General features: G+C 29.7%; 2 protein-coding genes across 3 annotated transcripts in view; both read left to right on the top strand.

The window, feature by feature from the left end:
• The window catches only part of Bx42 (Puff-specific protein Bx42), a 12,965-nt gene extending 316 nt beyond the window's left edge, over nt 1-12,649 (top strand). The window contains exons 1-3 of the mRNA XM_016064748.4: nt 1-1,697; nt 4,146-4,185; nt 7,718-12,649. The exon at nt 1-1,697 is cut by the window's left edge and continues 316 nt beyond it. Of these exons, the coding sequence (XP_015920234.1) occupies nt 86-1,696 (1,611 nt within the window). The 5' untranslated portion in view covers nt 1-85 and the 3' untranslated portion in view covers nt 1,697; nt 4,146-4,185; nt 7,718-12,649. The remainder of the gene's footprint in view (nt 1,698-4,145; nt 4,186-7,717) is intronic.
• Nucleotides 12,650-61,051: 48,402 nt separating this feature from the next.
• LOC107449253 (LIM/homeobox protein Lhx9) lies at nt 61,052-129,771 on the top strand. Of its 2 annotated transcripts, XR_015429861.1 has the most exons (6): nt 61,071-61,301; nt 103,655-104,104; nt 110,998-111,473; nt 122,527-122,786; nt 126,537-126,971; nt 127,426-129,771. XR_015429861.1 is itself a non-coding variant. In XM_016064738.4 (5 exons), exons 2-5 carry the CDS (start codon nt 103,824-103,826, stop codon nt 126,753-126,755), a joined length of 1,236 nt encoding a protein of 411 aa, XP_015920224.1. In that variant the 5' UTR covers nt 61,052-61,301; nt 103,655-103,823; the 3' UTR covers nt 126,756-129,771. The 2 variants fall into 2 exon arrangements, 1 of the variants encoding a protein (XP_015920224.1); XM_016064738.4 differs by having other exon boundaries at nt 61,052-61,301; nt 126,537-129,771.
• Nucleotides 129,772-144,179: the final 14,408 nt, after the last annotated feature.

Raw genomic sequence — 144,179 nt, 5'->3', positions numbered from 1 at the left:
TAATAATAAATAAAATCAGTTTCGCATAACTTTAGTTAATGTTCTATTAAAGCACTTATTAGCCTCTTTTAGATTTGAAGTTATCATGGCTTCTTTGAAATCTCTGTTACCAGCTCCGGTTGTTCAAACTTTTGGTGATCGAGATGATATTGAACGGATCAAAAAACGCAATTCTGCTTCAAAACAGCTCGTCGTTGCTTCTCGATCTGCACCACCCTATGGTGCCAGGAAAGGTTGGGTACCTCGAGCTGTTGAAGATTTCGGTGATGGTGGAGCTTTTCCCGAAATTCACGTTGCACAATTCCCTCTTGGTTTAGGGAAGAAAAAAGAAAAAACTAATGCTAATAATTTGCCTGTGCAGCTAGATGCACAAGGAAAAATTAAATATGATGTTATTGCCCGCCAGGGCCATAGTAAAGATCGTGTTGTTTATCATAAATTTCAAGATCTTCTGCCATCAGAGATCACAAATGAGGATGATCCTACTTTACAAAAACCAAATGAGGAAGAAGTCGAGGATAATACCGAGGCAACAAGGCTCGCTCTTGAAAAACTGACTCACACTAAGATATCAGCTGCAATGCCAGTCAGGGCTGCTGAAAAGACTGGACCAGTACAGTATATACGGTACACCCCTTCACAGCAAGGATTCGCCTTCAATTCAGGTGCAAAGCAAAGAATTATTCGAATGGTTGAAGTTCAAAAAGATCCTATGGAACCACCTCATTTTAAGATTAATAAGAAGATCCCCCGTGGTCCACCTTCCCCGCCCGCACCTGTCATGCACTCCCCCACACGAAAAGTTACAGTTAAAGAACAACAGGAGTGGAGGATACCGCCATGCATTTCAAACTGGAAAAATGCAAAAGGATATACAATCCCACTCGATAAGAGGCTCGCGGCAGATGGTCGCGGTTTGCAACAAACACACGTCAACGAAAACTTTGCGAAGTTAGCCGAGGCGTTGTATGTTGCTGACAGGAAGGCTAGAGAAGCGGTGGAAACGAGATCCCAAATGGAAAAGAAATTAGCTCAAAAAGAGAAAGAAAAGAAAGAAGAACATCTTAGAAAGTTGGCTCAGCAAGCTCGAGAACAGCGTGCCGGAATACGGAGTCAACCGTCTGCTGACAAAGATGATGAGCTTAGAGAACGTGAGAATTTGAGATACGAGCGACATAAAGAGCGTGCTAGAGATAGAAATATTGCAAGAGCTGCTCCTGATAAGCGTAGTAAGCTAGAGAAGCAGAGAGAAAGGGACATAAGTGAACAAATTGCACTCGGTATGCCAAATGCAAGGCAGTCTAACGAATTGCAGTTCGATCAGCGCTTATTCAACTCCTCTAAAGGTATGGACAGTGGCTTTGGTGGAGAGGATGATTATAATGTATATGACAAGCCTTGGCGATCTCAGCAGGCTGTTAGTAATAATATTTACAGGCCCAAAGCTAATACAGATAAGGATATTTATGGTGAAGATTTCGATAAATTAGTGAAAACCTCAAGATTTGTTCCTGATAGGGAATTTGCCGGTACTGATCGCTCTGCTCGACGGGATGGACCTGTTCAGTTTGAAAAACAGGAGGAGGAAGATCCTTTTGGTTTGGATAAATTTTTGACTGAAGCTAAGAAGGCTAGTAAGCGTCCTACTGATGACCGTGACTATGATAGAGATAGAGGCAAGCGACGGAAGGATTAAGGTTAGTTAAGAAAAGGCAGGAGAGATAGCTTGTTTATATTATTTCTATTGTTTCACAATTTACATTTAATTACGATTGTATGTATTATGTTCTCTACCAGTGTTCTCCCTAAGTGTTTTTAGAAGGGTGGCTCGTCCCGGCTGCCCTTTGATTCCTATCAATGCGTCCTCCTTGCCCTTTTTGTAAAAATAGCCGCGTATCCTTCAAAAACTGCCTTTTTATTTTTTCAGGAAAAGTTTTTTTTTTTTTTTAACCACCTGTTTTAATGAAATCCACTTCTGATTCATTTAGTTATTGATAATTATGATCTTTAATTTTTAATTTCATTTCTTCATTGTAGTAAGATTTTTCTTATGCCGTCTAGTTCTATCAGGGTTTGAAAAAACCCGGGTATTTTAGTAAAAATCCAACCCTCCTGGGTTTTATTGAAAACGCCCAGGAAAAATTGGGTTTTATTTGAAAATTGGGTTTTTTCATTTAGTGCTCATAAACTTTTAAGTTTTACTGTGTAACTATTTTTATTTAATAAAAAGTGTTGTATAAGCTTAAAAATAGAAATAAATCCAAAAAGTTATTTTAATTTTGTTATGTGTATTTTATATTAAGTTTAAATAACACATTATCACTAATACATATTTAAATCTTATTTATTTAGTATTTAACGTTTCACAATTTTTAACTCGAGCATTATAAAATATAAATGCAGTAATATAAGAGGAACAAGTTTATTAATCTTTTTGTTTTCACGCACATTTATTTACAATATTTATTGAACATATATATATTACCTACCTATTATAAAATTAGAATCTGTAAATATTTATTATCAGTAAAAACAAAAATTTCATCTGACTTTTGACTTTAATAAAAAACTGAAATAAATATTTAATGATCTTCCATATTTTTATTATTATGAAGTGAAATTAAAATTACGTATAATTATAAAGAGTATCAGTTACTTGTCCCATTTTTTTCAAATAATTAGCCCTAGAAAAATTATTTCATTTTTAGATAAATAATTTTAAAAAGTTCTCTTATAAAAAGTTTTACCTTATGTTTTTAAAGCCAGAAAATAAAACTGTTTAAATTTGTTACTGTATCACTTAATAAAAAACATTGTTTCTTTTCAATTTTTTTAAACATATGAATTAATAATAATAACCTGTTTATTAATATATAAAGCATGCAACTATATTTGAAAAATTGATCTTTTCAGACTATATTATTTGAATTTCTATTTGATTTAATAGCATTAAAATATTATTTTTTGAAAACACCCACTTAAAGTTTTCAATAGTACTATAAAATTATAGAATTCGAGTTTCTTTTATTTTCCAAATATTAAAAACTTAATCATATAAATCATGCAACTCTATTTGACAAATTTATGCTTCACAATAAATTATATAAAAGTAAATGTGCAGTGCCCCCCCCCCCCAAGCTATTCGTTTTATTTAATGTAAAAATGCCCCCCCCCAAGCTTTAAGTGGGTGCATCATGCGCCCACCTTCCCCCCTGATGGGGGCCCCTGTAAATGTGCATTGCTAAGTTTTAATGAATTTTTTTTGTTGAAAAACCCCATTTATCGTTCCATGTGGGTTTTTTCAAAGTGGGCCCACTCAATAAAACCCGTGTGAGTTTTTTCAGAGTGGGCCCACATGGCGAACCCTGAGTTATGTAGTTAAAATTTGCTTGATATTTAGCCCCTGAACACTTTATTTAGAAATAAAATCCTTTAATAAATGCATTTTATTTAAAAATGTACCTCTAAATTATCAGTTTAAAATATAATAAAAAAAAACATTAAAGTTGTTAATCAAATAATCCTTTTTTTAGTTGACTTTTTATTTTATTTTGAAGAACGTTTATACACAAAAGATTGTCTTTTAGCTTATACCCTTAACTATTTTTCTATTATTTTGATAATAAATGCAAATTACTTTGTGAAATATACACATAAAATAGTTAGGGTAATTTAAAAATTAAAGATTGACAGTTATTACTTAATATTATACATTTTGATAAATTTTAATGGTATTAAGTGGCATCCTTTCAAAATTCAAAGTATCCTTTTATAGGAGGAGGCACCCTGCTCTTTTTTATTCCCATGGAAAACTCAGGCTCTACTATTTTCTGAAAGTGGAAAAATGGAAATACCCTCTTAAGTGCCTTTCACTTGAGGCAAAGTAATAACTTTAAACTATCTTGGCATGAATAATTAAAGGTTTACGTGAAATTTAAAGCTCAAAATTCTGATTTTTTTTTTTGCTTTGAGCTTTGAAAAACAGACTTGCTATAAATAGGATTGTTACGTTGTATCTGAGGTGTAATTTTAATTTTTTTACTAAATATTTAGATAAAAGGTTAAAATTGCATGTTTAAAATCATTTTGATTTTAATTATTATTATTCTTTTTTTGTTTAATGAAGTTAACCTTTTTTTTTTTAGTTTTATGTGTTCTAGAAAATTTGAAGCCATTTTTATGAAGGTAAGTCCATCACATTAATTTTATTGTATTGTTCCATTTCTTATATAGCTGTTTGTTTTAGTCTTTATCATACATTTACATAATCACCTTTTGACTCATATTGTTTGTATAGCTTTCATTGTAAATTCAAGTTACTTTTCAACCATTTTTTAGGCAGTTATTGCTCTACATTCTCACAGGGTTTTAAAAATTAAGATTTTTATTACAATGTGCAAATTTAAATAATTACTCTTTGACGCGCTTTATTTGTGCTGATTTCATTATAAGTTTAAGTGTGTTTTTTGCAATTATTGCAATGATTTTCCTCGGGATTTAGATGATCCTGTTTTTTATTTTTTTTAACTACTATGCCACACGAGTTTCTAGCCGCACATTTAAAAAATAATCACTTTTTGATACAATTTTGTGTCCATTTTATTGTAAATCCAATTTATTTTTCTACCTTTTATACATCTAAATAAGGGCCATGTATTTCCACGAGGTATTTAGAATCCCGATATTTTTAAATAATGTTATTGCAACATGAGAAATGTAAAAAATGGAGGGAGTCATTTAAGCTGCCCTCTGTTTGTAATTTAGTTTTTTTTTTTTTAGCTTAATTTTTTTTTGGAAAGAATTGAGAAGAAAATGTTTCCTATTTAAAATACATAAAACTTCTAATAATTGAAGAAATAGAAATAATATCTGAAGTATAATATCAAATAAATTTTGAATGTTATTTTTTACTATAAGGTTTTGTTTTAATTTTCATTTAAACTGTATAAATTATCTTTAAAATAATAATTTACACAATTTATCTTACTCATTAAAATACTTATATACAGGGAATCCGCGTACCTGGAAAGTCATGATTTTCAGTATTGAACAAAATTTGTCATGAAATGTCATGATTTTTACTATTTTTTAAAAAAATTTGTGGAAAGTCATGAATTTAGGTCTCTGAAAAATCCAATTTATGAAATGGAATCCCCCCCCCCCAATTTCATACTGTTCCAAGCATTTGAATTCCAAACAAAATCACCACTCAGGCATATTTTATTAGAATATAAAATTATTTTATCATGTTCTTTAAAAATTATGGTGTTCTGTCAAAAAATGAAAGAAAAAACATCATTTCTAGAGCGAATTATTTTTTAAACTCTTCACTGTGTGATTTAAGAATTTCTATTTTTTTTTTTATTTTATCAATTTAAAATTCTAGTTGAAGCAAACCAGTCATTGGCGAATTTTTTTTACTCCGAAATGAGAACAGAGTGTCAGGAGTATTTCTTTCCTTTTCGATGAACAAGAAAAGTATCTTTGGAATTTTTTATTTTTTAACGGCAGGCACTGAACTTTCGTTCTTCGCCTACGAAGATGCCGGAGTTGTTACTCATTTAACATTACCCAGTGGGCACCTGTGAACCTAAGTCACGGAGGTGAGCAACATTACCCACGCCACACTGCCACATACCCGTTTATAGGGTGGGCCACATTCACACATCACACAAAAGAGTACACACACAGAGCGAAACATCCATGCCCTGAGCGGAATTCGAACCCGCAACCATTGGCTTCACAGTCAGGTACGCTGACCGCTCGGCCACCTGGCCGGCATCTTTGGAATATAATTCTGCAGAAAAAAAATTATTTGCTTTTGTATTTTTTTCAGCTATTTTATTGTTTCAACTCTTTCTTTACTCTGTTTTTTAAATTTTAAATCTATAAAGATGAAGATTCAGAGTATAGCAGTTTGGTTATACCTATCATTTCAATTAATGTTATTATAACGCTTTTTTTAATTTATTGTTGCGTTTTTGACGGAGAAAATAGTAATTTAGTTAAGTCATGAAAAATTCTTGGAATTAGTCATGGAAAATCATGAAAAGTCATGAATTTGAAAATCTAAAATGTAGCAGATACCCTGTATATAATTTATGCTTTCATTCTGAAAATCTTGTAATTTCTTTTATTTTCTGTTTGAATTATTTTAAAATAAATTTTTGTGTTCCGTGATATGATGGGAAAAAAAACCCATTTCATTTCCCCAATATATGTTACAATCAATTACTTTTTTTTATAAATTTTTTTATTAAATATAATTATACACTTATATCTATATATATATATTCTCATAAAAAAAGCCTCATTACAACTCCCCGAATGGCAACGCTAGAAAATCGACCAATGATTGCCGCTAAAAATGTCACATGCCAAATCTAGCTGAAATGGCTCAACACATAGCGGTTTTAAAAACAGAAACTAAAATAACCAGAGAGAGCATGAGCATTCTCACCAAATGTGATCTCTTCCGAAATTCACCCTATCAGCTGTGGCAATCTCATACTATTAAGCTAAGCAGAAGTGAGTAGTCTTTGTCGATAGATCTCTATTTTAGTAATTTGTCAAAAGCGCTTTTTTTTTCCACGAATTTATATATTACTAATTTATTTGACGATTTTTGATTTATATCACGAATTTATTTGTTTTATTATTGTTATTAGTTATTCATTGAAAAATGAGTCTCAGTCCTGCTGTTGCACTTTAAGGTTTTATACTATAGCACATTTCTAATAGGTTTAACGAATTACATGTCATTTATTTGAATTCAAATTTATTTTAATGACTTAATATTTACTAAAAAGATGTAATTTTTTTTAAGAAAAAAAGTTTTTATGGATGGGTGATCGTGTAAAGCTAAAGGTGGTGGCGCTAGTGGTAAAATTGCTCTTTTAAGACTTCCGGGTTACTGCTTCCGATATATTTTTACGCCGCAGATTGAAAAAATTCGCCATCATATTATTGCATCATATCTTTTGCAGTATTTCACATGTACCGAGTTCTTTCTTTCAGCCTTTAAACTTCAGCATTATCATATTAATATTATAATCACTAGAATATTTTCTAATTAAGCTAACTTAAAAAGATATTCTTAGCGACATTTTATTCAAATGTAGCCAAATAAGGGATAAAACACAAAACATGGCAAACCTTAAGAATTATTCACAATGAGATATTAACTTTCCAAAATTTTTTTTGGCCTTACGACCTCTGAGAATCAATACATTTCTAAAAGCTATTATGAATGGTACAATTATGTTTAGATTTGAACCCAAATTACAATAACAGAGCTGCATAGAATATTAGGCTTGTTCACATATCGCCTCGTAGTTATAACATAAGCGGAGGGATACACCGGAAATTTTCTAAATTTCTTCCGGTTTAAGGACGTTTGTTATTGTTTACATTAGAGCACCCATCCATATGGATTTGAATGATTGTTTTGAATTCTTAGAATTTTGTGCATTTGCAATGTACCTAAGTTAGTAGCAAGCGAAGCGAGCTTGGTTTGCGAAGCAAACCATCTAAGATTGAGTAGCAATTTTCGGGGTTTGGCGAGTGCTAGCGAGCAGGGGGCGCAGCCCACTAGTATATTATAATTATACACTCTTAGTTATCTTATCAAATAAGACTTTGTGTAGATTAATTAATTTGCTTGTGATTTTCTTTACTAAATTTATCTGATATTCATTTTTTTCCCTTCCAATTTTAGCACCAGTTCAACAAAGCCAGCAGCTATCAGGTTGACTGAACATTTTGCTGAGGACCTTATGACTGTTTCTTTCTAGCCTTAAGTATTTAAAGTGTTTGAACTGAAATACTTTTTCATCCTTGTAAATTATAGTGCTTTATAGTAAACTCATACACTTAAAAGCACTGCATACTTTCCAGAAACTAATATTATATTAAGAAGAACATGGTTTCAAATATATTAAAATGTTTTCATGAGCTATTATTAAGTCAGAACACGCTTATGTAACTAAATGTCAATTGCATACATCTGTTATGTTTATTTCTGATTAATGAAAATTTTGCTTCAGTTTTCAATGATTTATCAGTTTTATAATTTCATTATACTTTCATGTTCAGGGGATTTCTAAATATTTTCTTCGTGTCAAATGGTAAATCATAATCAATGAATCCTATAGGTCATGTTTTATTAAAGTTCATGGGTGTCTGCTACTAGAAATTTTAATTTTAGCTATGCAATTACAAAAATCTTTTGTTCCCACATATTTTGATTTTTTTTTAAACAAAATGACATCTTAATTTTGTGTATCAGTTTTCTCATGCTTTTATAAATTGCTTTTTATTTTCATTAGGAAATATATTTTGTTGTTATTTTAAAAAAAATCTGCTTTTTGAAATATTTATTATTTCATTTTGCATTTTATTTAATATAAATACAAAAAGTTTTCTTTGTTATTATAAGAAAGATTTTCAGTAAAGCTTTGCTACACATTTAAAAATTTTGTCAGCTTGTTCTGTGGATTATATCCTAAATTAGTTTCTTTTCATATTATTAGTATATGTGTATGTGTAAGGCATTACTGAAAAATGTAAACTTCTATAGGATTTCATTCCGCAGAAAGTTTATAGTATCTTTTTCTTTTCCCTGGTTTTTCACTGTTAGGAAAATTTTTAATTCTCGCATTGTAGAGTTTTTTTTTTTCAGTTCAGCTGAAAAATTATTTCTTCACACAAAGCAGAATTAAACTATTTATTCAGCAATTAAATTTGAAACAATCACTTCAATATTCAGATTGTTATTTATTGTTATGATTTGGAACTAAAATTTAGAATTTAAAAAAATTGCTTTTTGTATTTTAGTTTTGTTACAGAAAATTATTTCTGATTAAAAAAAAGCATCTAGTTGGTATTCTTTATGAAAGTCTAAAACTGTCAGAAAGGCGGCATATCTTTAAAATATTAATAATAAGGTTATCGAAAAATAATGAAATACTGCTAACTTCACAATTAAAGGTTTTTACACCTGTTTTATAGGTTAAAAGAACATACAAACATATATAGCTGATAGTCTTTGATGGGATTATTCATAAAATTCACTTATCTGTGTTTATCTAGTGATTAAATTCTCTGTAAATTATGCTTATTTGTAAATTTTGTATTAGTAACTTTGTATTGTAAACTTTGATGATTAGATAAAAAGGCAAAAGTGGCAGCAAGTTAAAATATTAAAAGAGCTACAATGTGTGATGGTATTATAATCAAGGTAGACACTGGAAAAAAACAGAAGCAACAATAAAAGGCCAATACAAATGGTTAAAAGTATTAAAAAAAAGCTTAAGTTTAAGCCGATTAAATTCAATATATCAAATATTCTGGTGTACAACCCTTGTTTTTGATTTCAAGATAGCAAATTTCTGGTATGTCGGTTATGTAAATCGACCTCTGAAAAACCAAATAATTCTAAAATTTAAAGATAAGTATGTGATTTGTTAATTTAGTAGTATTAATTAAATTTGATTTTGTTATTTTATTAGTTCTTTTATGATTATAAAATTACTGTCATTTTAATTTCTTAACAAATTCATTAAATTTTTTTTCCAAGTGTTTTTCTTTTCAGTACTCGCTTATGCAAAAATGATATATTAAGTAACTTGAAAATAAATGCTATTATTTTAACTTGATTGCAACTATAAACTGTTTAAAATGCTGTTTTAATGCTTGATATTTCATTTTGAAAAAGATTTTCTCCCATTTCTTCCACTAAGTTGGAAGAAATATATTTCTTCTGATACAAGTTTTTTTTAGAGATTTTTCCATTGCTAAAGAAACCTGCCATTTTGGTTACAAAAGAAAAAGGCAAAAATTTTTAATTTAATATTGTGCTCTATTTCTTGATCTAAAACAATGTATTTTTAGATCCTTTTGCGTTAGTTTAAATGAACAAATTATTTAGATAGAATTTTTGTATTACCTTTCTCGCAATGTTATTAAATTTATAGTTTAATAAATGTGAATATTAGTTAACGAGCAAGTAGAAAATTATCTGTTAAAAATTTAGTGGTCCTTGCAAAATTGCAACTTGCGTATTATCCCATCTGATCATTTTCGCCAAATTTGAAAATGGTTCAAAATTAAATATGATATTATTTTTTGCAATAATTTGTATTTTGTCAATTTTTTATAATTAATTACTGTATAAAAATAAATTTGAAAGATACCAAAATTAATCTGACGTGATGTTGGTGAAAATGGTTGTCTGAATAATACGTAAGTACCTTAAAGCTTATAGCTTTTTATCCTGATAGCTGCTTTCACCTATGTATTCATTGTATTGTACATAAAGAGGTACAAATTTCTTGTGAAGTCTCATTATCATTCTTATAAACTAAACTACTTTTAAAAAAATATGTATGACATTATATTTGCATAAAATATCACAAAATTTTGTAAAATGACTTTATAGTCTTATAAAATAACATTTGCTTAAGTTTGTTTGTATAACTAGCTTTTTTTTGTATGTTTTTTTTTTCTTCCATATTTTTATTTTTATTGTAAAATATATTATCATAGCTGCCAACTTTTTGTATACCCAGATTCAGTATATGCATGGGAATTGGCTATTTAATTGTGTTTTCTTTTCAACAATGCTTGTTTTCCTCCTGAATTAAAATTGATTTTTAAACTAGGAAATTAGAAGCATTAACTTGTTGATCAGCTTAAAAAAAAAACAGCTTTAATTCTTATCAGTTTTTAATCAACTCGCTTTAATGTATTTGTATTATTTACTGTACATTACTAGGCTCACTACGTTGTCTTAAATTTATCATTCATGTTTTAGGCTTATTATTTGTGTTTCATTAAGAAAAAAGTTCAATTTTGAAACTGTATTGACCAATTTTTACATTTCACCTTTACATTGTACTGTTTAATAGTATAGTTTTCATAAGAAAAGCACATATTTTTAAAATTTTGTCTGAGAAAAACATCTAATTTTTCTTAAAGCTAACTCATATAAAATGAGGAATATTTGTTGTATGTCTTACACCATTGTTATAGGTGTTGAAATGTACATTAGAACAATCTGAATAATAGTTTAAATTTTTGCAAAAAAATTTAAAACCAAAATGTGAATTTCTACATACCTTATTTGATCTTGATTATTCTTAGTAGTAGATAAAGTAGAAGTTGGCAGCTATGGAATATACTGCAAAGCTTCTTTAAACTAACCACCCCCTAATCAGTAAAGAATCATGTACAACAGTTATTGATTAAATATAAAAACTTTACTAAGTTCAATTTTTTTTTTTTGTCGGTCTATTTGCTACTTTTTAACGTTATTTTCTTTAATTTTTTATGCTAGGGAGATAATAATTTAATTTCATTATTCTGTTAAAATCCGTGATTCTGCTTATTTGAGTCCATGATTGCTTATTGTGTTTTGTTTTTAAAAAAAATCTTAATTCTAGAAAATTGATGCTCGAAATTTGTTTTAATGCTATTTGGTTTATTAATAAACACTTATTTGAGTGGTATTCTAAATTATTCAATACTAGTGGTTTTAATTTATCAACTCTCAATAATTACTACACAACTATATTTTAATAAAACAAGATTCTTAAATTCATAGAATCCTATTAATTTGATTTATATTTATAAAAATGAAGCTTTACTTCAAGCTCTTGACAAACTTTATTAGCACTTTGAGAAACAACATAAGTGCCTCCTGATAGATTTTGAGAAAAGTGTCTTGACAACTGTTTTCTATCCTTTGCTTATATTGTCTATGCTAAAATAATTTTAAAAAAAATTTATTTATTTTAAAAACATGCACTATGTAGCTTATAAGTGTCAAATATATAAACCTCAATTTTGAATTTTTTGTCACATAATATTAATTTTTCTATTGCAGTATATTCATAATCATGCAGTATTCATTGCTGATACTTTATTTTTTATTAGTATATATTGTTTTCCTATTGAAGAATTTTAAAATAAATTAGTTGCTTTTGAGAATTTTGCAAGTTTGAAAACAATTCTTTGCTTACATGGGTGATTGGGATTTAAAAATCGATTGGTATTTGGTCTATAATTTTATCACTGTTTAAATAGAGAATTCTTTCTGCCACAGTGTCTAAGGCTGTCTGTTGCTATGGAAACAAGAAAATGTATATTTCATTGGGGAGCTTTCATACCTTTTGCATTAGTTCATCTATTTATCAAAAACCGAGTTAAAACCTGTCCTAAATGTTGTATAACTTACATCCGCCGTTAGCAAAAGTGCTCTTGACAATGAGATAGGAGAGATCTTTAGTAAAACAGTCAGTACTGTACACACTTTGTTTGCTAAATAGTGGAGGTGGTTGTTTACAGAAACTCTGCTGTGCATTTAAATGTCATGTTAAATTTTTATATTTTAAGCATTACTAATTGTTTGTTTGATTTGTAATTTCTGGACATTTGATTTATCACAAAAAGAGCATTTGATTATCTATTTGATAATATCTTTATGTCAGAGATCAGATGCAGTTGTTTGAACTTGTATTTTCTGTTTTTAAAGTTGTGAACACAATAGTTGACTTCTGATATATGGACATTGTATTTTTTTAAATGTGACTTACTTATGTTAGTTCATGAATTTTGTTGCCTAATTACAGATATAAAGAACTTTTCATCATTTGTAATGTTTTCTTTGTAGTAATTAATGGGCTCTGCCTTATGATCAATACTGCGTGTCAACTTCATGAACTTATACAAATCTGTTTAGAACGTTCATTTGAAATTATTTTTATCCTATACTCTGGATTTTATAGTTTAATTTTTAGATTAGTTCTAGCCTAAGCTTTCTTGTTGCTATCACTTGCTAGCCCCTGAACTAGCTTTGATATTGATAAAGAAGCTTAAAATCAAGATAGAGTGAATTACTATTTGTTTTGTGTAAAAACTTACCCTGAAATCCAAAATAGCGGGTTTTGAGATGAGGGTTCTAAAGGCTATTTTAAAAAGCTTTTTCTTCATATGAAAGAACCCTTTTTAACTAGTAAGCTATTTTAAATACCATTGTGTTGTGGGTTGAAATGAGCTTTTGTGAGTTCTGTCTCAGAAACTATTCGTTCAATTTCGTACAAATCTTGCACTTTGAATTTGCATACTATTTAAGATAATGTCGAAGAAATTTTTTACCATAGAATCTAAATTTTTTGAACAATTATTAAATAAAATAATTAATATTAATTTTTACGTGCAATGTTCTTTAAACAAAAAAAAATTTATAATTGTGTGAAAACAGGTTTTGATTAACTTAAAATTATACTGATTCGGTGAAATACCCAAAAAGTGAAATTAACATTAAGGAGACAAATTTTTCGATCACTCACTTGACTTAACTATTGAGATAAATTATCCTCAGATTTTCAGCAAAAATGAGTCTCAAAGCCCCTCAAATGTTAATTAAGAAAGTCTCCTTTGTTTTATGTTTACACTTTTAAAATAGCAATCTAAAATTTAGGACTAAATTCGAGTAAATGATGTAACTATGTATAAAACAAAATTTATGTTTCAATTAATTTTATAATATTTTGAGTATTTTTTAAAGAATTTATTGTGTTTCCCTTCTGTGCTTAAAATATTTCCGATATTTTCTTTCCTTAAACCTAATTTTTATATTAATATTAAAAATTTTCCAAGTTTAATTGTTACCCAAATTATTTTGTGGAAATTTTTTTTCCTTCAAATTTTAAAAATTTTTTTGAAAATAATGGGATTTTAATATCTAACCTAGTGAGCAGAAATAAGCAAATCGCAACTCTCCCTAGATGCTTACGTATTATTTGAACGTCACCTTTTTTGATAGTTGAGAATTGAAAACTGCAAAAAAATTATGTTTATTCAATAAACATACTTGTCTAGTTTCGTAACAAATTAATACAAATTTACATATTTGAGATCTAGTTTGTGATAAATAGATTTATTCGAACAAATGTTATTCAAACTAATGTATTTTTTTTAAATATTTAATTTGGATTACTTATTTATATAAAATAGTATACTCTCATATTTCTTTGAATACGTGTTGCACTTGTCCTCATTTTATTTTAAAATTTTCTCTCTTGAAAGAGTTTTGTATTGAAAAATACCTTTGCACAGATTACCATGAATGAGTAATTCGATCCTTTAGTAGTCCGAACCTTGTTTTTATTTTCCCCACTGCGCAGTTAAGTAGTCAGAAGGTTGCAGTAAATTTTTTAGTTTTCTCCACTGTGCAGATGTTCGTTTCCTTTGACTGCTAAAATGATTCCTGCGAGGGCATTATTTTGCATGTATCAAAAGATAAACTGATAAATCGAGTAAATGTCCATCATCAGTTTATTTATGAACAGTAAAGAGGATTAAAAGCATCTGAGAAATCTAGCTACGCACCAAGCCGTTAATGTACAATTAGCTATTAGATAAGATGTGGAAAACCCTTGATTCCGCACTTTATTGACGCAAAATTAGTTTATATGCAAATTAACTAAGTAACATACATATTGGTGGCTCTTGACTGAGGGCTAAATATTTATAGTCTATCTAAAATTACTGGTTATGAACATATATTACAAATTTAATTTTCAAATTTTGCAAGTTAATTTAATCTCTATAGAAATTCACGTTTTCCGAAAAAACTCGAACTTCTCGTAAAAACAATTGATTTAATTAACATCAAATGTAAGCAAAGAGAAAGCTATAGTTATTTATTAGAACTAGCTTATATTTTTTGTCTCAGATTTGGAGAATAAGTGAAATGGTGAAGAAAAAAACTGAAAGCCATTGCAGTTGAGGAGTTCATATTGCATTCATTCACTTAAGAATCCTAAAATATTGCAGAATGATAGTTGACTGGATTATCTATGTTGTATGAGGTTGAGGAATTTGATGCTTCGATTAATTTTAGTATAGCACACTGCTTATAGATGGCAGCACTACAAGTAAAGTTGTATAAAAGCTTTATTTCAGTGTGATAAATTGCTTGTAGATGACAGCACTACAAGTAATGTTGTGTAGAAGTTTTATTTCAGCGTGATATATTGCTTGTAGATGGCAGCACTACAAATAATGTTGAATTCAAAAGCAATGATAAGTATGAGAATTTCCTCTCGTGATTTCTATGTTCAAAAAATGGAATTATTTTTGATATTGTAAAAAAGTTTTAAACCCTTAACGTTTTTTTTTTTTTGTAGAGGATATTTTTAAAGACCTGTTCGATGGGGAAAAAATTAAAAAATTTTTTTTTCAGTGAGAGCTATTTTTCTGGTCAAACCTGATCTTCAATTCACAATTATATAAAATGACAAATAGGAGAAGCACATTTGTAAATAGCCATTTAGTTGGAATGTAACATGTACTTTTTATTTCCTTTTTGGGGAGTGGTAGGTATTTCTGTCAGTCATATTCATTTTACTTCTTCTTAAATCTAAAATTGATGTTGAAAATAAGAACGAAATGCATTTAAAGATGAAATTGATGCAATTTCTTGTATATATTGCGCATGTGTAAGTCGTCATACTTATAAATGTTTCACTATATAAAGTGTATACTTATAATGTTTATGTATGTATACTTATATATGTTGTATATATGCTATGTCAGTACTTATATATGTTTCCTTAAAATAAAAAACTAAAGAACTCTCTCTCAATATTTATGTATGTAAAAAATTAAAAAAAAAAAAACTTAGCGGTTGCACTGTTTTAGAAAAATTTCATCTCTCGTACTTTTAAAGAACATTTTGATGTGAAAATATAATTGATGCATGCATAAACTTTTGAATTTTTTTAAATTGAAGCTTAAGATTTTTTAAACAGCCTAATTCAGTTTAGCGAAAAGGATTAGCGACAAATTAAGTTTTTTTTTATAGCAACGTCTTTTTATGGCTGAAGTTGTGCAGCACGTGCACGTCTACTTAGTTTAAATTTTGAATTAGTGTTTGAGTTGTAAATTTTGTTTCCTCCCGTTTCTTAACAATGTTTTTTCAGCTTTTCTAATGGGAAGGAAAAATTAATCGCAGTAAAATTGCATTTTATTGCTGGCATTTTCTCTTCTATTTGAAGATAAAAAATCTTGGTAATTTAAAAAAAAAAAATGGAATTAATTTTGGTAGTATTTTCTTGCTAAGTTTGTTTCACGACACTTTTCAATGAAATTTGAACATTTTGAGAGGGCTAAGGGAAAAAAAATCGTAATTTTTTATTTATTTAAAAGGTAACATATTGTTAAAAAAAAATTGTTTTAAATTATTTTTATTAGTGGGCTCGATATTAATTGATTAAAAACTTCATTCGCTTCAAAAATATAAAAATTGGAAATGGCATTCGACCATTTTTAAGACTTACCAGTCGTGAATGAGAAGAAGCAAAAGTGATTTGAAATTAAAAAACTTAAAGTTGCCGTTGGAAAATGGAAAAATTAAGGTGAGAAGCAAAACTGGAAAAACTACAACAGCCGAGAAAGAACAAAGATTAAAAACAAAACAAGAAAAACCACGGTGGCGAGTGCAGCAAATCTATGTAAAATGCATTTCCAAGCGCTATGGAGAGGTGGTGAGAAACTAATGTCGCTAACAATAGAATCAGCATTCATATGAATAAAACAAGATTCCAGGGCATCAAGATGAGCCCATGTCACTGAGATGGAAATTATTTTTGGTGTGTTATAAAATTGCTAATATCCTCTCCCATTTTGATTTTAAAGTCATTTTTAGTCCTGTTAACAATAGATCCTGTTAGTTTTGATAATCGCTGGTGCATTTACCGCATTACTTGTTTGTGTGATCATTGCTACATTGGACATAAGGAACACGATAGATATTTCCGTTATCAAGAATGCATGCTTTCTGCACATTGTTAGAATCTTGGGCTTGAATTCAACTTCGACAATGGTAAAATTATTTCCACTCCGGTCAATTCAGCTGATCCTGATGTCCTGGAATCTTGCTTTGTTCATGTGAATGCATTATTAACGACATTAGTTTCTCATTCCCTCTCCATAGACGGTGGAAATGCATTTTACCCTGATTTGCCTCTTTCGGCCACTGTGGTTTCTCTTGTTCAGTTTTTCATTCATTTTATCTCGGCTACTGTGGACAGACTAGTTGGCGCACGAAAAAAGAGGCAGGCTGAGTCTGAGATGAATAGATGGCCCAGAAAAAGACCTTTTGGTCTGGAAAACACTAGCAGGAAAAAAGGTTAGCCTAGAAAAAACTCCTTGAGAAGGCCAAGACCCACCCTGGGCTGTCGAGCCATTGATGATGATGACTGTGGTTTTTCTAGTTTTGTTTCATTTACGACTGGAAAGTGTTGTAGATGAGCGCTTGAAACATGTTGACAATTATTAGATATATTTGAATATGTAAATAAGCATGTATTTTTAAATTTCTCCTTCGCTCATCTCATAATTATTTTCACATACTTTCTTTTATATTGTTTTTATATTCGTCATTATTTATAAAGTCGGGTTTCGCCGAAAAATTTCAATAATTTAGGGATCTATAGTTGAAAAAAATTGGGAACCGTTGTTGTAGAGAACGGAGATTGTTCTGCAACGTATGTGAAGCTTGTGTGCAGACGACAATGAGAAAACAGAAGCCTTCTATTGGCTGTAGTGCGAGCATAGATTTTTCTGAATTGAGATTTTAAGTACGTCGTTGAATGAATACTTTGTTAAGCCTTATATATTCTTTTTTGTCAAAAAATTATCTATGAATAACCACAGTACAAGATTCTGACAATTGGAACTTTGCATTAATTATGCTTTGATACTGTCTTGTTGTCACTGTCCCCTGATGGGGCAACTTCCTTAGAATTTGGAGATATGTCGTTTTTTCCCCCCTCTAGATCAGGGGTTCCCAACTTACATTAAGCCGGGGGCCGCAATTAAAAACACCAGTCAAATGGCGGGCCGCAACTTTATCAAAATTTTATAAAGGACTCTTTTATGTTTGAATGACCATTAAATATTACTGTCAGCATTTTTATCAAGTTGTACAAAACAAAAGTATCGAATTACAAATTAAAATAAGAAGTAGATTTTTACCTGTGAAAAATTTTTTTTTGCACCGTTGATGTGTTAAATCTTCACAAAAAAGGAAGCAATTAAGTTTTTTTTAACAAAGAAAAGTATTTTAAACCCATGTAGATTTTTTACGAAAATTGTCCTCTAAAAATGACAACTAATACATTTTAGTTCGCGGGCCACAAAGAAAGGCTTCTCGGGCCGAATGTGGTCCGAGGGCCGCCAGCTGGTAACCACTGCTCTAGATGATGCTGTAGGGCTTTTTAAGTTTTGCAAATTTAGCCGATCCCTAATGGTTTATACCGGTTTCATCTATATTATATATAAAATGACCTTAATAATTGTTAGATTCTAATCTTTAGTTTCAAGAGAGTGGCTCTTACTCGGAACTTTTCCGCTACTTTTTCATTTTAAGAAAACAGTTATTGTTATTTTAAATTATTATTTTTAATGAATGCCAAAAATTGGCAAACTCGGACTAGAATATAGGCTGATCACATCCACCTTAACTGTCAAACAAATAAATTCGATTTTGTAATTTTCTCAAAAAATAAGTTTTTAATTGATTGATTAAAGGATATGTTGCGATCAATCAATTTGTTTTACAGGTTAAAATGATATTAACTTCTTTTAATTATATTTTTGTTTTCAAATTAAATTTCAATTTTTTCTTTTCTTTTCAGGTTGACAAATTGTTAAGGGCACACAAGCTGTACCCAAAATAGGTATCTTGGTACCAATATTATATACCTTTATAAGTATATTTGGTATTTATTGAAACAGAACCTAGTACCACAGTACTAGTATTACTTATTACCAAAATTAATTAAGTACAGCTGGATTTAATAATGGTATGACGATTTCGTGATTTCTAACCATGCTCCATACTACTTTTTCTTCATAAAGTTTTGCTTTTTTGTAATACATTAATTTACAATTTAATTTCCGTTGATTTTAAATTATTTATTTTAAATGAAACTTGTTTTAAAAATGTAACTACTAACAAAATAAACATAAGGTTTCGGATTACTTTGAAAATACTAATTTGATGACGTCGTAATCACTTAAATCATTTTTTATTTATTTCATAAACGGCGCTGATCTGATTCTGAGTTTATGACCACCAATAACTAGCTTAACCCCGCTCCGCCCCAGCAAGAGGGAATCCGGGGACACTACGATAGTTCGAAGCGGGCGCAACAGTTCAATCACATAAGCAAACATATTCAAAATTTTCAAATTAGAGTTTTAACAAATAAGGAGAATATTAAACATGAAATTCAGAAAAGATATTTATGACTACTTGTTCCAGAAAAGATATTTATGACTACTTGTTCCAGAAAAGATATTCATGACTACTTGTTCCAGAAAAGATATTTATGACTACTTGTTCCAGAAAAGATATCCATGACTACTTGTTCCAGAAAAGATATTTATGACTTCCAATGTTCAACTCCCTAACCTTGTAATTTTAAACCCAACCCAGACTATAAAAGAACTTTTGGATGAAGCACTGGGGCAAACTAGGACTTTTTGATGGAACTAACCAGCATTTGCGTTACATGGAGAGAAAAACCACGAAACCTCCCATGGTGAAATCGACGACACTGGGAATTCTAACCTTTGATCCATCTACCATTGAGGATAATTTACGTCAGTACTCTGTTCGGTGCAAGCCTGGTGCAGAATTCGCATCGATCAGTCACCGTTGAGATTCGAACCCGGGTTACCTTATTGGGGATCGAGCTCTCTATCCCCTGAGCCACCACGGCTTTTCACTTTGATCATTCAATTTATCTAAAAAATAAATAAATGAAAAATAATTAAATATTAAAGAACGTGTATTAAACTTCTTTTTTGATTAAATAGACATAAGTCAGCAAATGTCACTGATGTTATATTTTAAATGCTTGAGGATACAGAATAGTATGCAGTTTAATTTGCAACAATAGCTTCTGCTATACCTATGCGAAAAATTAATTTTTCAAACGTTCTCCCAAACGATTTTTTTAAAACAATTTTTAAGATCGGGAGCTAAAATTGCCTCTTTTAGCCGTTGTCCAAATTTTAGAATCTAAATACAAACAGTTTTAGGACTTATAAGAGAGACTTTTTCAAAATCTGCATTTTATTATTATTGATATGTCTTTTTATTCATAATATTGATATTTGTGATATTGATATTTGCATAAAAAGAAAACGATAATTGATAAATTAATCTTTTAAATGTACGGTGAAATGTAACATTATGAAACTATAGATTAAAAGATCTAATATTTCTCTCATCTTATAGAAGAAGAAAAATGCGAAAATAAATATTTGTGTTATCGTTTCGGCATTTCAATGGACATGAAACGCTTTGTTACGTAAAAGGAGCATCTAAGTTAATCTTTGGCGTGTTCGAAACCTTTCTTACAACCTTCTCCGATTTCATTGTTTCTTCTTATAAGAAGCCGATCTGTTTGTCGGTATGATGAGTTTGTTTAATTTTTCTCACTGCTTTTCCGAAATTCATTGTTTATTTCAATGGGATATGTAAATAAAATTATTTATTTTAGCTTCAAGATTTTTATATTCTTTCTGTTTTTTTCATATCTCTTAAAGGACCCGCAAAATATCTTATGAGCTTGGGTTTCTATGGATCTTGGGAAAGTTTCAACAATATTTCCTTTTCTAGTATTCTAAAAAAAAATATTTCAATTGGATATATAAATAAATTATTTATTTTAGCTTCAAGATTTTTATATTCTTTCTGGATTTTTTTTCATATCTTTTGAGGGACCCGCAAAATATCTTATGAGCTTGGGTTTCTTATGGATTTTGGGAAAGTTCGGACAATATTTCCTTTTCTTGTATTCTAAAAAAAATATTTTAATTGTATATGTAAATGAAATTATTTATTTTAGCTGCAAGATTTTTATATTCTTTCTGGATTTTTTTTTATATCTCTTAAGGGACCCGCAAAATATCTATGAGCCTGGGTTTCTTATGGATTTTGGGAAAGTTTGAACAATATTTCACTTTCTAGTATTCTTAAAAAAATTATTTTAATTGTATATGTAAATGAAATTATTTATTTTAGCTGCAAGATTTTTATATTCTTTCTGGATTTTTTTTTCATATCTTTTAAGGGACCCGCAAAATATCTATGAGCCTGGGTTTCTTATGGATTTTGGGAAAGTTTGAACAATATTTCACTTTCTAGTATTCTTAAAAAAATTATTTTAATTGTATATGTAAATGAAATTATTTATTTTAGCTGCAAGATTTTTATATTCTTTCTGGATTTTTTTTTTTATATCTCATAAGGGACCCGCAAAATATCTATGAGCCTGGGTTTCTTATGGATTTTGGGAAAGTTTGAACAATATTTCACTTTCTAGTATTCTTAAAAAAATTATTTTAATTGTATATGTAAATGAAATTATTTATTTTAGCTTCAAGATTTTTATATTATTTCTGGATTTTTTTTTCATATCTTTTAAGGGACCCGCAAAATATCTATGAGCCTGGGTTTCTTATGGATTTTGGGAAAGTTCGAACAATATTTCACTTTCTAGTATTCTTAAAAAAATTATTTTAATTGTATATGTAAATTAAATTATTTATTTTAGCTTCAAGATTTTCATATTCTTTCTGGATTTTTTTTTCATATCTTTTAAGGACCCGCAAAATATCTTATGAGCTTGGGTTTCTTATGGATTTTGGGAAAGTTCGGACAATATTTCCTTTTCTTGTATTCTAAAAAAAATTATTTTAATTGTATATGTAAATGAAATTATTTATTTTAGCTTCAAGATTTTAATATTCTTCCTGTTTTTTCATATCTCCTAAAGAACCCGCAAAATATCTAATGAGTCTGGGTTTCTTATAGATTTTGGGAAAGTTAGGACAATATTTCTTTCTCTAGTATTCTAAAGAAAGTTTTAAAAATGTTTAATTTGGAAACCCGTATATTTTCATGCATTCTGCATGAGTGTTTATTTAAAAAGATTCATATTTGTTTTTCTTAAAATCCTAAACAAATATGTGACTTAAAAAAGCCATCAGCTTTTTATATTACACATTCGCTGCTTACTTATTGTTCATACTTAATGAATTATTAAATAATAGTAAACCATAAAAATTAAATCAGAGTTAAATTTTCTTATTTTAGCAACTATCTTAGTTTTCAAAATTTAAGATACGTTTATTTCAATAAGCAATAAGTTATGCTACTGCTTGATCTATTTTGTTGAGAATGACTGTTCAACTGTTGTTCTTCATTTGTTCCGGAGTGAATATTTTTTTTATTCATTTAAAATTAAACATTCAATAAATAATTTAAGAATGATTAACTATTAAACCTGTTGTAAAAAGAACCGCTCGTTAGCCCACAGAAATCCAATAAAGAGATGAAATTTTGAGTACAGAAAGAGCTCTTTTTGTTAGTGAATTTTGACTGTAAGTTTTTTCAAAATTGTCATTTGTTTGGAAAGTTATTGCAATTTTAGTTGTTTTCTTCTCAAAATTTTCTTAATTTTTACTTTGAAAATTTTTTTTCCTTTGTTGTAATAGAAGTTGAACAATTTATTTATCTCCCAAAATTGTTACTTTTTAAGCTCGTTGCTTTTGTTGCAGTTGAAAGTATTCGAAAAATGTCATTTTGTGGTAAAAATACTAAGGGTTGCTATAATGTGCTAAGATTTATCATAAACGTTGAAATGATTGTATTTTTGTTAGAAAAATCAATAATCAATAATACTCTTAAGTACCATGCAACATTGTTTTTTTTTTATCTAAGTAAGTATAAAAATTTCGAAATATCTAAATAAGTATATAAAAAAATTTAAATAAAAAATATTTAAAATTTTGTTTGGGTGCTTTAAATGTTTCAAAGGTAACTACCGAGTAAACCCACACAAGATTATTTTTGAGAAAATTAAAAATAAAAACAAAAATGTTTTTTTTAAATTTATTTATTTAAAAAAAAAAGCATATTTAGAATTCTTCTTCTCCGCCTACTCGTTTTGAAGGTTGAGCTCAACTGAGAGGAAAGAGACCTCTTAATATTTGAATTACCATCTTAAACATTTTAACATTATACGCCATCTTTCCGTGAAGGGCTTTAGAAATGGCAAATAAATTAAATATTTAAAAATTTATTCATTTAAAAACTTTTTAAAAAATCGCCAATTTGGCGACATTTTTGCATCGATATTAAAATTATTAAAATCAATATTTTGTTCTCAATTTTTGCAAATTACGAACCCAAATTCTACAGTATTGGAGTAAGATTTTAAATATTAAAAAATTAGACCTCAAGCTCTTTTCGTTTTCTCAAAACTGTGGCTTTTCCCTATATTGATATTTTGCCCATTTTCAGACTAAGCATAGAGGGCGCTGGGTATAAATAGGCCAGACTTGACCAAACGATAACTATTGCGAACTCTCAGCAGTTATAAAAATAGCATATTCGTCGCAAAAAGCATAATTTTATTAGACGACAGAGCCTTCAAAAAACAGCCTTAAACTACTATGTGCATATGACAATATTAACTGAAGTAATCGTATTCCAACATGAATATTCTATTCAAGTTTAATGCTCTTAGAATGAATTGTTGACACATGGGGGTAAAAAAGAACACTTGAATGAAGTTACTGCACGTGAGCTATCGACCGCTTGCTCCACTTCGAATGATATCAATCAGATTTGTTTATTGATTGCAATTCGGAACGATCGAATAAATCAGAGATGAAGTGCCTTTTACACCGACGAGATTCGGTGCTAGAACTAGAGATTGTGTTATCGCTTGCTCGTTCTTGAACTCCAGAATGTGCGGAAATTCCAATTTTGATACAAATATGATGCTGATTCATGAAAGCTATATGGATAAATCTGATCGTGTGATAGTTTATTAATTCTAAAAAAAATGCAAAAATATCTTTTTGAGTCTGGTGGCAACGCCGAAAGTGAAAACGATGTAATGAAGGTTTATTTTACTTGGAAAACGTTCGGCTGTTTAAAGAGATTCGATTACAAAAATAATAATAATAAAATAAATTATTTAAATAATCAAAGTAATTTTTTTACAAAATTTTTGAAATGTAGTAAAAATTATTATTCAATTTAAATTAATAATTAGAAATTATTAATTTAAAATTTAATAAATTATAAATAATAAGCGTAAGATATTTTAAAATAATGTCAATTCATTCTTTACGTAAAAAAAAACAATAATGTTCTTTACTGTCAGAAATTAAAATCAGCAATTTAAAAACAAATAATTTTTCCTAAGCGATTATTTAAAATAAAACTGCCGAAATAGCCCGTAGTGGGCCAATGGGGTCATGAAGATTAGGGCTCCACAATTTCGTGACCAATGGCATGATTGTGGCAATGTAGTCAGCATTGTGCACAGGCCACCTTTACTTCTCAGACAAGCTGGTTCCCATTGATCTGAAGCTGGATGGTCTTCAAGCCGCCACTGGGGATAGAACCCCAGTCCCTCCAAATGACAGTTTCAATGCCGTAACCATTGGTTATAATAATGATTATAATAGTTATGAATAATATAATCATACTTATTTTGAATTACGTGAAAGTAATTGCGCTACCTATATAATCAATAATTAGTAATTATTATATTTTCATCATTATGCAATCAAATACTTATTAAAAATGTTAAATAATAATTAATTGTAACATATCAAATATTTTAGGATATGATTTAACCCATTAACCTTTTGACGCAGATGGGACAACGATGCTCTTTTATATACTTTTTTTTCTAACGATCTAATTATAGGCAAAAATTTATTTTGGTATTTTTTAATTATAAAAAACCGTTTAATAGTTACAAAGAAAAATCTGTTAGAATATCGGAATTTGTATTAAAATGTAAAATCCAAAAAAGTTGTTTGAGAAAAAAGTTTTTTTTATTCGTATACAAAAAATTATCTGTCATTGATTTTTTAAGTTGAAGAAATTTCAATGATGAATAACTGTTTCTCCTAGATCTAAATAGCTGCAAATTTGAAGAATTATTGTTTGAAAATTAGTCTTGTTCACAAGATTTTACACTTAACGCAGGAAAAAAAAAACTGATGCTTCATGCTGTATTTCATAACCATAAAATATAATATATTATTTTGACCTATAATACAAATAATGAAAAAAGTACGAAAAATATGTTTAATAAAAATTTTGTTAATACCCGACCACAAAAAGAATATTTTTTTTTTAATGAAAAATTTCTGTGTGCATACGAAAAGAATACTTCGCGCGTGTTTGTGATTTTTTTGTTTTTTTTTTTTTGTTCTAGACGCCGCTTGAATTGCGTGTTTAAAGAATAGACGCAGATAAATAATAGACGCGTAGACACATAAAAATTAGACACAGCTAAAAATGCGTGTTTAAGAAGATGGACGCAGCTCAAAATGTGCGCGTAAGAAAATGGACACTGCTCAAAATGTGCGCGTAAGAAAATGGACACAGCTTAAAATGTGTGTTGAAGAAGATGGACACAGCTCAAAATGCTAGTTTAAGAAAACGGGCACAGCTCAAAATGCTTGTTTAAGAAGATGGAAGCAGCTCAAAGTGTGTGTTTAAATAAGTGGACACAGCCCAAATTGCGTGTTCAAGAAAATGGACAGAGTAAAAATTTTATTGTGCTATCTTAATGATTAAATTTATTTATTTATTTTTATGTTAAATTCAAATCTAACAGGTGAAAGAGGAATTTTGTACTTTACCTTCCCTTACATTTGTAAACACTAAGCATAATTATTGTGGGGCCAAGTCCCGAACTTCGGGGTTCGGGGGGGGGACTTCATACATTACAAATAAAACTTTTCAGAAATACCTTATTCGTATCACAATGCGAATTTATTTACATCAATTAGTTTCTTCTCTAAAAGAACAGTATTCATGACAGAAGTTTGAAAATGGAATCAAATGCTATGTTCATTTTTTTAAATAGCTATATCCGTTTTCTTTAACAATTCGTGTCCATTTTCCTAAACCCGAAATTCGAATTGTGTCCATTTTTTTAAGCACGAATTTCCATATAAATCCATTTTCTTAAACATTATGCACTGTTTTTCGATTTAAATATTTGTAATTGTATTATAAATATAATTACATATATTTGTAATTATATTTATAATGGTACACATGGGGGTAGGCTAAATTTTCTGGTTTTTGCAAGATAAAACATTTTAATGAAATACTTGGGTTACGACTTTTTTTTTTTTTTAGAAAAGGGAACTTACACTAGATACGCTTTAAAGACGGCAGGCACAAATAGGTTAAATGTTTCAAGGTATGATAAAATTACGAACATTCTAAATAACTATAACTAAAAAAATGTGTTGATACATAAAATCTTTTCAAACAAACTAAAGTTCACATTATTTATTTAACATGCCATAATATCAATATGATAATTTGAAAAAAAAACATTTTTTTTTAAGGTTTAAAATGTTAATTTTTAAAAATAAAGAGTAATTATGAGGAAAAAAAACAATTATTACTCACAAATTTTTAAAATGCAAAGTGTTATAAAAGAAGTTTACTGAAACTAACTTATAACTTTGAGGCATTTTTCCTCCATAACTTTAAAGAGGTTTCTTTTACAGGAAAATTCAAAAACTCGTTTTTATTTAATGCTCAAAATCCTCAAATTTTATAGCCAAAATGTCTCTAATTTCTCTTATAAGCAGTTTGAGTTTCCTTTGCTGGAATATTCCAATTTCTTAATTTTAAATCGTGCTTATTAATTTTTATTTATTTACTTATTTTTTGCTGTTTTTGGCAAAGATACATTCAAAGACTGCGTTCAAATAAATAACTTTGTTCTTATTTAGACAAAAAAATTTCTATAATTTTTCATCTGCCAAAAATAATCAAATTTAGTTTTTGTTAGTTTTTTGACTTTCCTTAAAAGCAGTTTGAATTTCCCTTGCAACAAAATTTCTAAATTTCAAGTCCGGTTTATTGATCATAAATTTTATGTAAATATAATTTTTTTTGCTATGTGAAGCCAAGTTGCAATCAAAGCTTGCGTGTAAATAAATAACTTTGTTTAAACAACATCTCTCTTTCTTTATTATCAGATACTTAACTTTTATTGGATACATATTCCATAAGCCCGTTCTGTAAACATACAAAATCAAGCGCCAACGAAATGCCATTGAATATTATAGATCTATATTTTTTCTTTTCGTTTTATGAGCAAAAGCTGTCGTCGCCTTTTTTGCGCGAGTTTATTTTAGATGCTGTTGTATACACACACACACGGTTCTGAGATAGGAATATCATCGACTTGCACGCAGTCTAGACGATTATCTTTTGATTATCTTAAATCATGGCACACGAATTTTTCAAAAATTCATTTCTTCGTCCTCAAAGCGCCAATTTTATGACATTTATTCTGGCATGATTGTTCTTATGCGTTGGCGTATTTTTAATTTTTTTCTTCTTCTTTTTAATACTCCATCATTTTTTAACAAATATTTAAAATAAATATAAATAAATAAATAAAATTTCAGTTAAATGAAAGTTGCATCAGTAATATACACTAGGTTAAAGACAAGCACCTGTTTTAAAATGTTTCAACATCCCACAAAATTTAACAATTTCATTTATTGATTTCTCTAAAAAAGCGCTAATTTTATGACATTTATTCTAGGATGATTGCTCTTATGCTTTGGCGTAGTTGCATTTTTTATTTTTATTTTTCAATGCATGAAAAAAAAATTTTTTTCATACATTTTTTCGAAAATTAGTTTTACTTTTTCGCAGTTGACTCTATGAATAAAATGAAAAAAATATGAGGGAACGATTTAATTTACTTAAAACGTAAATAACTGAAAATAAGTAGCTTTTTTTTTTAATTTGAAGAAAATTAATATAAGAAAAGCAATTTTGAATTTTTACTATAAAGAAAATAATGATAACAAAATAAATAAATCTATGATTAAGCCAAAAATCAAGAAAAAAAAAAAACGTAAGTACAAAAAAAAAGTGAATGGGCGCAATTTTTGTGAACTTGATATTTAATGGACATTTCTGCATGTTTTACTTTTCAAGGTCATTCAATACCTCTCATTTGCCGCTTGGTATTTTAATTTTAATTTTAAAGAGGCTTTAAGTCATTTGCAGGCAATCAATATTCGATCTACGACTTAATTTTAAATTGATCTTATAATGCTTCTCCTTTGAGAACATGTTAAAATGCTAATTATTCTTTTATTCATAAGTTCTTCGAATATATGGTTAGCTTCACAGATCTCAACTCCAAGAACCTAAGATCACTACAAATACTACACTTGTACTTCTTCAAGAAAGATAAGATAAGTGTCACCTTCTAGTTTAATATCCTACGCGTTAAATTTAATTTGGAACATCCTAATAGACCTTTACTTGACTCATAAGAACTTCTTGATGGTGCAGCTACAGTTTGCACCATCAAATATTTTTTTGAGGAAATTTTGGTGGAACTTGTACGGACTTGTAGTATAACCACTAAGATCACTTCTTCATCTTTTGAGGTACTTTGTTCGTGGGCAAATGTACAAATCTCTTCAACTTTCGTCTGTTGTTGAACACTTTCGCATCCAAGGCATAGCAAAGAGATATGTTCTTTAGGAATACTAGAAATATCTCTGTTTATACACAACTTGAAAGTTACCTGTTTTGACAATTATTTTATATTGTTTTACCATACAAAAAGATGTATAAAAATGTTTCCATATCTTTTCAAAATTTTTTAAATTTTTTTTCCAAGTTTTGGAATAACTGAAACTATTATGTTCCAGTATTAAAATCGTTTGGCTTAATTCTAAAGAGAAATCTAAGCCGGAGCCTGAACAATAACACTTCATAATTTTCATTCAATCAACTATCTTAATATTGTGATTGTTAATGGTAACCAGCAGTTCTCACTATTTTACTTTGAAATGAAACGTATCCTAATCGGCTGCTCCCAGGAACTACTTGATCACTGATTAATTTTCAGCATGCAAGTATGTAAAGTGTTGTCAGTTTAGACACCTCTGAAAGAAGGGAAAAATCGAATATGACCACCATGACGTATTCTGCTAATTCCCTCTTGACCACTCTTATGAAGGCTGTGTAGAGGGCTCTTGTTTAAGCTGGATAAAATTTATCTCAATAGCCATAAATAACAGCCTATTGTTTGTTAAAAGGCATTATTTTACGCAAAGCTAGATTCAGTGTAACAAATACTCAAACCATATCTTACTTGTCTAGATAGCAATGTCAGGTGAGTAAGTAGTACTTTTTATACTCATAAACTCTTTGCAAGTACTGAAGTATTAGTTCTTCCTATTAACTCCCATTTACTTCCATCGAATTCAGCATGCAGATGGATAAAGATATACAAGTCAAACATTGTATTATCTGTGTGTAAGGTTCGCATAAGTTTAATTTTATTACAGCAAAGAATAGTTTAACTTTTATAAAAAAAAAAAAAGGTGGCAGCATTCAGATATAAAAATAGAACACTTCGCAAAAACATGTATGTCGCTGTTTATTATTTTTTATTAAATACTTTTATAAAATATCTTTTCGCTTCTTTATTATATTGCATACTAACTAAATTCCTTGTCATTCAACTTTATCTTATCTGTGCATAAAAGCATTAGAACTTTTGAAATGTGCTTCTTATCGTCTGAAACTAGGTCTTATGTCTTCAGAGTGAAATTTTTTTTTTTACAGGAAACAATTATTCACTAACTTCTACTGTGAAGTTTTCAGGAATTGTTTTGTAAAGACAAAACACAGTTTTCTGTTTTTTTTTCTCTTCCCTAATGGGTATTAATTTTTTCCAAGAAAAAGACTAAAAAACGTTTTGAATCACTTGAATTGTGAAAAATAAAGACTCCAATATTTTTTCATCCAATTTCAAGAATTGCAATATGTAAGTCTAAAAACAAACTTACAATTATTTTGTGTGACAAACATTAAGCTCTGTTCTGATTTCAACCCATACGTAAGGCAGGACGTGCCGAAGGAATAAAAATCTAATTTTGATTTTGTTTTTTCCTTTTGCAATTTTTATAGTCCTTGTAGCAAATGGGTCTTCTGGGGAGGGGGATGGCGTAGCTCAGCAGGGTGTCGACCGACTGGGGTCACGTCGGCTACTGTTTCCCAGCGGTGTGTCACATACCTCAGTCGCCGAGGACTGATTGTGAGTACAGCGGTGACAAGCATAATCCAAGCTTTTGACACGATTGCATAGCTTCTTTTGTTCTTGTTCAATTGTCAATTTCTAGAGGGGCTGGTTTGGGGAATGATGGAACAAAAACTGGAAGAAATGTATGGAAATATAATAATCTCTTTCTAAAATTTGATGAGTATGATAAAATAATCGTCTGCAAATTTGGTAAACAGAACAATTACTGAAAACAGTTTATGTCAGTGTTAATTTTGCCTCTGCGCGGAAAGGCTCTGGCATAAATTATTGCCATTTTTATAAAACAATTTGATTATGCATTGAAAGGGCTTGGATGATTTTTTTTTCACTTTATATTCACTTATCTGACTTTAAAAACGTATGTTTTTAAATTTTTTAAATGATCATTTTCGACATTGCAATTTTGATTCACGATACAACTACCTACATTTGCTTAGTGTCATTAATTAATTTAAGGATACGTGTTTAATGTTGAGTATTAAATATCAGTTAATCTCATCAATTAATAAAGATATAAAAGTTTCAAAAATTGGAAATTTGAATTTTACTAAATGCACGATTTTGAATCGCTTGAAATTACTAAATGATTTTAAAGTATCAGCTAAATCTTCAATAGGTCATCAATATGTAAAATTTAAAAGTTGACGAGATGCACTTGATCCTTTATAAAGCACTATAAAATCACGGCTGAATAATTAATTTTAAATTTGAAGTATCAGTCAAAATCGGAAATAAAAAGTTATTGGTATTTAAAATTAAAAGTCCACAATGATTATGTATCTAGATTCTCTTAAAATCACTAAAAGTTTGTGATGAACTTTCAATGTTAAGTTTGAAGTATCGAATTAATATTTTCATATAATATCGGAGATAAAATGTAATTTGCGCTTAGAATTTGATGTCCTTAATCGGGCCTGCATTTGGATTCCTTAAAATCACAAAATCTGTGATGGACATTAAACGTTAAATTTGTATTAGCAGTTAATTTCTTCAATAATATCAGAGATGAAAAGCCAGTAAGACTTGAAATTGTACGTACACAACGTTTCCTTTCCTTAAAATCATTAATCAATAAATGATGAGCATCCAGAAGTAAGTTTGATATCTTAGCTGATTCTTTCAATAATTTTGGTGATAAAAGATAATAAATATGTAAAATAGACAAAATATATGTGTCTGTATCTTTTAAAAGCAACTAAGTAATTAATAATAAGTAGTTTGAAATACTGGCTGTCGTACTGAAATACTGGTAGTCTAGGCTGTCGTGCCACTGAGTTTAGTTTAGTTTGAAATAGTAGCTAATTCTTTAAATAGATATCGTAGGAAAAAAAGAAACAATACTTAAAATTCCAACTCGACAAGTTACAATTTTTTTTAAACATCAAGATGCAAACAAATTATGGCAAAATTATTCAGAATCACGCAATGAAGTAATCCTGCAATAATTTGTTCACATTTCGAATTTTTTTCTTCTTTTTTTTTTGCTATTTGAAGTGTTATAATTTATTATAGGATCGCCTATATTTTGTTTTATAATCGGCGATGAATAGCCGATAATTGTGTCAAATTTGTCCATTTGAAGTTTACGACTAACAATGTTCAACTCTGCAGCCTTGCAATTTTGAGCACACTTAAGAAGACAAAGGATCAAGTTCTGGGACAAACTAAACTTCGTGGAAGACTTTTGATGGCATTAACCCACATCTGCGTTACATGAAGAAGAAAATCACGAAAGCCTCCTACAGTTAGCTCAACGGCAAGGGGATTCTAACCCTTGAACCGTTTATCACTGATGATATTTTATGTTAGCACTGTGTATCCACTAGCACTGTGTATCCACTGTATCCACTAGCCAATGTTGTGATTCGAAACTGGGTCATCTCATTGGGAGGCGAATGCTCAATCCCCTGAGCCACTGCAGCTCTGATTTACCTATATTGTCAAATAATATAGAGCAAGAGAGTATTTTTAAATTTAATGTACTTACGGATAGGAAATAGTGAAGCAATTAATGATGGCTACTCATTGTTAACGTTTTGAAACATGTTTCTGAAAACGCATGCAGTTTTCTTAAAGAAACTCTTCTTGTTACAACAGTTTTCCTTAAAACTTCTCAACACTTGACTCAGCCTTACTCAGTCACTTTTTTTAGTCAACACTTTTGTTCTTTTAAGAAAGTATTTAAATTTATTCTATTCAGCTGAGAGTTCCCTTTGTTTTCGAACAAACAGGGGAGGCAAAGAAAATGTGTTTTTCGAAGGAAATTAAAACGAAGTTTTTCAGCGGCTTTTGCAATCTCAAAGAAAGGGGAAGGCAGCGCGATTTATGAGTTTGCAAAAACAAATTCCGCATCCTCTGCAATTACAGACCGAGAAAACAGGAGAGTACTTTTCCTGCGGAAATGGAATCTTTTTTATTCCATTAGAACAACTCTCTCTTTTTCAAAGAGCCAAGCTATGATACCAAGTGTCATGAAAGTTATGCATACACTTTGTTTATTAGTCGTCTTGTTAGAAGTAACAAAATATAGAAAGGATGGTTCAGAAATAGTTTGAAAAATTCTCGGAAAACGATTTTCATATGTGTTCCGTGTTCCCTATAGAATGTTTGTGTATGCTTATTTACGGGAAGTTTTATTTGCCGAAGCTTTATTTTTCTTCCTGTTCACTCTTTTTTATTATAAAAAAAAAATTAAAAAAATAGAGACTTGTTCTCCGAAGTGAGTTTTTAAAGTAACAAAAATTCAACTTTCCTGTAGTTAATGCAATTCTACACTTTTAAAAATATGCTTTTTTTTTTCTTTCACTGTTTCTGTTTTTGTGAGAATTCTTGATTCCTTTTATACTCGACTAGCAAAAATGAAATCGAATAAATTATGTTCCATTATTCTGTACGGGATTAGTTATAGAATCTCTAAAAATATATGTCTTGTAAAGAAAAGAAAGTTTTTATCCACTCATTTTTGCCCAAAATCTCTTTTTAGGGACAGCTCTTAACTAAATACTGACGTTTTAGAAATTGATATGTGATAAGCTATGAATGACCGAAATTGGTGGTCGTTGACTAGTTAAGTGCCACTGCCTGGTGTGCCCTACATCAATGCTTTTTAAGGTTCAGTGCCATTGCCCGGTATGCCCTACATTAATGCCTTTTTTAGGATCAAGTACCACTGCCCAGTATGCATTTAACCGGTACTCCGAACAGTGATGTTTCTACTTATCTATCCTCAGCAGACATTAAAATATCGAATAAATATAATAATATCAACGAGTAAATTAATATTGAATCAGATCTGACAAATATTCCCGACATTCACCAAAGCGACAGATGATTGTTGACACTCACCGGTGAAAGTCGCCATTTTCTTCATTACGGTTATATATATATATATATATATATATATATATATATATATATATATATATATATATATATATATATATATATATATATATATATATATATATATATATATATATATATATATATATATGAAACTGTTTCTATAAAGATACTTTACGAAATATCGGAATTTCTACAAATAACAGTACAATACACGCAAAAACATTCTATAGACAACGTGAAAATCACAGTGACTTTGAGCTGGTTTGAAACGTGGCTTATCATTTAATATTTTAATTTCAACGCTGTGTACCACTAATAAAAAATGAATGTATTTTTTTAAAAATATGTCTTTCTTTTCGTCTTTGGTACAAAGTTTCGTTAATAAGTTTATTTGCATCAGTGAGAAGGATGATATTATTTTTGCTATGATAAGAAAGAAAATTGCACAGAAGTTAAAAATCACAACTGGCTGTCGTCACCACTAATTATTGAATGTTAACTCTGCAAAAAATAACCAATAGAAAAATACGTAATCGTAAATTTTCACGGCTAGCTTTGTTTTTAAATAAAACTTTTTGAAATTGTCGTTTGTTGCAAGATATTTCGCATAAGAACGCGTACCCCCGTTAAACTGTTCCCGTACCCCTGGGGGTACGCGTACCACATTTTGGGAAACACTGATTTACAGCAACAAACCTCAGGCACTTTTTCACACCACCAAAAGTAACGCGGTCTGCTGCTCTTCCTTGTTGAAAGTTATTTTTTTGACCTGAACTGTTGCCGTCTTATCTGTAGATATGACTAAGCCAACTCATATACTGGATTTTAACTGTCTTAACTATGTTTGGATTTCTAAATTTATTGTATAATTCAAAGTTATATCTTATTCTACATACAGTGTACAGTTTTACAGTGTATTTAGATTCATTGTAAAAACTGTAGTGTAATATCTGTCTAAATATGAAATTGAGCAACCTAAAAAAATTTTGGAAAGGAACACTTTATTCTGGTTTGACACTAAATCGATCATCCATTTGCGATTTAAATGGTGTAGTTTAAATCTAAACATTTATAATTGAATAATCTTACACCAAACTTTCATAGTTTTACACCATGAGAGAAATATTTTCACTTCCGAAAACACCTAGGTTGACACTTGGCGATCTTAGAATATCTAGAAACGCACGCCAAGTAGAATATCGCGAGTAGTTAGTTACAATCTAAAATAAGCTGGCATGAATTAATTCTAATTTTTAACGCTGTTATTCATCAACGCTGACAAAAACTTACCGTTAAATACGTATTTATGTTTTAAGTTGTGTAATAAAGGTAATTATACTTAAATTTTTAAATCTTTGAGAACTGTATTAACTGATTTTATAATGTATATTTTCTATTCGATTCCGTTTTGTTAAGCCTAGTTCGAACTCTTCTTTTAAAACTATCTTTGTGCTACGCGGATGTTTCTTCAAACTACTTTCAAACTAATTATTATTATTTTTTCTTTCAAGAATTAATGTATATATGCATTCTAAATTAATGATTCTTACTTTAAATAGTATTGTAAAAACAAATTTACTGACTTTTATGTGCACCTTATCTTACTGCAATTTCAAATTTTAACGTTCTTGAAGAACACAAACGGTGGCGGCTACTATACACCAAGTAGTGTAAAAAAAACATTGGAGTAGTAAAATGCTTTACAGTACTTCATTCTCCCTAACTACACCAAAAGATCGTTGTCTCAAGGTTTTTTTCTTCGCAAATAAGTACTTAATTTTATTTAATTGGCAATCACTCGTTTCCATATAGAATTTATTAAGTTCTTATATGGAGCCAGGATAGCCTGGTTGGCAGAGCGCTGGACTCACATTCGTTTGAACGGGTGTTCGAATCCAGCCGGCTGTAGACTCCCCGTGTAGTAAATGGTGACTGGTACACGTTAAATCTGTCGAGTCACAAATTCCTCCATGTTCCCATAGCAAATTATACCTCTTTGGGGTACTGAATTGGAGATTGATCGTTCTCTGGTTCAGGTCAAAGTTACGATCTGTGGATGAATGAATGGATTGGTCTGCCTTATAAACGGGTGTGGTAAAAGTCGAATTCATGGCCATAGATGGCGCCACTGGAAAACACGAACAATCATACCCCTTGCCTTACTCGCCTACGACAACAGCAACAAGTTCTTATATATTGATAATTTTGTTTCTCTATTCAAATATTTTAATTTTACCTGCAACATCTGTTAGCCATATTTATACCATTGTTAATTTTTGCTTCAATGTCATTTTTATTGCTTACATGGGTCCTCAAATAATTAAACCGATCGATATTTTTAAAAACCTAATCTTTGTCATTTAACACTTCAAATAGAAAAAAAAATTGAATTTGTGCTTCCATAATCTTAAATCATGACGATCGCATTCGAGCTAAGATCCCATAAATCTGACGACTGATTTGAAATTCCTTAACTAACACCTTAAAAACGTTATCAAATTTTATGCTTTTAGAAAACAGTTATCCGCTGAAAATAACCGTAAATTTTATCTCACCTCAAACATTTTCTTATGTCATTCGAGCCAAGTGCTATAAGTAGTTCAGTTTATCGCCAGTTTTAGAACTTTAAGTACATTTTTACTACTCGTCGAGTTATCTACTTTTTGAATCTCAATCCGTATCCAAAATTCCACTGTCTCTGAATTCATGGGTGTCTTGAAAGTGACATTTAGGACTTCTGAGGTTGACATTTTAATTTCAGAAGTAACACTGAATTCACTTGGGGTAAAAAAAAAAATTAAAAAAAAAACATGAATCTTTATTTATATGGTGTTTTCGCTGGTTTTAGATCTTGGGTATTTTTTTACAACTATCATATATTCTTTTTTAATGGTTTATTTATTATCTTCACGTAATAAATGATCGAGATTGTGATTCATAAATTTGTTTCTGATTATATCAAAAAATACTTTTTCAAAAAAATATTATGTACGGTGAGAAAAGAAAAACTGACCTGATATCCAGAGTAACTTTTGTTCTAATGATTGGATCTTCAAGTTTTAGGGCTTAATCTTAATGTTTCGAGGAGATAACCTCATTTATGTTAATTAAATAGAGCAATATATTGTAAGTTACGAAATTAGACACTAAAATGTACTATCTCTGTAACATAAATTTTTTTCCGACGGATTTCTATTTCTGACTTCCAAAATATAGGGTGTAATCGCTATCCGGGAAATATGGCCCCAATAGTTTGGTCAGAAGAGCGGTCCAAATTTTGCACCCTTTACGTTAATTTTAGTTTTGGATGTTAATTATCTTTATGTTAATTTTAGTTTAGTACTTTTTAAGCGAAATGAAATTTTTTACACACAATTATAAAATTTTTTTATCCAAAGATAATTCCATGCAAAAAATACTTTTAGTAAACATTTATTTTTATTATTTTATTTAATAATAGTCAAAATAATTTAGAACTCTAAGGCATACAATTTTTGCATCATTTTAAAAATGCAATTTTACGTGGCAAAATAAAAATTTGAGCAAAATCGGTCGACTAGTTCCTGAGAAATCGAATTTTAAAAGCCATATTAAGCCTAGTTGAGACACGTATGAATTTTTTGATTGGTGAAGAATGAAAATAGAACGCCTCAGCTACCGACGGGCAACCATTTTACAGTCATCTAATGTTACAGTTGAGTTGCAGAAACCGTCTTCGATCATATTAACGATCGAAAGTATTCGAAATACATGAATCGAAGTAGCGCGTTTCAGTTGCATAAAGTTGATTTGTATCGAAACAGTGATACAAGTAAGTTAATTATTTCGCGTTTTTTTTAAAAAATAAAATCTGCTGACCTCTTATGACCATGATTCTAATCCATTTATTACAATCAGTGGCTATTATTAATAGATTATTTCTAATAAAAATTAGCTTATTTGAAGTTGATCACTTATTGATTTAAATTATGAATCATGATTCAAAACTGTTGCTAGATCACCAATCGAATAATCTTCAAAAAAAATTTTTTTTTTTACTTGAATCATTTAAGTGATTCGTTTCTAAGTTTCAAGGAACCTCCAGGATCTTATAAAAGTATTTTTGTTTTTAAGTCATCCTTGAAATCATTTTTCCTATAACGAAAGAACAATATTACGAATCAACTAGGAAATTTTATTTGAATCATTTAAGTGATTCGTTCACATCTAAGTCTTGGTAATTGACAAGCAGAATCTTGCAAAGGACATATTATTTCAATTGTTATTTGAATTATATACATAAAAGGATTTTTCATTTGTATGACTTTCGCAAATCGTTTCATCCAAGTGTGGAGAATCGGCAATTGGATCATTGTAGAATCATCTACAGTCAAACTTCTGTAAGTTGACCACTTGTGGTGAATTGTTTTAGTGGTCAACTCAGACAAGTGGGTAACTTATAGAGGGGGTGGGTCATTGTTAACTTTTTCGTTTCCTACATCTTGTTGCTATATATTATTGAGGTCAACTTATGCAGGTGTCCAACTAACAAGGGTGGTCAACTTGGCAGGTTACATAGATGGAATATTTAATCGAGTCTCTTTAGTGTTTAGGTTAATCTAAATCCAGACTATTGAAAAACAAAGTCCTCTAATGATTTATAAAAGTATTCTTGTCTCTTTACTTATTCTTCGAACTATTCTTCCAGGGCAAAAGAAAGAAGTCATGATTTGAATATCATTATTTAAAATCCACATTTTTATAAAAGCATTCTTTTTTTCAACTGCTTCAACCTTCAAACCATTCTTCTATAACGGAAAAAAGAAACTATGATTCAAATCATTAACTTGAACTTTGTTTTAATTGTATCACTTTAGTAAATAGAGGTTAGTCCAAGTCAAGGGATTCGACGAGTGGATTCTTTTAGTGATATATAAAAACATTTTTGTTTTTTACCCATTTTTCGAATCATTGTTTTTACATAACGAAAAGAAAGAAGCAATGAATAAAATCATCTATGTAAAAGAAATTTTTATTCGAATCTCTTCAGTGATTCGTTTTGTCTAAATCTAAAGAATCGAGAAACGGAGTCCTCTAGTGATTTATAAAAGCATTCTTGATTTCTACTAATTTTTCGAATCATTATATTTCCATAACGAAAATAAAGAAGCAATGAATAAAATCATCTATGTAAAAGAAATAATCTCTTCAGTGATTCGTTTTGTCTAAATCTAGAGAATCGACAAACGGAGTCCTCTAGTGATTTATAAAAGCATTCTTGATTTCTACTAATTTTTCGAATCATTATATTTCCATAACGAAAATAAAGAAGCAATGAATAAAATCATCTATGTAAAAGAAATAATCTCTTCAGTGATTCGTTTTGTCTAAATCTAGAGAATCGACAAACGGAGTCCTCTAGTGATTTATAAAAGCATTCTTGATTTCTACTAATTTTTCGAATCATTATATTTCCATAACGAAAATAAAGAAGCAATGAATAAAATCATCTATGTAAAAGAAATAATCTCTTCAGTGATTCGTTTTGTCTAAGTCTAGAGAATCGACAAACGGAGTCCTCTAGTGATTTATAAAAGCATTCTTTTCTTCAACCGAAATATCCTTCCATAACTAAAAAAAAAACAGAGCCAGTTTTATTACATAATATTACATATTTTTTATTATAAAGAAGAATCTGAAACTACCTCTTAAAAGTGATCAGAGGCAGGGATTACATGGAAGGCACACCCTCGTGCCAAATGGGTAATAACAAACATGAAATATCGATTTGATTAAAAGGTCGTCTTGACCTCTTTCCTAACCTATCAACTGTAACCGGGGTTCGTGAGAAGACGGAATCATCGCCCAAGGATCAAACAATTCCGAAGATATACGACAGTGTTGTGACAGTACGAAAACTGAAATACAGTGGGAGACAAGATATATATTTTATCTACCCATACCGCTATCAACTCATCTCTATAACAGTTTTCTTTTTGTTCTATTCTTCTTCTTTTTTTTTGTTCCATGGATGTTTGTTACCCCCGGAGGGTGACAATGTTTGAAACACGGCATTTGAGGACATAAAACCTCGCCGATGTCTATTCGAGGTACTCAATGAAGCAAAAAACTGCCAGGTTCGCCATTCGAACTTGTCAGCAAGAGTCAACGACAAGTTTCGGTTTGCTGCAGCGACATGTAAGCGACATTCCACGTCTTCTGCGATATGTCCAGCGTTATGAAGGATCGCTGTTTCCTCGTTTGTTCCGAAAAAATATCTCGAATGGTGACTTGGATGGCAGTGGCTATCATTTAAATGCTGATTCGGCGTGCAAGGTCGTTGGAAGGCTGTAGACGAATTACTTATTTTCGTCTGCTTAGAATTTTATCTGCTTAATATATGTAACTGGTTATTGAAGCAAAAGCTATTGTCAAGTAGCATAAAAGGACGTTTTGAAGGAAAAGACACATAAATATGTCGTGTTTGTTACATGAAAAGCGGACATTTATATGCATATATGCTTTTTTTTTAGCTGATTCTTTCCTGAGAAAGTTAAGTTTTTATCGCTAATATGCATCGAAGTTGATTTTCAAGTTATCTTTCTGAATGGATGTTTTTTTTAAAAATCTTTCCGAATAAAAACTCATAATTGTACATTCGATTGAATTCATAATTCAGTACATTCGATTGAGAAAAAAAAATTCCTTAAATAAGTGATCGTTCTTTTTTAGCATACCATTTTATCAAGTTGGTCAAGGAATTGCATAAACGAACAATGTGAACTATATATATCCATAATATATGAAAATATATCTTGTGGATGGCATTATTAGCACAAACTGCGAGTTTTGATAGTAGAAATAGCGAATGTTGATTCGTTGATTATACAAATGGGAACCTATATTTTGTACCCTCGGATAAGTACGAAACGAGTAAAACGCTTTGAAAGTACATAAGCACATAACAAAGATTTTGAACAGACAAATGAAAAATTTTTATTCTACGATTCTTGAGCTTTAGTCGTACAAATCAAAAGTTTTTAAAGTAAATTGAAAGTCTTGAAAATACGAATCAAAAGCCTTAAATGTACAGATCAAAATTCTTGAAACTATAAATCGAAAGCCGTGAAAGGTATAAATCGAAATCCTTGAAAGTATAAATCAAAAACCTAGGAAGTATCAAACGAAATCCTTGAATGTATAAATCAAATCATTGAAAGCAAAAATCGAAATACTTGGAAGTATAAGTCAAAATCCTTGAAGGTATAAATCGAAAGACATAAAAGTATTAATCGAAAGCCTTAAAAATATAAATCGAAATCCATGACGGTACAAATCAAAAGCCGTGAAAGTATGAATTAAAGTCCTTGAAAGTACAGAACGAAAGCATTGAAATAATAAATCGAAATCTATGAAAGTCTTGAAAGCGTAAATCGAAAAGCATGGAAGTATAATCGAAAGCCTTGAATAGGAGATAGGACAATAGGAGAGTTTTGTTCGTGATTTTCAAAAGGGTTTTAACATTTGACTGAAACATTTTCGTAACATTGAACTGTCTTAGTGAAGCAAAAATGCATTAAATTAATTTGATTTAAAAAAAAAGGATAAAGTGGCAAATAACGATTATTGAATAAAAATTTAGTGAAGCAAGCAATCATTCATAAAACATTTATAAGAATAATTGAAATAAAGTATGAGTTAAATTGTAACGAAGGAAAATATACATAGGGTTTATAACAAACTAGTAGTTAAATGAAGTGAAGCTTGCAAAAAGTGTAAAAGGTCGAAATATCAGAATTAAAAATATATAAACTAAGATTTAATAGAAATAACACATTTTTGAAGTTATACTTCTTATGCGACTTCCAACAAGGTTGCGTTAAACGTTTAACGCTACATTTTTATTGGCCGGGAAATCACGTGGTAGGATCCAGTTTTCCCTCATTCATTTCCCTCATTGTTTTGGTTCTCACTAGCATAAAAATAATAAAAGTCATAAAAGTATTGTTTTTCTATAAATATTTTTTTAGTTTGATTTGATACACATATAATTTAATAAGATTCGCGATCGCAACGAACTATAGGGGGTGTTGTTGTATGAGACTAATACCTGCGATTTCTATATGAATAGTCATTCAGTTACTCTAGAGACGTCGTTAATGTAGCACGTAGCATTGCAACGTTCCTTCTTTATTGTGGCTAATTAAATTTAAATAAGAAAAATGCTTGATATTCTTTCTTATGCAAACGAAAACAAAATGGTATCTCTTTTTATTAGAGAAGGAATATCCAAAACACATCGGAAAAATATTTGTACATTAACAGAAAAAAATGTGTATATTCTTATAAGAGTTAAAACCTAATGCCCGAGAAATAGTTATACTAAATTTAATGATATAACGTGAAAGGCCCATTTAAACTTTACATTCTATAGTTTTAAGAAACATATTACTTCAAAAATTAAAATGAACAAAAAGTATACATAAGCCTCATAATTTTATGAAATTTAATTTTGTAAATAAAGTTTTTTGACAACAATTTTTATCAAAAAATTTCAAGTTTCAATAAAAATCATTATTTAGAAACTAAGAAACGTAAAATAAAGAATGCTGACGAAACAAAAACAAAAAAAAAAAACAATTCTTTTTTGTCGCCATTTTTAGTGCTACGAAAATTCGTCTTTGGGATTTGCCAAAAACAAAACAAGATGCAATTTTATTTTTTCAGGAGGGAAATATTTTACCGAAAAAACGAAAATGTACTAATTCCCACAACATAAAACTTTATCTTGGTAAACGTACGTTTTGGAAATGTTATTTCATTTGGAATCTTATTTATCAGAGTTCATATGGCGATATGATTGTTTTGAATCTATGCTACACTCTATATCGGCTCATTTTCCACCGAAATCCGATTGACTATTTTGATTTTAAATAAAGTGTTTTATTTTTTGAATTGTCGCAAAAATTTTAAGTGTAGATTGGCGGCACTTAAAAACCGCCAAATCTGTAGCGGCGGTGGCGTTAATACGTAAGTACCGAATTTTTATTCCATACTTTTCTGAATCATATTACTTCAAACATTGGAATATACAAGAAGTATACATAAACACATAATGTTATACCATTTAATTTTTCAAAAAAAGTATTTTCAGAACAATTTTTATCAAAAAATTATAAACTAAAAAACGGAAAATAAAGAATTCTTAGGATGAAAAAACGATTTTAAGAATTCTTTACATTGAAATAAAAACTTTCATATTGTTTCTTTTTTTATTATTCTTATAGTTCTTAATCAGACGTAAAAAACCATTCTGTAGAGAACCATCATAAAATGAAAAAAAAAAAATATTTACAAGCAAATTTTTTATTGTAAAAATCATTGCACTTACCTGATTTATAATTCCCGGAGAATTCCAAAATGATAAGTTCCTTGTTTGAAAATTTTATTCTCAAATAATAGATACATAGTTTATCCCTTCATTACTTTTAGATAACATACTACACAGCAAAATTTTATAATTGATATGAATTTGAATATGCAGCTAAAAACAGAATAGCTGAATTCTAGTTGAACTTATTCTTTCAAAACTAAAAAATACTTACCAAGAAAACGATTGAAATTAATTAAGAATCAGCACAAATGGCACTATTTCAAGTAACTTGGATAATTTTTTATTGTTGTTTTCCGAATTATATGGATACAGTCTACTATTCTATAACGAAGAAGAATATGCTATAACTATTACAATTCTGTATGTTCTGAATTCATATTTATTCACTGGAATGACGAAAGCAATGTTGACTTCACTTTAATTCGTAATGAATTGAAGACAGAAGAAATGCATTTTACCTTAATACACACATCTGTAACAGTATCCGAAATCGGAAGTCATCAGTTGCAAGTTTGTTGATAATAGAAATTAAAAATTATTGAGGAATTTTTCTTCAAATGTTTGGCGTGTTTTGTTCCTGAAAGATTTACTAATATTCTGGAGATTTTTTTCAAGTTCTTCGGCCTTTTCCTTAGGGAAATTTTGTTTCTTATTTGCTGCTAAAAAATGGCGTCTGATTCAGTCAATGACTTTGATGGAACTAAATGAAAACGTGATAAATTAATGTCCGATATTTACAGGCTCCCGCTAGACGGCGTACTCGAGCGTTGCGATCGCGAATAGTATTTTTTATTTTCAAATTTAGTGGATAACAATTGTAAAAAATGAGGGAGAACTATTCCACGGGCAATGTGACGGATTTAAGGTTATGTCAAGGTACGTCTCTTGTGAATATCAATTGATTGTTAGGTTTTCTCTTCTGAAATTACATTATGACGCATTCACATACATTATTAATACAAATACATTTTCCAGGGCGAGACGATGAGGCAACCACAAGCACTTTCACTGGTTCAAGAAGTCCACGAGGGAAAAATGCACAATATTACCGTGATTACAGAGCACGGAAGCGAGCGGAGCAGGAAAAAGAGTCGTTGAATAGAACAAGTGATCCTTCTACGACTGCTGATTCTTCTACAATTAACGTCGCAGGTTGCGAAGTTTAACTTCTTCCGCTCGGAGGGACTCCACGCACTATTTTTTATTTTTAATAAATCTAACCAGATTTTAACAATTTTGAAATATTTAATTATTATTTTGCAAAAATTAGAAAAATTGTATTCTTTTTTCAAAAACTAATTATGCCAAGTTTTTGCATTTCTACCCACTTCTTATAATGTCTCTTTTTAACTTATTTATTTTTAACAGAAAAGGCTTTGGAACTACTGTTCAAATTTTCATGTATTTTTGTAAATGGATTATTCTCAAGAAAACTGTAATTTTATGTTACAAAAGAGTTTTAAATAAATTGTAATTTCGGATATTGTAATTTATAATTATATTAAACAAGGAAAATTATGCTTTAAGAAATAGACATTCATCTTCTGAATAGATAATGCTTTTTTCTTCTTATTATTTTTTTTTATAGAATCATTTTCTAACTTCTCACTTTACCATCACTCGCTTATTTTCTACAATGGTGAATTAATTATAAATGTATTAAAATTAAAAAATATATAATTAGGCTTAACTCATTGAAATCAATCATATAAAAATGTATCCATACAAAGAAGCAACTTATTATGATTCCCTTTTTCGATATAACTTTATTTTATTAAAAAAAAAAGAACAAGGGAATGATATATGTAAAGATTAATAGAATAAATAAGAGTTGAAAATTAGTAATTTTTTTCATTATTTCATTCAAATGCATTCTAAAAGGCATTTTGCAAATCAGAAAAAACATACACATGTCATAAAATAAGCATTAAGTACTCTATAGACTCGAAAATGTGTATTTTTGTGAGATTAACTCATATGCTCGCGCAATCCTTATGTTATTTAGACAATTCCCTTAGAAAAAAGCACTTAAAAATGCCTTTAACACTAGTTTGTCGAAGGAAGTCATTTTGACTGCTTTTAATTTCAATTAGAAAAACAACGCTGACAACAATGATGAAAAACAATGACACAATTTCTTAGAATTTTGTTCAACATATAATTTTTTATTGTTAATATTTGCTAATAACTTGTTATATAACTGTAATTAATGTAAAAAATATTAAAAGTTAATTTTGAACAAATTTCTTTACACATTATTTATTCTTTTACAATCCTGTCATTTTGACTGCTTTTGGGCAATAGAAGTAAATACTAAGTTTCCGTCTTTCTAGTTTTAAAAAAGACCACTTTTGCCAAATCTTAATACAAAAAAAAAAAAAAAAAAAATTAATAATAATAATCTATACATCTATACATCTATACATCTATACATAATAATAAAAGCGGCTGTGTGTGTGTCTGTCTGTCTGTAATCACAATATATCGCCCCAGAAGCCTCGCCAAGGCACGAAACTCGGCCCATAATTGTGTTTTGACATAATGAAGAAGTATTTTTTTTCTTTTTCAAAAATTTTGATTAGTTATTTAGTTATCAGTCATTTTGTAAGCCTATGCTTTTCGTCTGCTTTTTCGTCTTCAAAGAGCCATATTCAAAAAACTATTAAAAAATGCATATACTTTTCCCCACTCTTATAAATGTATGCTAATGCGAACCTCACAATTGAAATATTAATTTTCGACAACTTAAACCAATAATATACGAAGGAATTAATAATTTAATTGTAAAGTTCGCATTAGTTTACATTTAAAGTGGAGAAAAGTTTAACTTCTGTATTAAAAATGTGGCAACATATTCGATACGTAAATAGAACGCTTCGCTTTGATATATTTGTCGCTGTTCATAATTGTTATAATAAGTTTTTCTTCTTCTTTCCACGCTCTATTTTTTTTTTCTTAAGCGAAGACGATAATTTTTATAGCGATATTGTAGTACTTTGTACAACTAAAAATTCTTTTCACAACACTTTAAAAATATTTACTTTATTTTCTTTATATATACAGAGAACAGTCGGCAAAGAATTCGATTAGGTTGAAAAACATTTCGCTAAAAAGGAACGAATTCCAAAAGAAAAAATAAACAACTTAAAGAATAAAAATGCTGATGCCAGCCAATTTTTTGAAAGTTAACTTAGAAAAAACAAATCAAACGATGTTAAATAACAAACCAAACGATGTTAACAAAATGACGTAGAAAGCGCAACTAAATCAAAATTATACAAACACAACTAGATCAAATTATAATACCTGAGTGCTTGACGTAACAGATATAGAAATAGAATTTGATACCATAAAAAATTATATAGAAATAGAAATTGATACCATAAAAAATTTATTCGTTTTCGTGTTCTTTTCATGTATTTAGCATTTTAGTTTTTTTTTTCTTAAGCGTTGTAGCTATATAATTTCAAACATCTTCAAGAGCTATAACACATCTGCAGCAGAACTGGATATGAAGACAAAATTGCTGGACAGGAACACTTTAATTGTCCACTAATCTTCAGATTTCCGGCTATGTTTTAAAAAATTTTATTTGTGAAAACCTTTAGCTGGGCGGACAGCTGGGCGCCTTTGGCGGCTAGTAATAAATAAATAAACAGATAAAATAAAATAAAAAAGTATCTATAAATAAATAAAATAAAGTAAACATTATCAATTAAAAACTAAAATTAAGAAATTATGATTAAAAAATTGTCGTGTAAAATTGTCACATAAAAATTATCAAAAAACTATGAATTTTCGGTGTTTTTTTTTTGTCAAAAACCTTTGCATAATATTAAACAAATATTAAAAGGTAGTTTTTACATAAAGTTTAAGAAAAAAATTCCTTTTGAATTGATGAAAGGAGTACACTTATTGCTAGAAAAAACTCTTAAGAGCATTTCAATATTTAAAAATTTTTTTGTAAAAATTATACGTTTTATTACAGCAGGTATAAACATCTTGCTGTGTTTAAATAGACCATCTTAAATATAAAAAAGAGAGTCGTAAATTTAAATGAATAGAATAGCGAATAAAATAGTAGAAATTTAAAAAAAAAAAAAAAAAAAAAAAACCCCTTTTTTTCGTTAAAATTTGGAACAAATAGGAAAATTACTTCAAACGAATAAACTCGAATCAAAAACTTACGTATGAAGTAAATAACATTAAACAGTCTAGACTCTCTAAGATATATTTGCTTTAATTTTGCTCCTATATCTATAATTACATGCATTATTACTGTCATTACAAGCTAAAAATGCGCGTACATATGAATTTGGCATATTATCTGCCCTCTAACCACCTAGTTGAAAGATCGGCTCACATCATTGAAAGTCCCTCACATTATACTCCTTTTTTAGAAAACAATATTAACTGTAGTACATGATTACCCCTTCCGTTAAAGTTGGTAGTTGTTTTACGCATGGTTACGCACTCCCATATTTCGTTTTCACTGTTGCGCCATTTTTTTTTCATTCTTTACGCCCCTATTTTTGAGCACCGTGGATTATTGTCATCAATCTTTTGCATAAATTTTTTCATTTTACGCTAGCGTTTGTTAATAAATATGATCAACCATTTTTGTGGGCTGTTCCAAACATTTGGCGACTGTGCGGTGGTCTGTTTTGTTTACCTTTTGACAACGAACGGCTGGAAGGAAAAAACGGATCACAGAGTTGAATTCAAGAATGTGGAGTCGAGAAAATAATCGTTTGCTTCCTCTGTTATTTAACTTAAAAAATATGAGAGGGGAATAGAACTTGATAAACGGAATATGTCAGAGAAAAATCAGCGATAGTATTAGTTGACTCGAAATTAACTGTTGAATTTTTATTATTTTTAAACAAAGAAAACTGAAAAAATTTTAAGCTATTATTTAGTCAGACAATCATATCGTTCCATTTTACATTTATTTTTTTTGACTTGTCGTCTTGGTGGCACCGAATTTTAAATAACGGAAAATACTGGCTACGAAAGCTTGTCTTTTATATTTTCTTATCTTAAAACGAATAGCTTTTTGGTTGTTTTATAAAATACAGTCGTTTTATTAAAATAAGACTTATGGAAGATGTGAAAACGTGCACTTTCTTCATAATAATAAGTAACAGCGGCTTTAGTTAGTTTATATGATATTGAAAACCGTTAGAACTGATGTATGACTCAATACTGATTTTTGACATAAAAATGCTTTTTAGCTTAGAACTGATTTTTGACTAAGAATTCATTCTTGATTTCGAACTAACTATTGACTTATATTTGATTTTTGTACTAGAATTTCGAATTTTTCTTGAACTAACACTTGAGCTTATCCATTGATTTCCACGTGAGACATTCCATGGTCTTGGAACGCCATTATTTACTCAGACAAACACACCATTCAATTTTAAATCTATTTTTCAAACTTGTCGAGTTAGTGGCACCAAATTTTTAACATCTTAATAATGACTACTAAAACTTATAGTTTTGTATTTTCTTTTCGTAAAACGAATCGCCTTTTGATTGATTCATGAAATACAACTGTTTTAATAAATTAAGACTTGTAGAAGATGTAAAAATGTAGACTTTTCTCATAAAAATACGAAACGGCGGCCTTAATTAATTTACATGTCATTAAAAACCTTTGTAACTGATTTATGATCCACTATTGACTTTTGACTTAGATATGATTTTTAACCTAGAACTGACTTTTGACTTAAATATAATTTTTAACTTATAACTGACTTTTGACTAAGAATCAGAAACGCAATTATTCGCACTTAAGTATGAATTTGTGACATACATTGCGGACATATTTTATATTTCTGTTTTGGCAAGGTGTTCTAAACATATACAATGACTGACTTAAGATAATATAATGATAAGCCGAACTTCTAAATTGTTCAGAAGAGCATTTTCATTTTTTTAGAAGCAAAATGTAGACTGCAAGGTATTTCTGTGCATTGTGTGGTTAGCATTGTGTGGTTAGCAAATGGTGTCCCTGAAACAGTGGCCTATAAATCTACCCTAATACTGATACATGAACCACGAGTGTCAATCAGATGGTCATCATGAAAAAAAAGAAGGTTTTTATTTAAAAATAGCCAATTTGGTAAGATCATTTCCCCTGAATAATTAGTATAAAAACTAGCAAAAAAATTCAAAATTTTTATGAGAGTTGGAGTAATTTTTTAAATATTAAAAAATTTGGTGACAAACGCTTTTCCCTTCCAAGAAACTGTGGCTGTTCCACGTATTGGCATTATGCGCCATTTTCAGAATTAGCATAGGTAGAACTTGACCAAACAGCCATAAAGAACTGTTATAAACTCACTGCAGTTATGAAAGTATAGCACATTATTCGCAAAAATTCTTAATTTCACACGACGACAGAGACTTTGAAATATAGTCTCAAAGTAAAATAGAAAATATTTATATGTTTTAAATATTTTTAGCTTAGATTACTTCAATTAGCAATTAAATATAAATTCAAATGATATCGGGGGATAAATTTTTCAACTGTTTGAAACATAACTGTACAATAAATCATGAAAATTGTAGTACTACCAGTGAAGCAAAAGTAGTTTAAAAGTACGTATAAACGTAAACATGAACATTTAAAAAAAAATTCTGCACAATATCAAACTATTACATACCCTCCTTTTAACAAATGGTAAAAAGTAGCATGACTTCCCAATCATATCCAATTCTTTCATAACCACAGATCGTAGTTTTGCCCAATCTCCAATTCAGTACCCCAAAAGGTTTTGGTTTGTTATGGGAACCCAGAGGACTCAGTTACCCCAACAGATTTAGGGTGCACCAGTCACCATTCAATATACGACCTGTGGGATTCGATGCACCAGTCACCATTAAGGTGCATCAGTCACCATTTATTCTTCGACCGGTGGAATTCGAACTTACGTTCTCACGAGCTCAGCGTCCTACCAACCAGGTTGTCTCGGCCTATATGGATGTGCACATGTACCGTATGAAGTTCCACAATTCTGAATCGATCCGCACCAAATTTGGTGTACGTACATTCGTTCGAAGACTCGGAAGATCTGTCTTCTTTAAAATTTCCTCCTACCACTGATTCTTGCACCACATCCAAAAAAAATTTTTTTTTTTCGTAGGATTCGAAAAATATTTTATAATAATGATATGCTAGCTTACAACTCTAATCTATCAGAAATTAGCTTTATCGCACATTCTTATAGATTATTTATCTTAGGTTTCCTATGCTATGTAATCATAAATAAAATCAACACTTATAATTTCACAACATATGGGAATGACGTCACAGCATTCATATTTTAAACAGTATAATAAACTAAAACCACGTGTTTTTTATGTAGATGCTTCACTCTTTAGTATTGCTATGAACTTAGTGAAAACTGTTAACAGAAGCGAATGAAATAAAAACTATCAATTAGGACATGGAAAAAATGAAAAAAAAATAAAAACTATGTATTAGGTCAGCGGCATAGTTTTTAAGGGACAAAATCCCCTTCGAAATTCTACATTACAGTTTAAAGTGTGAAATCCGTTATTTCATAGAACAAAAAAGTATTCCATTAAATAGCTAGACAGTAAAATTATATAAAATTATTGAACTCTACGATTTAAGTTGGTATTCTATAGAATAAGGATTACGTGATAGTTATAGTATGAAATACGGCACTTGAAAGCTCTTTGAACCGGATCTAGCTGCTTTTATTCAGTTTTAAACAGCTTATAGCTGCTTTGCTGTGACTTTCGTGTGTTGATGCGCACGCTTCATTCCGTTGCTATCAGCCGTAGTTATTAATAAGAGCAATAATAAATTATATCATCTGCTTTTCCTTATTATTTATCAATTAATCTACCGCAATAGGGATAAAATGTATTTTAGGAAAGAAATTAGCTATTTATGACCGATTAATTTATAAAACAATTTCGAAATCGTTTATTTTTCACTTGAATAGTCTATCATTAGTTATTTCATAGAGTAACTAGGTAAAGTATGAAATTTTTATTCTGTTACATACTTTAACTGACTTATCTAGTTATTTTATGAAATAATTGAATTATATACTTATTATACGGCAACATTTACATCAAAAAGAGATAACCTCAATTGAACCTACATTATAACTACGCTACTGTATTATAGGTACCATGAATGTGAAGGTTGATGAAATTAGATTACTTATCAGATTCGAGGGGTGGTAGAAAATCTATTACCTCAGCACTTGCACCTTGGTATATTGTGCTGTCATAACCACAGTATTTATAAGCGGCAATACCATAAGTATAATGTGTAAGTGTTTTTTAAATCAAAGTAAAATAAGCGTAATTATCGAAATTCAGAAAGGCTGGGATAGCCTAATTGGCAGGGCGTTGCACTCATATTTGTGAGAAAGGGAGTTCGAATTCAACCAGCCGAAGATTCCCCGTGTAGTAAATGGTGAGTGGTGCACATTAAAATGTGTTGGGTCACAAAGTCCTCCATGTACCTATAACAAATCGATGCCTCAGGGGGTACTGAATTGGTTTGATTTAAGATCTGTGGACGAATGAATGGATGCGTGAATGGGCCTGCCCTATAAACGGGTGTGACGTATGGGTGTGGTAGAAGTCGAATTCTCTGCCATAGATGGCACTCTTTCTGTCTTAATGGCCGACGGCAACAACATTGAAATTCAGAACAATTTTAGAGTTGCTTTAAACAATTTTTTAAATTGTATGAATTTTTAAAAGATACTTTCCGTAAATAATTAATCTCGCAAATTAATTAATTTTTATATAAAAAAAATCTATAATGATTTGAATAAATATTTAATTGCCTTAAATTCTGATTCGGTGACTCGAATAAAATAGGTTGTTAAATTCTCCATTAATTAAATTTCTTTATTAATTAAATTTTTTTATTAATTAATTAAATTTCTAAATTAATTAAATTTCTTTATTAACTAATTAAATTTCTTTATTAATTAATTAAATTTCCTTACTAACGTAGTGCTTTATTTCCTGTGCCATTTCCAGTGCCTTTTTCCGGTGTTTTTTCTGGATTTTTCTTCCGGTGCTCTTTTTTTCGCTTACACGACAGAATGAAAAAGGCCGCTTCAAAGAAAAAAAAAAATCATAAACTTAAAATTCTAATCACATTAAATAGCATTCAATGTATCCAACACACTTTTCTTTTCTTCTTTTTTCAAAGAAGAAAAAAGAAAAATTTCAATTAATCTTGTCATTAAATCATTTTCGCAAGATACTTAGTTGTCTTTCGAGAAATAGTCACTTTTGAGTGACGCTTCAACTAAAGCTTCATCTATCAGACGTAAATACATGGTTTTGTGACCCTCAAAAAGCTCTAAACTGCTGACAGTCTTCATCCAAATAGCTGCCGACGGCACCCTCACTCTGTGTTTACGTTTAGTGGAGTCAGGATGAGGTAGATGAAAAACAGCACCCCTCTTCCGAAACACTGCTTTAGTTCGAGAACTTTGGAACTAATATAATGCCATGAAATTTTTACAGAAAAACGATTCAATATTACATTTAATAATTACACACTAGTACTAATTTGAGATAATAACTATAAATGTAACATTTTCAATTTATATTTAAATCGAATGCTTTTGACACTGTTTTGAATCACCAAAATGGAAAAAAAATCTTAGCTTATTGTAATTTAAAATTTAATTGGATGCTTCTTTTTTTAGAAAAAAAAATCTATTTATAAGCAAAGGTAAATCTTCAACCATAACAGAATTTTTATGGGTTTTGTTCATTTTTCACCAAAATGATGGTTCGAGCACCCTCTGTTGCATTTGGAATATAACTGCATTTTTATAAAACGATAACGGGCGAAATCAGTCCTCCTTGAGAGTCATTCTATTTAAAATTCGTATTTTTCTCAGTTTCATCTTTCATGAGCATAAACCGTTCTTCCCTCATGATTTTAATTTATAATTTTTAACTAATTAATTAAAACTCTTCGGGAAATTTAAAAATAATTTGAATGAAGTAAATTCATCGCATTGTATCTTATAACAAATCGTAATACAATATTCGAATTTAAAAAAAAAACTTTTTAAACTAGTGAAGATATTTCATAGTATTGAAATATAACACTTAATTATTTTTATTAATATTTTTAACTAATCACCAGATAAAGTTCATGAAAGACTAGTGTTATTGGATACATAATAATGTTGTTATAGGAGATATAAAAATACAAAAACATGAAAGATGAAAAGTTCTTTTCCGTAAACTTCAAGTTAACTCTTATATATTAATTAACTTTTAAAAAATATCTAATTATATTTGAATTATATACGATTGCATTAAATCTGGACACACGGATCCAAATCAAATAAATTTTCAAATCACTTTTTTTAAAAAATATTTTCAAACTATTTTTTGTATCTTGATTCATTATAATGATGATTATTTTAAGAAAAACTGGTTCTATGTTGATCCATAATAGAGAGATTTTGCATAGTGGCACGGTTAGAGAAATTTTCATGCATGAGCTGTTAAGCTTATATAGCATTGGAGGGAAACCGTAAAGCTATATAAAACCCAATCAATTAGGTTAACCCGAAATTTTATAACAAAGAAATTTAATAATAGTAAAATAATATGATAGTACTATATTTGATAGGTTTTCCAATTAGCTTTCCATTCCGATCCGTTGTCTACCTCACAAGTGGTACAAATTATTGCGAGTGAATACAACGCCCTCTGCTGGTGAGACAAAAATTTGTAACTGTATTAAGGTAGCAAATTTGAACGCTACTTTGGTGTAACCCGAAATTTCGAAAATGCTTAACAAACAGTTTTAGTTCCTAACGCTGTGGGATGCATTTATATTTGAAATTTGAGAAAAATATAATGTTCATAAATAATTTGTTTACAATCATCAATACTCAGTAGATCAATAATAACTTTTGATGTAATGATTATTATGTTCTACACTAAGAAAAAAAAAGTAAAATCCAAACTACCAGAACATGGTAAATTTCTGGCACTGGGGGAACACTAAGAAGCTCGGTAATTTTTACCGATGGGATTGGGTAATGTTTTTGGTAAAATTTACAATAAAATATGGTTTTATAATATGTGATAAGATGTGGTAAGTGTGGTAAAATTTAGTAATTTTACCTTGATACCTTAGAACATGGCATAAAAACCATTATTCGGTTACTTTTCAGTTTTGGATTCTATACTAAATATGTGTTAATAAGAATTTCATTGTTGAAATTTCCGGTAAACAGTTACCACATGAACGGAAGAATTACCAAATGATTGGTTTGTATGCCGTATTTTTTTTTGTTTTAATGGCCAAAATTATATTTTTTTCTTTCTCCATTAGAAATATCATTACTATTCAGGACGTTAATTTTACCAGATTTTTTTCTCCTTGCGAGATAGAATCTTAATGGCTCCAAAGGGCAAAATATAGCAGAATAGTTTGTATAGACGACATTTCAGTTAACGAAATCTGGCAAAAATTCGTACTTTCTCTGAATTAACAAGCATACCTTCCGATAAAAAAATTTTCATTTAGGGATTTGAGTTCTTGATCCTTACAGTATGGTAAGTATATATAGCCGCTTTCCTATAAATAGCTCCAATAGTTTTATCAGGAAGACCATTAAAATTTTCGATTTCCCATTACCCGTTAAATCTTCGTTTTAAAAACACGCCTTTTTGTCAAAAATATTTCATTAATTATTAGTGTTTCTATCTTCCATAATATAATAATAATAAAAATATGTTTATTTCTTTATGAAATAATGTAAATGTGTTTAAAAGAAGGAGACAAACTACAGCTGACCATGGAAAATATATATTAGGGGGACCGTAAAGTAATGTCATTTTATTTGATATTTGTCATCAAAATTTTATTTTTTAATGAATAATGTATTCACTCTCGTTAGCAACAACCTTTCAATGCCAGATCAAAAATAATTGAAATGGATAAAAAAAATGAATTGCTTTTTAAGACTAACGAATATTTAATGCTCCGAAACGACATTGCTTTCCAGTCCCCCTAATACTTTTAGTTTTAGTTCAAGTTGTCCTACTACCCTTTTTTAATTTAGGCACTTTTCACACCAGAGTAAAATAGCAAGAAAATTTTAAGCTAATCAAGAAGTTATTGCACGCAATTGTAAAACTCGTTTTTTCATTAGATAATTTAACTCGACGAAGTAGTTTTTACAATTATTTATTATTTAATTAATAGTGGTCGAAAAAGTTTTGAATTGTAAGGCACATATATTTATTTTTTGCTAATGGCATGGCAATCTAAAAAATTAATAGGATAGTTCTTTTAAAAATTCGAAAATACGATGTTTTTTGAAATTTGATTGTGAACTCAGAATCTATTCGAATGACTTTTCTCAAATATGATTCATTGTACTTTAAATTGCATTTTCAAAATGAGATAGTTGTTCGTGTTTTTTACAAATCAAAACTTTTGATTAAATTAAATATTCAAAAATTATAATCGATACTAAAATGTCATAATTTGTGAGAAATAATATTTGGCCAACAAGTTTTTATTAACAACATAGCAATTTGTTTCGAAGAAGTAATTCTACGCAATTTATAACGCCATAGCTATATGAGCTATTTTATTTTAAAACCGGTGTTGAACTGCTGATTCAATGCTGAGTTTACGGCTATCAATATTCAGCTCCGTGGCCTTGTAAATTCGAGCCTAACTCAGAACACAATGGAACTAATCTATTAAACATTGAGATAAACTAGTCTTTACAGAGGTTTTTTTTTGATGGAACTAACCCGCATTTGGGGAGGAAAATCACGAAAACTTCCAACGGTTAGTCCGATAGCAAGGGGAATCTAACCCATGTTCTGTTTACCACTGAGGGTGTTTTTCGTTAAAACTCTGGCCGGAGCGAGTAGGGAGTAGAATTCGTTTTAAGCAACCACCGCTGGGATTCAAACTTTGTTCCTCTCTTTGGGAGGCGAATGCTTTATATTCTGAGTCAGCTTGATTCTAATATATAGGATATTATTTTTTTAAATTTTTTTTCCAGAAAAAGGCATACACAATTTAATAACGTTTGGCAAGTCAAAATTAAGATTTTTTTAATTCTAATGGGATAGGCCTCCTGTTCGATGCTGCTCATCAGCCCCACTGATTGCTTCCCAATAATTGTCGTTTTATTTTTTCAGCATAAAACCGTATTTTCTACAAAATTTGAGGTTATTCACTAAAAATATATGTACTAAAAAGAATTATATTTGCTTAAACTTGTGCCTCACCATCCTATGTTCAAACATTTAATTTAGAATTCTATTAAGACATATGCATTTGTAAATATTTATAATTTTCCTTCGTAATTATTTCTTTTAAAAGAACATTAAAAAATTAAATGAATATTATTATAACAAATTCCGTGAGTTTACAGCTGTAATGTAATGTTTTTTGTTGCAAACAATATTGTTGTTGTTGTCATAGGGTATTAAGACAAAAGGGGTGCGATTGTTCTTGTTTTCCAGTGGTGCCATCTGTGGCCAAGAATTCAACTTCCGCCAAGCCTATACGTCACACGCGCTCATAGAGCGGACCCATTCATAAATCCATTAATCCATTCACAGATCGTAAGTTTTACCTGAACCAGAGAACGATCAATCTCCGATCCAGTACCCCCAGAGGTATAATTTGTTATGGGAACATGGAGGACTTTGTAACCCGACAGATTTAACGTGCATCGGTCACCGTTCACTGGACGGGGAATCTTCGGCCAGCTACATTCGAACTCCCGTTCTCACGAAATTGAGTCCAGCGCCCTGCCAACCAGGCTATCCCGGTCCCATAAAACATATTAAACACAATTTGTACATCATATTGTGCATGAAGCTTATTGTTTTGTTCTTAATCATTTAACGAATCTCCTTAATTATAATTTATTATAGTATATTGATGCCATTTGCAATAAAAAATTAAATTATAATGCTGCTCATAAGTTTAGACACCGTTTTATATGAATTTATCTCAAAATGTTGAATAAGGTTAAGGTACATATACATAACATAGTTTATAATAACATACGTTATAATAAAGAAGCAACTCTTTTAATATTACAACTCTAATTTCGAAAACAATCAAAATCAAAAACATAATAATTGTTGAGTAAAATAAGAAAAATTAATATTAAGTGTGTCTTTATCGTTAAATTAGGGGTACAAAAATATTTGGTACTTTTCGGTTAGCTAAGCGCAGATGAAAAGTCGCCAAAAAGTGCCAACTTTTAAATTTTTTATTTCGTATTTTTTCTATTTTATTTATATTTCTAAACAGATAAAAATAAATAATAGAAAAAATAAACAAAAAAATAAATAAATAAAATAGAAATAGTTATTTTCTTGCTCCCGTTTAACTGAAAGGTACCATATAATATTTATAATAGAAAAACAGTATCTTTACGACTTTTATTAATTTTATGCTGATGACAACCAAAAACATATAAAAAATTAATCCGAAAAAACTGGGTTTTACCATGTGATTTTCGGGGCCAATAAAAATGCACCGATAACAATGAAAAATTGTATGAGACCATTGTGTTTTTATATCACATAGAGAAATGAAAATTAAACAAATCAATTACTGCAATGCAGTTTTATTAAAAGTAAGTTAATTTATAATAAGCACCAATAACAAGGAATGACTAATCATACTTTTCACTTTGGTATAAACGAGGTATGGTAAAACTATTTCTTTTTCTTCCAAACACAGTTTCTCTCAGTCTAGGAATTGCCTTGCTTTTAAGAACCACTTGCATAAGATAATCTTGCTTGGTAATTTGATCTTTTTCTCCTACCATCGTTCTTCGAAAAATGATTTTCGAATATCTAGTGCCAACACGACGGCCGAGAAAAAGCTATCTTTTTTACGACAATTTTGAAATGTTCACCCGATAATGTGATAAGGTATAACTGATAAAATAACTCATCTCAGTTCAGTCCCCATGCTTTCCACGGGGACTGAACCATGGAAAGCGTGTTCCATGCAGTTCCCACGCTTCTTAAAACTCCACATAGCAAACATCTTACTAGGTTTGGAAGATATGTGTTCTGAAAAGGACAGCTATAGGAAGATCAGTGTTTCAATCGTAGTGTGGCAGACATAACGATATGATAAACAACTAAGAATGATTAAGTTTCGAGTGGCGACGCGTTATTTACGGTAAATCTCAGTTATACAGGCAAATCCACAATACCAGGTAGAATTGTTGTTGTAGCGAACTTGTCGCTGTAGGGAACTACACATATTTAGTGTTAAAATAGTAATAAAAAAAAACAAATATGATAGAGTACAGTGAAAAAAAAAAAAAGAAAGAAAGAAAGAAAAGAAAGAAAAACCTGATTACATTTTGATCCAATGATTAATTTGTCACGAATTATTTTTAGCCACAATCTGCGAAACATGGTATTAATAGTTTGGTCAAGAAAAAAGAATAAAAATTTTAAATCTCGAGACATTTTTAAGTGAATTGGGTATAATATGAAAAAAACACAACTACTTCGATTTAGTAGGAACAACATATGACGCAATGCTAAACGAATGGAATTTAGTTGTTGTTTATTTAGTTATTGTTATTAGTAGTTGTTGTTATTTGTTTTAGTTGTTGTTGTTTATTTAGTTGTATTTAGTTTCAATAACTTTTCTTTATAATGCAATAAAATCTGTCGAGCAGCTATTTAAACGATCGAACACTTCGTTTGTTTATTTGTGGCTTGAAGTTAGGCTCGCAGAAAATGCCGTTCATGGGTTAAATTTAGTAGGAACAACACAACCTGTGACGTAGGCTATATTATACCCAATTGAAATTTTTTTGCTCACAATTGGGTATACTATAACCTACGTCACAGGTCGTGTTATTCCTACTAAATTTAACTAGTAAACAGCATTTTCTGCGAACCTGATTTCTAGCAACAAATAAACATTAAACGAAATGTGTTGTTACAAGTCGCTACTCGCAAGGTTGCAATTGTATTAGTCTAATTCTTTTTGAAATAATTTATTTTGTTGTTTTATCTAAGTTTATGAATTTAGTAAACATATTTAAAACTCAGTTTATTAATTAAACTAAAAGGTTAATGTTATTCCCAGTAAAATTTTCGAAGTGGAAGTAGTTGTGTTTTTTTCATATTATATTATAAAATCCATATTATATCCCAATTATAAAATTCATTCATATAACGATAACAATTTTTAAAAATTACTTATCATTTTTTGCTATTTTATTTAATAATAGTCGAAATAATTCTAATTTTTTTCATTTTAAATATGAGACTTTTTTTAAAAAAAAAATCCATTTCTCAGGAACTATTCGATTGATTTCTATCAATTTTTGTAGTTTGTTGTTTAAAATTACATTCTTTAAAATGATGTAAAACCATGAATGAACGCACCTCAAAATGCGTATTTTAAAAAGCGGCCTCAGCTTTTTAAAAAAAAATAGACGTATCTTTTGATTCCGTTTCATTAGTATTGTTCATTCTTAAAGAATAAACTAGACTAGGAAAAATTACGGAACAAATTACGGTAAAAAGTATCGGTACTGAAAGTGTCGGTACTTTTTATCGTAAAATTTATTATTACCGGAACATGTTTAGGAAAAAAAAGAAATCCAATGTGCCTTTATTCTTACAGTAAAAATTACCGTAAAATGTCTGAATCGCACTAATTAAATAAATATTACAGTTAAAATTACTATTCAATTCTTTACAGTGAAAATAGATTTTATGGATGATGCATCCAAAGTGCCGGAACTTCATACCTATCCAGAATTTTTTTGCAGTATAATAAATCCAAGTAAATTCGTTACGTGATATCACCAATTTTGCATAAATCACTTGATACCTTTTATAAAATTATTTTTTAAATACTTAAAAAATCAACAGTTGCTTTTAAAGGTTGCCATGGGTGCTATTATAAAAAAATTTTGATAAACGGGGTGATAAATTTACGTTCTAGGAATTTAAAGTTTTTCAAGTTATTATGAGTTTTCGTCCATTTTCGTGAACACTTATTTTGAACTGAGTCTATTTTCATAAAAACGCATTTCAAAAATTCTCAGCAGTATAATTGCTTTTCGTTATGTTAATATGCAATTAAGGAAATCCAAAATTTGAAAATAATCTGTTGAATAGTTACGTTAAAATGGCATTAAATAAAATCTCGTATTTTTAAATTATTATTTCCTTCAGTTGTTTAATTAGCCGATTTTTTACAGTAAAAATGCTTAATCTTTAGATTTTAATTTTTTAAATTAAATTTTCTTAAATCATAAATAAAAAAATTTAAAAAAAAAGCAGTACTGCAACAATCAGTTTGTCGGAGAGTTCAAGTCTCATCAATTTCGAGACCAAAGCCAAATGGCAATGTTATCAGCATTGTGTACTGGCCGCCTTTACTTCCCAGTCTAGATGGTACCCATCGATCTGGAGTTGGGTGAGCTTCGAACTGCTGTCGGTTCAACACAATAACATTGTAACAATGTTAGGACATGCCGAGTAAAAAATTAAAATTGGTAAATAGTGAGAGAACTATCTTGGGAATTTTCTTAAAAGCTTTTAAAATACAAAATACTTAAGAAAGTTTTGGCTAGAGTAAATCAATGTACAAATACTGTAACGATTACTGAAAATCACACGATTAGCGAAATGTAATGATTCGTGAAGATATTTTCAAAGTTTCCAATTTCTCTCCAGCGATAAACTTAAATTTAGCAACAAAATGCATACGATTTTCTGTAGAATTCCGTAGTTCGGAGAATTTCTTGAAAAGAAGGAAACGCATTTCAAATTTAATTTATGCTCCAAGGCTTCCTCTTTCTTTTATCGCGCGGAGGAAAAGAGACAACCCTTCTGATCAGAAAACTGAACAAAAGAAAATCTCAAAAATTTATGTAGAAGAAAAGAAAAAAAAAAAAAAAAAAAAAAATATGAGAACGTCATCCAAGAAAAAGAAGCGCAAGATGTAGAAAACGTCGATTCTGTCTTCCTCCCCCTCCGTCGCAGGGCCACGCCCCTTACTGTCGCAAGAATCTCCGCCCCCCTACTGATTAGCGTCCCTCCGGTATCCACGTGATCCAGCGCGGGGACCATAGAATCGTCCAGTTGCAGCAAACACTTCAAATGGAAGAGTGAGGACTAGATAGTATGTGGAATGTCCCTCTGTTCATAATCTATAGTCATCAGGTGGCAAGAAACAATTTTTACAGTGATTACATAATTATTTTTTTATAGTTAATTTTATTGACTGTTTGTTGCAAACGACTTTTTTCTTTATCGGAATGGATTCTAAGTATAACTGAGAGGTAAGTTATAAATAATAATTTTATATTTTTGGCATGCTTTAAATAAATGTATTTTATACTACTCTTAAGTTCTTATCTATCAATTATGTCGCAAACAATTAATACCATTCTCATTATAGCATTGAAAACTATAAATAATTGTGATAATTGCATTGCAGACGATGTTGAAACATATAAAAACTTTTGTTCCAAAGATTTCAAACTATAATAATTTACTACTTATTCTGAATTTTATATTTAAAATTAGATGGTATTGGTAATTTATCTTATTTTGCAGTCCGAAACATTGAGTAATATTTACGTACACATGTTTGTTTCCAATAAAACGCGCAGAAACATTTGCTTCTTTTTTATTGAGTTCACGCAAATTCCGTCATTAAATAAAAGAATTGTTCTTAAACAAAAATCGTTTGCGTCTTTTAGCTTTTTAAAGAAATAAACAAGAAAGAATGTTTTACATAGTTTTAGATTATAACAAGCAACTGAAATTGTTACAATATTTTAGACATTTCTCATTTTATAGACAATGTAGTACATTTTAAGAAATTCGAATCCTTTTTTTTCCCTTTTAGATTTTAGAATAAATATTCTTGAGTGTAAAAAACAAAATAATAAGATAATAATAATTATATTTGTATAATAATATTTCTTTATCAATGAGGTGCTTCTAATATTTAAAAAAGTACATATAAATTTTTAAATAATTTTCAATTATATTAAATTTATTTATGCGTTAAATAATTTTTTCAAATTTATTTTTTGTAAAGAGGTTTGTCTAGAACAAAAATATGGAGGTGCGCATATTATTTTAGGCATTTAGTTCCTTAGTTTGCAGCTTGAAAAATATTTGAAATAATTTGTTGATTTATGAAAAGAAAAAATAAAAGCCCATAAAATCGTGAAAGAATAGGTAATACGTTTTTTTTAATGAAAAAATGAAAATGGAAAAAAAATTTATTTTGGAAATTTTTTTCTTTGCTATTGAATTTTAAAATAAGTTCAGTCAATTTTTTATTTATTTTTATTTATTTATTTACTTATTTTATAAATTTACACCGTACTACTTATTACGCTCTTCTCATTTAATGAAAAATTGGAAAATAATTCCATTCATAAAATCGATTTATTTTAATATATAATTTTTTTTTTGTTTGCACTGTTTTTCTACGTATATTCATTCATAAATACACAATAATTTAGAAGAAAAGAAAGTTGACGCTTTAAAAGACGTATCTTCTGCTTACGTCTAAAATAAATCCTTTATCAATAATTAAAAAAGAAAAAAAAACATTATTTCATAAAAGCTGATAGAAATCAAAAAGTTAAAGAACAGAAAAATTGTCCAAAATTTATGTACTAAAGATTAAAAAAATCTACAATGCCCGCTGCAGTTCTTGCGAATTCTAAACAAGAATCTATCAGAACTACGAATTTTTTCCAAACTATGCCTTTCATACTACGAGATATTGCATATTATTAATATTTTGACAAAAAAGGGGTGCTGACAAAAAAGGGTGAATTTATTTAGAGAAAATACTTTTTTGTGTCTGAGAAACACATAATATCGTCTGCAAAAATTAATTAGTATATTTGAGGTTTCTCCTCCCCTCCTTTGCGAACAATTTAGTTTGTGTCCTAGTGCGTGAAAACCCGATTATTAGATTAAAAGTTATTTAGACTGGCTAGTTTCTTTTTTCCTTCTTTTTTTTATTTTTTATTTTTAATGACCTAAGATTATTCTAAGGCTGGGATAGCCGCAGTAGGGTGCTGGGCCCATGTCCAAGAGTTCTTGGGTTCGATACCTGCCGGCCGAAGACTACCCTTGTAGTAAATGGTGGCTGATGCACGTTAAATCTGTCGAGTCGCAAAGTTCTCTACGTTCCCATAACAAATCAATACCTCTGGGGGCACTGATCCAGGAGTTTCCTTGTCTTCTAGATTGGTTCAAAATTACAAGGCTACGGAGTTGAACATTAGCAGTCGTGAACCCAAAAATTGGGTCGGGTGTTCAACGACGGTTATATAATATAAAATAAGATTACTCTCTGTCAATAAAACCTTCACCTTCACAATACTTCAGTAACTCTTCACTTTTACAGTAATAAGGCATGTAAGTAAGGCTTATAGTAAGTAATAGCTTACTTCACAATACGTAAGCTAGCTCTCCATATCTTTGCATGTTCACAATGCGTAAGATTCTTTTCCACGTAAAGATTGATATGCTTCGAGTGACGAAAATAATCAAATCGGCTTAGAGCAGAAGAAGGGTATAATTAATTCTTAATATATATCATATTTTGTCTGTCACTATTGAAAGGGATTTTTAATGAACGAAACCATCTTTAACAAATAAAATTTTTTTGTCTAGTTAAATATCAATAACGTGAAAAAATTATCTGCACAGTGAATAGAAAATATGTAAAAGAAGTAAACTAGTTCAGCTTCCCTTGTTGTATTTAGTTATTATTTGATGCATTTTATGTTACATTGAAACGTTTCGAATTCCATGTACTAAGTGCCATTCTCAATGACTTAGCATGGTTGATTTAAGAGATGCTAATTAATCAGTGTTTACTGTTAATTAAATTACGATAAATAATTGCGATTTTTTTTAAAATTTTTTTATTTAAAAATGAACGAAAAATTTTAGAACTGTGAGATATACCAATTTTTTATTACTTCAAAACGTGTAATTTTTAGAGGACAAATGCCAAATTTGAACGAAAGCAATTAAATAATTTTGGGGAAAGAAAAATTGGCTTTTTTAAAATTTTATAACTCAAAAAAATCAATACATTGTTTTAGATGTTTATTTATTAAAGTATTAATTAATTGTATTATTGACTGTATTATTGAGTGCATTCAAGTATTCTTAGATAAACAAATTTTGTAATTCTGTACAAAAAAGTTTTTGATTCGCTTAAAAAATTTCCGGGATATGGTGAAATACGCGAAAAGCCGACTGACATAAAGGTGGCCAAATATGAGCCACTCTACAGACTAAAATATTGGACTATGTTTTCCAGATATCCACTATATTTTTTTTAAAAATTCGAATTCTGTCGAAAAGAGAGGTTTAGCTGCGATGGCTTAGGGGATAGAGCGTTCGGCTTCCAATGAGGCGAACCGGGTTCGAATCCCAGTCGATACGAATTCCTCATCCGGCTTGCACAGACCACAGTGCTCACGTGAAACATCCTCAGTGGTAGATGGATCATGGATTAGAGTCCCCTTTCCGTGAGGATAATCGTGGGAGGATCTCGTGGTCTTCCTCTCCATGTAACGCAAATGCGGGTTAGCTCCATCAAAATGTCCTCCACGAAGGCAAATTTCTCCCAATACTCGATCCAGGAGTTCCCTTGTCTTCTAGATTGGGTTCAAAATTACAAAGCTTCTGAGTTGAACATTAGTAGTCGTAAACTCATAAAATTTGGGTCAGCTGTTCAATGACGGTTTCAAAAAAAAATTTAAAAAAAGAGAAAAGAAAAGTTATGCTTATTCAAAGAATGTTCGTTTTTGTGTCCAATTTCGTAACTTAATCAGTAGTTAGCACTAAAATTAATTAATATATTTAAGATTCGCTTTTTGAACTATTAAGATTGACATTCAATAATTGAAAATCCGATCATTAGAGTAAAAGTTATTCAGGGTGGTAACTTTCTTATGGGTCGCCTGAAAATTATTCAGCATTTAATAACACAAAAAAATTTACAAAAAATGTGCAAAAAATTTTTAAATTTTTTAATTAGACCGATCAATGTACAAGAAATTGATATCTATAAAATGCATAAAAAGTAAAAAAAAAATTCTGTGTCGAGTTGCTTAAAAAAGCAGTATTAATATGAAAATTACATTTTTGTAATGATCCTGTTATCCACATTTCCTTCTCAAAATTATAATAGTTGATTTAATCTGGTTTTGTAAGATGTTGAGTTCTAATCTGTACTAATACTTTTGAATTAAATATCACATTAGTGCACAATTCACATTCCTATTACTTACAACATTGAACTGTTAAACGTGACTTGTTATTACATAGTTTCATTAAGTAATATTATCAGTTTTGGCTGCATTTCATTAAGTAATATTATCATTTCTTGGCGTGTAACCTTTTCTTAAACGCCTTTATGCAAGTATGAGGCTGTATCAGTTCCTTTTTTTTAAATTTTTATCGATTTATATATTTTTTTATTTAAGGAAAAGGAGGTGACTAATAAATTTTTTTCTTCCTTTTTTTGTTGAAATTAAGTTATGTACGCATTTGATAAAATTGTTTTTAGCAAAACAAACAGATACGATAAAAATTAGTTTGCAATGTTAGGAATTTCGAATTGTTTTAAACCATAAAATCCTTCAAAATTGTTTCAAACTTAATAAAATGTAAACTTTAATCGTGTTTCAGTGCAAATTTAAGTGTTTTAAAATTATTTGCATATTGTAATTAAACTTTTTTTTTTGTATTTTAATCATCACAGCTCATAAAAAAGAATTCAACGTTGAACCATAACAACTGCACTCTGAATCATAATAAGTTGCAAGTTTGTTGCAACCTTAATAATGGTTAAAATTGAATCATGGTATCGCGCGAACTATTATGCATGAGAAATTTTTTTTTAACTCTGAACCATAGCATCGATACCTTGAATCTTAATAAGGTGCAAATTTGCCTTATTAAAATCTTAAACTGAATCATTTTTTATGCTGAAGCACATCTCGGGAACCATAATAAGGTTCAACATGCTCCAAAATTTGTTCTTGTCACCAAACTGTGAAATGAAAAAGCTTTTGTCAGTAATCAAATTCATAAAATTTAACTGCTTCATTAAAAAATGTAGCAACAGTTTTATTTATTACTTGATTATTATTTATTTCAAATTCTCTCAATCACCAAATTATGAATTTCGTCATATATATTGAAAATTTATTTAATCGCTTGAAATTTTGGAGCGTGTTGAAAAACAATACTGTTCATAGCTTGCTGCAACTTCAATAAGGTGCAAAGTTAAATCTTATTAGTGTAATTTAATTATCTAAAATTTGATTTCTTTTAATTTTGGTTCCATTTTTTTATTCCTCACTCCCAGAAAAATTGATTTGACACTGAACCATAACAGCATTACCTTGAGTCTAAATAAGGTGCGAATTTGCCTTATTAAGATGTTAAACCGAACTACTTTTCATGTTTAAATATGATATCGTGAGAGCCATAATAAGATTCAACACACTCCAATATTTTTTATGTTGTTCCTTGTCACCAAACTGTGGAATAAAAAATCATTTATTTGCATATAAAATAATGTAATGTAAAATGTAAAAATGTAATAATATAAAATAATGTAATAATGTAACGTTAATCTAAAAAATATGGTCATACTAGATAGTGAGAAGATTAGTCAGAAGTTTGGTCCATTGAAGTTAATTTTACTATTCACGAAATCAAACCCGATGAAAAAATGATATATTTACTAAGGGAAAGTACGAGTTTGTATCTGATTTCACACCATTAGAATTTCCATTCAAAAACCACGGTAAATAAACCAGCAGCAGTCTGTTCTTCCAATTAAACGTAATACTGTTAGCAACACTCCTTTTCCTTCATGGTTTGGAAAACGTTTATAATTGATGTGGTTCAAACAAACCTTGAGTACCAAATTATGAGGTTTTCTAACCATTTACTTCTAATATTGCTTCAAAACCGTAAAAATGAAATTTAACTGAATATTAGAGCTAGATTGTGGTTGAGTTATGTTTTGTCAAATGAACCGTGGAATGTGGCTTAATTAGGGTATCTGGTGGTGCCATCTATCGTCATTGGGGGGAAATACTTAACTTTTGTATTAAGCATCTCTGTGATGCTGTTTTCTATGCTTGAATGAAAGTATCGTATTTTAATAGTCAAGGGTCACCAATTGAAAGACACTGGAAGCTTTTTTTGTGTTGACAGATTTGAAATAAATATTGTGATTCGTATCACCGTTCAGTTGGTCATAAGATTGACAGATGGATAAGTATGTACCTAGATGCAAAAAATTAAGTGGCTTCATGAGGAAGACCTAGTTGGTGAAAAAAATTCCGGTTGTTTAACCGTATTAAGTGAAAACAGTCAATAAATTTTTTTTTTCACAATTAACAGTTTGGATACCACCTTTTTACCGTTATTTGACTGTTTTGTTTGTATATGGTAAAATAACAATTATACAAATTGCTAATTAACTATTTTTTTCTGAGAAATTTATAACAGTGAAATTACTTAAAATTTGTTTGGGTGATTTAATGAGCATATGCAATGTCAGATCTTTAAATTCTTAAAATTGCATATGAGTACATAAAAATTCGGGCAATCGATCAAAAAATTATTAAAATGTTCTCAGTTAAAAAAATTATTAAAGTTTCTCATTTTGATAATTTATCATAAACCTTCATAAATTAAAAGAAATTTTAAATCTAAATATGATTTTTAGTTAACTTTTTGATCCTCATCTTAACATTATTCCTTACACTACCTAATATATTAGTGCTTAATAATGTTCTTAATTTATAATTTTAAAGGAAACATTACAGAAAATTTTCTAATAAATATTTAAGTCAATCACATTAAAAAAATATTTTTCATAATGAGCTGTTCAATTAAAAAATAAAAATAGTTCTTTTCCTTAATAAGTTAAGATAAATCACCAGCTTAAAAAAAAAAATAACTTAATACCATTTTCACGAAAAGTTTTTATTCTTTTTAAGCATTTACTTTACAGATTTAGTAAATTCTATTGTTTTTCAAACCTCAAGGGAAAACAATTACGTTAATTAACTAATTATTTTGTGATTAATGCTGATTTATACGAAATAACAAATAAAAATCGCAACGAAATCAATAATTAAATTGAATAAATTAATTGATAAAAATATATATATAAATGACGCTGGAAACTCATTTAATACTTAATTTTGATTAAAAGGATATTGAATTAGAAGGAAAAATATGGAATTTTAGTAGACTGGAATTAAAATTTTCAAATATTTAATCAGGATAATTAAGTTAATTTATTTTGAAGTAATTTTCTATGCAAATTATGCATAATATAAATTAATAAAACCAAATTGCAATAAAATTCAAAAGCATCGGAAATGTTTTTTATTATTTGGTATGTAATATCGATTGGCGTTGGTTATTAAAAGGAAGTATAATATAAATATAATCTATTAATTGTTAATTAAGGGGTTTAATAATGCCGTTATTTGTACAGTGGGCTAAATAAAAAGAAACCACCTTAAATAACTTTTGATCTAATGATCGAATTTTCACGTTCTATGACTCAAACTTAATGGTTCGAACGGGTTACCTCAAATATTCTAATTAATTAGTGCAGACGACATTTTAAGTTACGAAATCAGACACAAAGACGTATTTTCTCTAAATAAACTACTTTTTTTCGACAGATTTGGATTTCTGACCCACAAAATATACACAGTAGTCGAATTCCTAATAGTTTGGCCAGGAGAGCGGTCCAAAGTTTGAACCCCTTACTGTTAATTTTACTTTTTGCGTATTTCGTCGTATCTCGAGACCTTTTTAAGCGAATTGAAAATTTTTTGTCCTCAATCATGAAATTTATTTATCAAAACATTATTCCATGCACAATATAACTTTTAATAAACATTTATAATTTTATTTAACAATAGTTGAAAAAATTTTGAATTGCAAAGGTATCCAAGTTTTACATCATTTTAAGGAATGTAATCTTACAAGGAAAAATATAGAATTTTAGTGAAATCGGTAGAATACTTTCTGAGAAATCGAATTTTAAAAATACTGAAAAATCGAATTTTAAAAATGCGACTGGATTAACAACAGTAAAATAGCCTTTTTGACATTTAAAAAAAAATGTATTAATGTAAGGGAAAAATTAATTGAAATAAATTTATTATTTTTGCAGTAACGTACCTACGATAAAAAGATCTTGGATACCAAATTTCCGCTAATAAATGGTAATCAGAACTATGTAAACATTCAAAGTATCTAACCAGGCAACCACAGTATTCTATGATGACAATACACGGTATCCTACTATTATCATCATTTTTAAATAATATTTGTTTGGGATACTAGACTTCCGCTAATAAATTGTGATCAGAACTATGTAAACATTTAAAGTATCTTACCAGGCAACCACAGTCTCCTATGCTGACAGTACACGGTATCCTACTGTAATCATTTTTAAATAATATTTGTTTGGGATACTAGACTTCCGCTAATAAATTGTAATCAGAACTATATAAACTTTCAAAGTATCTTACCAGGCAACCACAGTATCCTATGCTGACAGTACACGGTATCCTACTATTATCATCATTTTTAAATAATGTTTGTTTGGGATACTAGACATCCGCTAATAAATTGTAATCAGAACTATGTAAACATTTAAAGTATCTTACCAGGCAACCACAGTCTCCTATGCTGACAGTACACGGTATCCTACTGTAATCATTTTTAAATAATGTTTGTTTGGGATACTAGACATCCGCTAATAAATTGTAATCAGAACTATGTAAACATTTAAAGTATCTTACCAGGCAACCACAGTCTCCTATGCTGACAGTTCACGGTATCCTAATGTAATCATTTTTAAATAATGTTTGTTTGGGATACTAGACATCCGCTAATAAATTGTAATCAGAACTATGTAAACATTTAAAGTATCTTACCAGGCAACCACAGTCTCCTATGCTGACAGTACACGGTATCCTACTGTAATCATTTTTAAATAATGTTTGTTTGGGATACTAGACGTCCGCTAATAAATTGTAATCAGAACTATGTAAACATTTAAAGTATCTTACTAGGCAACCACAGTATCCTATGCTGACAATAAATGGTATCCTACTATTATTATCATTTTTGAATAATATTTGTTTGCTTTAAACTTTGGAAAGAAACAAATATTTTTTTAAACAGATATTTTGTTTTCTTTTGAACTGTCCGCATACAATCTGCGTAATGTTTAATTTAAACTGTCTCAATTGATCATTTAATTATAATTTTAACTTTATTATTACAAATTTGTTAGAGTCTGAACTGTTTAAACTAGTATAATGCTGATAAAATGCTTTTTTTAATGTATGACATAATTTAGCAAATACCTCTTAAAATTCATATTTTCGTTTTTGACAAAAACATAATTGGTAAACAAGCTAGGTCACGGACCATATCAGATTGTTTTTGAAGATAACTGTAAATAACCAAAGGCTATAAATTATGTAATTACAAACAAAAACTTGACAATTTTTTTAAAAAAAATTTGACTATTTAATAGCTTTACTCAAAATTCCTCATAAAAAAAACAGTTACTTTCAAAACATGTCCGAGTGTCACGATCACTTTTAAATAAACAAACTCGATTATCATATAAATTGGAATTTTTTCGAAGTTATTTTGAAAATCATATCCATCATTGTCAGGAAAGTGTTTATTGTTTTTGTTTTTAAGTTTTGCATTGATTTAAACTTCACCACAAAAAATTTCATACTTCTTTTTTTATTATTTTTATTTTGAGTGAGAAAATCTTGTCTATAGCGATTCTAATAAAGAAATAAATATTTTGTCATAAATAAAATCCGTTTCTCACGAAAAAAACTTTTTTTTTTCCTATTATACAAATTAGTATTAACTACAAGCAATCCATCAATCTGTGGAATTCGTTTTAAATTCTGATATGTGATTAATAACTAATAAATTTAGTTGGTGAATAAAATAAATTGTTTCAAACTTGATTTTAATATATTTCGAAGATTTATTCAATATTTTTTTTAAATAATAGTAAATCAATATTCTTATTTAAATTTCAAATAATCAATACCACATTAATTGTTAAATAACGGAATATTTAAACTATATTATCGTTATTTAATTTAAACGATTTTTCATCTGAAACTATTTCTAATTTCGTAAATAGTTATAAGTTATTCATTGACTATTAAATAGGTAAAAATTCGAGAAAGTTCTTATTTAAAATAGATTAATATTATTGAGTAATTAAGTTTTTAATATTATTATCAAAATTTAATCTGAAATTAAAGACTAGCTATTACTTCTATCATTAAATCCTGAATTACTTAAATATTTTGTTATAATTATTTTGATAGTGATAAAATGCCTTGTTTTAAGAAAAATTATATAGTTATTATTATTTACTTGCACACCACACGTGGGCTACTCTTGCATTTGTTTATGCCACCATTCAGCCGCCAATCGGGTTCGACACTCACGCGTGACGTCACCTGCTGGTATCCAATTAAAAACCGGATTCGAAAATTAATTCAACTTGATAATAAACCAATCCTAGCATCTGAAACTTTAACATGCTATATGATTCGGGTATGGGAACAAGGATCAGTCAATAAATCAGGTTATAGGGATGTTAATAAATGTATATTTTGTTGAAACTTTGTGGCAACAATGAAGGTATTCATTTTCTGTGAATTACATATTGGCTGAGTTGAGAGTTTTAGTTCACTTGTTGATCAATAGACAACTCGTGATGGACGGAGCCTCTTAACTGCTTCGTTTTCAGCGTAAATATTACTGCAACAAAAGCCAAAGTCTGGTAAATCCTAGGTTTCATCTACAAAACTCAGGATTTACCAAAATGGATGGGTAAAAGTCCTAAGCATGCTTTTTATATGATTCCGTTGCAGACTTTTACCAATCCTTTGCGGTGAAACATAGGAGTTACGCACGCATTCCGGTAAAAGTCTGCCAGGTTACCAATGCATTCTAACTACCCACTGTAACTATTTGAAACGATCACCAGTTCTAATTCATTATCAAGCTATAAGTTTAGTCAGTGGTTGAGGTTGTAGATAAACACATAAGCTATATGGAGAGCTGCAGACAATTTTGTATTGCCTTAATATTATTTAGGAACAAGTTATCATTAGATTACAACAATCCACTGTAATTACTTGCTGCTATCATATATTCTAATCCAAGATGAAGTATAAATTCTGCCAATGGTAGAAGATATACACACCGGACAGCTAATTTCTTTCGATATTCTAAATTAGCAGTGGCTATGTAATATATGTAATTTGCAGTGGTGCACATACTCGTGCAATAACTTAAGTTAACATTATCTTGTGCCAAGTTGTCAATAGATTCCAACTACCCATTGAACTAATCTGCAACTATCATCAGTTCTAATTGAGGGTCAGGCTATAAATTCAGTCAGTGGTGGAATATATAAGGGAATCTCTTATAGAGATATTCGTAGAATATCTTCAGCTCTGTCGACAAGCGTTGCTGCTTATGCGGTGTTCCTATAAGAGGAGTTGAGTTGCGCTTATCAGGTGATAAGTGCAAACGGAATAAACTTCATCTGAGTGCTTCCAAGAAACGTGTTTTGGCGTTGGGGAGGGGATGATAGCAAAAACGAACGCTTTGCTTATCAGTGTTCTTTTTTTTCCTTATGGCGTTTGACGCACATGTAGAAATTTCGTTTACAACTTGGCATTACTAAAAGTGAGGGAAAGAAGAAAAAAAAACTACTGCTAAACTGAGTTTTTGAAGCTAAACGATAGAGATGTGTATGCGTGTGTTTATCACCGTCTTTTTAGCTGTTTTGATAGCGCTCCTAGAATCCCCAGATAATCTGAAATGATTTTTTGAAAGATGTTTCGTAGAAACCACTAAGAGGGATTGAGGATTTTGTTTGGCTTACATGGAAATCGCCCACCAAACAGAATGAATGGAAGAAAAATCTTAAGTTATACTTTTAAAACACTAATTTCCCCGTGTTTAAGAACATAATATGGTTCGGTTATAAGTATAGTGTCTTAATTCCTTTTACCATGACTTCAGATAAGGTGGTTTTTTAATAAAAAAGGATGATGCATCTATATATACAAAGAGCGATTTTCTCAAATTTTTTAAATGATCGTTTAGCTTGTGCCTCCTAAGCTCCTCAGCTAGGACATTATTTCAGTCGAAGTAATTATCAGCCTGCTGTTGGTATATTTTAATAGATTTAGCTCGAAAAGTTTGTCCCATTTGACTGATTTGAATAATATGTTTCATGACTTAATAGCTATTGTTTATTTCGTTTTGACAAAATTATAACTGAAAACCTAACAATTTCAAAGCAGATATTTGACTTTTTCAGGTGAACAAAGCCAAGTTTATTATTATCATAAACTAACCCAAAAAATTGCTAAAGAAAGTAAAAAGCTAGTCAAATTCTTCATAATCGACAAATATAAAACAATTATTATTATTATTTTTAAGGATTTGTGGCAAAGAAATCATATACCAAGCTTGATTTCAACGCAATTTTTTGTAAGAGGCTACATTATCTTTCGCGAAAGAGATCAGAATGCAAACGTAGCACTTTCAACACTTATTAGTACCTTAAAACTTTTTAAAGAACATTTATACCGTGATGGGTATATCTAATAAGAAATAGTTTAAAAATGACAATTTTGTTCCACATTTGCTGGCGATATTTTTACTAATTATGAATTAATATAATGAATGAATTATTATAAATTCATATATAATTCATTTTATTCTAATCAAACGAAAGTAAAAAATATTAAGATCACTCATAAATATGTATGTATGTTTTAACATGTAAACATGTAACCTTTTAACATGTAACCTTTTTTAGCGTGTCAAATATATAATATTTGTAAGAAGTGGTAATAATTTGAAAGTATGTACGCGTTATGTCAAACGATTTATTTCAGGGCAAGGAATTGACAAAATTGATTAGATATTTACTAAATTGAATTTATTTCTTAAGTTTATTAGGAGGCTACATTTTTTTTCGTATTTATCTGACTATGAATCCAGTGTTTCTAGATTCCTAGTATATTTATCGTATTTTAAAATGTAATGGCAATTGAGTGAAAAAAGAAAGGAATGTTTTTGTTTTCAAAACAGGACGATAATTACAAATAATAAAATGATTTTTCTGATTTCATTTTGCTCTTATCAAACGATAATTAAAACATATAAAAATCCAAACGATTGAACTGTTTAACTTTTTGAGGACAAAGACATTATATATGACTAAGCAATAAACTAATATTAAAAATCATAAATGAAAAAATAAAACATAAAATTCGCCGTAGGATCACAAATAATCAATACGATACACATGTCAAACGATTTTTTTTCTTCTTTCATCAGGTTTGGGGTGAGGTCGAATAGATCTTAACCGTGTTTGATTTTGACATGATTCAAAGAGGCAGGCATTTTTTGTCATGGAACAGATCTGACAGGGCGTCTCTTTACAACTACGAGTTATTGAAAGATGTTTTTTTAGCCAATCAGTAATCGAGTCTTTAGTATGCGGGACCCATGTCACCAGACTATTAGTTTATGGTTTCATGTCACCATTCATTCAGATTATTCGGCTTGTTGTTTTATGTAATCTTTCAAAGGAAAAAAAAAAGTTCTTTTTCAAGTGAATAGAGAGATCATGATTATGAATAACGTCGTATATCTCTACTGATAATGGATTTTTGAAACTGTTCTTTCAAATATTAGTAGTTAATCTATTTATTTTTACTGCTTCTACAAAAAAAGTTATTTCAATTTAAACTTGTAGAGTAAGTGAACCGCGTTTCGAAGAATTCGACGAATATTAAAAAGCATAGCATCTTTTGTAAAACTACTTTTTTTTGTATTTCTAAATTAGGGGTTTTAAAAATATTATTTAATTATCTTGAATACCATTTTGACCTCTTTATTCCTGTCAAAAAAAAAAAAAAAAAAAAAAAAAAAAAAAAAAGAAGAGGCAAATAGCTAAATTATCTTTCTCGTGCTTGCATGAGATTTAAAAAAATTCTAGTGATTATTATTTATTATCAGCTGCAGTATTGCAAACAAAAGCAATCTACACCAATCGATTTGGTTTCTGATTTTTTTGAACGTACTTTACGTTATAAAAACTGATATTTTCTTTTACTCATTATGTGTTACGTTATTGCTGTCAAATATATTACTCATACATTAATAAACAAGTTATATATTGTTTTTTGATTAGAGAAAATTTCAACCAGAAATCAAAATGTTGACCAGAAATTGTTTTTATTCTATTTTCCAGGTATCATTGGGAATAAAATGAAAAATGTTTAACTTTTTTACAAAGTAAAATTATTAAGAAAATTAAGCCAAATCAGTCATTTCAATCAGTGCGACAAATGATTTATTCTCACAGTTATACATTATACATATTTAGAAAACAAGCGGCAGACGATTTTTTTCCAAATATGTAAACAATATCATCAGTTATGTTCACTAGTTTGCAGCTCTATTAATTAAAAATGAGTTACATTAGGTGCTTATTGTACGTTCTTTAAGAATTAATTGTTTCTATTCGTTATGCCAAGTATATGCTATTTAAAAAAATGTCTATGGCATGAGAAAATGATCTCACCGAATTAATATTTTTAAAGTGATATGAAATCGCATACTTATTTTGCTTACACTTACGCTTTATAACGTGTTTCTGTCATAGAGGTAAGAAGAAAGAATTTTTTCCCCCACTTTTATGGTTCCTGTAAACATAAATAAAAAATAAATGTTTCTATAGTGTAAAATCAACGGTAATTGATTAGAGAAAAATTAAGATAGTTATTGAAGTGTAACGTTTGTCTGGGAAATTGGTTGATAGTGGAAAATTTTGACTACAATAAGTGTAACGAGATTAGTGAGCATAAATTTTATGATATTCAATGTAACTAAATTTTATTTTGTTCAGATGAACTTTTAAAAATGTGTTTTATTTAATCTAATAGCCGTATAGTTACCGGGTAAAGCAATAAACAAAAGTAAAAATAATAATGAAATTGATTTAGCGATTGATTATAAAAAAAAAAAAAAAAAAAAAAAAAAAAAAATTGAGCCCCAAAAAAGAATTTAAAGTCTTAACGCTTATTTAAGATATCCTGATAAAAATTAATTATATTCATACCTTTAGTTATATGACTTTAACTTACCGAGATAATTCGTAAGACATTTTTAGATTTTATTTTATAATTCTTTTAAAATATAATGCAATTTTAATTTTAGAATTTTCGAAAGTTTTTAAATGCTAATACCTAAAATAGCAGAAGTAAATGCTTTGTATTTTTAAACATTAACAAAAACATATCAAATTATCAAATTATCAGTTACAGTTTAAAATTTTTAATTTTTAATATTCTATAGAAGATTTATCCTTTTTTTTTATTTGTTCTGGTAGCATCGTTTAACAGCCCTAAAAAAACGTTCAATATTATTCAAATGTTTTATAAATAGTTTCAAAATTTTACTTGAGGCCCCCTTAAGATAAATATCTGTCATGATTTATAACTAATAATATTAATAATAAAAAGCTTGATGTAACTATAATTTGAAATTATTTATCTCTCGTCTGTCATCTGTACAGAAAATAGATGAAAAACTTTTCTCAGAATGTCAAATCGCAGACGATTTTTCTTTCTCTTATATTTTCAAATCACAGTAATACGACAGTCCGTATAGAGACAGAACGGCTCTTTGACTGGAGAAAGCGAAATAAGAGAACGAGGAGCATCAAAAACGACGCCAACCACAAATAAGTAGTTGCAAAAATCAAATCCAAGCGACAGGCCACGACCGCGAAATAGGATCCTCTTCAAGACTTTAAACAGAACTTTTTGGAACTATGACTGATGGGTTTTTAATGAACGAGACGCGTGTAAAGCTATTACCTTTACGTTCGAAAAAGAGGGGGAATGGCGGGGGTTGTTGAGTGAAATAAAATGTATAATTATTTTAAGCAACGAGGAAACGGGAAGCCCGGAACTTCCTATGTTCTGGTGTATGTAAATGACAGAATTTGATTTATCTTCTCTATTTCTTTGACCGAAAAAATTTACCTATAGGCCTAATAAAATTCCTATCATTTCTTAATGGCATGGAATTTAAAAATCTTGGATCAGATTAAAATTCAATTTCGTAATAATAGTTTTTTGGAATTTTATGTATAGGTTTTGTTAATAACTATTTTTCAGATAATTGCATATGAATTAAAGGCTTGGATTATCCTAAAATGTAATTTCTTCGTAACATTTCTATACTCATTCTAAAAGCAATGAAAGAGAAAGGGTTCCTGTTTAAAAGTTTTACAAATTCAAGATTATTGAGTAATTGTATAATAAAATGAAATGCTTATTCTTGCGGCATATATAATAGTTAAGCATAGTTATTTTTACGAATTTTATATTTCTTTCTTTTTTTTGGCAAAAGTCTTGTAGCAGACGATAAATGAATATATAATATAATTGTTAAAGTTCTATGCATTGTATACTTTGGTGCGGTATTTCACATTCATTCAACAAGCAATGGAGAACTTTCTTTCTAGCTGCTTAAATATTTATCGCAAGCTATTTTTTGCTTGTTTCAGTTTTAGTACTTTTCATAACTAAGAATTACTGAAACAGATTACTAAATTTTTCTTTTATAATGAATGGTTTGATCCAGATAGCATTTGTATTTTATTAGGCTAGTCCTTAATATACTCTTTATTTATTTTGAGAAAGTAAACGTAAGTAATAATTATTGATACCGATATTTGACAATTATTTTGTAAAAATGTTATACTGTAATTACGTATATATATTCTAATTTGAATTAGGATTTTTTTTAAACCTTTAAAATATTCAAGTTTAACTATAAAAAGCATTATTTAGCAAGCTCACCAGACAATGATCTAAACAGGCTTTTGTAGCCTTGGTTGTGCCTGAAGGTTAGCTTTGTCATGAGTATAGATCATTCTGACTTGCGAATTTTAATAACTAGAGAGCAAACTACCTCTGCTTGTTATCGCTCGTCAACCCTCAAACTGATTTCACAGTTCCTTTCGCATCGCGTGTAAGTACTACCTTGAAATATATAGTTCTTTGATATTTTTAAGCAATGTACATAGGTTATTTTATAATTTTTAACCTTCAATGAACAGCCGACCCAATTTTGGGTTTACGACAACTAATGTTCAACCCCGTAACCTAGCAATTTTGAATCAATCTAGAAGACAAGGAAACTCCTGGATCAGTATCCCCAGAAGTATGATTTCTAACGGGAACATAGAGGATTTTGTGACTCGACAGATTTAACGTGCATCTGTCACCATTTACTACGCGGAGAGTTTTCGGCAGGCGGGGATCAAACCCATCACCTTTTGGGCGTGAGCCCAGTGCCCAGCCCCGGGTGAAAACATGTGTGTTGTGTATGACATTTCTTCAGTACGCTACACGCATTTTACAAACATTCAATATTTTAGTTATTAGTTATTAGAGTAATACGCACAGCAGTTAAAATAATTTTGCCGAACAGCAAAGTATGCACGAAACTAAGATTATACAATTTAAATCATTAGACTGCACTATAGTTTGATTGATATGCAATAATTTAAACTTTACTGAAATCAATGAAATCAATTTCTTTACTAAAACTTCATCAATTTGTTAGAAATTTAATTCCATTTTAAAGTGTCACTGTAGTATTATTTAATTAAAGAGTAATAGTTTTGAATTGCGCTGAAATCAATTAATAATAGCTCCGAGACACAATTTTCTCCGTTTTTTTCAATTAATCCACAATTTAATTCATTTTTAGCACTATATTTAGATTAAGTTGGAGGCATTTAAACTGTGCGTAAAACAATTAATAAAACTTCGATGATATTCACAATTATACTAATACGTTGATTTATTCTCGAATTTCGATTATTCCTTTGTACTATAGTTTGATAGACGTGTAAGGATTTAAATTGTCTATTTCATCAATAAATCCTCAATTTAAATTATCAGACAGCACAGTAGTTTGATTGAGGTGTAAGGATTTAAATTGTCTATTTCATCAATGATTCCACAATTTAAGTCATTAGACAGCACTATAGTTTGACTGATGTGTAAGGATTTAAATCGTCTATTTCATCAATAAGTCCTCAATTTAAATCATTAGACAGCACTGTAGTTTGAATGAGGTAAGAACTGGAATTATGTTGAAATCAATATCCTTAAACATTCTTTGTTAAATCTTCGCCTTTTTTTTCATCAATTGAAATTAATGCATTAGCATTACCAATTTAAATTAATGCTATAACATCACCCATATAAATTATTCGATAGTACTATAGTTTAATTGATATGTAATAATTTTAAATGAGCTAAAATCAATTAATAATTCATTGACTGATTATTAAAACTTTCGACAGTTCGTACTCACTATAGTTTGATCCGAGGTATAATATAGAAAGCTATAAACAGAATTTCCAATATAAATTATTCTATAGTACTGAAGTTAATTTAGGTGTAACAATTTAAGCTAGGTAGAAATCAATTAATAATAAACCTCTTTCACTAAATCATTTTTATTTTGTCGCCAATTTAAAGTGATTCGACAGCATCACCAATTTAAATCACACTCGAGAACTATAGTTGGAATAATAATTGAAACAGCACTTAATTCAATTAATAATATTTCGCCTCTAAATCTTCTCCATTTCGCCAATAAAAATCACAACTTTAAATCATTCGTTAGCACTGTAATTTGATTGAGGTGAAAGAATTTACACTGTGGTGAAATCAATTAATAATACCTCCATGACTAAGTCTTCACCATTTCGTGTCGCAGACACGATTCAAATTAAATTCGACTGTTTTATTCGGCTTTCTTATGGTAATCGTGCGTGATAAAGGCTAGTAAACAAGAAGTTGTGCAAGTTGAAATCCGGCTTTTTTTATTCATCAAAGCATTTTTCAATTGCCGACTCTCGTAAAAGTTAATTTTAATTTCGCTAGAATTGACAATTTTTTGCTGTTGTTGAAATTGTTGGGTTTGGCAAGTCAGTAAATAGTCTCGTTATTTAATGTCTTTTTTTTTTATTATTTTATTCTTTTTTTTTCCTCACAAAAACGATATTGTAAAAATTGCATTCTTTTCTGAGAACACTAAGATATGCTAATTAGAATTGTTTTGTGGAACGAATTGGTCACGTGATTTTTGATTGAGTAGAATTTTGCATTCACGATTTAGGAGAAGATTTGAAGGAGGGTATATGCCAAGGAGTGAAATTTGTTGAAAATATGAAGAATTTGTCGATAAAACAAAGTATTGTTTTCCATATTTTTGCTCCGTGTAAAGCATGATAAACTTTTAGAAAGTTTATAATTAGATTTTGATACAGAAGTTTCTTAAAATCAAGAAGTGGTTAGTTGAAAAAAATAAAAAATAAAAACAAATTCAAAATCACCCACAAAAAAAAATGAAGTGTAATTATTAACTACTTTAGAAAATAGCAGTTTAGTATAAATTTCAAGCATTTAAAATGGTATTGTCAAGTATTCTTTTGAATGATTCGGTAAATTTTTTTCGTTAATACTTGTTTTTTTAAGAATTTGTTTTCCAATTAACCTATTTTAGGCCAAACATAGAAAGATTTTCAAAATGGGGTATTATTTTCATTGAAATATGCTTAAATTAAATTCATTAAGGCTCAATAAAAGGTTGTAATAAATATTTAAGAAATATAATGGTAGGCATATATACTATAGACCAAATTAATGGAAAAATTACTAAGCTTAACACAAGTTTTTTGACATTTGTTTCATTTTTATTTTATTTACAGAACCAGCATCTTTTAGTAATCCATCATAAAAGCAATCTCAAATGGAATAATTATATAATTTCAAAAAGTCGAGTTTGTCGATAAACGTTTTACGTTTAAAAACTAGCATAGTTTAAATACTTCTCAACAGGAAGTGTTTATTCCAAAGGAATTGCTAACATCTTATAAATGTCTTCTGAACTCTTAAAAACAGCAGAAAAATAAAATTAATGAAAAATACACGTCATAGTATGAATATAAAATATTTATTGAAATAGTACGTTTACGCACCTTTGGACAAAAATGAGTTTAGATACCTTTCTATACTAAAAAATAGTAAGTGCTACTTTGAGGTTTCAATACGTTACATTTTTTTTTGTTCTACAAAAATTACAAAACTTAGAAACTTGAAATTACGTAGGTGTGTAGAAAAATGCCTAAAGAGTACGGTAGAATAAAAAAAAAAATTCAAGAAATTTATTGTTTGAAAATTAGTTTGAGATTTATCAATTGTTAAACTAGTAGCAAAAATTACCATGCGTCGAGCTATGCCGACTGCAGGAATGCAGGATTAAAATTTGAAGTGCTAAAAATGCCATTATTGCTCATCAACATAACACAAGCATTTTTGGAGTTTCAATTGGTTCGATAGTTATTTTAATTTCAAGTACTTTTCAGCGAATCTTTACTCTTTTTATTTTATTTGCGTTACATTCTGTTTTGTTGTTTAAACACTATAAAGTTTAGAAAATTAAAATTGCAAAGAGGTGTGGTAAAGAGTACACATAGTACGATGGAACAATAATATATAATTCAATTATTAATTCGAGAATTATTATCTGTTAAGAAAGCTGTAAAAAAATACCAAGTCTTCTGTTCCACTGCCCGCTAAAATGTAACAGAGTTGAAATGTCATGTGCTGAAAAAGCTGTTATTGTTTTTCCCACTTTCTTTTTGTTTTATATAATAATTATTTTTACCTATTGTTATAGAAAATTTCATTTCTTTCTTTCGAGATTTCATTCTAGAAGCTGGCGCTTGATTTGATGTCAAAAGTAAAAAAAAAATAAACAAATAAAATAAAATAAATAAGAGATAAGATTAGATGTTGTCAGATATCAATCGTAAGATTAACATTGAAATTTTTACAATTATGAAAGACTTAACGAGGAAAAAAAAAAACAATTTCCATTTCAAACTGTCTTATGGCACAAGGTTACTTTAGATATTGTTAATAACTAAAATTACTACTTTTTTAATACTTTTTATTCTGACACACATTCTGAGTTCTTAAGTTTAAGTATTTTTTTCTTTAAGTGCAGTTGATAATTCTTTAAATCCGCCATTTCAACAACATTTTCTAGCCTTAAAATTATAACAATTATACATTTTACAAATAAAAGTATCTCACTGTTTTTTTTTTTTTTTTTTTTTTTTTCCTTTCTCTCTTGAAAAAAATAACTTTTAAGAAAAATAAATTAAAAAAAAATTAATGAAAGGCATTTACGGGAGTTGATAAGCTGAGACCATCGTTTGTTCAAAAAAGGCAAAATTTAAATCATTTGTTAAAAATATTAATAAGTCGTAAATAATAGTCATAAGAGCAAACACAACTAGGCGTGGTGGCTCAGGGGATCGAATCCTAGGGATGGTTGGTCGATACGAATCCCGAAACCGGCTCACACCGACCACAGTGCTGACGTAAAACTATCCTTAGTGGTAGACGGATCATGGGTTAAAGTCTCCTTACCGTCAGACTAACCATGGGAGGTTCTCGTGCTCTTCCTCTCCATGTAACGCAAATGCCGGTTAGATCCTTCAAAAAATCCTCCACGAAGGCAAATTTCTCCCAATACTCGATCCAGGAGTTCCCTTGTCTTCTGGATTGGGTTCAAAATTACAAGGCTACGGAGGTGAACATTAGTAGTCGTAAACCCATAAATTTGGGTCGGCGTTTCAACGACGGTAATAAAAAAAAAGGTAATTAGACGGAGTAACAGTTTCTGATGTAAACGATTCAACGATATTAAAAATTCTATCGAACTAAATTTTATTCTCGTCATGCCATAAAAATATTTTTAAAATCTTAAATATAAAAATAAATATGTCTTATACAGATATCTTTCGCATTTCTCTGAAGCAGATAGGATAATTAATGACCAAGCTTTTTTTTTTTTTTAATAAAAAGGAAATGAAAAGAATATCCCTAATCATAATTTCAAACTTTCACGCTCATACTACTAATAAAGCTTAAGCACCCGCACTCTTAAATATAAAATAAAAGTAGAAAAAAAAGTTAAAGTCGCCCAGTAGCTGCAAGGAACGTAAAGATCACTTCTTACCCCCTTTAGGGGGTTGACCAAAGACCATCAGCAGATTTTTATTCTTTTAACTGAACACTCCTTCCTACAGTTATTAAACTCCAGTTTTACTGCTTTTACATTAAGTGTGTGCACTTACAGTAAATCTTTTGCCTAGATGACAGGTACAAGGTAAGAAGTTGGCAAAAATAAGAGCCTTTGTCTTACGGTCAGGGTTGCCTACGTATGAGGGAATTTACCTAAGTATGTTTTCTTTTTTCTTCCCGAAACCAGAGATGTCAAATATATTATGAACTTACCGTCTTTTTTTTTTTTTTTTTTTTTTTTAGTATAGTCAGTCTAACGCGCTTTAAGTTTCGGCTGTAAAGTTATGGTGAGTGTTTTTGTATGTGTGTTTGAGTTTCCTTGTATGAGAAGCTGTGCTACAATGGAAAAACGCAATGAATTAATATTTTTTTTTATGTATTATTATGTTACCGATGAAGTAAAGCAATCAGTTATTCAACAGATTATCTAGTTAAGGCACAGATTAAGCTAAGGTAATCCGTTAAAGTGCCCAGAACTTGTTTAATTTCCAAATTACTTAGGTAACATAATAAGCATTACCTATAAGCAATACCAACTTAATAAGCATTACTCATAAGCAAAGGCACTTATTAAAATGAAAATTAGATCTTTGTTGGAACAATAGCAACGGATCTGTATTTTGTTAACATAATGTTATTTATTTATTTTCCATTCTATATGAAAATTACTAATCTAAATTACTATCTATTATTACTAATCTAAATTACTAATCTAAAACTATTACTAATCTAAATTACTATCTATAATTACTAATCTAAATTACTAATCTAAATTACTATCTATAATCACTAATCTAAATTACTAATCTAAAACTATTATTAATCTAAATTACTACTAAATTCTATATCTAAATTACTTTAAAAATTATATTACAAATAATCAAGAGCTGCGATGGCTCAAGGAATCGAGCGAGCACCTTCCAATGAGTTGACGCAGGTTCGAATCCCTGCTGTAACTGGTTGATACGAATTCTATTCCGGGTTCGCATCGGCAACAGTGCTGATGTTAAATATCCTTAGTAGTTGGCGGAACATGGGTTAGAATCTTGTTGCCGTCGTCTAACCGTAGGTTTTCGCAAATTTTCCTTTCCATGTCAAGCAAATGATGGTTAGTTCTATCAAAAAGTCCTCCACTAAGGCTAGTTTGTCCCGATGCTTGATCCAAGAATTCCCTTGTCTTTTGGGTTAAGATCAAAATTACGAGAATACGGAGTCTGACAATGAACTGGGAATGTAAATAATCAACCGATTTGAAATATTATTTTACAATTGAGATAAATAAGAAAATGTCATTTATTTGTAACCCATAATCTAAGGAATCAAGTCAAAACAATCAGCAAGTAAATTGATAGAATGAGAAAAACAAACCGTTGATAATTACGGCACTAAGATCGTTAATACGTAACTTGAGAAAAATTCTGGATTACGGATTAACTAACCTAGCCTAGTTAATCTGCAGATTAGCTAAGTAAATGTGCATATTAACGGCTTTCGATCTTAAAGGGTAACATTTATTTTGAATACTTAGAGGATTCAAAATGCATGGCAATGGTCCAACACTTCGAATAATACGCTTCCTTCCAAAAAATAAATAAAATACACATGAGAAATAATTTTAAAAATTGCATTCAATGATATCGACTCGACTCTGCAATTTCACTCCCTTATGTGGGGTGGAGGGCAACTGAAAAACCTTTGGATTCCAGAGAAAACAACCGCAATTTGAACTACGGGATGTTGCATTTTGTTTCACAAGTGACTCTGAATTTAAAAAATGAGGCTGGAATGAAATTCGATCAAAATAGGCATAAAAAAGTAGACAAAAAATAGACTTGTATAATATCTAAAAGAATAAATAAAAAATTAATAAAGTAAATAAACTTATGTAATGACTCCAAACTCGATCCCTTTCTCAACCCCCAGAAGGTGAAACCAAGGGGTTCCTAAAGTATGATCATCTATTATCATTCAATCATTGGCAACTATTTAGGTTGCAAATGGCAACCAGTTGTTTATACTATTTTGCTTTGAAATGAAACGGTTACCTTTATAAAGTGATTATTAATCAAAATAATTGATATTTACGAATAAACCTTATTAGAATCATAAGAGAAATGATAAGAATCATATAAAAAATTTATTGAAACTGAATTCAAGAAGAACATTTAAAATTTCCAATGATAAAAAGGATTTAAAATTAAAATCCGTAAGTGCCATGTCTTCTTTTTGTTTTGTTTAACTCAATCTCTTCCAAAGGCAGCTCAAAAAGGCTATAAATATCTGGAATATGGTTCTGATTACATTTGGAATGCCTGGTAGTATATACAGATTAAGAAATATAGTTGTAAAAAAGGCACGAATGAATTCTAGTAACAAAATCTTTCAAAAACTATAGCAAATCATAAAATTGATAAGCACTTTTGTAATATAATTAGAATTAAAATGCTCACAATCATGTCTATCTGTCTACCTTACCAACAAAAAATGCGAAAGAATAAAACGTAACCTTTTTTTTCCCAATAAATCTCCCTAGAAAGACATTTTTCAAAAACAACAAAGATCCACACGATCTCAACAAAAACTATAGCAATTTTGAGGGCAACAGTTGCAACTAGATTGATAATTGTTCTTGCAATATATTTAGGATTAAAATTCTTACAGCCATGTCTGTCTACCTTACAAACAAAAGATACGAAAGTAGAAAACGCAAATTGCTTTCTCCAATAATTCTCCTACTTTTTTCAAGACATTCTAAGACAGTTTCAATTTCTAAGAAATTTTTCAAGAACAATAAATATCTGGAACAAAATTATAATTACACCTGGAATAGCTTTCAGAATGCCTGGAAAAACTAATGAAATATAGTTGAAGAGAAAGCTTGATTGAATTCGAAGCACATACTAAAAACCTCCACACTATCTCAACAAAAATTATAGCAATTCTGGGGGCAACAGTAGCAACTGAAATTGATAACCACTCTCGCAATATATCTAGGATTAAAGTGCGCACAGCCACGTCTTACCTGGCGATAATTCAGCAAGGAAAGATGGGAAAGGACAAGACATAAACCGTTTTTTGTGAATCTCCCCAAAAGACAGTTTCTCAAGAAAGAATAAATCCACAAGTACTTTCTCGAAGAAAATATGAAAAAAGGAAACGCATGACCAGCCATAATAACTGTCATGATGACGCAAAGGTTCTGCTACCTCAATCTGTCTTATGCCACATTCCGTATTCCACACATTCTTTGTCAACAAGAAGCTTGGAGCTGGTAACCCCCCACCCCCCAGGGCGGCACCTTTCAAAAGATCGGTATTCAAATAGAACAAGTGAGAAAAGTTTGCAACTGAATTTGGAGATATTTATATCTATAGAATACCGGTTTGTCTGTACACTGCTGAGTTTATTTATATTTTTTTACTAATCTCGCTGATAAAACCGCTTTCGAACATGGAGAGGGTGGTCGGTTCAGGTGTATGTTCGGGTAGGGGGGTGGCAGGTTCACTCTTGACAGATAACAAAAACCTTACTGGGTTACGAGTATGTTTTTGATTTCTTGTTTTTTATTTTTATTTTTTGGGAGGCGTGTTTTATTGGCTTTGTCGGATGTTAAACTTTTTACTGTGTTGGCTAATCTTTTTTACGAGTTATAAAAGAACGGTGGGATATTTAGTAAATTTCGAATATGGAGAATGGTGGGTAACTTCTGTACCTCATGGGAGGTTGTTGAGGTTTTAGAAGATTTTTTTTTCATTCTTTATTTCTTGGGGAGGCTTTTAGAGAGTGTAAATTTTACCGTAATTTACTACATCCGAAATGCAAGTTGCGTTTAAGATTATTATCAATGGGTACCGGAGAAGATTTAATGGGATCTAAAGTTTGTTGCTTCCAATATTATTTTGTTAAACAGTCCCCCCCTCCCCTTCAAATTGGGGAAAAAGTAAAGATTTTAAAGTTTTTTTGCACTTTGATCCATTTCCTTCTTTTTTTTTTTCATTTTTAAATCCATCATTATTTTATTAAGCAATTTACCATCCTCAAATTAGGAAAATTTAGGAGATTTTATATTTCAACACCAGTTACAGCTACGTTTTTTTTGTTATTTCTTATTTATTTATTGTTATTAATATTTTTCCGTTACCAGCATTATTTCAGTTTATCGTTCACAAGTTAGAAAAAACCATGAGATTTTTCTGTACTTTTTCTTACGTTTCTCCGTTTTCAGTATTATTTCATTTATCGATTTACCAGTCGCAAGTTGCGAAAAAAAGAATTTTACAATTATAATAGCATTGTCAGTTATATTATTTTTAATTTCTTAAGGGTAAAGAGGAGGTTTATTGAGATTTTTTACGATTGATTTTTAATTAATGTTTAAAGCAAAATTCTATAACTCAGCATTACATAAAAATATTAATACGAGATGTAATACAGGTGACCCAATTTCGGCTTTACGACTACTAATGATATTCAACACCCTAGCATTGCAATTTTGAACTCAATCCAGAAGACAAAAAATCTCCTGTATCAAGCAGTGGGTGAAATTTGCCTCCATGATTAACTAACCAGCATTTGTGTTATATGGAGAGGAAAACTACGAAAACTTCCCATGGTTAGCCTGACTGTGAAGGGACTCTAACCCATGATTCATTTACCCCTGAGGATATTTTACGTCAGCACTGAGGTTGATGGGTGCCGGGTGCGGAATTCGTATCAACCAGCTATCGCTAAGACTCGAACCCGGTTCGCCTCATTGGAAAGCGAAAGCGCTATCCTTTGAGCTTTACCGAATATAGATCACTTCCGTGTGGTATTGAGCAGCTGGAGTCAGAAAGGCTTGTTTCAGATATGGTATAGAGGGTCATTAAGAGAGATTTGTGTGATCACGTATATGTGATTGCGGTCCTGGAGGGGTTAATGTAGTTTTTGTTCGAAATAGGTTAATAGATTTTTAATTTTTTAAAATGTTTTCTTCTCGTATGGTAAATTTATAGTAAATATATATAATGTGGAAGGTCATCGAAATTTTCATCCATTGACTTTTAATTTAAGTTTAAAGTAAATCCTTTAGTGCTCTTTAATGTAATTTTAAATAAGGATTTATTTTTATTTATTTATTTTGAACAGTTCTTCAGTTACGGAGTTCACATTTAACGCGAAAATCATTGAAATGTTCAGTAGGTGTTTCTTCTTTATTTTTTTTTCTTTATTTATTTCGCATAGCTTCTTCAGTTACGGAGTTCACATTTAACGCGAAAATCATTGAAATGTTCAGTAGGTGTTTTTTCTTTATTTTTTTTTCTTTATTTATTTCGCATAGCTTCTTCAGTTACGGAGTTCACATTTAACGCGAAAATCATTGAAATGTTCAGTAGATGTTTTTTCTTTATTTTTTTTTCTTTATTTATTTCGAATAGCTTCTTCAGTTACGGAGTTCACATTTGACGCGAAAATCATTGAAATGTTCAGTAGGTGTTTTTTCTTTATTTTTTTTTCTTTCTTTATTTATTTCGAATAGCTTCTTCAGTTACGGAGTTCACATTTAGCGCGAAAAGTAATTGAAATTTTCAGCAGATGTTTTTCTTTTTCATTTACATTTGAATTAAATTCACTCTATAGTGTAATTTTTTAAAGCAAAAGCTCATTAAAATTTACAATCAGTTTTATTCTTAATTTATTTTTCTTTTGTCTCTTATTTACTAAACTAGAGTTTAGTAAAGCATTTACGTTTAAAGTCACACTTAATGGCATCCTCTACCGTAATTTTTTTTTAAAAATAATAATTTGGTTTTAAATGATTTATTTAGTGTTTTTAATCTTTAAAAAATTTAATTATATAGGCACTCGTTAAAGTGAAAATTATATAAATTTTTAAAAAATTAATAATAGTGTTTCTAATCTTTAAAAAATTTAATTATATAGGCACTTGTTAAAGTGAAAATTATATTAATCTTTTAAAAATTAATAATAGAGTTTTTAATCTTTAAAAAATTTAATTATATAGGCACTCGTTAAAGTGAAAATTATATTAATCTTTTAAAAATTAATAATAGTGTTGTTAATCTTTAAAAAATTTAATTATATAGGCACTCGTTAAAGTGAAAATTATATTAATCTTTTAAAAATTAATAATAGTGTTTTTAATCTTTAAAAAATTTAATTATATAGGCACTCGTTAAAGTGAAAATTATATTAATCTTTTAAAAATTAATAATAGTGTTGTTAATCTTTAAAAAATTTAATTATATAGGCACTCGTTAAAGTGAAAATTATATTAATCTTTTAAAAATTAATAATAGTGTTTTTAATCTTTAAAAAATTTAATTATATAGGCACTCGTTAAAGTGAAAATTTTATTAATCTTTTAAAAATTAATAATAGTGTTTTTAATCTTTAAAAAATTTAATTATATAGGCACTCGTTAAAGTGAAAATTATATTAAACTTTTAAAAATTAATAATAGTGTTTTTAATCTTTAAAAAATTTAATTATATGGGCACTCGTTAAAGTGAAAATTATATTAATCTTTTAAAAATTAATAATAGTGTTTTTAATCTTTAAAAAATTTAATTATATAGGCACTCGTTAAAGTGAAAATTATATTAATCTTTTAAAAATTAATAATAGTGTTTTTAATCTTTAAAAAATTTAATTATATGGGCACTCGTTAAAGTGAAAATTATATTAATCTTTTAAAAATTAATAATAGTGTTTTTAATCTTTAAAAAATTTAATTATATAGGCACTCGTTAAAGTGAAAATTATATTAATCTTTTAAAAATTAATAATAGTGTTTTTAATCTTTAAAAAATTTAATTATATGGGCACTCGTTAAAGTGAAAATTATATTAATCTTTTAAAAATTAATAATAGTGTTTTTAATCTTTAAAAAATTTAATTATATAGGCACTCGTTAAAGTGAAAATTATATTAATCTTTTAAAAATTAATAATAGTGTTTTTAATCTTTAAAAAATTTAATTATATGGGCACTCGTTAAAGTGAAAATTATATTAATCTTTTAAAAATTAATAATAGTGTTTTTAATCTTTAAAAAATTTAATTATATGGGCACTCGTTAAAGTGAAAATTATATTAATCTTTTAAAAATTAATAATAGTGTTTTTAATCTTTAAAAAATTTAATTATATAGGCACTCGTTAAAGTGAAAATTATATTAATCTTTTAAAAATTAATAATAGTGTTTTTAATCTTTAAAAAATTTAATTATATGGGCACTCGTTAAAGTGAAAATTATATTAATCTTTTAAAAATTAATAATAGTGTTTTTAATCTTTAAAAAATTTAATTATATAGGCACTCGTTAAAGTGAAAATTATATTAATCATTTAAAAATTAATAATAGTGTTTTTAATCTTTAAAAAATTTAATTATATGGGCACTCGTTAAAGTGAAAATTATATTAATCTTTTAAAAATTAATAATAGTGTTTTTAATCTTTAAAAAATTTGATTATATAGGCACTCGTTAAAGTGAAAATTTTATTAATCTTTTAAAAATTAATAATAGTGTTTTTAATCTTTAAAAAATTTGATTATATAGGCACTCGTTAAAGTGAAAATTTTATTAATCTTTTAAAAATTAATAATAGTGTTTTTAATCTTTAAAAAATTTAATTATATAGGCACTCGTTAAAGTGAAAATTATATTAATCTTTTAAAAATTAATAATACTGTTTTTAATCTTTAAAAAATTTAACTTTTGAAAGTGGAAATTAAAATATATAGAATTTTTTTTTACCAGAATTGCCTTTAGACTAAAAAAAATCAACGTCTAAATCCAAAAAGGAAAAAAGTAAGGCAGTTAAGAATATATAGATATCATAAAGAGAAGAACAAAAGAAAAACTATCTTTTCCGAAAAACTATTCAATGGTTTTTAGAAAAACTTTATTAATAAGTACCATAAAATTGGAGAATGAAACTTTCAATGGATTGCCACTTTAAAATGTGTACCTTAATTTTTGAAACTTTGATATTGCCTAACATTGCGCAGCCAAGTTTTGAAACTTATGAAATTGCTTTTCTAGCATATTTATAAAACAAAAAATCTTATTCTACAAATTTCAACAAAGTAAATAAAGTAAAAATAAGCATAAAACCTGAGTTAAAATGTAATAATGGAGCTCATAGAACAATAACAATGTTTAAACTTTTTGATATTTCCTTTTTTATTGAATAATTTATTTTTTAAAATATGAATTCAGTCTGAGTTCGTTAAGACCTGAGGAATTTTTTTTGCGACTAAAATTGCTTTTTAAACTGAATTGCTTGATAAAAAATCAGCATCTAAATCATTAAAAAAAGTAAAGCTGTTGAAATAAATGGATATCATATAGAAAACAAAAGGAAAACAATCTTTTCCAAAAAACTATTCAGGGGTCTTTTAGAAAAACTTTATTAATGAGTGCCATAAAAATTGGTGATTGTAAATTTCAATAAATATCCACTTTAATATGCGTACCTTAGTTTTTGAAACTTTGCATTACATAACATAGCCACGCTTGAAACTTATAAAATTGCTTTCCTAGCATATTTATAATACATAAAATCTTATTCTGACCTGATCTTATTCTATTGCCTGAAATGAAAGGTATTAATGGAGGTCATAGAACAATAACGATGTTTAAACTTTTTGCCATTTTCTCCTTTATTGAATAATTTATTTTTTTGAAATATAAATTCAGTCTGAGTTCGTAAAGATAAATCTAAACATTTTAATAAACATATCTAACACAAAACAAGTTTGTAACAAATCCAATAATCGCAGCACCAAAAGTTCATGTATAACATTTTTATGATTGTTCTAAAGGTTGATTATTCCTCTAAAGGTTTCACATTTTCATAAAAGTCAAATATGGAAATTGAAAAGCTGGTTTAATATACATTTTAATCCTAAAATTTATCGCTCATATTTTAAAATGAGGAGTCATTTTTCTTATAGTGGTTTTTGTTCGAAAAAGGTCAAATAAAAGGAGATTTTTGACTTCAAATTATTACCTAGGGCTAATTTTACGATTGGATTTGGATCAATGAAATGTTTGATAAATATTGGGTAAACATCTTTTAAAGTGATAAAAATAGAAACACAAAAGTATGAAGTGTATTTTTATGTTGTTTTATCTTATGGGACTAAAACGCTATAAAAAAGAAATTCTTCTAATTCTGTTTGAATTTATAGTTTTGTTCCATTTTTTAAGGAAAGAAGTTATTTGTTGCAATAAAGAGGAATAAGTAATAAAACGTTTCCAAGTGTCCTGATTAGCTAGTTCGATCATATTCAGTAAACACCGCGGTACTTTTTTTTTCCAAGTACAAATTGTGTTCGGGTGCACAATAAGGAAATATAGTTTTTGAGTCCGATTAGTTTTCTGAATAAAGTGTAACAACATGTATGCTGATTAAATGTTTCTAGATCGAAAACCGAAAAAGATATTTAAAGTATAGTTCACAGAGAAAAAAAATCACCCTGAATAACTTTTGTTTAAATGGTCGGATTTTCACGAACTATGGACCACTCAAATATACTAGTCAACTAGTGAAGACAATTGTAAAATTTACGATAGTAAAATGAAAACTTACCAAACCAAACCTTACCAAAACTTACTTTATGTAAATAATATGTTTCTTTTGCGCCGGGTTCGAAATTTTGGTTATCCAAATATGGTGGTAGACGCAATCTAGAAAATAAGGTATGAGTAGTTTAATTTATAATTTACAAAAGTTTATGTCCTTTTATGTTATGATTGTGCATCTTTGTTTCGGCCTCTCTGCGTTTCTTTCTTTCTTTATGCCATATCTTGAAGAGTATTTTAACCGAAATTGTAATAACTTTTATATAATTAAAAAATTTGTTTAGACAAAAATACAAAAGTTATATATACATATATATGTATTTTTTTTCGAAATATTTTTTTGTCGTTTTTTTCATCACTTTATTTAATATTTATTTAAAAGACTTGAATTTTAAGGTATGCAAATTTTCCGACTATTTTAAACAATGCGATTATAAATGATAAAATACAAAATTTAAAGTATATTGGTCGAATAGTTCTTGAAAAATTTAAGTTTAAAAATAATTTTATTTCTCATCAACCATTCGACGAACGTTTTGAACCAGTAAGATTGACACTCAGTTCTTGAAATTTGATCATTAAATTAAAAGATATTTAGGGTAATATAATTTCTTTAACTAACTCCTAAATATTTAGGTTATAAAATACTTTAGGATCATGAGTACAAAGCGGGAGAGGTATAATAAAACTTGTGTAAGTTGATAACTTACAATGCTTTATTAGTCAATTTAAACTTTTGAGGGATGATCAGCTTATAAAATTGAGGAAGAGAATTCTTTTTTTTTTATTTATAATTTTTTACATTTTTATCAATATTTTTTATTTATAATGCCAATTAATATATTTATTGGTATAATATAATAATATATTAAGATATTTATAATACCAATTAAAATATATATTAATGAAATTATTTTTTATATGACTTTAAAATTTATATAATGTTAAAAGGAAAATAATTTTCTACTAAAGTGAATAATAGCTTGTTATTCTAACTTAATATTAATTGATTTATTTAAAAAAAAATATGCGTACTTTGATTTAAAAATCAAAATATGCATATTTGTTTTTGTGTGAGTATTTTTTTTTAATAGGAGAAATGTCAGTTATTTATTGCTCAGAACTTCTTTAAATATCAGTAACCTAAGCTATAAGAAAACTTAACATCATGTTCATTTCAACACTTTAAAATTCATTTTGTTATAACCCTTGTGAAGTAAGTTTGTAATCCGTTACAGAGCAAACAAAATTCCTTAAAATTTCCTCCTAAGTGACAAAGGGGTTAAGGTTCGCTTTTTTTAAAAAAGATTTTCTCTAATGCTATTTCATTAATTCAAGAAAAAATTTGTGTATAACCTATCATCATAAAAATATCCCTAAAAATATATTTTTTTTGGTCAACTTAAGAAGCGTTTGGAATAGCATTTGTCAACACTATTAGACGAATTCGAATTAATACGCCGATCAGCATATGAGATAGAGAGGTCATATTAAGGTTTTACTCCCTTTTATTATATGGAAAAAATTCAGGTCTTAATAATGGGGGTAAAATTAGACAGGTGGTCAATTTGGTTTGGTTGATATCAACCACCAAAAAAATGTAATCATAACCACAACTGAAATTGTAATTCTGGAAATACTTCACAAGACATGGAGCATTTTCAGAAATAATATTCTCACTTTTGACTATTCAGGAATCCTTGAGCTATAATTCGTTAATTTTGAGAATTATTTTGTCACGAAATCACCTGATTTGTGACAAAACGGTAACTCTCAAATATATGACGAAAATGTTTCCTCAACTTGAAGCCTCGTCGTAGTGCATTGTGGGAGATTTTTTAACTTGAATGGCGAAACTGTGATGGAGATTAGATGATCAAAAATATAGTGACGAAATAAGCCGACCGGGATACTGGTCGGTCAAAAGATCTCAGGTTCGAATACAGCTTCGAGAAATCGAGCTGGATGTAACTTATCTTTCTGTTCTATTTGTCTTTCATGTGTTATTAACGTAACATTGACCCTGCCATATGGTGCTCACATTAAAGTGATTATTAGAAAAGTTAAATTCATTACATTACGAGTTTGTTTTTTCGGAAAAAAGTAGAATGATGAAACATTTCTTTACTCTTGACCAAATTCATTTCCTCGAAGTAGTTACGATAGTTACTTCGTCACTTCAAGGAAATGTTTGCTCGGAGCATATACCAGGAAACGGTTTCGTCAAAAACGGAGAAAGTTTCATGAAATTTGAGTTTCCCTTTTTTATAGTGAGGGATCACACTGATGTTTGGTAGATCAAACGTATTGAAATATACATAAAACTTTGTATTTTTCTTTCATTATTTTAGTGCCAAATTTAAATCGATCTGCATTTACTGATTTGCAAATAACAATTCTGGTATTTTTATTTGTTGACCCTGCACGGAATAAAAGCAAACGTAAGAAGAAAAAAATTAAAAACGCGCTAAGTGAGTCATAATCCATTTTGTATTTGCTTTGGCGCTTTTTTTTCATTCCACGTTTCTTTTTACTCATAAAGAAATCCAACATTCAGTGTCAAATTTGAGAGTGTCCAATACGAATATAAAAAAAAGCTTCTAGAATGTGAAAAAGTGTTTTAGAACGTGTTTGCAAGTTCATTTTCACTGTTTCTAATGCCACCGACCCAGATCTATTCCCAGCTGTGGCGCCCCTATTTGTCTTACTGTATGGAACATAAAAAGCCAACAGAACAAAAATGTGTTGTGTTATAAGCTGCCTTTAACCGCTGTTGTCGCAGCATGAGCGCCATTTAAAATTCATTCTAAGCTTGTTGGAGACTTGCGCCAAATCGCCATTTGTATTCATGGAAGGCATTGGCGAGAATCATATTACAAGAACTAAAAGAAAGCAGACAACGGCAACTTTGATGTAGAATTTTCAATTTGACAGCTCATCTATATAAGGTCTTAAGAGCGGTGGTTTTCCTTTTCAAAATATTTCTTGACACAATATTCTTAAGAATACTATTAAATAACATTCGAAATTGTTTTTTAAAAAAAATAAAATGCTGTAAAATTGAGTATAACATTACATTTTATGAACGCAATTAAGTTTTCTTTTTAACAATCTAATATGCAATCTAATTAAATACATTAAATGTAATGCAAACTAATTAAATATATTTCTTTAGATAGCGCTGAATAACAAATTTTTTGTTGCATTAATACAAATATTTAATCTTGTTAAATTCGGGAGAGGGGATTCCGAATATGAAATTAGTTTTGCTACATATTTTTTTAATTACATTTTTAGTTTATTTCTTTCCTACGAATTGTGCAAGTGTAAAAACGTTATATGTAACAGAAAGTTACGTAACTGTTGTGACAAACTTCTAGGAGAGTTAAGGCATATCATAAGAATTATAACTGCATAAAAATTTATGCCCCGAAATATCATCGTACGCGGTTAGGAGCGCTTTTCTACTATGACTTGTTCAGAAGCACACGAAGAAACATTCCTATACAATTTAAAACCTAATGATGTGCCTTAACTGCCCTAGAAGTTCGTCTCAATTTTTACGTGAGCCACAGATATATAACGTTTTTTAAAATTGTACATGTCGACAAAAAATATACTATGAATGTCATTTTTAAAAAATGCTAATTGAAGAGATAAATCTATTACAGATTTGAAATCAGTAAATTGTAAGCGTCTGAGAAGTGTAAAAAAAAAAAGAAGTCAAGCGACGGATTTTGTTAAATTTTATTTTTTACCAAGTGTATTTGAAAAGTCAGAATTCGTTACTGGAAACATTTTATCTAAAATATATTTTTTTCCAGATTTTTTCAAACTTTTACCAGTTGAGTATTTAAATGTTATTATTTGGGTTGCTTAGTTCTTCATGAAACTGCTTTGAAATTTATTAGATTTTTGATGCTGTTTGACCTTTAAGTTTTGGAAGCTCGGCCCTAAACCAATATTTTTAAAAAAATTTAATTTCCTGCGTTTTAAGAATTGTTGCTAGATGAATAAGGAAAAGATGTCATTTGATTTACTAGTGACTAAACAAAGTTATAATTAAATTGAACTAGACTGAATGAAAAATGCCTTACCGAGTATAATTACTTTTTTTGTGGGGGAATCGTAATTTGTTAGTTGCAACAAAGGATATCCAGATACAGAATTCTTTTTCCTTGCATAGTTCAATATAGCGATATTAGTATTCCTTGCTTCGATATAGTGGGTTTAACTTTCTGATATAATTATTTAACATTTTAACATTATAGTTCACTCACCGATATTGTGGTTCAACGTTCCGATGGTATTATAATATGATTCAGTTTTCCGATATTGAAATTCAGCGTTTCGGTATAGATATCTCACGTTCCATGATTGTGATTCAATTCTTTTACATTATTGTTTAAAGTTCCAAAGTAGTTAATTAAGGCTTTGATGTAATGGCTTAGTGTTTATTAATATAATACCAATATAGATAATTAAGAACACGGCATCAAGGTACTGAGATCGGCTACCGGAAGAAGAGCACCGGTTAAAAAAAGTACCACAAAAAGCACCTAGTTAGTATTTATATGAATTTAACAACAGATTCAATTCGGTTAGTTGAGCTGAAATGTAATGTAATTAAATGTTTATTCGAATGAAATTAGGTATTTTTTCAAAAAATTAATGTATAAGGATTAATTTAGAGTTCACAGAAAGAAGCTATCTCCACTTTAGGCTATTTAAAAAAAAGGATAATGACTCTTAAGCAATTATAAATTTATTCTAACGCACTTATTGCAGTATAATAATCTATATATATATTTCTCTTACACGGCACCAAAAAAAAGCCTCATTACAACTCCCCGAATGGCAACGTTAGAAAAGCGACCAATGATTGCTACTAAAAATGTCACATGACAAATCTAGACGAGGTGGCTCAACATATAGCGCTTTTAAAAACGGAAACAATAACCAGAGTGAGCATTATCAGGCTGTTCAATTCAGCTGCGGCAATCTCATACTATTAAGCTAGGCAGAAGTGAGTAATAGATCTCTATTTTAGTATTTTGTCGAAAGCGCTTTTCTGAAGTACTTTGTCCAACACTTCTCTTTTTCACAACACTTAAATATTTACTTTAATTTCTTCATTTATAGAGAAAACAGTCGGCAAAGAATTTTGTAAGGTTAAAAAACATTTCGCTAAAAAAAGAACGAATTCTAAAAGAAATAAAAATAAACAACTTAGAAAATAAAAATACTGTTGCCAGCCATAGAATTTTTTGAAAGCTAACTTAGCAACATAAATCAAAATGACATAGAAGCGCAACTAGATCAAAATCATGATACCTGAGCGCTTGACGTAACAAATCCTTCAATTCTATAAGTGTTGTATCGCCAAATGCCCAAATTAACAATTGCAATTTCAAATTAGTATTGAAATGTACAGGTTCAGAATTTTCTACAGTGAAAAGTTTTCGGAACTTCAGTATTCAAAAAAGTATACAAAAGCTAGACGTTAAGAACGTATCCAATGAGCGAGCATAGCGAGCATTGGATTGCGAAGCAATCCGAAATGAACTGCGAAAGCAGTTCCGGGGGTTGGCGAGCGCCAGCGAGTAGGGGGCGAAGCTTCCTAGTATAAAAATAATACTTTCTCAACTAGTTATTCCTTAAAACTAATTATTAAGGTTTAAATTATTTTCAACTTATCAAAAGATTAGTCTAAGACGTTAATTGATACATTATTTATAACAATGTTATTTTATATAATTTTATTTACAATGAAAAATGTATGAAATGTTAAAATTCCTTTCACTCAATTTTAAATTAAACTCTGCATATTAATTATTTTTAACGCATCTAATTATGTTCAAATAATAATTTAATTACGTTACATTTGGGCTTAACGGTTCGAATAAAATCGAGTGTTTTATTTAGATAATAGTTAATGATGTGCTTTATTTCGGTGCTTTTTTTTTTCCCAGTTATTCATTGCGATGCTATATTTAACCCTATCGCTTCGATTCCCATAGCTAAACTTGTTGGAATTGGCAAGTAGCAACAATATACTTAACGCTTTGATGCAGAATTTTAATTAAACATATTTTTCATGCTTTTTTTATTAATTTGTATTGATTTATTTCAGAATAAGGGGAAAATATTATATTTAGCATTTTAAAAATTTAGGGTCATGAAAAGCAATATGAAACACCTGTGTTTTTTTTGCGTTAAAGGTAATATTTTCCAAATTAAAATATTATATTTAGCATTTTAAAAATTTAGGGTCATGAAAATCAATATGAAACACCGGTATCTTTTTCTGCAGGTAATATTTTCCAAACAATAATTTTTCAAATTCACATTTATTTGCAGTTACTCAGATCTAAGGGAAGCAGTTATTTATCATTGAAATTTCTTTAATTTACGAAATCAATTATAGATAATTTTTTGAATATGAATAAATAAAAAAAAATTTTTTTTTTTCAAACTACTTTTTTGAATTTTACATTTTGTCACAAATACAATTCTGATAAACTGACAGTTCTTTTAGTATTTATTTGATTGTTTATTATAATTAAAAAATACCATCATATTTTTTTGATTGTAATATATTCAAACACATATTCAATATATCACAAACAAATATATTCAAGGAACACTGGTGTCCCCCTCTGCGTTATTAGGATTAACAGCAATCATTTACATTGCAGTAACAGGAACCAATTCCTCGTAGAACACTGTCCATAAACATTTTTACTTCAAACTACACAAAGAGCCATGACGGCTCAGGGGATAGAGCGTTCGCCTTCCAATGAGGTGAACCGGGTTCGAATCCCAATCGATACGAATTCCGCATCCGGCTTGCACTAACCACAGTGCTGACGTGAAATATCCTCAGTGGTAGACGGATCATGGGTTAGAGTCCCCTTGCCATCAGGCTAACCGTGGGAGGTTCTCGTGGTCTTTCTCCCCATGTAACGCAAACGCGAGTTAGTTCCATCAAAAGGTCCTCTACGAAGGCAAATTTCTTCCAGGAGCTCCCTTGTCTTCTGGATTGGGTTCAAAATTACAAGGCTACGGAGTTGAGCATTAGTAGTCAGGGGTCTGTTCAGAAGAAATTTGGGTCCCTTAACGGACCCTTCACGAAATATCTTTTCATAAAAACGGACCCTTCACAAAATATTTTAACTTAAAAACGGACCCTTCACAAAATAATTTATCTTTTAATCGAACCCTTCACAAATTTGTTTATCTTCATTATTGCTTTGTTAATCAATAAACCCTTCCCAGGAAGGGGAGGGGGAAGAAAGACAGATGTAAACGAACTAAATTTTGTCTTCGGCAGACGCTTCTTCCTTTATTCGTCCGAAATGAATATTCCGCGTTCAGCAGCATAGGTTAAATACCAAATATTTGTATGTTGCGTCGCTAATTTAGTAGCTGCAATTGCAGTTTATTTTTTAAAATTTAATTTTCTTAATTATAATTTTACTGTGTTGAGCATAATCTTGTATGTCTTTACAATTTAAAAACTCCTTGAAAAAGTTTTTTTGCAATAACGGACCCTATTTGCACAAATTCACAAAAGCGGACCCTGGTTGAAAGAATGTGACTTAACGTTTATTTTATATTCACAAATTACGAGTAATTTTTTTCTCACAATTTTACAAAAACGGACCCTTCACAATATGTCTGGACAGACCCCTGGTAGTCGTAAACCCAAAACTTGGGTCGGCTGTCCTACGACGGTTATAATATAAAAAATATAAAACTACGCAAAATAAATTTATTGAAAATTAAAGCAATAAACCCCTATATGATTCTAGCATAAATTCAATTTTCCTAAAATATAAAAATTGTGACTCCCAATTTTCATGACTAGATTCGCACGTTCCAAAGTCACCAAAAGGTCAGCCTCAGAATCTTCTTCATGTTTTCGTTCTATCTCACTTTACAACATTAAGCTTTCATCAATATCGATATCGCTGTAGTTGGAGGTCAAGAAAATAGATCCGGTATTAAAAGAGTGATCAATAAACACTGAAACAAAGTGTTATTGCTCTTTTAAAGATAAGAAATGTATCATCTTTACGAATGATATCCAATCTTTATTTAAACAGAAACACGATCGTAATGTAATCACCGTCGAATGCGGTTAATTTAGATTTAGTTCATAATCTTCAATTAGGATGTTTCATTTCATATGAATGAAAGGATTTTATCATTTGTTTTGTTTATTTTAATGATATAAAAATGATATGTTTGCAAATATTTTGAAATATAATTAAATATTATTAAATATTATTAAGAATGCTTCGCTGTGTAAAGAATATATTTTTGATTATCTTAAAGAATAACGCTATAACATTTTTAAAAAATGTTTTGCGATGACAGTTAGAATGCTTTATCTAGCTATTGCTTTATAGATTGTGAAACAAATTCTGAATCTCGTTAGAAATTTTTTTTGGATATAAATTGATATGCACTGGTGGACAAAATTAAGAGATGGTAGACATTTTCCCAAATATCTCAAAAAATACTGAATGTAAATAAATGAAATTTGATATGGATATAGCTTATTCCATGATAATAAAGTATGCAAAACAAAAATGAAAGTTCCATTCACTGGCAAGACCTATTGCCAATAAATCCAATGTAGTCTGAACTTAAGGATAAAAGATGACAATAAAAGTGAGGCTTGTACAGTGTGTGTTGCCTCTAGTATGGTGTATGGTCACCCCTGACATACAGACAGCATGCACAACGAGTATGCATGCTGTTAATAAGGGAGTTAAGGAGGACTTGTGGAAGACCCTCCCATTCTTCCACCAGAGCAATTTTTAACTCCAGAATGGTTCTGGGGGGAGGTTGGCGCATCGCAATAGCTCTCCCAAGAGCATCCCGAGCATGTTCAATAAAATTCAGGTCAGGGGATTTGGCTGGCCAATCCCTTCGTTGAATATCCTCGCTTTCCAGATACACATCAACCATGAGAGCCTTATGTGGTCGCGCATTGTCGTCCATAAAAATGAGTTCAGGGCCAACAGCGCCCCTGAAAAGACGCACATAGGGCTCTAGGACCTCCTGCCTGTACCTGTGGGCGTTCACGGAACCATTGTCAAACACATGGAGCGGTGTGCGGGTATCTTGCATGTGCGAATGAATGTGCGAAAATGCTTTCCATCTCTTAATTTTGTCCACCAGTGTATTTTAAATAATATTTTTATCAAAATTAGTCATTCTGAAGCCAGTCACACTACGTTATCGTTCAACTTTAATTTCGTCATTGAAATGTATTATTTTTAGTCAAAAGAGAGAGAATACCTAATATTTTTTATACATTCTTTTTTGTAATAAATTGTCCATAAATAACTATAGTCCAAGATCATAATATTTCGAGCTTACTTTTTTAATATGTTTTAGTGCTATATTGTCACTATACCGTATTAGGATATCTTTTCTAGTTTAGCAGATTTTTTAACGTTTCATTTATTTATTTAGGTAACATTACAGTTTTTTATGAGCTTTAAAAATTTGTTCAATTCCTACATGTCATGTGTACAATTCCCCCTCCCTCCAAAATTAGAATCAGTTTGAATAACTTTTGATCTAATTATAGGTTTTTTACGTACTAGGACTCAATCTTAATAGTTCGAGAGCCTGACCTCAAATATGGTAATAAGATAGAGCAGACGACATTTTAAGTTACGAAATCAGGCACAAAAACATACTTTATCGGAATAAACATTCCTTTTTCGATGAATTTTGATTTTTGATTCCCAAAATATAAGGAGTAGCCATGATCTGTGAAATATGGTGTCAATACTTTAGTTGGAAGATCGGTCGAAAGTTCGGAGCCCTTAATGTTGAATTTGCTTTTCGCGTATTTCGCCGTATCTTGAAATATTTTTGCACATAATTATATAATCTCGTCTATCCAAAGAAAATTCTACTTTAAAAATAATTTTTAATAGTTATTTATAACTTTTTATTATTTCATTTAACAATAGTTGGAAAAAAAAATTGTATCGTAAGGTATGCAAATTTTTACATCATTTTGAAGAATGCTATTTTATGTGGCAAAATACAAAATCGATCGATTAGTTCCTGAGAAATCGAGATTTAAATATATGAATTTTTTAAAATTCGATTCCTCAGAAATCGATCAATTTCGTTCAAATTTTGAATTTCGCCACCTAAAAATACATTCTTCAAAATGATGTAAAAATTTGTATACCTTACAGTTCAAATTTTTTTTTTAATATTATTAAAAAAAAATAATTAAAAATAAGAAAGAATTATTATGAATTATTATTTGTTTGGAATTATCTTAACGTGAATGAAATATATAATTGCGTGAATTTTTTTTAAAAAAATGCTTAAAATTTCCCGAGATATGGTGGAACGCGCAAAAAGTAAAATTAACATTAAGGGGCCAAACTTTAACCGATCTCTTGACCTAAACTATTGCGACCACATTTCTCAGACTGGATAATTATACTTTTTCGACAGTTCTGACTTCATAAACGGATGTCAGAACGGCCGAACGACTTTTCTTTTGGGAACTCGACATAAAATTGCAGAACTTAAGCAGAGTGTTGGCTTCTGTCCTTGTGCTGATCGTCTGAGTCTTCTCTTAGAGTGCAAGGGAGCATTCAAGTGTTTGGGGGGTTGGTCGAGTTTGGCTTTTGCGTATATTAATACCATTTTTTAATTGCACCCTTTTCTATTCAACAGTTGTTTAATCATCGATATGCCAGCCTCAGCGTCATTCCACAGAATTCGAAACAGTCTGAAGGATCCACACTTCCTGAAAACGAAAAACTATTCCAAGAATATGGAATTCCTGAGCAGCGATTCCTCCTGAGGTTGGTCCAGAACGAAGAATTCTTCGGGAAAGAACGATATGCTGGTGGTGTGTGGCAGCAACGCAAGTGAATCCTGCATCACGGAAGAGATCAGCAGGGGTGGATCGATGGGAGCAGAGGGCAAATCGTCTGTATCTTCATCACCTGTAAGGTGTGCTGGATGCGGGGGTGTCATCGTTGACAGGTACTACCTGTTGGCTGTTGACAGACAGTGGCATATGTCTTGCCTGACCTGCTGTCAGTGCAAAGTGCAACTGGATTCTGAATTGACCTGCTTTTCCAGAGATGGCCATATTTATTGCAAGGAAGATTATTACAGGTAAATATTTTCCCTAAGAACTTCTACTATTTGAATGAAATTTAGTTATTTTTCTTTGTACCACATTGCAGTTACTTTATTTTATTTTACAATTTGAGACATTATAGTACGAGAATTGTTTATAAAATAAAGAGGTATATAAATACAAGCAAAAAAGTAATGTTTTATTGCATAATTAGGCTTCTAGTTTGACCCATCGAAATTCATCTCGCTGCTTTGAATTTGATTCCAGTAAAATGTTATTTCTGTGTTAAAATCGACAATAATATGCACGTTGGTAATTTGTAAGGAATAGACAGAAAAGTGGCAATGGTTAACAGAACAGTTTAATGATAAAAAAGTACAACAACTATTTGGTGAGGGAATTTAAAGACGAAACAACAAACCCATTTCGCATCTGCTATCTAAGAAAGCAAAATGCTTGATGAATATTTAAACAATGAACAATGAATATTTTTAAAATGTCTCTCATAAGCATTGAGATATTAAGTGGTTATATTCCCTTCTGAGAATTTCCCCCTATCGACATTGCAGCGTTTATTAGGAAATGCAATGTCATTCGCTTCTAAATGTATATCTGAAACAAGTTATAAGGGAACTGTTCCACTCATACATGCTGTTAGATATCATCTGACGAAAATTGAAGAAATTTTCGAGCCGTTCATGAGCAAGTGTCTTTAGAGAGAATATTTATGTCATTGACTTGGCCAGACATGGCTGGATGTACACGTATGGTTGAAAGTCTTCTTGTTGATTGCAGTGCAGAAGTTTGGAGAAAGGGGTACCAGATCAGCAAGTCATTTGACCGGGGTCAAAATTGTGTGGCATTCTTACCATGACCATTGAGGGATAGAGCCCTAACAATGAGACTAGGTGCTTTGCTATGGTTAGATGATGTGAGCGTCATTGGCTTCGGATAACTATATCAATTGCTTAAGGGGTCGCGGTGACTCAGTGGATAAAAGCATTTGCTACCCAATGGGATGATCCAAATTCGACTCCCAGTGGTGACTTGTTGATTTTTAAGCGCTCTTTACTGAAGATTTACATCAACAAGGTACCTTTTTATTCCAATATCTCGTACCGGAGCAGTGGTTTTTCAGGGGATAGAGCACTCCCATTCCTTGAGTTAACCGATTTTGGAATCCCAGCGACGGCTAATCCATTCGAATTCGCACTCGCCTCATACCGACATCAGTGCTGACGTAAAATATCCTCAGTCGTAGACGGATCATTGTAAGAATACCTTTGCCACTAGTCTAACCGAGGGATGTTTTCGTGGTGTTCTTCCCGACTTAACTCAAATGCAGGTTAGTTCCATCAAACAGTCCTCTACGAATGTTAGTTTTTCCGGTGCTTGATCTAGGAGTTCCCTTGTCTTTTGGATTGGGCTCTAAATTAAAAAGCTACGGAGTTGGACATTGATAGTTGCTAACTCAGAATTAGATCTGTTGTCTAACGTAGGTTATAATGCGAAATGAAATCAATTACCTAAATGAAAAACTGACACCCGTTAGAGCATTAAATAAGCTGTGGTGATCTTAACGCCACCAATCGAATATTAATGAATTCACTTGAAAGCTTTAAAATCACTCTAAGGATGTGATAAGATAAATTTTTTTACTCCCAGTAGTGTAATAGAATATTCTTGAGATAGTGGAACAATTAGTGGAACCACTTTGATATAACCCCTTGCCACTATTTTTGGAGTTAAGATAAGTGCCTTTTTTACACCAAGTAGCGTAAAGAATATTCTTGGGATAGTGGAACACCACTTTGATATAAGTACTTGCCACTATTTTTGGAGTTAAGATAAGTGCCTTTTTTACACCAAGTAGCGTAAAAGAATATTCTTGGGATAGTGGAACACCACTTTGATATAAGTACTTGCCACTATTTTTGGAGTTAAGATAAGTGCCTTTTTTGCACCAAGTAGCGTAAAAGAATATTCTTGGGATAGTGGAACACCACTTTGATATAAGTACTTGCCACTATTTTTGGAGCTAAGATAAGTGCCTTTTTTACACCAAGTAGCGTAAAAGAATATTCTTGGGATAGTGGAACACCACTTTGATATAAGTACTTGCCACTATTTTTGGAGTTAAGATAAGTGCCTTTTTTACACCAAGTAGCGTAAAAGAATATTCTTGGGATAGTGGAACACCACTTTGATATAAGTACTTGCCACTATTTTTGGAGTTAAGATAAGTGCCTTTTTTACACCAAGTAGCGTAAAAGAATATTCTTTGGATAGTGGAACACTACTTTGATATAAGTACTTGCCACTATTTTTGGAGTTAAGATAAGTGCCTTTTTTACACCAAGTCGTGTAATAGAATATTCTTGGGATAGAGGAACAATTAGTGGAACACCACTTTGGTGTAAGTACTTGCCACTATTTTTTGAATTACGATAAGTTCTTTTTTTTGCGCCAAGTAGTATAATAGAATATTCCTGGGATAGTGGAGCACCACTTTGACGTAAGTACTTGCCACTATTTTTGATGTTACGATACGCGAAAAGTTTTCACAGTGTACATAATCAATAATTTTTGTTAGGATGTAAAAGCCTTGAGACAATCGCAATGGTATTTCTCATAAAAATCTATATGGGGTTAAATTTTTATTTAAACATAATTCAATTATAGAGCATGCGGGTGCTTAACTGTGATAGAAATATTCAAATTCCTCGCATTTATTACAAGAAATTTATTCCATAAATACTTTACTAACTATATATATTTCCTTTAACATCTATATTTACAACATTAGATATTTGATGTAAAGTGCTCATATCATCTTTTTTTAATCCATGTCATAAGTCTTCATTATCGACGAAGGAATGTTGCAACACACCATAATAATGTCCATGTTTTCTCAACTCGAAAAACTATTAAAATTTTATTTACGGTTTTATTAAGATCAGCTACTGTACTCTTTGAACTTAGATTTAAATAAACGAACAACAAAGTTCAAAAAGGTTCCTCGAAAGCATGATTGAGTTGACACATTCTGGCTTCTTACCGAAAGATATTCTAATAAAAGACACAAATAATAATGATTATTGGATGAGCTGTCAAGGGAGACCAGTTTGGTTCCGCTTAAGCCTCATCCTCCGGGATAGCCTCGATCTCAGATTCCAGTCTAGGTTCCTGTCAACGATAAATGAGACGAAAAAGCATAAATAATAACGCGACACAACCGAATGAGAGGAGAAATACAACAAGTTCTTTATGATTTTGTTCAGCCTCCACTGTCCGGCACGTATTACTGTTTTGATAAAGATCAAAAAGTTTGATTAATGATTCGATGGCAAAATGTTACTATTAACGAGGGCTCTTTCTTTTTCAGTCTTTGTTTTATTTTCACCCAATCATAAATTTGGTAAAGTAAAAATATGATGGTAATTTGCTGCAATAAATCGCGACATTTGTAGTTGACAAATATAATGTTGTATCATCACAAGTTTACATTATAACTCTTGAGTGATTTGTTTGACAAATGAAAAAAAAAAATTGTGAACCAGTCTTTTTCTATGAAAATAAGAATTAAAAGAGGTTTAAATTGTATAATTCGGAGGTGGTATATTTTGAATAGTTCATTTCGCTATCTCGAATTCCAAAATAAGGAAACGAAAAAGAGGGATAGATGAAACGGTTTACGGATAGCCAATCATTTCGAGCCCAGAAAACATGTAGCCAATTACAAAAATAAAGTTTAAGCTTAGTAATTCCGTTATAACTTACTACGCTTATCACGCGTATTCATTTTATTTTATTCTTATACTTTCCTTCTACTTTTCAAAATAATATTTTTCAAGAATAATTGAATAAATTTTTTGAGCATAAATTTATGAATGTAAATTTTTTTTTGTATATTAAATTTTTAACATTCAGCGAATTTAAGCTTTTGTTATCTTAATTTTACTGTCGGCATCTATTAACCAAACATATGAAGATTTCAAACTAAACACATAAAAATCCTGACATATAATCGGTTACTCAAGTTGTTTATGTCTTAAAAAAAAGTTTTTTTTTGTCAATTTGGTGCCTGTAACTCGAGAAGAAAAGTGCGAAATTAGCTGGTTGCTCATAAACAAGAAGGCTACAACTATTAGGCTTGGTTTATTATCCCACCGAATCAATTTCTGTATCAGATTTAATTGGGCATCTGTGAGCGACGTAACACGTGGGGTGTCAAACCTGATTGGCTGCTGAATCGTGGCATAAGCAAATGCCGCGATTCAGCTGTTACGTTAACACGCCAGATCATAGATGCACAACAAAGTCCGTAATTTTAGGAGCTATTTTCTGGCATAATTTATAAGGGTATTAATTATAGAATTTAATGGATTCTGTAATGTATTCAGAGCTTTGGCACATTACGGAACCATGACCAATCTGAATTTTGATGTTTCATTTCTTTAAAGTTAAAAAAAAATAAGAAAATAAAAAAGTCATGACACACTGCGGAACCATGGCCAATCTGAATTTTGATGTTTCATTTGTTTAAAGTTAAAAAAAAGTATATGAATAAAAAAGCCATGGCACATTGCGGAACCATGGCCAATCTGAATTTTGATGTTTCATTTCTTTAAAGTTAAAAAAAATAAAAAAAATGAAAAAGCCATGGCACATTGCGGAACCATGGCCAATCTGAATTTCGATGTTTCATTTCTTTAAAGTTAAAAAAAAAAAAAAAAAGCCATGGCAATTTTTTTATTTATTAAAAGTCACTTCTTGTCAAGGTTAAGATTTATGTACAATCCTATCTCAAGGGGTGATCGCATAAAATTCGATTTTTCTCGGTTTCTAACTGTATTTTTACACAATAATTAAAGAAATTGTTGTAACAGCTTTTTCAATTTTAAATCCTAGATTTGTTTTACTGTTTATTTTTTTTAAATAAATATTAGGAAATTGTTCTTATTTGAATTATGTTTCATTTTAATTTATAAACATACAGTTGTGATTGAAAAACAACAAGCGTGCTATAAAGAAAAATCGACTTCGATCCTCATTGTCACCAAATATATTTTTAATAAAAGAACAGCATGAATAAAATTCGTCTAGGTTTGCAGTTAATAATATGATCGCATTGTCACAAAATATATTTTTTATGAAAGAGTAGCACGACTAAAATTATTCTAGGCATGTAATAAATAATGATATGATAGCTTTACCTACAGTCTCTGAAGCTTAAAAAGTTTCTAAGTTTGTTTTTAACTATTACCCCGAACATTATGAGAAAATCATATCCATCATAATCCTCTTTAATTTGAAAGTGTAATTCCTTGTTATGATATTTCCTAAAAGAATAGCATTTTCATTATGTGTAACAATGTGGCACTTTTTAAAAAAAATGTATTTTTATACATTTAGTGCAATCCGTTCTTCTAAGTCCGGTGCGAGGTTTTTAAAAGTTATTTGATAATCAAATAAATTAGTTTGGAACGCTTTCTATTGAAACAATGCCGAAAATTCGTACTCCAGATTTGAAATTCATCAGTAATGAAAAAGAATATTTCGTATGAAAGGGAACTTATTGATTAATTTATAAGAATATTAAACATAAGTATGCCTAGTCAAATCAAATTATGTCTAAATCAAATTATGCTTTGAAATTTATCCTTGGAACAAGTTATAATATAAATTTAGAGTCTGAAAGTTGTTAATGCTATGAAACAAAAATAAGTGAAAACGATACTGAAAACTTTCAAAAATGAAATAGTATGTTTAAAAATTTGTTCAGAGAAAATAATTGTAATTTAAAAAATTATATCGAGCATAATTTAAACTAAATAACTAGCAACCACTATTACAAGTTAATGTTGAAATCATTAAGTAATAATCAAAATAGTTCAAAGCAATCATTTTAAATTTATTATAAACTATTAACAAATTATTTATAAACTATCTATAGTCATTAATTTTATTAAATTGGAAATAGTTTTTTGGTGTTTGAAAAAAAAAGTGGTCAATTAAAAAAATTTCAGAAGTTTGGAAAGATTATTGAGAAGGCACGTGCCCCGCAGCGCTACGCCTATGATGCATAACCAGATAATTTCAGAGGTCTTCTTTGATTCGAGTTGCAGGTATCCAATTAGTAATTAGTATCTTGTCTCACGTCTTGCATCACTATTGGTTACCTTCATTTCTTATCACAAAATATTTAAGAACATTCCGACATATTTTTATAAAATTTCTCATGCTCTAACCTGGGACGAAATAGATGTTTAAATGTTAAAAAATTATGTCTAAATCAACTTTCTTTTAAATAAGCAATTCTTAATACTATAGAGTAAAAACATGTTCAACTATCCTTACTTGTTTTTTTTTTCCAGGAAAATTAATTTATCTTAAATGCATACTTCATAAGACTTAATTGGGTTTTCTAGAAATTCATAGATTTCTTTTATACTTGTATCTTGTATCAAATATCGTAATAAATACTTGTATCAAATATTGTAAATAACGTAACTGAGTCTTGGTGGCGCATGGGATAGAACGTTCATCTTCTAGTAAGGCGAACCGGATTCGAATCCCAGCAATGGCTGGTCGATACTAATTCTGCATCCGGCTTGCACCGACTACAGTGCTGATGTCAAATATCCTCAGTGGTAGGCAAATCATGGGTTAGAGTCCCCTTGCCGTCAGGCTAGCCGTGGGAGGTATTCGTGGTTTTCCTCTCCATGCAATGCAAATGCGGGTTAGTTCCATCAAAAAGTCCTTCACGAATATAAATTTCCCCCAATACATGATCCATGTCCTTCTTGATCCCTTGTCTTCTTTATTGGGTTCAAAATTACAAGGCTATGAAGTTATTGGTAAACCCAAAATTGATAGGTTGTTCAACGATGGTTATAAAATGATTTAAACGTTACTGTATTTGCAGGTTGTTTTCTATCAAGCGTTGCACCCGCTGCCACCTATCCATCTCTCCAAGGGAACTGGTGATGCGAGCCAGAGAACACGTCTACCACCTCCACTGTTTCACTTGCGCCACTTGCAACAAACCCCTCACAAAAGGTGAATACTTCGGACTGAAGCAGGACATCATTTATTGCAGGAGTCACTATGAGATGCTTCTGCAATATGAGAGGCCCTACCTCTGTTCCCAGCAGTGTTTGAAAGAAGAGGGCAAGCAAGATTCAGACGGCAAGTGCTTCAACGGAAGGTGCCAAAACATTGCACAGATTCCTAACCTGCCCTGCGGTATGGAACTGTTCCAACAGCAGCAGAGGACAGTAAATAGTGGGGAAGATCTTCCCATCAGGACTGTGAATGCAATCGGGAAGAATGCTGGTCAGAAGGGAAGACCAAGAAAGCAAAAGAGCTTTCTCTCCTCTTCATTACTGCTGGCCCACAGGGGTGAGTTGTTCTTTTTTGATAAGGCTATTCTTCGCAGATTTTATAACTATGTGCAATTACTCTCTTAAATATGCTATTTTTATTACTGTTGAGAGTTTGTATTCATGACTGTTAGGTTAAGTATTGTCCATATTGAGCCAGTTCTTTCAAATTCTAATTATGAAAATGGCGCAAAATGCTGACAGGAATAAAAGTCAGTTTTGTCGCAAGAAAAACCATTTACCATCTCATTTTCTGGGCTAAATAAAAGCGAAAAATTGAGAGTTATTTACTAATCGTAGATTCTGCGCAGTAACGCTTTTAAATATGCTAATTTCATTACTGTTGAGAGTTTGTATTCATAACTGTTAGGTTAAGTATTGTCCATATTGAGCCAGTTCTTTCAAATTCTAATTATGAAAATGGCGCAAATTGTCGGAATTTATATTAAAGAAAGTCGTTTGTCATCTTATTTTCTGCGATAAAAGAATAGAGTTATTTGCTAATTTATTTATTAGTTATTTGCTAATAATTAACTTTCATCAAACGCATCAAATTTCAAAACAGGAGATTTTTTTTTTAAATTTGTTATATTTGTTTAAAAATTATTGAAGCTACTTATTCATTTTAAATTCCAACCATGCTTTTTTACATCAATAAGATATATATCTTTAGTTAAGTTGAGCAGATTTCTAATCCATGATTTGAGGGCAATATCAGAGGAGCGTCTTCGAAAATTTTTATGATTTGATTACACCCTTATATTTATGGGAATCACTATTTTATACGAACAACAATAAGCTAGTTTATTCAAGAGAGCAATTAAATCTTTACTTTAAGGTACTCAAAATGTATATATTTTTTATTTATTTCATTCTCCTTGGCAAAAGAGCTTCGAAGAACATCCTTAAAAGTGAAACTAGCTAAGAAGGTTTGTCCAACAGCTGCATGCAACCAAAGTGGAGGCCTTGTTTAAATGGTTAAAATGGTTTGTCAAACAGCTACATCGAGAATAAATAATTTACTTAAATTTCTAATTTATAAAAAGGTCTTATTTAATTGGTGGGAAAAGTTTGTCGAACAGTAAAATGTTTAAGAACAATAAAATAATAATATTACTTGAAACTGAATTGATAATTATTTCAGTTTCATTAACAAAATAAAATAGTGACAGTTTTGTTTAGCTGGTTAAGAAGTTTTGTTAAACAGTTAAATTTTTACAAAAATTCACATCGTGAATAAATAATTAAATTTAATTAAACATTAAAAGTAAAAGTATAATTAGTAATAATTATTCTAATTAGTAATAATTAGTCTAATTTTGTAATATTAGAAGGAAATAATAATTAAAGGTCTGTAGTTATGTCTAGTTTTCACTCTCCAACGAGAAGTTACATCAAAAAGATATTTTCTTTTGATTAGCGATAAAGGAATATTAAATGCTATGAAAACAAAGAGTTACTTATCTCTGGATTTCTTCGAATTTGAATAAAAGAATAATTAATTCAAACACAATTTATTCTACTAAATTTCAGATGGAAGAAGCATTTTCATAAAATATTCTACAAAAACATCGCCAATGTAACTTAACTGTATAATCTCGGTTCACGAACAATTCAAAAAAATGAGTTTTCACTTGGCTCAGTTTGGCTCGGAACTTAATGTGAGTCATCTAAAAAAAAAAAGTACCCATATCGCCAAAAAAAAAAAAAAAAAAGGTTGAAATGATTCCTACTACGAAGTACAAATTAGTCCTTGTATGCTTTCCAGTCCAGGATATCGAAAGTGATTCCGCCGTCTGGGCGGCGCAAATCCGAATACCCTCTTTCGAATTAGTTGTCATCTTTCTCCGAGAAACTGGAATCCGATTACTACCCTTTCCTGTTTTCCTTCCAGGAATTAAATTTTATCTCAGCTCCTAAATCTTCCAAATCCTGGAACAGCGTTCCTACTCTTCGTAATTGGGCCGAGTTGTTTTCCATGCTGCAGCCGACTTTTTTTTCCCCTTTTCATTCGGTATTTTTCCCTCTTTGACGCGCAATATTCCCGTTTTTTGTTGTTATTTTCCCTCTTTTTCACTTATCCTTCTTATGTATTATATTCTTTTAGTACTTGTCTTATATTAGGATTTTGCAAGGTTGGTTGGGTGGTGGGGAAGGGGTTGAGTGATATGTTTGTCTTCTGCAGCGACGTCGACTTTTTGTGGAGAAAAAGGATTAATTCTGGATAGGGTTTTCTAAGTTGAAGAATGGCTCAAGTAGTTGCTTTGGAAAATAAACGTTCGAATATTCTTAAGGCTCGTATGATTATTAACTATAGCAACTAAAAACAGTTCTGAAAACAAGGATTAAGTAAAAAAAAAGTTGTGTTTCTCTACAAATAATAATAATAAATAAAAGTATGGAATGCTATTTTTTTCATGAAGATTTATGTCTTTTGACTTACAAAACTAATTTTCTCTGATCAACTATAATCGATGATATAAAACTTTTGATATTATTTTAATCAGTAGTTTGAACAAGGAATCTATCTATTTTTTTTTTTTTTATAAAATTGAAATTTCTTACAGTTCTTAGATTTTTTATTTATTTGAAAAGCTTAATGAGAGAGAGTGACATATGACATTTAATTAAATTTGAGGGGGGAAAAAACTTAAGAAAGCAAAGAAAATCAAGAAAGCTGCTCATAAAACAACACTTTCAATTAAAAATCACCTTGCTTATAGAACAAATTCATATTTTTTTTGAAATATAAACATCACGCATTTTAAACTCGGGGTTCCGAGTGTTTATTAAACTATTACTTAACATGCTTTTCCAATAAGTCATGCATCTGAATTTGGTATTTGATTGTTTTAAAAACATAATTTAACACATTAAGTGATATTTGCTAACGTAGAGTTTAGAAGTATTTTAAAAACAATCACTTAGCAAATTTGCTTTAAAATTATCACTTAACATGTTAAGATTGATGAGCTTAGTGGTATTTTAAAATAAATAATTTAACTCGATGGTTTTTGAAATAGCACTTAGCTCTATATTTGAATTGGGGATTTCAGTGTATGGAAAATACCCCACCCAACTTACACTAAGCTCAATATTTAAAGAATGTGAATGTTTTGAACATGTTACTGAACATTAATTTAACATGTTCTTTCACTAAATTCTAAATTTGAATTGGGACTTTGTGAGCTTCTAAATATATTCCTTAACATGTTCGTTCGGTAAGTTCTATATTGGAATTGTGATTTCGTTTGTTTTTGTTTAACTTGTTCTCAATATCTGAATTAGCAATCTAAATAATAGGACACTAGTAATATTCTATGCGATTGAAGTTGGCATTTTTATCATTTTAATTGATGATTAGCTTATTCCTGGATTCAAATTATATCGATTCACTATTACGCTGATCTATTGATTGGCTTCCATTTTTCATTGTGTTTTTCTTCCTTCTTGCAACCATAACGACGTAAACTTACAATAAAAGTATGCAATCATTGAAATAACAACGGTTAAAATAAACGATTTAACAAGTGAAAATTTAAAAAAACAAAAAAACAAACAACTTCGTCTAAAGAAAATGCATTTCAAAAATGCAAAAATTAAGAAAAAATATCGCTGTTATAACAACAGAAAATATTAAATGATTGATACTTTTAAACTATGTTGACAAAAATAATGATCTAATCTCCTCCTAAGATAAGTTAGATAATTGGTAAACTAAGATTAGATAATTGATAAATAATTAGATTAAAAAAAAGGCTAAGCACTCTGAATGAATAAATTTTCGGATTATCACGCATTTAACTTAAGTCTTCGAAAAAAATTCGAATGGTTCGAAAAAAACTTCCTTAAGTATGATAAAAACAGACCATTAAGTAAGGAACAAAATAAGACAAATTAATATACTTTCGCGGAATAAATAAATCTGATGGTTTCAAATTTTTGACCAAGTGAAAGGCCATAAGAGCAATCTAGAAAATATAATCCCAATCCGAATTAGTCAGAAAAGTGGTTGAAAATACTTGAAACTTTGAATTTAGCGTGGTCCAAAATTTTCGACCACTCTCTATAAGCGACGAGACCATATTCTTCAGAATTTCCGCTCGTGGCAAAGCTATAATTTCAAACTATACCTTACAGCTAAAAAAATCTGGGTCTTAGAATAGTCAAATATTAATTTCTTCGGAAAATAATTTTGTTTTTTCCTAACACCGAACTTTTTACAGTCAACTTCACACTTCAGTCGTGCAATCATTACATATTTTGGCAGTTGTTACATTAAGGCTTTCTTGTGAAAAAATTCCATTGATTCTATGCAGTAGTTTTTGGTTGGTGCCTTTTCAGCAGTATTTTCGGCATATTATACTTCTTAAACATATTTCATTTTATTTTATAACCGTCGTTGAACTGCCGACCCAATTTCATGGGTTTACGACTGCTTGCGTTCAACTCCGTAGCCTTGTAATTTTGAACCAATCCAGAAGACAAGGAAACTCCTGGATCAGTACCCCCAGAGGTATTGATTTGTTGTGGGAACATGGAGGACTTTTTGACTCGACAGATTTAACGTGCATCAGTCACCATTTACTACACGGGGAGTCTTCGGCCGGCGAGGATCGAACCCACGACCTCTTGGATATGGGCCCAGCGCCCTACCGACCAGGCTATCCCGGCCCCTTCTTAAACATATTGCATAATTTACTGCTGCATGATTAAAAATGATCAATCAGGAAAAAAAAACTATCCGATGTGAATAAGGAAGATGTATTGACAGGACGCCACTGCCAAAAGTGGTTTGCGAAATTTCGATCCTGCAATTTTGTTGTTGAAGATGCACCATGTTCTGGAAAGTCAGTTAAAGCTGATGACGACACAATTTAGGTATTAATTGATACAAACTGGTGAATAATAACACCTGAGATTGCTGAGAGATTAAATTAATCGAATTTTACCGTTCATGATCATTTGAAAAGACAAACTTTAATCTTAAATCTCGGCATTTGAGTTCTTTATGTTCTTACGGGAAGAAATTTGACGTATGTGATTTCTTCTCCAAACGTCAAGAGAAATGAACCATTTTTGTAGAGCATCATCTCTGAGCATAAGAAATAGGATGTTTACAACATTTGGTTCAGTTTTTACAAATTTTTTGGACGTTAAAACCTTTATTTCAAAAGAGGTGGCCAATAATCACTTGGATTAGTTTTCTGCCAACTGAGAACAAAAATGTTACAAGTGTGGATTTGAGCTTTTGCCAAAACGATATAATTCAATAAAATGTCTATTCACTATAAAGAAAAAATCGTCTTTCATTCGCACAAAAAAACTAAAATACTTTCCGAACAACCCAATAACTTTTAGTTTTAAAAAGCCTTTAAGTATAAGAAATTTAGTGTATTTTTTAAACCTGGATGAAAAATATCAGAATCAATGAATAATTTTCAGTTCTTACAAATTTTTAGGATTCCGGATCGTTGGAGTAACTTTCTAAAAATTAAAACAATTAAATCTCAGACTCTCTTTATTTTTGCAAAACTGGGGCTCTTCTTCATATTGATGTTTAGAGCAAATTTTAAAATGCGTCTGAGTGCGCTGACTAAAGGAAGACTTAACCTAATAGTCACGATTAATTGATGCAAACTAACAACAGTTATAAAAATAGCATATTTTTCTTCAAAAAAAAAAGGGAAAAAATACTTTATTTTTCGTGAAAAATTGCCTTTTCAGAGAAAGTGCGCTTATGTGTCTTAGTTTATCGTCACGCCTTATATTATTAATCGATTGACATATTTACCTATTCAGACCGACTAGGAATGTATTTTAGTACGGGAAAAATCAATCTTTAGATGAAAAGTTATTATTCTGGTTGTTTTGTTTTGACTGCACCATGTAAAGAATCTAAGTGTTAAGTCCCATACAAAGGTCAAATTCCTTCGAAGTGAATAGGCAGGCAGTTTCATTCTGAGTTTACATACACCACTTTTATTTCGAACGTTAAAGTTCGAATAGCTGAAATCTTCAATCCACCCCGTGTGTTTTCTTTTTGTCCTGGTCTGGAACATCAAAATCCATCTTTAGGGATCAATCACTGCCGAACTAAAAAGAAGCTTTTTCATTGGTCGCTTCCTTCTTATCCTTTCTGCGTTTATTTTTATCATCCTTTTGCTTGTTTTTCTTCTCTCTCCTCTCACAAAGGAGAAGCTCAAGAGCAAGCGAACGGGAGGATGGGGATGAAAGGATGTTGAGAGGAAGGAAGATGTGTGCTATCATTTCGGGGCTGCTTATTTTTGTTTTATTTAAGGGAGGAGTTTTCAGAATCTGTGAGAATCAATTCAGGAAGGTTTTTTTTTTCTCTCTCTCTCTCTCTGTTTTTCTTTAAAAATTTGTATTTTCGGAGTTGTATTTTTGTTTTGTGTGTTATTCTTAGAAAAATGGATACTAATTATGCTATTTTGATCTTGAAATTCTCAAGAACGAATCATTAATTTTTCTTTACCAAGAGCATTTTTCGCGTTAAGCATATTTTATTTCTGGTAAATAAAATTTAATTTTCAAGAAGTTTACATTTAAGTTAATTGTTTTGAAATATAATTCTACGGTGATGTTTTGAACTTATTTAAAGCTAGTTAAAGATAAATAATGGTAAAAAAATTGCTTGCATCGCCAAAATAGTAATAGTTTTATTTTAGGACTGGTGGGACGGGAGGTAATAGCAGGTATAATAATTTTATAACTTTAAATACATTTTGTTTCAAAATTTACAACTTATAAATGTAGTTTCTGCTTAACTTCATATATATATATATATATATATATATATATATATATATATATATATATATATATATATATATATATATATATATATATATATAAAAAAAGCTGTATATTAGACGAAGAACGTCCTCAAAGTTAGATCTTAATATTTAATTAATTAAAAATTATACATTATATTTAAAAAGAAATATCCAAACCAAAGAAATATCCGCTTACAATTTTCAAAGCGCCAGAACTCGCAAAACTTATTTTTCAAAAGTAGTCATGTATTAAACATTGGCCTGATTTTAAATAATTTTGCTGAATATTTTTGTTTCTGGAAATTTAAGTTTCTGGAAGTTTAAGAAAAGTTTTTTTTAACTATAAATCGAATTGGTTTTCTACGATTTAAAAAAAATAATTTGAATTTTGAACTTTTTTTTTCTTTCAAAAATGACAAATGTACGGTATAAAAGGACTTTCTCATAATTGCTTTTTTACTACTTGTAAGTTTCTTTATATAAATTTCATGAGAAAAAAAAACTTAGGCGCCTTAGCGACGTTAGTTGGCGTGAAGAGTAAGTGATATGGAAATATTCCCGATTTGAAACACTGAATATTTATTGACATCTTATTAGCAATTAAATCGATAATCTCGGAAAAAAACTCATATTTTGGATAATAGCTTTAATGCAATTGATTTCATAATTTAATTGCTTAGATGAAGAACTCAGTAAATCAAGGTTTTAAAGGTTTTAATTTTCTTATTGAGTAAGCATATATGGCAACGTTACTTTTAAAAAGTAACGAGTAGAAGTACAAGTATTTTTAAAAAAGTAACGAGTAAAAAGTAAAAAGTTCTTATTTAAAAAAGTAACGAGTAAAAAGTACAAGTAAAAGTACAAGTACTGAACAAAAAAAGTAACGATTTAAAAGTACATTTCTAGGAAATCAAAAATTCAAAGTAACCTAAATTTTATTGAAAAATATTCTTATGTTCTTTAATGTTTTTGCAAAATTGTTGTTATTTATTTAATTATTTTCAATTTTGAAAGTTATGGATATTAATTTATTTTTAAATTCGGTAGAATATTATAATATAATTTTATAATATAATCGTATAATATAATTTTAAAATCAAATATAATTTTAATATCAAACTTTTTATGGATTTGCAAGAGAAAGAAATTTTATCTATTAATTTTAATTTTAAGTTTATTATTTTTATTTATTTAAATTACCATTGATTTAAAATTGTTTTACTCTTTAGAAACGCGTTTTAAAAACACAAACGTAAACAAAGCAAACACGGGGTTTCAGATAGCTTTGTGATCTTTGAGCTAGTAAAAAATAATTGAATGTGCAGTATAAGTTGAAACAGAAGGTATTTAAACAGGAAGTTAGCTGTGAATGCATATATATTGCACATTAATTTTATAAATTAAAAAAAAAACAATTATTTTTTTTAAATTTAATATTTTTTTTTTTTTAAAGTTTACCGAGCTTACCGAGTTTTAGAAAAAAGTAACGATTTCATTCGATATTTCCGTTACAAATACTTTTACTTTTTCCCTAAAAAAGTAACGAAAGTACAAGTAAAAGTACTAAATTTAAAAAGTAACGAAGTACAAGTAAAAGTATGTACTTTTTACTTGTACCGGCGGTACAAGTAACGAAAGTAAAAGTACTGCCATATATGTGAGTAAGTGATAGAAAATGTGGTTAGTGATTCACAGTGGTTTGAAAGCAGTTATCGTTACAGATAACAAGAATGTCAAAAAATAAAGACAATTATGAAATACTTTTTTAACACTGGTAATTAAATAATTGGTCGTCAATTCAATGAACACATTCAATTTAATTGTGTATTCAACGTAATTGAATGCTTAACCTCAATGCTGAGTTACGCGGTGCCATTTAAGGTATTAATAATTTAACAGAAAAAATCAAAACTTTACTGATTAATTTCGGAATTTTTTTAAAAAAAGTTTAACTTTTGACATTATTAGTGCGAAAGTCGGGGACTTTACGGCTTTTTCAGTGATAAAAGGGACTTTGGGGGACCAACTAGTATAACAGAGATCATTTAGAAAAATAGGGACCTAGAGGTAGCCCTGTAATTTGCAAGGAAGTCATAGTTAAACAAGATGTTCTGTAAAGACTGCCTTTAATATATATCTTTAAAATCCTTATCAGAAATGACAACGAAAAAGTATACACATTCGGGAACGCAGACGAATATTTAAGCAAGGAAAAAAACGCTATCAACGTAGAGGAAGGCATATGTAACAAGCAACAGGACAAATTTAATGTCACACCGAGAAGAAAGATGATTAGTAGAAACACCTTCAATTTCGAACCTTCATGTTTGATGTTTATTATATATTCCTATGCGATTTGTCAGATTTTGATCAAGTTTTGTTTTTATTTTCTTTAAAATATTTATTTACGGCACTTCGATATGTACACTTTCCTTTAATTTTTTATTAGAATTCTTAAAATGCATATCTAGGCCTCATTTTTAATATAATGATTCTAAAAATATATAAAGGAGGTTATTACGGAACACCCTTTGTATTTTCTGAAGCAAACATATTTAACAAAACAGACGATAAACATTTTATTTGAAGTTTAACAAGGAAGTAATCGAATTTAAATTTAGAATTTTCTGTCCTTTGAAATAATGTGCTGTCGTCAACAATTTCATCAATTCAAAACTGTAAGCTTTATTTTATGCATAGCCGGCTCAGGAGATAACGCAGCTTAGCATTAAAACGAATTAATTCTGGGTCCCTTGGAAACTTTCAGAAAGGGTCAGCGAAAATTGCTTCGGACATCGTCATTGAGTAAGCTGGCTTTGTCTCTGATGATACTCTCTCTACTTTTATAATCAGATTAGAGAGTTGAACGAAATCAAATTTGACTTTATCAAAAGCGACATGAAGTACACCGTAGCTGTGACTGCAACGGCAGTCGATTTGATTAAAATGAACTGAGTTTATTTAAAAGCTTCAAATCTGATCGAAAAGCGAAGGAATTTGAGAAGCAGAGGAAAATAACATTTTCAGAATTTATTCAGGAATTTACTTCATTTTGAGATAGAGAAGAATTACTTCAAACACCATTTTTCATATTTTAAAATTGAAAATAAAACATCAATTTTATTCCTAGACTATTTATTTAATCATTTCCATTGCGTATACAGGGTTTTCTATAATCACTGCCCTTATTCGTTTATAATTTTTTCGAAATGGATCTACATTTTTAGTTACTGCTTTTAATCCTAAAGTTATAGAGAAAAATAAGAAATTTAGCTGTTGGCTAGTGGTTGGTTTTAAAAATATGTGGTCACTTTCTCTTAAAGAGAAAATTTTTAATAATTGAAAAATCTGATGGTATTTATGAAAAATGGCACTTCTATTGAAACTATTCTATTTTAGGTCAAGAAAACTGAGATGGGCACAGTAGGCCTTGCCCCTCTAGGGCTGTCGCGCCACTGAGTTTTAGTATTGAAACATAGTTTAAAATACTGTAAACATTATAAGGTTAACTTTTGAAGTAAATCAAAATTTTAAAAAACATGCTTGAAATGAATTATTTTCAGAACATTATAAAATTTTTATAATAATTTCATTAAAAAATAACAATAAAATACTCACGGGAGCATTTTTGATAAAAAAAAAAAAAGAATCGTTTAGGTGATGCCTTGCAGATAAGTTTTAAATCATCAATTGTTATATTTAGTTGCCTCGTAGTCGTTGATTTTGTCCTCTAGGTAAAGTCATGGTTAAGCAATGATCTGAAATAGAGCCCCAGTTTTACCTAGTTATCTCAAATTAATGGCTCACTTACTGCAGGATAATAAATATAAGCAATAGTCTTAAAAAGAGTCCTAGTTTTACCTATCTCAAACTAATGGCATCACTTGCGTCAGACATTACGTCAGAAAACATTAAAATATGCGTTTGATTGTTTGAGTGGACAGAAAAGTTCTGAGAGGCGAGTCTGAAAAACAATTTTATCAAGTGTTCAAACAGGTTTTCACGTTTTCAATCTCGCTTTTCTCAGTAGTGATTTGTTAGATTTCGATAATTTTCTTCTTCTCTTAAATATTAATTTATATCAATATCTATTTAAAATAATTTATATCTTCTTATTTTAATTGACCCCTAATATTTATGCGTTTTTTGGATTTAAACAATATCTATCAAGAGTGGCTGTCATTGTAGAACAGCCTATTTGTATTAAGCATGGTCCTGTAATAAAATAAGAATTATACCTTGAAAAGTTTCCTCACCATGTTCCTTAAATTACAGGTCCCAGCTCCGATGACCACTGTTCCTTGTCAAGTGATCACCACTCGCCGCTTCAGCACAATTCGAACAGCTTGACCGCTGTGGGAAGTGACAGCAGCACTTCAAGTGAACACCTGACGCGTCCAAAGCGCATGCGCACATCCTTCAAGCATCATCAGCTGAGGGCGATGAAATCATATTTCTCGATTAATCACAATCCTGATGCCAAAGATCTGAAACAGCTCTCCCAGAAGACTGGCTTGTCGAAAAGGGTGCTACAGGTGAGGAATAACGCTCTGTTTTAAATATTGTAAGCTAATCGAAAAATCCAGCTATTTGGAAATCAGTTAGTCATTAACATTTTCTAATCAGCCCTACATAATTTAGGGTACCACAGAGGACTGATCTTAAAGACACGGTTTCCTATAAAACACCAAAGTCAAGAATCACTAGCTGTGGTCAATAAGCGTGTGGGTGACCACTTTGATCAGCCTGAGTAGGGACCGAGGGTGAGCGGGATCAATTCTCGTTAAACTGTTCTATCGTAAAGTGCTTGACTTCGCGAGCAGGTCGTCGCGCTCGCACTCCAGGGGAGTCACCCTCTTTGCAGGGGATCAAAATCGCGATAAAATGTCTTCGAATCATCCTAAGGAATGTTTTCCAGACAGTCGCCAACCGTCCATTGTTCAGTTCTAGTGCGACGCAAATAAAGTACCTACCTACATATTTTAGGCTTCTTACAATTTGTCTTTATGCCTTGAGACTCGTTGGAAACTACGCAAATAATTACTTAATCGGATTGAATAGACTTAGGCTTATTATAATAAACATTTAATTAGGCTTATAATATTAAACCTGTAATTAGGCTAATTATAATAAGAAAAGGATAAATTTTATTTTGTATCTGAAAAAAAATTTAGTAACATGATAATACCCTACAATGATTGTAAGGGCAACAAATGTAAAATGGTATTAAGAAAGAAAACATGTCAAATTCAATTAACTTCAATAGGTGGTTGTCCTCACAAATTTTGGTATCATTTTGAATAAATATTGTTTGAAAAGTTAAATTTGTGCAAAGCGCATTACCATTCAGAACATTCTTTCCAAATTTACAAATACTACGAAAAAAATAGAAATGTTTTTAAATTTTCATGAAATTCAAATCGAACTTTTTTCATAAATTACCAAATACAATTCGGAATAAAATTATGAAAAAAAAAATTGTTCTTTTCAAAATGTTTTCTGCTTGATATGCTAAGGATAGCTTGAAATGCTCAGATCTTGCACAGTTTTTACCAATTTTTTTTTCAAATTTTAAAATAAAATTTTTGTATTATTTAAAATTTTGTTTAATTTTACTGCACATTTCACATGTTTACTACATATTTCTATGGTCATAGTATGAAAATGTTTTTATCTCTCTGAATATTGAAGTTAGGTTTACGAAATTTCGTGCAATTATTCCATGTAATAACCAAAGTAAATGATACAAATTAAAGTCTAAATACCATATTTTTTGTCATAGGGTGCTCAAAAACACTTTTTTTTTCGTCTATAATTTATTGCCGGTCTTTCAAATCCCTTAAAACTTTATTTATTCGCCTGAGAAATAACATGGCCTCAACTCTTCTAAACTTATAAAGTAATTATCTAAGTTTTTCTTGAAAAATATGAAAAAAGTACCAGCTAAAATAGTCACTTCCATTGTTGTAGGATAGTGAAAATTTAAAAAAGAAAAATGCATAATATGGTCTTACATTAACCAAAATTGAAGAATGCATTCAGTTAAAATTTTATAACATCAGTTTTCATCGCAGTAATTATAGTTACATTAATTTTCATCGTATTTACATAATTTTATTCCCATATTAATTTCTATCATATTAATTATATTCGCCTTAATGCTATCCTACAAATTATATTCATATTAATTTCATCACGCTAATTATATTCTTATTAACTTTTATAATATTAATTATACTCATACTAGTTTTTATCATGGTAATTACATTAACGCTAATTGTATCATATTAATTAAATTTGCATTGGTTTTTATCATGTTAATAATATAAGTATTAGTTTTTAATCAAATTGTAAGCCCATTTATGATGCACTTTTGAACTGCTTCAAAGTTTAGTGTCACTCCCATTATTTTATTTTATTTTACTGTCGCCGTTACAAAGCCGATCCAATTCTGAGTTTACGATTACCTATGCTCGACTTCGTAGCCTTGGGGCCGGGATAGCCTGGTCGGTAGGGCGCTAGACCTATGTCCGAGAATAATTTCGAACCCAATCCAGAATACAAGAAAACTTCAATATCGAGTAGTGGGAGAAATTTGCCTTCGTGGAGGACTTTTTGAAGGAACTAGCCCACATTTGCACTACAAGGAGAGGAAAATTACGAAAACCTTCCACGGTTAGCTTGACGTCAAAGGGACTCTAACCCATGACCCGCTTATCACTGAAGATATTTTACGTCAGCACTGTGGTCGGCGCGAAATTCGTATCGACCAGTCATCGCATAAATTCGAACACGGTTCACCTCATTGTAAGAGAAACGCCCTCTCCCCTGAGCCACCGCGACTCAGAATAATATTTCCAGAAGTATGGAAGTAAATATATCCAGAAATAATGTGAAGTACCCCAAAATTGAAATTAGCATTTAGTGCCCGAAAATGTCGACCGCTCGATACCTGAACTATTATAATCAAAACCTTCCACGAAAACCTTCCACACTTAGTTCGACCGCAAGGGGACTCATAACTCATGAACCTTCTACCACTAATGATATTTCACGTCAGCACTATCGTCGGTGCGAAATTCGTATAAACCAGCCATCGCATGGATTCGACCCTGGCTCACCTCATAGTAAGGCGAACGCTTTCTCCCCTGAGCCACCAGGACTCAGAATAATATATCTAGAAATATGGAAGTAAATGTATCCAGAAATATGGCGAAATATTCAAATATTGAAATTAGCATATAGCGGCCAAAAATGTCGACCGCTCGATATCTGAACTATTATATTCAATTCCTTCTATGAAATCTACCACGAAAACCTTCTACAGTTAGTTCGACGGTAAGGGGACTCATAACCCATGAACCTTCGACCACTAATGATATTTCACGTCAACACTATCGTCGGTGCGACATTCGTATAAACCAGCCATCGCATGGATTCGACCCTGGCTCACCTCATAGTAAGGCGAACGCTTTCTCCCCTGAGCCACCAGGACTCCAAATAATATATCTAGAAATATGGAAGTAAATGTATCCAGAAATATGGCGCAATACTCAAATATAAAAATTAACATATAGTGGCCGAAAATGTCGACCGCTCGATACCTGAACTATTATAATCAATTCCTTCTATGAAATCTACCACGAAAACCTTCCACAGTTAGTTCGACCGCAAGGGGACTCTAACCCATAATCCTCCCACCACTAAGAATATCTTGGGGCCGGGATAGCCTGGTCGGTAGGGCGCTAGACCCATGTCCGAGAGTTGGCGGGGTTCGAACCCCGCCGGCTGAAGACTCCCCGTGTAGTTGGTGACTGATGCAAGTTAAAAGTCGGTCGAGTGGCAAAGTCCTCCATGTTCCCATAACAAATCAATACCTCTGGGGGTACTGGATTGGAGATCGATCGTTCTCTAATTCAGGTCAAAATTACGATCTGTGGATGAATGAATGGGTTCGCCTTATAAACAGGTGTAACGTATGATGTGGCAGAAGTCGAATTCTTTGCCATAGATGGCGCCACTGAAAAACAAGAATCGCACACTCTGCCTTAAATTTGCTCGGTTTCACCAAGCAGGCTTGCCCGTGTTGCAAGTGGCATTTGAACGTACCAACCAACCTAAGAATATCTTACTTCAGCACTGTGGTCGGTACGAGCCGGATCCAGAATTCGTTTCGACCAGCCATCGCAGGGGCTAGAACCTGGGTCACCTCATTGGGAGAAGAGCACTCTGTATTTCTCTCTTCCATTATTGTATGGTAATTAAATTCGTGATTTATTTTCCAGGTTTGGTTCCAAAACGCCAGAGCAAAGTGGAGGCGAAATTTGCTCCGTCAGCAAAGCCAAGGTCCAGAAATCGCACAGGACTGCAAACCTCTCTCTGAACTGGCGTCTCAGCCTCAATTCTGCGATCCATTTCGACTGGGTTCCTCGATCCTCGATGTCCAGCCGACACCCATAACACAGGAGGAACAGAACATACAGACTTTTACTAATTTACTCTAAAATTTGCTCACTGTTTTTGTAGGGACAATCTGTGTTCTAGTAAATGAGTCGATATTGCGGAGCATGATATTGTGAGCTGGTAAAATGAAATTTTTTTTAATGGAAATATTTTAATCCATTTGATATACTCTCTGAATCTCATGTAAATTTTAAACGGTTTTAACTTTTTTAACAATACTGATACTCCTGAGTTTCAAGTATTTTAAATAGAGTTTAGCCCTTTAAAGCAATATTTATTAAGCATATTTTTCATTTTTTCTCTCATTATTTTGCATTAATTTAAGTCAAAATAACTGAAAAATATTACATTTAGCATTTTAATAATTTATGGTTGTGAAATATAGCATGAAACACCGGTGTCTTTTTATGCTTTTAAGATAAAATCTCCCAAGCACGTGTTACTTTCAAACAATAATTTTTCACTTTTAGACTTAGTTGCAGTTATGTAGATCTGAGAGAAACAGTTGTTCATCATTAAAGTTTCTCTTATTTACAAAATCAATATTTGCTAACTTTTTGAATATGACCTGAAAATATTTCTTTCAAACTAATTTCTTGGATTTTATATTTTAGCACAAATATAAATCTGAAAATCTAACAGATTTTTTAGTAATTATTAGACTGGTTTTTATAATTAAAAATAGCAAAATATATTTTTACTCGTAATTAGATCCTCCGAAAATACATAAAAGGGACACCAGTGTCCCAACTGCGTCAAAGGTTTAAAAAGCATGTCAATTCCCACCACATTAAATTTTCACCAATTTCTGCACAATTCCTTTATAGTAGTTGAGATATTTTAGGGGTTTTATATTTAAATTTTTTTTTCTCCAATTTAGTATGTTTATTTTGTAATTTAGGGAGGGATTTTTTGAAAGTATTAAGTTATTAAAGTTTTAATATTTTTTATGTATAAAATTTTTAGTGGCTTCCTTTGCTATAGTGTTTATCAAATAATAGTTAAATAAAAGTTTTTGCAATACAAAAATGTCTGAAGGAACATTCAAAAAGTAGCTTCAAATGAGGAAAAAAAAATTGATTACGGCTTTTTGAGTTTTTTTTTAATTAAAAATATATCAGAATAAATTACAAATTAATTCATTTCTAGATGAAACATAATTAGTGTATTAAAATAATTGACCTCAAAGAAAAGTATTTTTGCTTTAATTCTAACTTTTTTTTCTTTGATTCAAATAGAGTATGTGAACAAAATAAATTTTGTTAACTGTTAAATGCATTTTCACAAAGTAGCATTTTACATATTTACTATCGCGATAATTTTTAAAAAAATTTAATTTAAGAAAAGAATTACAAATTTTAACAATGAAATTCTGGCATTCTGACTTAACTTCAACAATCATCTGAATTCAATTTCCTTTAATAGAAGCATTGAACGCAACTGGCTTTTTATGGCCAGTACCCTCTCCGGATCATCAAGAATACTATAAGTCCAACTTAATAAATAAAAGTAATTAAGTTATCGGTTCAGATAATTAAAACTCCGAATTGAATTCCATGTAAATCGTTTGGTGGAGCTGCAACACGTGGTTTCATAGGAATAAAATGTTGTTCGTAAAGTCTGGAAGTGATTGCTTTTAATTTTGAGTTCGACCTGCTGGATTTCTCGTATTGAATTAAATTATGATTTTACCCGCCGTTATCATTCGTACCCTCCGGTAGTAAAGGAATGCCAGTCTTCTTAAACTTTGTGTTCAGTCATTGTCCACAAATGCCTTTATTTCCACAAAATTTCCTTTATTAACTTATTTAAATATAGATCAAAACTTATAAAATTATGTAAAAAGGAATGTTATGATAAAATGAAAAAAAAAATTAATAAAACACGTATGAAAGTACAGAAATTGACATATTGTAGTTTCGGTTGAAAAAAAAAACCTTCCTTAATTCTCTCCATTTTTTTTTCTTTTAAAAATTGAGAAAGATTTTCGTTTATAGAGCTTAAAGTATAGTACGTCCATTTATGTTCAATATTTGCTCATTATTCACGTTTTCTTTTCTTTAGTTTAAGTTGCACAAAATATATCCTAACCTTTTTGGAAAACTCTGAATCTCAGAATCTTTGTTTTCATTTACTAACTGGTCAACAAATAGGTTTTAAAAAAAGCGAAGTAAAATAAAAACAAATACTAATGATATCAAAATAAATTTATTTCTTTTTCATACATTATTTTTATTATAAAGTATTATTTTTATTCTTATTAGTTAGTTGTTTATTTAGGGAATAGTGAATAATCTTCTTAATCCTTACTTTGTTTAAATTTAGAATAAAAATTAGAGTTGAGATGGGGAAACCTTTCTGTGGGAGTTCCCTCTATTGTTGTAGTGCAAATTCTGTTTTTTTATATTATTATCATTATTTTTTGGTTAACGAAGTACTAAAAGAAAGAAAACTAAGAAAAATACTTTTAAAAAAGTAGATTTAAAAAGCACTGAATAGGAAACAGTCGATTTTATTGTACATTTACGTTATATATAAATAGTATATGATAGTATTTACTTAATATCAGATAATTAAGTTTTAAAAAAGTTTCGCTAGTCTATAAGTACTAAGGTTTTTCTTAAACTGTGCATAAACCTCATTATCACTGCTTAGGAAACACAAATTAACAGTTAACATTATGGAAAAGAGTTTTCCCCACTCTTATTAATTCTAGTATTTTTGTTTACCAAGATGGTTCATTTGTAGGTTGATATCACTGGAAAATACTAAAATTTAAGAACATCTAAGAAATTTAAATGCTAGTTAAAGTTAAGTAAAAGTTGTATACATTTAAATATATTTTTAATGAATTACAAAACCTTTAAGTTAGATAATATTGATTATTATAAACTATATATTGTATAGCTTATTTTGGTAATTATTCTACAATATTTAAATTATAGAAATACCTCAACAAAAAAATTTTTTTTAAATACCTGAAGTGATATCTTATTTTATTATTACAGTTTTCAAAATATTTTATTTTAGAAAACATCACATACACACAGAAAAAAAGGGGAAAAAAGCTATTGGTACTCATAACAAATATATTGCCTAAAAAATTTACATTTCTTAATAATTAAATTAATTGAAATAAAATTAAACATTTCAATGTTACAAAAAATATATTGCATATATGAAAAATTAGCATTTATATTAATTAAAACCCACAATTAAATGGATTTCGCTACGAAATTACAAGACGTACTATGCTCGATTACAGGACATGCATAGATATAGCCCATTGACAAGGCTATACATATTCAGTGAACTATAGCCCATTTACGGGATATATTCATCTATTAATGACATTCCACTGTAAAGCGAATTTTAATTGATTCCTCTACCTTTTATTTACTTTTGTTACCATGACTACGCAAAGTATATTAAAAATGTTAACTGTTATTCCATGCGATACTCTCAACTCGAGAAGAAGACAGCTGATGCGCAACCACCTGACCTATAACCTCAGCACCAGCTGAATGTTTATAAAATAGATGGCGTGTTAACGCTACAACTATTATGGCTTGTTTTATTGTAGGCTTCTTTTAGTTATGAAAGGAAAATTAATAACTTATTTTATCTCTTTTTCTAAGTATTAATTGCATATTTCATTAATTTAAAGGAATTTATTAGTCACTAAGTTATCGCAAGATACCCACGATGACGTCGCTTGTAGGTGTCCAATCATAAGACTTCAAAGAACTGATCAACATAAGATTATTTTCATGTTTCACACGTTGGTTTACCTTTTTTATTTAACTTTATGATTTTTAATTTTACATATTTTTGGGGTTCTTTTGCAAGACATATTAAAAGACTGATCATAATATGATTTTAACGTTTTATGTAATTTTTGCTATTTGGCTACAAATTGTGTATTCAAATATCGACCACCGCAATGTTATTTTTGTGTTTTCATTTATGACTGTTGTTACATGTAAGACGTATTGGAAGACCAGTATTCACAAGAAAATTTATTTTTTGCAATGTCTTTTTTTTATTTCTAGAATGATTAAAGTTTGAAGAAAAAAACTTAAAAGAGTTTTACTTTATTTATAATCTTTATAAAAATTAAATTAAATGTTGAAATTATTTTGGAGTTAATATTATGGTTTTTTTAAATTTCATAAAAAGCTCTTAGTCAATATTTTTTTATTAGCCCAAATAAAGCGGGTGGTGTAATTTTCATTAAAACATTTGGTCAGTATTTCCCAAAGTGTGGTACGCGTACCCCCAGGTGTACGGGAACAGTTTAGCGGGGGTACACGTTCTTATACGAAAAAACTTGCAACAAACGAAAATTTAAATTTTTTTTTTTAGAAAACAAAGCTAGCCATGAAAATTTACGACTACGACCATTGGCTTTTTTTTTTTTGCAGAGTTAACAATTAATAATTAGTGGTGTCAACAGCCAGTTGTGATTTTTAACTTTTGTGCAATTATTTTATAGTAAAGGTTTGCAATAAATTCTACTTATTTTGATTATTTTAATAAAATATAATTTTTATCTTTCTTGAAAAATAAGCATGAGGAATGTACTTTAACATCATTCTGGCTGCAAATATAAAATATGCATCCAGTCTTAACAGAAAAAGTTGTGAAATATATTTTGCCTTTTCCAACTTCATATTTATGTAAAGTCATTTTTTCAGCATTTGTGGACATTAAGTCGAAAAAAAGAAATAGATTATTGGACGTGGAATCGCTTCTCAGACTAAAATTGACCACAAGAGAACAGAATTATAATGAACTGTTATGACAGCAAAAAAAAAATATCATCTTTCTCACTGATGCAAATAAACTGATTAACAAAACGTAATACCAAATATGAAAAATAAATGTTTTTTAAAAAAATTCTTTCATGTTTTTAAAAATATGTCTATCTGCATAATTTTTTTTATTAGAGGTACACAGAGTTTTGAAAAATGTAGAAAGGGTACACAAAAGTCATAAGTTTGGGAAACACTGCATTAGGTCATAAACGCTGTCAGAAACTGTACGATACGCCATTTTCCTACCTAGCATAGAGGGCGCAGGTTGGAAACGAACAAACCTTAATTCATAAGTCTTTAATAACTGTTACAAAAGCAGTCTTATATGATTCAGAGAGTATATAAAATTGTTTTGTAAACTGTTTCCGCAAACAAACGGCCAGTGACATAAAAACATCCCGATGTCCATTTCTGTTTTAATTTTATATTTTTTCCATGAAATTATTGAGGGCTTTCCTAATTCATGTGTTTTGTTTTCGTGTCCAATGTTATGTTTTGTGTCTTGACAAGCTGCTTATTTCGAGCGGTGCTACATAGTATATATTGTTGCCGACGGTTTTAAAAAAAAAAAAAACATACATTTTTATACACTTATCATAGTTGACGAGGTGTTTTCACTGAGATGCTGTATATGTGTAACTGTCTTTGTTTTGTTTTAATTCTGTGATGTATTTTTACAAATCTTTATTTTGTTATGAGTTTCGTTTCAATTTTTTTTCTTCGTTTTACTCAAGGTCGAGCTGAAAACATTATGTTCATTCGGCAAAGTGTAAATTTAATAAAGTTATTATGAATTCAAATTTTGTTTGTTTCTGTCTTTTTAAAGAATGCATAAAATATTTTACATTTTGAATGAACATGAAAAATTGTACATTATGATTAGCATGAAACATTTACACGAGACGTGGCAATTTTACGTGAACTATTACCTTAACATAGAGACAAATTATTCGACTAGCTAGAGCACTCAAATTTTCACTAGAGCTTTGCAAGTAACAATAAATATTATTACTATTTTTTTTCACTTTCGTATATGTGAAAGTGGAATCTTGTCATTGAAATTTCAACCAGTTTTTGGCTAGCTAGAGCAGCAGTGCCCAAAAGCTCCAATGGAACCCATGGATTGGATTTCGTGGAAGGATCAACGATGTTCCAAAAGTTGACTTTCTTTTTTTACCAGTTGCGATTTTTTAAACAAGTACTAGTTTAAACTGCAACTAGTACCAGTTACGAGACTTTTCTTAAGCATTTTTATCTGTGTTTTAGAATTTTGGCTTCTGAAATTGGGACTTAATGAAAAATAAAAGAATTTTTCTTTCTTGCATTTTCGTAAACTTTTTATATATATGCTTTTGAAAAAAATTTTAAATTTTGGATTTATTGTTTTTTAAATAGGGGTTTTATCGAAAAAAATTCGTTAAAACGTTAAAAATGGTAAATAGAATGGCAAATAGAATGGTAGATTAAATTGGAGTCCAGCTATTCACTTTGTACCGAAATGTTTGTTGAATTTAGAAAAGCTTTTTTTTTTGGCAATTATGTTTATAACACTCATGAACAATTCACAATACTTTATTACAATACTTAAAAATAATTGTCGATTTAAAATATAAGTCATTAATATTACTCCTAAATATTATATAGAGCGTTTACTAATCACCAAACGACTGCAATTTTAGTTATGAAAAAAAAATGTCTAGATTTTGCGAAATAGCTATGTGCAACAGGTCAGCATTGCCACTGGGTGTAAAATTATGTAGTTCATGTTTCTATCTTAAACACAATACGGTATGTTTTACACAATACGCTATGTTTAACCAGTATAAAACTGCCGATCCATTTTGGGTTTAAAGCCAGTAAAGTATATTCTGTTTAGCTTTGTTATTTTGAACCCCAACTAAGAAGACAAAGGAACTCCTGAATCAAGTATTGGGATAAATTAACCTTTGCAGAGGATTTTTTTAAGCTTTTATAAAACTGTGCAGCAATACTCCTCTGAGTTATGCATTGAACAATCCAAAATACCGTGTCAACGAGCAATATTCAAGTTAACTTCAAATTTCAAGTTAACTTCATATCGATATTCTTTATTTCAAGTTAACTTCAAATCGAGCTTTTACATACACTCTAAGTAGTGTAGTTAAATCCAAACGCCAATAAAGTGGGACAGCACCGAGATTTCGTTCGTAGGCAACTATCGTGGATTATTTTGAATTATTTTCGCCTCCGAAAACTCTAACGTTGGCGAAAATTTGAAATTGTCAGAAGCCAAGTTTGCGATAGATTTTTAATGTAGCACGAAAAGGCTTGAGTTAATAATTTAAACAAACCTATACTATTCTGCACAAGGTATGTATATTTTTAAACGTGTAATTAATTTTATCTGAATTTGTACGTATCTGTAAATAACGTTAAATCATTTCATTATATCTAATTTCGTTCCGCTTTTTAATCTCAATGTTCTCTCAGTAGCATGAGTATGTTAAAAGCTAACTTTATGCGTGTTATTTAGGCGTGTATGCACAACACCTCCTAGAAAAGAGTAGGCCTCTGCACGGGTTACCATAAATATCCTTTAGTAGTCCAAACGTAATGACATATTTCGTATTTTCAACCACTGCGCAGCTTAGTACCCCGAACGTAATGACATCTTTCTTATTTTTCATCAACTGCGCAGTTAACTTCGTCACATCGGACTACTAATTTGATCCGTGCTGAGGCCTTCATTATTCTAGGAGGTGTTGGTATGCATCCTAACTTAATTGTATTGTGAAAAAAACTTTTGTATTAGTTCTAACTTTGTTTCAAAATGATCAGTTTCGTCTCGATTGAATATATGCCAATGTTGTAACATATCGTTTTATTTTCTTAAGTATTTGTAGCGATGCTCAATGTTTAATTATAATCAAATTTAATAGACTTAAGATTATTTTTATTAATAGTTATGCAATGAGCATAAATTCACAAGCAATCCTTGGTACTTTAAAAATGATAAACGTTTCTATTCATAATTTCGATTTATCTGTGCCAAAAAAAATTGCTTTGATGCACGCTTTAAACAAGATATTTTGAAGCAAAATAAAAACAAACGTTTAATTCAGATTTTCACGAACTCAATAACGACTTAAAGGGGTAACCAAAGGTAGGTTTATGCTAACTATTAATCAAGCTGCAGAATCAGACACAAAAACGTACTTTCTCTGATTAAACATAATTTTTTTACGATGAATTCGAATATTTAAGTATCAAAACATGGGAGTTATTAGCAAACTGGAAAATATGGTCTCAATAATTTACTCTAGATAGCGGTCGATGATTTGGGTCCCTTAATGCTAATTTCACTTTTTTGCGTATTTTGTTGTGTCGCTCGAATCCTTCCTATAAATAAAAAAAAATGTGCACCTCATAATAAAATTCGTTTATCCGAAGAAAATTTCAATTAAAAATAATTTGTAATAGGTTTTTTTTTATTAAATTCATTCTTTTATTTAGTAAGGATCGGAAAAATATTTAGTTAAACTATGTAAGTTTGAATTGCAAAATACAAAATTACTACGAAATTGGTCGAATAGTTTTTGAGAAATAGAATTTTAAAATATGGATTTTTTGAAATTTCATAACTCAGGAAGTATTCAACCGATTTCACTCAAATTTTATACTTTGTTATTTAAAATAACATAATTTAAAATGGTGTACAAATTTGTTGACAAATGAGCATTTCTTCAACCCTTGTTAAATATGATAAGCTGCGATGGCACAGTGGATAAGGCACTGAACTCAGGGGAGCCGCGAAGTTATATATTTGGGAGGAGGTAAGTCCCATTTTTGCCGAATGAAATTTTGTATCTAACCGAATAATTAAAAAGTATGCAACTCATTAATTTCAATAAAAAAATTTTGCTGCTAATATTTACATAATATATTAATTTTTCCACCATTATATTACTGATTTAACGACTTAATACTTAGTTATTTAGTCAATGAGCTACTGTTAGTCAAAGGATAAGGCATTGAACTGTTCTGAAGAACTGGGGTTCGATTCCCAACGGCGGTTTGAAGCCCACCCAGCTTCAAATCGAAAGGTAAATAAAGGCTGTCGGTGGGCAATGCTGATCACATTATAAGTCAGCAAGTGCAGCTTTGTGGTGCCCTAACCTCTATTAACCTACTGACGGAACAAAAGGCTGTTATTTTTATTCTAGTCAGTAAATAAAATAAAGCATGGACAATTTAATAAATAAATATTTTTTAAAAAATAAGGAAATTATTCTGCAACTAAGATGAAAACAATTTTTCACTCTCTCATAAATCAATTAAAAAATAATTTATTAATCGGGTAATCTCGTCGAAAACCGGATAGAAATAAACATGCATTCTGAGAATCGTGCTTTAAATTAAAAATGTAGTTTCAATAGTTAAAAAAAAAATGAAATGAAAAAATTAATTGTCATAAAAAGTTCACTGAACTTATTTAAAATATCAATAGTTAATTTAAGAATGGAACAATAATAAAGTAGATAGGGATATAGTAACCGTGACTTTATACCTAATATTTCCAGTTAATATACATAAAAGTTAGTAATAATTCAATAAATTAAATATAGCCAGCACATAAGCACATGAAATAAAAATTATGATTTTAAAGTTATTGATAATTCTAAGTTTGAATTAATTTTTAGTTTTTTTTCCTGTATCATCGAATGTTTTTTTCATGAGCTTGAGAGCTTCATTCTCATTCTTTTCTTTTCTCAAATTTTATTTAATACTCTCATTTTATGTCAGTAATTTTTTATATTTTATTTTAATGACATTTAAAGGCTATTCCCGCTGCTATTTATTGCTATTTTTGTTATAATTTTTTTAATTCATAAATTCTAAAACTAGGATACTTTAAATAAGCTGAAAATTTTATAAAAAATTTATGCAAATGAACTTAATGCATAATTTGCAAATAATTTTTCAGTTTGTTAATATTTCCTAACAAATTTCATTGCAATAAGTTGCATATACACCGAAGAGCCATTACATTATGACCACCCTCCATCTATAATAATGGGCTCGCCCAGGTTTTCATGGCTTCTCAGCCAGGAACAATGTTTTCATGGGGCACATTAGGACCCATAATCCTCATAGAACAATCCCAGACGTCTGTAAGCTACTTGAACATAATTGCAGACCAGGTTCACCCATTCATGGCAACAGTTTTTCCTGCGGGAGGTGGTGTTTACCAAAAGGATAATGCACCATGTCATAAGGGTCGAATCGTCATGGATTGATTCGAGGAACATTCCAGTGACTTTCAAGTCATGTCTTAGCTCCCAAATTCACATGACCTTAATTCAATATAGCATTTGTGGTCCTACTTGGAAAACCAAATTCGTGCTGCCACGCTACCCCTTCGCAATGTGAGGGAATTGCAGGACCAGTTGGTGAGCGCTTGGTACCAAATATCTCAGACTACCTGTCAGCACCTTGTGGAATCTATGCCACCGCGGGTGCAAACAGTTTTGAGGGCTAAAGTTGGTCCTACATGTTATTAGCAGGGTGGTCATAATGTAATGGCTCTTCAGTGTATATATGTAGGAGTGTGAGATATTAATCTGTAGCTCCTTTCTTACAATGATTTTAAACGCCATTAATGGGCCTGTTCCGTAACACAGAGCTTTTGGAGCCAGCTCCAAATTTTTTCGACTTTTGCGAAGTTTATCGTATTAACGGTTGTTTATCGTTAAAAGTTTGATGCTTTGATTGATTCAATTCATAATTTTCGTGCGACATCCTCATTCCTTATTTAATAATAATTCTTTTACCAATATTTGAAATGTTTTCTTTTGTTAATTAAACTTAAATAAAGAAGTTAAGATTTAAAAGAATAATAAAATACTATTCATGATTTTTACAAACTTAGGGAACATTCTTACTGAGTATGGTTTGATCATTCCATTTTAAACGCACAAATCAAATTCTCAATTTCTGAATAACAACGTTAGAAAATATTTTATATAAAAAGATTTTTTTTTTTCAAAACGTTTTAATTCTACACAAAATCTTTCATTTGTAACAAAAGGAAAAGTGAAAAAGGCACCACACCAGTTAAACTTTTCAGTCAGTTTTAAAGCGTCGTTGTTGGAACAGTTTGGAGCGGGCTCCAAAGGCTCTAGTCCAGGAACTGATCCAGTATTTTGTGCAGATACATTTTTTTTAAATTTATTTCTTCAGGTATTATATATATGTTATAATATGAAATGCAATTTTATTTAAAATACTCTTAACTGCAATCTTATAGAAAGAAACAGAAATATATAATTTAAAAATTATACTTACTTATTACTACTAATAATAATACTTTTTTAGGATTTTTTTAAAAAACATCAAAATCTCAAATTGATTTTGATGTTTTTAATCCCGTCTTCCAAAGTAGTAATTCCTCAGATTTTGATAACATTTTTATTTTTTTTTACCATAAATGCTAATTTGCGACTTCTAAACATTTTAGTATAGTCTTTCTATGGAAAGAATTTCCCTCGTCCTTCATCTAGAGCAGTGGCGAGGATTCTGGTTACGAGGTTTAACTATTTTAAGTAGGGGTGTTGAATCAATATTTAAGACTGGCTTTGGCATGGATCGGCGAAAGATAGTGAATCAGGAAGAGAGAAGCTCTTCTCTGTGAAGTACACTATTTTTTTTTTGTCTCTATAGCAGAAGATTCTCATTGATTTTGTGGCGAGGGGAGTTCTTGCTATAGACAGACTATACAAGGAGCTAGAGAAAATTTCTTTACCCTTCAGATTTATGTTTAAATAGAGGAATTGGCCGCACAAATGAGTGGTGCTACCATCTATCCGTGGATTTCTGACTTAAGACGTACTTTCACCCTTGCTGTGTTTTCTTGTGCCTTCTGAACTTATTCCAACAACCTGTACACAAAATTTTTACAAATTACACCAATTTCTACGAACCATTAATACTGTATCCAATTTGAAACAAGTTCCTTCAAATTAATGAGGGAGAAAAGGAGACAAAATAATGATAAAAAAACTGGTTATTTTATGAAAAATAAATATTAACTTTTTTATAATCTTTCTAACTGTAGTTACTTGCGTTGAACCAACTTTATATAATAATAAAAGTATGGTGTCAAGTAAAAAAAGAAATCTCTGGTTGTATGTTGTAACTTATTAAGTATAAGCTACCATTAAAATTTAAGAGTTAAGAAATAAAACTCCCAGTATGGAAGCGTTTATGTCCCATTGCTTTAACTACTAAGCCTCGTGATTAAATCAGTGAAGCATAAAAAAAAAGAGTTTTAATTTTTGTTTTTAAAAAAAGTATTTCTTACATATTAAAATCAAAATTACGACTGTTTTTAATATCTTAAGTATAACTTTTGACGCACGCTACTACAGGATGAAAAATAGAAAATTTTGCAAACTTCTGCAGAAATATTTGAATAACATGCTGATTAGAAAATTTTATTAACTTTGATAGTATTTCTAAAATTACTTTGTGACAAGGTTGAATTATTTATTTATTTATTTGCTTAGCACAATTCAGCCCAGAGGAAGCTACTAGCAACAGAATTATGATATTTTTTTTTCTTCCTTTTTTTGCAATCATGTGCGCCTGAAGATATGGACTGTGTCTCTTTTCTTTAAAAAAAAATTGAATTGTTTTTTAATTTATTACATTTTAAATATCATTTTTTTAAAGTTTTTCTGATAATTTTCTGTTTTTATTAAAAGAAATTATTGTTTCGGTTAGAAGATTTGATACTAACATTTATATTAACTAGTGTAGAGCAATTTTTAAACTTTTCTGATAATTTTCTGTTTTTATTTTTGAAAAGTGTATAGTTTTAGTTAGATGATTTGATACTGACATTTATGTTAACTAATGTAGAACGATTTTTAAAATTTTCTGTTAATTTTCTGTTTTTATTTTTAAGAAATTTATTGTTTTAGTTAGAAGATTTGATACTGACATTTATGTTAACTAGTGTAGAGCAATTTTTAAACTTTTCTGATAATTTTCTGTTTTTATTTTGGAAAAATCTATAGTTTTAGTTAGATGATTTGATACTGACATTTATGTTAACTAATGTAGAATGATTTTTAAACTTTTCTGATAATTTTCTGTTTTTATTTTTAAAAAATGTATTGTTTTAGTTAGAAGATTTGATACTAACATTTATGTTAACTAATGTAGAAAGATTTTTTGAATTTTCTCCAAATGGTTAAACGGGCAAAGGGTGATTTGATCTTTTTAGAGATTGAAGTTCATTTTGTTGATCGCTTTTTCTTTAGAGTGGGATTTGTTTCTAACAATTAATTTTTGCAAATTGTCATTTTACCTGTGAAACTTTTCAACTTTTGGGTTTAATTTGTTCAATAAAAATACTCGAAGAACTGCATTAAGTACGAGCGTTTGTCTTCGTATTTTTAATATCTTATTAAATTCTCGATGTAATTTTGAAAGGGATTATCTTCATGAATTAATGAGTGAATCCTGTTTAGAAGCTTTTGTTTCTTTTCTTTTATATAAACATATAAACATTATAATTTTTTAAACAAATTTCAAATGCGAGGCAAAATTTTACAAAATAATATTAAATACATACATAGTATTTAATTATTCCGAAATTCAGAAAAAATTATCCTTACAATATTTACTAAAAATATTTATTGATAATTAAACAAACTTAAAATTTACAATCAGTTTTCATTCATAAAAGATGGCTAAATATAATGAGAAGTTTGATTTAACTGTTTTTAGACTTTTTAAAATATTTATTTCAGTTTAAATGATGATGACGATGAGTATATGCTATTTTCAATTTTGACTGCACGGGATTTTCTAAATTGATTATTAATTGTTTCGGAGCAGTTATTTTGACACACGTTTGCTTAATTTGGAGAAACACTTTAAAATTTGACGTATCCATCCTTCAAATTTCATCCTTGACGACTTAATAACAATCAAAATGGATTTGTGTCTATGCAAACTCATAATGTAGTTGAGCTTGAACAGAAAATAACTAATTAAATGGTTCAATGATTAGTTTATTCTAATAGTTATAATAATTTTAATGATTATAGTTCAAAATAGAAGGTGTGTTCGTTATAGTATTGTTTTAAAAATATAATTAAATTTAATATTTATTAATACATTTTATTTAGGCTTTTATTGGTAAATTAAAAAAAAAATAATTAAAATAAAACCAATTAGTTTTTTTTAAAAATTTAAAAATTTTAAAAATTTTTTCATTTGTTTTCAAGGAAATCATTATTTTACCAACTCTGTGTGTTATTTCCCTTACGTTATAAAAATACATTTTGTTGACCAATTATATTCAGTCATTAAAAATGTGTACAGAATAGATAAGTACTAAGATAAAAATTCAGAAACTTTTCTTAAAATATTTTTTTTTAAAAATAATGAAAACAGATGCAGAATTTTTCTACTTCTAAATAATATATGAGATAACACCTTAAACAAATAAAAGAAAACGATTTAAAAAAGCTAAATGCAGTTTACGATATAACGGTTTCGCCAATTTTTCCTAAAAATCATCACGACAATATTGTTATAGTAAATAAAACTCACCCATCATTTAAAATGTTTTAACAATATAATTGTACAATTCTTCAAACCAAATATTTTTTGACTAATTAAATTCCGCATTCAAGAATTTAGATGTCTTTAATTAGTCCATTAGTGGCTTCCGTTTGCATTTATTCAGGTTTTTATTCCTTGTTATCCATTATTCTACATCATTAAAATAATTCAATAGTTTTACATTTACATATGTTTTGTCGAAAATATCAGTAATTGCATTTGCAAACAAACTATGCACTTTGACTGGAACATATTTATCATAAGATAATAAAAGCTGTTGAAAAATTTCATAACTTACATAATTGTGCCATTATTTTTGTGATATTATTATCGTCTGTCCACAAAGGTCACACAACAATCATCTCATATTTCGTTAACAATCAGACGATATAAAAAAAAAATTCAAAAGCTATTCATCTAAAAAAGAAATGTTTCGAAAATAATGAAGACAAAAAAACTAATATTTCTAAATTATTTTAACCTTTTTCAACTTGTAAAATAACCCTAATTGCAAGCTTCACTTGAAATTTTACAAATTGGTTTAGTATTTAAAAAGACTGCTACGAAAAAAAAAATATTACATCGTCTGCTTAGAAGCACTGTTAAACTATTTTGACCTAAAACTGCTAAGTTCCAGACGATAATTTTGTTTATGTATTTTTTTTAATGGAATGATTATTTGTTATTGGACAAGATGGGAGGATAAGCTGTCCAATAGGCATTAAATTTCTAAGACCACTATGAAAACGAATTCAGATTGGCTGAGATTCGTGGGAAAATATGATGAGAATAAAAGTATATTAATATCTTTTTGGAAGAATATAATTTAAGTGACAAAGGGAAGTGGATTTCTTGGAAATCTTGCAGAAATAGTTTATTTTTTTCATCATTCTGAGAAACGTAAGAGATTTCATTGTTTTTTATGTTTAAAAAAATTGCTTGGCGGTAAATTTTTTAGTCTCAGCAGTTAAAATGAGAACGAAAAGAATGGCCTTGGAGAAAGTGAGCGATATGCTGAACTATTCTGAAGAAGAATTATGGTTTTTTATTAAAATAAAAGTGTCGGAACAGGAGGGAAAACTGCATATGAAAGGACATATAGTTTCCAATTTTTTTTTTTACGTTTGGAATAAAAGCTCCGTTTGTTCTACGGGGTTGAACTACTGAGGTAGGCGAAGAAAACGAAAACTGATCTTTTAGTATGTGTGAAGCACCGTTTGAAGTTTCTGGGTGTTAACTTCTTGGGTGGTTCATATACTGGAGTAGTTGTTCGGAATAATAAAAAGGAATTCTTTTGGATTTTTTTCCGTTTCAATTTTTTTTCTTCTTAGAGTCTTTTGCTTTATCTTCTTAAATACACAGTTAAAAATTAGTAAAACTTTAATAATATATGGCGTGTAATAAAAATTAATCATAATTGTATTAAGATGTCGTATGCATTCGGGAATATAAACAAAAAACGATATAAATTCTTATTTATAATAAAAAATGCTAGAAGTGTATGATTTTGTATTTTGAACTTTTTTTTTTAATTATTCATTTTAAAATCAACTCCGTCTTCTTCTTTTGGTAATGAAATGCATTTTGAAAAAAAAAAAGAAGAAATCTATAAAATCTATTATTCAAAAAGTAATTAATCATTATTTCTCCTTAACTAATAAAACGACACCTTAATTTTTTATCTATTTTTTTTTCAAACAAGAGAATAGTTAACATTCACTCTTCTTTGTATTGCTTCTTTCGAATCATGTAAAACACAAGATTGTCGCAAATCAGAATGATAGATAATGAATGTCATCTTCCTTTAATTTTTTTTCAAATAAACGAATATTAAACATTCACTCTATTCCATACTGTTTCTTTCGAATCATGTAAAACACAAGATTGTCGCTAAAAGGATAGATAGTGGATATTCTTTCATTTAATTTTTTTTTTTAGAATTTTAAAGGATTTTTTTAATAAAAATTTACCAACATAATTCTGAAATCAGCATTTTTAAAAAAGTAGTTTTGCATTTTTCAGTAATTTAGTGTAATAATAAAGCAATTTACAACAGCCGAAAAGTGAGTTCGAAACATGATTTTTAATATCTTCATTAAATTTTCTCAAATAAACGAAGAATTAACATTCACTCTACTTGGTTCAGTTTCTTTCGAATCATGTAAAACGTAATATAGTCGCAAATCAGAATGATAGACAGTGGATGTCATCTTCATTTAATTTTTTTCAAACAAACGAATTATAAACATTCACTCTATTCCATATAGTTTCTTTCAAATCGTGTAAAATACAAGATTCTCGCTAATCGGAATATAAACAGATTATGGATGGGTTTCTTTTTCCTTAGAATTTCAATCGATTTCTTTAATAAAAATTTATTCAATACAATTATAATTAATATTTCAACTTAAAATAAATTTTCAGCATCATTTAAGTTGAATAAAGGAAGGGGTAATGCTTTGGGCAATTTAGAGTAAAGTAAAAAAGAAAAAAAAAGAAAACGTGAATAAAGCAAAAAGATATTTTATGTGCTTTTATTTGAGCTTCATTCCCGTTGTTTTCTGCTTTAGTCATTTAAATTGGTTTTAATCAGCTTAAACAGAAATAATTGTTCATATTTTAAAGCTATAGAAACATAAAAGCCCGCACATTATTATATTATATATACAGGATGAGTAACCACATAATTTTTTAAAACTTATATTGACGATATTATAAGTTACGAAATTGGTCACAAAAACATACTTTCTCTGAATAAACATACCTTTTTTTCGACGGATTCGGATGTCTGAGCCCCAAACATTAGGGGATAGCTGCAATCTGGGAAATATAGTTCCAATAGTCAGCACAATTTTGAATTTGGGCAGTAAATTTTTGCTAACGATTATAAGATTATAACACGTTTATCCGAAGATAATTCCGCTCAAAAAATAACTTTTTATTAAATATTAATAATTTTTGTTATTTTATTTAATAGTAGCCAAAAACATTTTCAATTGGAAAATTTGCAATTTTTTGCATAATTTTAAAGAA

Source organism: Parasteatoda tepidariorum, chromosome 10 (genome assembly GCF_982258835.1).
Source record: "Parasteatoda tepidariorum strain Cologne lab strain chromosome 10, Ptep-v5.0, whole genome shotgun sequence".
NCBI lineage: Eukaryota > Metazoa > Arthropoda > Arachnida > Araneae > Theridiidae > Parasteatoda > Parasteatoda tepidariorum.
Note: the sequence above shows the minus strand (reverse complement) of the source record. Positions and strands in the feature narration are given on the sequence as shown.

Excerpts from the sequence above, each read along its gene's own strand:
- LOC107449253 (XM_016064738.4), top strand. The coding sequence starts at position 103,824 with ATGCTGGTGGTGTGTGGCAGCAACGCAAGTGAATCCTGCATCACGGAA. Across the intron at positions 111,474-122,526 it reads ATTACTGCTGGCCCACAGGG|GTCCCAGCTCCGATGACCAC; the intron begins GTGAGTTGTTCT and ends CTTAAATTACAG. Across the intron at positions 122,787-126,536 it reads TGTCGAAAAGGGTGCTACAG|GTTTGGTTCCAAAACGCCAG; the intron begins GTGAGGAATAAC and ends TTTATTTTCCAG.